Source organism: Glycine soja, chromosome 6, assembly GCF_004193775.1.
Source record: "Glycine soja cultivar W05 chromosome 6, ASM419377v2, whole genome shotgun sequence".
Classification (NCBI taxonomy): domain Eukaryota; kingdom Viridiplantae; phylum Streptophyta; class Magnoliopsida; order Fabales; family Fabaceae; genus Glycine; species Glycine soja.
The window spans coordinates 13,999,407-14,143,585 of NC_041007.1; the positions used below are offsets into that span (position 1 = coordinate 13,999,407).

The 144,179-nt window shown below is 29.8% G+C and overlaps 12 protein-coding genes across 17 annotated transcripts; 5 read left to right on the forward strand and 7 right to left on the reverse strand.

The window, feature by feature from the left end:
- The first annotated feature begins 916 nt into the window (after window positions 1–916).
- Window positions 917–3,781, forward strand: LOC114416090 (bidirectional sugar transporter SWEET14-like). 2 transcript variants are annotated; one of them, XM_028380968.1, is made up of 6 exons: window positions 917–1,060; window positions 1,614–1,650; window positions 1,738–1,951; window positions 2,070–2,231; window positions 2,554–2,673; window positions 3,146–3,781. In XM_028380968.1, the coding sequence occupies exons 1-6, from the start codon at window positions 1,015–1,017 to the stop codon at window positions 3,347–3,349; spliced, it is 783 nt and encodes a 260-aa protein (XP_028236769.1). In that variant the 5' UTR covers window positions 917–1,014; the 3' UTR covers window positions 3,350–3,781. The 2 variants fall into 2 exon arrangements, with proteins under 2 accessions (XP_028236769.1, XP_028236770.1); XM_028380969.1 differs by having other exon boundaries at window positions 3,208–3,781.
- An 11,207-nt stretch (window positions 3,782–14,988) lies between these two features.
- Window positions 14,989–17,770, forward strand: LOC114416091 (bidirectional sugar transporter SWEET14-like). Its single transcript, XM_028380970.1, has 6 exons — window positions 14,989–15,192; window positions 15,750–15,786; window positions 15,884–16,097; window positions 16,207–16,368; window positions 16,612–16,731; window positions 17,158–17,770. Exons 1-6 carry the CDS (start codon window positions 15,147–15,149, stop codon window positions 17,353–17,355), a joined length of 777 nt encoding a protein of 258 aa, XP_028236771.1. The 5' UTR covers window positions 14,989–15,146; the 3' UTR covers window positions 17,356–17,770.
- A 6,959-nt stretch (window positions 17,771–24,729) lies between these two features.
- Window positions 24,730–33,235, reverse strand: LOC114416094 (RNA pseudouridine synthase 7). The gene is made up of 12 exons (XM_028380972.1): window positions 33,020–33,235; window positions 32,869–32,912; window positions 32,695–32,772; window positions 31,740–31,840; window positions 31,579–31,666; window positions 30,900–30,978; window positions 30,578–30,660; window positions 29,978–30,043; window positions 27,938–27,994; window positions 26,652–26,762; window positions 25,896–26,134; window positions 24,730–25,142 (listed from the first exon to the last, which is right to left on the reverse strand). The coding sequence occupies exons 1-12, from the start codon at window positions 33,114–33,116 to the stop codon at window positions 25,040–25,042; spliced, it is 1,146 nt and encodes a 381-aa protein (XP_028236773.1). The 5' UTR covers window positions 33,117–33,235; the 3' UTR covers window positions 24,730–25,039.
- A 1,708-nt stretch (window positions 33,236–34,943) lies between these two features.
- On the reverse strand, window positions 34,944–38,530 carry LOC114416100 (putative disease resistance protein RGA3). Its single transcript, XM_028380977.1, has 2 exons — window positions 35,638–38,530; window positions 34,944–35,240 (listed from the first exon to the last, which is right to left on the reverse strand). Exon 1 carries the CDS (start codon window positions 38,461–38,463, stop codon window positions 35,833–35,835), a length of 2,631 nt encoding a protein of 876 aa, XP_028236778.1. The 5' UTR covers window positions 38,464–38,530; the 3' UTR covers window positions 34,944–35,240; window positions 35,638–35,832.
- A 5,903-nt stretch (window positions 38,531–44,433) lies between these two features.
- Window positions 44,434–47,664, reverse strand: LOC114416101 (protein TAPETUM DETERMINANT 1-like). 4 transcript variants are annotated; one of them, XM_028380982.1, is made up of 4 exons: window positions 47,358–47,664; window positions 46,510–46,708; window positions 46,248–46,352; window positions 44,434–45,327 (listed from the first exon to the last, which is right to left on the reverse strand). In XM_028380982.1, the coding sequence occupies exons 2-4, from the start codon at window positions 46,589–46,591 to the stop codon at window positions 44,978–44,980; spliced, it is 537 nt and encodes a 178-aa protein (XP_028236783.1). In that variant the 5' UTR covers window positions 46,592–46,708; window positions 47,358–47,664; the 3' UTR covers window positions 44,434–44,977. The 4 variants fall into 4 exon arrangements, with proteins under 4 accessions (XP_028236783.1, XP_028236782.1, XP_028236780.1 ...); XM_028380981.1 differs by having other exon boundaries at window positions 47,177–47,664; XM_028380979.1 differs by having other exon boundaries at window positions 46,990–47,664.
- Window positions 47,665–57,019: 9,355 nt separating this feature from the next.
- LOC114414043 lies at window positions 57,020–58,148 on the forward strand. Its single transcript, XM_028378412.1, has 2 exons — window positions 57,020–57,106; window positions 57,231–58,148. Exons 1-2 carry the CDS (start codon window positions 57,034–57,036, stop codon window positions 57,800–57,802), a joined length of 645 nt encoding a protein of 214 aa, XP_028234213.1. The 5' UTR covers window positions 57,020–57,033; the 3' UTR covers window positions 57,803–58,148.
- A 3,931-nt stretch (window positions 58,149–62,079) lies between these two features.
- LOC114416107 (omega-hydroxypalmitate O-feruloyl transferase-like) lies at window positions 62,080–65,802 on the reverse strand. Of its 2 annotated transcripts, XM_028380985.1 has the most exons (4): window positions 65,704–65,802; window positions 64,309–64,739; window positions 62,956–63,316; window positions 62,080–62,809 (listed from the first exon to the last, which is right to left on the reverse strand). In XM_028380985.1, the coding sequence occupies exons 2-4, from the start codon at window positions 64,735–64,737 to the stop codon at window positions 62,304–62,306; spliced, it is 1,296 nt and encodes a 431-aa protein (XP_028236786.1). In that variant the 5' UTR covers window positions 64,738–64,739; window positions 65,704–65,802; the 3' UTR covers window positions 62,080–62,303. The 2 variants fall into 2 exon arrangements, with proteins under 2 accessions (XP_028236786.1, XP_028236785.1); XM_028380984.1 differs by lacking the exon at window positions 65,704–65,802 and having other exon boundaries at window positions 64,309–64,767.
- A 3,588-nt stretch (window positions 65,803–69,390) lies between these two features.
- LOC114416110 (protein DEK-like) lies at window positions 69,391–75,210 on the reverse strand. The gene is made up of 11 exons (XM_028380989.1): window positions 74,406–75,210; window positions 74,269–74,302; window positions 73,282–73,361; window positions 73,133–73,192; window positions 72,727–72,837; window positions 72,561–72,641; window positions 72,087–72,161; window positions 70,665–71,145; window positions 70,294–70,391; window positions 69,928–69,958; window positions 69,391–69,840 (listed from the first exon to the last, which is right to left on the reverse strand). Exons 1-11 carry the CDS (start codon window positions 74,838–74,840, stop codon window positions 69,689–69,691), a joined length of 1,638 nt encoding a protein of 545 aa, XP_028236790.1. The 5' UTR covers window positions 74,841–75,210; the 3' UTR covers window positions 69,391–69,688.
- A 17,050-nt stretch (window positions 75,211–92,260) lies between these two features.
- Window positions 92,261–94,179, reverse strand: LOC114416116 (HVA22-like protein e). The gene is made up of 5 exons (XM_028380993.1): window positions 93,923–94,179; window positions 93,757–93,783; window positions 93,420–93,542; window positions 92,946–93,168; window positions 92,261–92,842 (listed from the first exon to the last, which is right to left on the reverse strand). Exons 1-5 carry the CDS (start codon window positions 93,967–93,969, stop codon window positions 92,822–92,824), a joined length of 441 nt encoding a protein of 146 aa, XP_028236794.1. The 5' UTR covers window positions 93,970–94,179; the 3' UTR covers window positions 92,261–92,821.
- A 4,688-nt stretch (window positions 94,180–98,867) lies between these two features.
- LOC114414050 (palmitoyl-acyl carrier protein thioesterase, chloroplastic-like) lies at window positions 98,868–102,693 on the forward strand. Its single transcript, XM_028378418.1, has 6 exons — window positions 98,868–99,294; window positions 100,564–100,697; window positions 100,871–100,984; window positions 101,438–101,615; window positions 101,790–101,858; window positions 102,114–102,693. Exons 1-6 carry the CDS (start codon window positions 98,893–98,895, stop codon window positions 102,351–102,353), a joined length of 1,137 nt encoding a protein of 378 aa, XP_028234219.1. The 5' UTR covers window positions 98,868–98,892; the 3' UTR covers window positions 102,354–102,693.
- A 6,721-nt stretch (window positions 102,694–109,414) lies between these two features.
- Window positions 109,415–112,440, forward strand: LOC114416123 (palmitoyl-acyl carrier protein thioesterase, chloroplastic-like). The gene is made up of 6 exons (XM_028380996.1): window positions 109,415–109,906; window positions 110,576–110,709; window positions 110,828–110,941; window positions 111,207–111,387; window positions 111,569–111,637; window positions 111,949–112,440. Exons 1-6 carry the CDS (start codon window positions 109,502–109,504, stop codon window positions 112,195–112,197), a joined length of 1,152 nt encoding a protein of 383 aa, XP_028236797.1. The 5' UTR covers window positions 109,415–109,501; the 3' UTR covers window positions 112,198–112,440.
- A 21,538-nt stretch (window positions 112,441–133,978) lies between these two features.
- Window positions 133,979–136,268, reverse strand: LOC114416134 (heavy metal-associated isoprenylated plant protein 7-like). The gene is made up of 5 exons (XM_028381002.1): window positions 136,127–136,268; window positions 135,746–135,986; window positions 135,446–135,651; window positions 135,221–135,308; window positions 133,979–134,628 (listed from the first exon to the last, which is right to left on the reverse strand). The coding sequence occupies exons 1-5, from the start codon at window positions 136,133–136,135 to the stop codon at window positions 134,177–134,179; spliced, it is 996 nt and encodes a 331-aa protein (XP_028236803.1). The 5' UTR covers window positions 136,136–136,268; the 3' UTR covers window positions 133,979–134,176.
- Window positions 136,269–144,179: the final 7,911 nt, after the last annotated feature.

The window sequence follows — 144,179 nt, forward strand, 5'->3', positions numbered from 1 at the left end:
TCAAAGTAAGATTCTGCAGCAAGTTTCACTCCGCTTGGAACAGAAACTATATATGATGAGTTGTAAGGCTTAAAGCCACGTCGTGGGGTTAAACGTCACAAAGTATAAAGATTCATATATAAGTGTGGACCCCACATGAATTTTGTGCATACACACCAGGATCGAATGTAGAAGCCAGCCGAGTTACCCATAGAGAGGGTGTCCCTGTGGAAGAGACTTGAACCAAATTGGGGATAGAGAAGGCAATAAGGTAATAAGAGAAGTGTTAATTTGGATTTGATTTTGGGTTAAAGTAAATAGTGTTTTGGGTGGTGGAACAACAACTGGAAAGTACTCTTACACTAAAGCTACATACATTATTTTGGTAAACCAAAAGATATTTTATTAAGAGGTACCGAACAATTACATGTGATGGTACACATAACACAGCCTTAATGGCTACAATAATCCCCTACAAAGCAGCTTATGTCTAAGAATATATACATAAATGCAAGCTGCATACAACCACGCATTCCTATTTAGCAACTTGCCTTCGCCATACTTTCTTGTCGACTTACCTTTTGAAGAGGGGTTAAAGTAAATTGTTACTTTGTTGTTGGGTGCTTTGTTTTTCAGCGTATTCGGAGTTACTGCGCTGTGATCTGGTCTGTCAGGAGGATTTGTATGCTTTATTTGAGTTTGTGGTTATTTTTTATTTATGTCACCATACTTGCATTAATAATTAGTAACCTAGCTCATGACTCTTTTTTGTGGGTATTTTGGTTAGTGGACTCATATATCTGTATTTCATTATAGGTACTGCTGGTACCATATATTAAATATATATTTTATTTTCTGATCAACAAAAAAAACTTGTCTTGCCATACTTCTCTTTTGAGCACTATAAATAGGTTCCCACTCTTGCCATAACGACTCGTGGAATTGAAAAGAGAGATTAGATAGCCTCAACTGAGGGGCTTCTCTTTGAGAGAATCGTATCTCACACCAATTAGATTCCAATTAGATTCAAGAGACATGGCCATTAACCATGAAACTTGGGCTTTCGTTTTCGGCCTTCTAGGTAGATACTAGTTCGCTATATCCTCACTTTATTTTATCGCTTTTATTATATTTTATTTTTAATTAGCCTACTTCTATCTCTATCACGTACTATCATATTTAATTTTTATCAATTTTAGCATTGCATTGTCCTCCTTTGCCATGCATCTAGCTACTTACGCAAGTTTGGTTTCAGCAAACTTCCTGTAGTTCAGAAATACGTAAAAGTAACGTTAGTTTTTTAATATTTGGAAGTGTATATTAATTTGTTATTATCAATTTACTATATGGGTAGTCTCTCAGATTAAAACTGGAACCTTATGGCATGCAGATTGCATGACATTTTTCTAGTTTTCGAAAAATGATCAATTTGAAAGCAAGAGAGTATTGCATTAGGGCACCATTTAACAAATCGGATTGTTCCCAAAGATAGTTATAATAACATGCAGAATTAATTATAGGGTGTGAATTCAAATTTTACATTACTAAGGAAATCAAACTTGTTGGTAGAAATAATAATAATTTATTACTATTTGTTCACCAGTGCTGATGGTATTTTTGCTGTGTTATTGTAGGCAACGTGATCTCCTTTATGGTGTTCCTCGCTCCATTGTAAGTGATATTTTTACGTAATTCAAGAATGAGCATCATATAATTATTTTTACTGACTATATATTAATTATATTTGATCAAATACAGACCGACTTTTTACCAAATCTACAAGAAGAAATCTACAGAAGAGTTCCAATCACTACCTTATGTTGTTGCATTGTTCAGTTCAATGCTTTGGATCTATTACGCACTCGTCAAAAAGGATGCTAGCCTCCTTCTCATTACTATTAACTCCTTTGGATGTGTGATAGAGACGATATACCTTGCAATCTTCCTAATTTACGCCCCAAGCAAAACCAGGGTACTCCTTCTAATTAATAACTCCTATATTCTAGTGATTATTCTTTTCTTTTCCTTTCTAGATTTTTTTTTCAAGAAAAAAAATTAATTAGTTTTCCTTTTATTAAATATTGTTACAGCTTTGGACCATCAAGCTTCTTCTCATGTTGAATGTTTTTGGATTCGGAGCGATGCTTCTTTCAACCCTCTACCTTACAACAGGATCCAAACGTCTTACTGTGATAGGATGGATTTGCCTTGTTTTCAACATAAGCGTTTTTGCTGCTCCTCTATGCATTATAGTAAGAATATAGGAGCAGATTGGTTAATTAAATCATAAAAAGAAAATGCTTATGTATACTTTTATTTTCAGTAAGTGTTTCTTTTTCTTTTCTTTTTACTCAAAGTACGTGTTTCTTTTTCAGAAGCTACTATTTTTAGCTACTGAAAAGAATATTGAAATATTAGTAGAAGATAATTTACTATTTCTTTTCGATTAAAATTTTACAATTTATGTATGTAGTTGTAATCTACTATACTGGAGAAATTTCATCTTCAACATTTTTGCATTTCTTAATTATGCACTCAAAGACAAACTAAATTCTTATATATTCATACATGCAGAAACGTGTCATAAAGACGAAGAGCGTGGAATTCATGCCTTTCAGTTTGTCCTTCTTTTTGACCATAAATGCTGTCATGTGGTTCTTCTATGGCCTTCTCCTCAAGGACTATTACGTCGCTGTAAGTTCATTTTAATACTTTTTTTTGTTATGAGATAGTTGAATTAAATAATGCTAACTAATTCATACTCATATTATGAGGTTAGGACTTCGGAGAGTATATTCATATTACACTGACCACTAAGTTTTTGTCTTATTCTAACTAAGGCTTTCCCTTTATCACTTTTATCATTTCTTTTTATTTATTGATCCCGTAACTTTTCCTTATGCTTATTTAAGTAATAATGTCAATTTAACTATAACAATTAATTAAATGTGTGCCTACACCACTAATGCATGCAGTATTATTTAATTGGCTAATTTTTTTCTCTCCTTCTATTTTTGAAATGCTCAATTTAATGCTAATTTTTTTTTATGAAAATATTATCCTTCCATCCGATGTCACTAACGTTAGTATCAATTTGATTTAACCACTAATTTGATTATGAGGAAAAAAAATAATGATGCGATATTTGCATTTGGATGAGCTGCAGCTACCAAATACGCTTGGGTTTCTATTCAGCATAATTCAGATGGTGTTGTATTTGATTTATAGAAACGCCAAGACACCTGATCTGCCAATGAAATTGCAAGAACTAAATAGTCATACTATTGACGTTGGGAAGCTGAGCAGAATGGAACCCTCTGAGCCGAATCATGTAACAAAAAATGGTACTTTAACTGAAAGAGAAATCTGAAGAACATCATGAATTCCGCTGGCAATGTGTGATTAATTAACCAATGAACAAGTCCAAAGAGCAAGAAAGAAAAAAAAAACAAAAAAAAGGGATGCAAAAATATTTAACCTAAAAGTACAATCACTCTACTTGGTCAAGTGGGGCCTCTTCTCAACCCAAGAACAGTACGTGTACTTTGGAGTTTAGGGTTCTTCTTTTAATTAATGTATTTGCATCAGTTTGTAGCTGTAATATTTTAAGTGGTTAGTTATTATGTTAGCATTATCATCTCTTTGGCCTCTTCCATCATATTCAGACTTTAGTAAAACGTGAAACATTAGTATCTTCAATTCTCTTGTTTCAGTGTGTCGCTCAGTCAACCTCATAATAAATTTTCTCTTTTCGTTGTACGCGTAATCTATGATCATGTAGTGGGAATTAAATATTTTATAACTAATGAGCACACTTTTATTTGTTTCCATATATGCTACAATCATCGTTATCCAAGTGTTGAATTTTATGTGGTTAGTGGTAAATAATCATGATTGAATTATGCATCAAAGCCACGATGATAGTGGGGGGTCTTACAATTTAGGACAAATATAAAGACCACCCTAAAAAGTAAAATATGCATATCTTCATGACGGAAGCTAATTAACAATCATTGGCAGAAATACCCGACACTAGGACCATGGATGCCAATCAAGAGTCACTACAATTTATTCATAAAAGAGAAAGGTGTTAAAAATTATAAGAAAAATGATAAGACACACAAAGTAACACCTGTTTATTATTTGATGTGATTAAAGATCAGTGAGTTTAAAGAATAAGAGTGAGCTTTTATAGAAGTCACTCGTTGAAGGACAGGTTGCTCTAGTGATTGGAAAGGAGGATTTGGAAAGGAGGATTTTAAGAGTGAAGGAAAAGAAGTTGTGAATTTGAATATTTTTTATTGATATTTTTAATATAAATTAATAATTAATATTTTTTGATAAAAAAAAAGTAACTCATTGAATTGATTAATTTTAAAAAAATACAATAAAAGTGTACATGTGCTATATTTATAGAATTTATGGTAAATTATATTTTGATCCTTAAACTTTTCTACTCTTAAACATGATTTTGGTAATTTAATTTTTTTGAAACTGATCTCTATCTACAAATTTTTTTCCCCATCCAATATTCTGTTTATTTTTATTCATTTTAGCCGTTAAGTAATAAAATAATATTTATTTTATTAAGTTTTATGGTGATTTTAATCCACTAGAATTTGATATAATATTTGCAAAACTTTATTAAGGCCAAACTTTGATCATAATGCTTTTACAATAAAACTTATAATTGATATAAGATGACAAATGAATTCATATTTTTTCAGTTATTAATATACAAATTTATTAAAATTAACTAATATTAATGGTAATTCATCTTCGTGAGTAATTTATTTAGGGTTACAATTTCTATTTCAGTCCTAAATTGATGATTTATTTTAAAATTTAAAATAGTATACTTAATTGTAGTTTCACATAATAAAAAATGAATTTCAATTATAATAACCGTAAATGAAATTTGAATTTGAACCCATGACAAACATAAATTTTATTCCTTAATTTTTTTATTCTGTAATTGTGTGTATATTATAATTTTAAAATATTTCAATGAAAATAATACAAATCAATAATTGAAAACAAAAGAATTAAAATTAAATAAAACTACATAAAATAAAAATTGTTGTTATTCAGTGGCTAATTGTTGCATGAGTAACATAGAAAAACCTTCCTTTCAAAAAAACATAGAAAAACCTTATTCTCAAACAAAGACATTATTATACTCCCTTGAACAAAGACATTATTATACTCCCTTGAATATGAGTAGAGTATCATGTTGTAGATATAACATGTTGAGTAAAGTATCCCTCCTCACGATGTTTACATCTGCATGTACTCAATCCACTTGCAGGACATTATCATTAGGATATCCATGGTATACACCAAACTGTGCTTCTTCAATCTGTCGCATCAAAAGTCCAAAAAATGATTTCCGGTCATTATAACATCCTAAGCAAAAAATAAATAAAAAATCATTAGTCCCATTTAACGAAAACACAAAATTAAAAAAATGAAATAACTGCTTTTTGGTTCAACATTGAAGCAAATGATTTGAAGCATTTGCTGAAAAAAAAAAATTGTTAAGCCTTATTAGGCCCACTCACGTTTAAATGAAAGAAAAGACCTAGAACAGTTTGAAATCTTGCTAAAAATAAATTCTGATTCAAAGTTGAAACCTGAAATTGATGACTGAAAAATGTGAATAGTGAATTTTTTAATGTAATTGACAAATGCTAATTAATTGACAATATTGACATAAAAAAGAATATACCAAAACGCCCTTTTTTTCGTTGATAGAATATTTCCTTTTATTAGATCCCAATAAAAAAAATACACAAATGTCCCTATTTTGGGAGGAAAGAAAATTGTTTTTGAGATCCCAACTCTATTAAATTTATATATAAAAAGATATAAAAAATACAACTTTATATTCATTGCACAATTTTTATTTCAGTACGCATTAAATATTTTTTAATCGTCAATATTTTTTATTAAATAAGATCAAGAAATATTATAAAAAAAATAATTAAAACAAAACATTTAAATAATGTTTAACTAATTACACCATTATTTCAATTTAAACATTGTGCATTTTAATTATTTCTTTCCAAAATTAATTTTTAATGTATAAGAAATAAATTAGCTGCAAAGTGACCTTTTAATTATTTTAACTTGAATTGGTCAATATTACCCTTAATTTGGGCGGAAAATTTTGGAAACGACTGTCACTTAGTGTTACAGGAAAGACAATCATTGCGTAGACTGATAATTTTGTTGTAGTTATCTAGATAACTAGCTAGTTACTTACTACTTTTGTAGATATTTTGGTACTTAGTTTGGTTTAGTCTTGATGCTTTTTGTGTAATTATCTAAATAACTAGTTTCTTATACTATTTTGTAAATGTTTTGATACTTAGTGTGGATCAATCTTAATACTTGTTTTGATATATTCTATCAAACAAACTTGTTATATGCATCACGCATTGATGTATTATTAATAGATAGATATCTAGATTAGTTACTTAGTATTGTAAATATTTTGATACTTTGTTTGGAAGAGTCTTGATATTTGTGTTAAAAATATCTTAAAAAAGTTTTTTAAGTGGATTCGTAATGTACTTTATATATTTATCTGGTAAAAAAAATTAAAAAAAATATTTAATCAATGACTGATTATTTTACGACTGGAATACTGAATCAGTTGCTGAAACACATTAAATCAATCCCCAAATTCTTACATTCGATCAGTAAATCAGTTGCCAAATACTAGTCACTGATAAAACAGTCACCGAATTAGTCATTAAGATTAGTTACACTGAACCAATCTCCGAGAATCAGTCGCTGAACTAGTCACTGTTTAACAGAGATCAAGGAAATAGCGACCAAAATAGTTGGTTGCTTAATCAGTCACTGAATTAAGTAGCGACTGATTTCTCTTGAGTAATTATTTATCCGTTGTTATTTACCTATTTTCTTCTAGTGTGTGGATAATAGACTGTCTTTTTGGTTGGACATGGGTCTTGGTCTAGTATATGTTCTCCTTTCCTTGACATGGGTCTTGGTCTAGTCACCCATGTGTTTTGTTTATTCTTTCATCAATAAATTTAGGTTGGTATTTGCATAGGATTGAAGGGAGGATGGTGCAACTAGTTGGGAAAACATTCCCTCTCTTTTTTATGCTTTTGCCTTCTTGTTCTAAAAAAAATTATTAAGATATATCGTCCATGCATTTTTTAAAAGTTGTCTTTTAATTTTTTTTTAACTGTTATAATTATTGTCCGTCAATACTAAAAATGTGTTGTATTAATTAAATTTTTAGAATAAATATCATGTTTTTTTTTACAGAAAATATCATGTGTTAACTCAAATAATTGATTTTAAGATTATAAATTTGAATTGTCACTCGTGAATAAAATATATTTTAATTACGTGATTTTTCCTACATTAAAATATACTCAATAGTATGTATATATTTAATTCAAATAGTTAAAATATCAATACTTTGCTTGCACAGTTTCGTCTTAATTATGAAATAAATTGTCAAGGTTGCTCTTACTTTGGGCGGAAAAGTTTTCTTACAGTTTTCTCTCTCACGGTAACTTGGTATATATGGAAGGAAAAAAAAAAACTTAAGTGACTAACTTGGGTTGTGTATATGACTTTTGAACATTCCCAACGAGATTATTTGTATTGATTCCGCAATCCTAATCTAATCATTCCTCTGATCTTATAAGAAGAAAAAAAAAACATTACACTGATTAAGAAAATTAGATAATCATATTTAATTATATTAATTTCAATTAAACGGTAATTTTTTCAACTTACCCTAGATTTGAATTTGATATATATCAAGGATGAGAAAGAGCTATTGAAACTAATACTTCAATTAAATAAAGGATATATTTTAGAGATAACAACGATAAATAAATTAAAATTTTCTTATATTTAAGATGAAAATTTTCTTCTTATATTTGAAACCATACATAATATTATCCGTGTCTTTAAATATAAGATTTTTTTTCAATTTTATTTGTCTATTTTCATAAGATTCTTTTCAAGTTATCTTTTACATTAATTATTTTTTTTTATCAAAATAATGTTAATTACTTTATAATAAATGTTATGAATTGAAAAGATAAAAGCCTTCTCTCTCTTGTAAGCAATGGAAAATATGACTAACAGATATTAATTAATTAGGTAGAAAGCAGTTAAATGAAAAAAAAAATATTATAAGTTTCAATAATTTTGAGGATAATTTTTTAAAAAAATTCTAACAAACTTAATGTCACTAATTAAATCAATCAACTTTCCTAAAAAATATGAATTAATTAAAAAAATAAGTACGAGAATAGTATATAAACACACGGAGTACATCAATCTAGCTTGTAGTTAAGCACAAATACAAGGGGACTGCAAAAGTCTCATCTTCTCCTTAATCATGATGGCCTTGGATTAACTACCATCTAGTTTACATTCTCAAGTCTATCTGATAATTGCACATCCTCCACATAATTTGAAAAATGTCAAATATATATTATATCTCAAATTAGCCATTATAAGATAAAGTTAGCTAGGATGCCCACTGTACTAATTAGGTATATATATTATTAATAGGGTTGTGTAAAAATTAGTTCCATAAGAAAATTGAATCAAATTACTTTCAAATTATTTTAATCGACTCGATTTTATATTCAAATAGTCAAATTGATTTGGAAATCTGTTCAGAACCAAATTGGTTTTATAAAAATCATTTTGAATCGAATTGATTTTTAACCGGTTTTAAATTGGTTTTAAGAATTGCATTAATTTTAAACTGATTTTTGAACTATTTCTTTTAAATAAAAGTTAAAGTAAAAATTAATTTTGAACTGATTTTTGAACAGATTTTATAAAAACAATTTGATTATCTGAACTGATTTTATAAAAGAATACTATTTTTTTCTTGAACTATTTAACAAAAAACCAATTTATTTTAAGTTCGGTTATTTTTTTTTTGCACATCCCTGGCTATTACTTAGACTATAGGGCCCACTATACCGCTTTAATTGGGAAACCGGCCACAACCAGAGTAACTAACTTGGGTCTTGGTTTTGTGTGTATGGTTTATGAGCATTTCCAACGAGATGATTTGGATTGATTCCTCAATTAGTTCTAACCCGATAACTTGTTATGTTTACATCAATCTTGGATTTGAACACAAATGCATGTAGACCGCAAAACTCTCATCTAATGTTTCTCCCATGCCATGATCTTGGACTAGCTAGCATATATCTAACCTTGATCGATCTCATGCATGCATATTTGATAATAGCTAGCACATCCTTCGCATAGTTTGGGAAGTATCCTAGCTACCTCATATTAACCATTATATATTATATAATTAGTGCAATCCACCCTACTATGAAATATAACTTTAACTCAAATGTTTATCTTAACCATTAAATTTCTTTTATTTCATGTACTGTATAGAAGTTAAGTGTTAATGCTTTTAAAGTTGTGTGGCTAACATCCTTTTTAGAAATGTGACTGGACGTGTTTATCCGATTCTTGCAAGTAAAATTTGATACACAATTGTTTCAATTTTAAAATCAGATTAATGATATTAATTATTCTAATTCAAATTTGAATCAAAATCCGATTATATGAAAGTAAAAGTTATCAAAATTAAAAAATTAATATTTTTTTTCATCTTGGGTTTTATTTTCTTTGCATTTCCTGTTTCTTTTAGGGTAACTATCACGATATTTGTGCCTTCTGCCTTCGCATGGTAATTCAATTGCTTTTGCATATTATAAAAGTAAATAAATAACTTAATACATATTTAAGTTATTAAGGTCATTGTTATTAAAAGAAACAATATTTATATAGCAAGTATATTATTTACAAATGTCTAAATTATATTTTTTTTCTTGGTAAGTAAGAACATAACAATAAAATAAAAACACAACATCATGCAAAACAGGAGTAGCCGTAAATAGAGTTCATTTTTAGTGTGTATATATATATATATATAAAAGACAGGCAGGATAAAGAATTTTGTAAATAATAATTAATATAATGGTATATAATAAATTTTTCTAATAAAGACATATGAATAGATAAAAATATTTTTTTTTCAAAAATTTAGAAAAATAAAATAAAAAATAATTAGAAAATTATTTATAACAAAAAGATTTATAAGTGATGATTGTGAATAAGCATTGCACTAAGGGTAAGGCGGGGACATGTATGTAATTTTTCGTCGTGTCTCATCCCCAGCTCCATTCTCAATCTCCCGGTCTCCATTTAGGATCAGATATATTTATCTTGTCTCTATCTTTATCCACTATAAATGACTACTACTTTGAAACAATATAGTTGTAGATTTTTTTGTCTAATTTTAAATTTAAAAGTAATTTTAATTAGATGTCACTAAATGCATAAGCCACAAGAATACAATGATTCATAACATAAACTTAACTCATTACAATATCTCATAAAAAGATTAAATATATATTTTTGAGAAAACATAATTAATTGTTTAAAATTTTCAAAAATGCAAAAAGAGTAGGAGTACTCAAATTGAGAAAATATATCGAATTATAGTCACACAATTATTTCTTATTTTATTGTTATTATTTTACATGCTAATATAAACTATTGAATATAATTTTTATGAATAAAGGACATAAAATAGTAATATGATATAAATAAATGAATAATTATTATAAAAAGTGTGTAAGTATAAAATAATAAAAAGAAAAGAAATGGGAAAAAAATAAAATGATAGACAGAGAAAGTGAAAAGGAGTTGGATAGGAGATGTGATTTATTATAAAATAGAAGAGGAAATTAAAAAATCTTTAAAAAAAAAGAAAAGTAAATGATAGAGAGGGAACAAATATAAAACTGAGAGTATAAAATAATAAAAAGAAAATGATAGAGAGGAAAAAGGTGAAAAGGAGTTGGGTAAGAGATGTGTTTGTTTATTAGAAAATAGAAAAGAGAAAAAATCTATTAAAAAAACAAAAGAAAAGTAAATAAAAAAGTCTGAGAGGAAATAAGAAAAAAATGAGTAGTAATTTTTTTTCTAAATAATAATAATATAAATATTTATAATATTATTATAAATAAATTTGTATGTCGAATAAATAGAATTGATATTAAGCTCATAAAATAACGTAAAAAGAATTAAATAAGAAAAAGAAAACAAAATGCATTAAAAGAGAAAGAGAAAAGAAACAAAAATTAAGAAAAGAAAGGAAAAAACGTGTGAAATGAAAAAAAAAATGTTAAAAGAAAAATCTGAAATAAAGAAATTAAATAGTATAATAGATAATAAAATAGATTTTATTCCTTCTTATATAAATAGATAGTTTTAAAAAATACTTAAAAAAAGAGAAAAAGGAAGAGAGAGTTTTTTAAGGGAATTTTTTTTAAGAGAGCGACACGTATCCTAGGGAGGACATTATTTTATTAAGATAGATAGATAGACGAGTTAGCCTAACCATTCAGCATGGTGATTTCAACTTGTTTGAGATTTAGAATATACAGATGATGAATTGGATAAATGATTGGTGCTGGTTGCCACAATTAAATTACCCACTAGGATAAATGAATTGAATGCATGGTTGAGAATCCACGTACGCTTGATCCACGTAAACAACACTAAATGAAACAAAGTCCAAAATGCGTTGAAGAAGTGACACACACACCTAAGCCATAACAACCCAAAGATATATATATATATATATATATATATATATATATATATATATATATATATATATATATATATATATATCCTAAATTGTGAGGGACCTATAAAAAACCAACATAAATACCATATATCCTACATACCCCTCTATTCATGTATCTCTTCTCTATTAGTATACATTATTCTAGATTAGTCTCTAGTATGAGTAGTGTGATTTGTGACTGCTCGCATAGGTCAACAAGCAAAAGCCTTTCTTGTTTAAGTTAGCATAATATTCTCGATCGATGGTGTGTTTCATTTGCTGCTAGCTTTATGCCAAACTAGTTAAGATCCGAAGCTCCAAATGCGATTACGCATCGAAAAAGCTCTCCCTATAGCCACCTAGAGCTAGCTAGCAAACTATCTAGTGCGATTGCGAAATTTTCAGTGATTCAACGATGCATGTAGCTCAAACTTCTCTTGATTTAATCATGCAAAAAGGATTAATTATGAACGGGCAGAAAGTGGGTTCAATCTCTATTTATATATATATAATGTAGATAGAGTTTCATGCATCTTATTGCATGGTGTTATACAGTGCAGCTGGCCAAATTTGGCTTTGGTGAATTTGTTTTATTCGGCTCAACTTGACCTCCCAAGGTAGTTGAGGCCAGAATTTTATTCAACAACCTTTTGTGAGAAAGAAAACCCGAAAGGAACTAAAATCAATACGTATAGGGAAAGGTAGCGTCCGGGACCCCAGGTCTATTTCTTATTGATAAAGCCAGATTTTTTAGTTATAATTAAGTGAATTTTAAAATGTTGTTTACTGCCATGTTATTAATTACAAGTAATTCATTTGCTCTATCATACAAGGAGATAGTACCAACAAGATCCAACACAATAGGTAAATGATCAGATTTCTTAATCATGTTAAGAGAAATTCGATGACTTTCTGATCATATGTATGATGACGAAAATTTTATTGGAAGATATAAAACTCACTTTCATGATATCTACGTCTAGAGGTTAGTTTCATAATTTTCAACTATAAAAATATCTTACTACCGGTAAAAAAAGAAGATAGTAATATCATTAAAAAATAATTGGGTGGTGAAAGTATCATTCAATGTATTAAGGTTGTTGGTGGCCTGAATTGTAAATATTAAGTCATTTTTTTTTATCACTTATAATATCTATCACATTTTTTCTCTATTTTTCCTCTCCCACTTTCTTTTATTTATCTTATATAATTCATCTTATTTTAGGAGAAATTATTAGTTAGTCTTAAACCACCACCAAATCATAATCTTAACAAATTTTCACATGACACGTATTTAAGTTTTTAAATATAAGAGAAAGTATAATTAATGACACTTGATTATATATGATATGAAAATTGATCGAGACTATATATCACAAAATAGTTCAGAACTACCTAATATTTTTTCTTATTCGGACATAAACCAAGACTCAAAATGCTTAATTTTAGCGTGGACATAACCGTAGTAGATTAGAATATATTTACAATATAAAGATTTTTTACATTGTCATAATAATCTAATTATATGACAAAACCATTGACTTTTGTAACATAATAATTAGTTTGAAAATTATATTTAGAGTAAATTTTAATTAATTGATAATATAAGTTTTTTTAATCAAAGTGTATTTCATGTAAATCTTATTATAAAAAGAGTAAGTTTAGTTTCTTTTTTAACTGTGCCCACATAAAATTTATTTAATGGAAATGTATGAAAAGTATGTATATAAAAATGAGTTGTTGACATTGTTATTCATAAGTTAAATTAATCTTTTAATCCTTAAACTATTTGCAAAAACTTTAAATAATTCCTATATTATAAATTTTTGTAATTAAGTACCTGATTTTATAAATTATTTTAATTTGAATTTCAGATGTCTTTTAAAATTAAGGAGTTTATCTAAAAAAAACTCAAACATTTTTGGTACTTACTAACTTTTTGAATTTTTTTTAAATATATCATTATATTTACGTCAATGGAATCTCCTGAACAATTTGAAATTTTTAAATATATCTTAATTTATGATTTGATGGAATCCTATCAAAACTCTAGGCAAGGACTAACTTTATAAGTTTAGGAATCCAATTAAAAAAATCAAGTTTACATGCCTATTAAAAAACCCTCCTCAAATGATTTGAAGGCAAACAAATTAATTTATCCTTATTTATATTATTATCGATTAAGGGCCATGCAAATCATTTGCCTGGAAATACTGTAGACCAAAGGCGACAACCCAGACTTCAAAGTGAACTTGAATTATTGACTAAACAAGTTAAATAACACCAAAGATGGTGATAAAGGTTACAGCCGTAACATTTACTTGGTGAAGAGAATGTTTAGTGAGGCATAGGAGCTACACCCGGCCTTTGGGATCAACAAGGAGGTAATTATTAATTAAGGTAATCAGCAAGTACCAAGTTGGAGATATTTTCATTTCAGTTATGATACTAGGACAGACACTCAATTATTTGAAACATCTATCTAACACACTATTTTTCTAAATTTTTTTCTTTGTATAGTATCTTACTATGTAGAATTTCTATATCTTTTTCTCATTTATTTCTTTCTCACTAAGTGTTAATTAATTAGCATTTAGATGTTTAAATATTATTTTCTTTTTCAATTTCATATTATGAATTGAAAACTAAATCTCACTATACTATGTAATAAATATTTTTTTTATTTTTAGAACATAGGTATCTTATCTTAGAAGTAATTTTGTTTGAATTGAATATTACTATGGACGACAAAGTTTTTCTTTTAAGATTTTAATGTAATTACATATCTAATACTTAAATCTGAAATCTTTAGTTAAAATAGTACGAACAATCCTACACCAGTTGTCAACGCGTTTAGTGGTTAAGAAATATATATTTGTACATACCTCTAATTAATATATTATAAGAAAATTAATCAAAGTAATTAATAAGATTCTGTGGCAAGTTTCACTCCGCTTGGAACATAAACTATGATGAGTTGTAAGGCTTAAAACCACATCGTGGGTTAAACGTCACAAAGTATAAAGATTCATAAGTGTGGACCCCACAGGAGTTTTGTGCATGCACCAGTAATATGGTAGAAGCCAACCCGAGTTACCCATAGAGAGGGCGTCCCTGTGGAAGAGACTTAAACCAAATTGGGGATAGAGAAGGCAATAGGGTAATAAGAGAAGTGTTAATTTGGATTTGATTTGGGGTTAAAGTAAATAGTGTTTTTTGGGTGGTGGAACAACAACTGGAAAGTACTCTTAAACTAAAGCTACATACATTATTATGATACCACGCAACTTGCCTTTGCCATACTTCTCTTTTGAGCACTATAAATAAGTTCCCACTCTAGCCATAACGACTCGTGCAATTGAAAGAGAGATTTGATAGCCTCAACTCAAGTAAGGGTTTTCTCTTTGAGAAAATCGTATCTTACACCTTTTGGTGACCACTTTGAGTGAGAGAAGAGAAATTAAGAGAGATACTCAAATTAGATTCAAGAGAGATGGCCATCAACCATGAAACTTGGGCTTTCATTTTCGGTCTTCTAGGTAGATTCTAGCTCTCTATATCCCCATGCCAGTTTATATATATTGTCCCTTTTATTTTATTTTATTTTATTTTTAATTAGCATAGTTCTATCTCTATCACGTATTATCATATTTTTCATCAGTTTTAGCATTGCACTATCCTCCTTTGCCATGCATCTACTTACGGAAGTTTGGTTTGAGCAAACTTCCTGAAGTTGCACAACATCGGAAATACGTGAAATTAACATTATTTTTTAACTCTTTGGAAGTGTGTATTATTTTTTTATTATATGGTGAAAACTGGAACCATATGTGGCATGCAGACTGCATGGCATTTTTCAAGTTTTCGAAGAATGATCAATTACAATATCTGAAAGCAACACTAATGCATTACCATAGCAACAATTTGATTCAACTGACCGGTGTGCTTCTCCAATACAGTTATAACATTCAGAATTAATTATACATGGTGTGAATTCAAATTTTCAAAACCTGTTGGTAGAAATAATAATAATAATAATAATTGATTACTATTTGTTCCCCACTGCTGATGAATGTTTCTTCTGTCTTTTTTATAGGCAACGTGATCTCCTTTATGGTGTTCCTCGCTCCATTGTAAGTGATATTTTCTACTTTAGCATACTCGTTGTGATTAGTAATCTGATGAGTATTTTTTTCTAACTATATATTATTTATATTTGATCAAATGCAGACCAACTTTTTACCAAATCTACAAGAAAAAATCTACGGATGGGTTTCAATCACTACCTTATATTGTTGCACTATTCAGTTCAATGCTCTGGATTTATTACGCACTCGTCAAAAAGGATGCTAGCCTCCTTCTCATTACTATTAACTCCTTTGGATGTGTGATAGAGACGATATACCTTGCAATCTTCCTAATTTACGCCCCAAGCAAAACCAGGGTACTCCTAATAACTCCTATATGTTCTAGTCATTATTTCTTTCTCTTTCTACTTTTTTTTTTTCCAATAATAAAAAGTTAATCAATTTTCCTTTTATTAAATGTCACAGCTTTGGACCATCAAGCTTCTTCTCATGTTGAATGTTTTTGGATTCGGAGCAATGCTTCTTTCAACCCTCTACCTTACAACGGGTTCCAAACGTCTTTCTGTGATAGGATGGATTTGCCTTGTTCTCAACATAAGCGTTTTTGCTGCTCCTCTTTGCATCATGGTAAAAAATTAGGAGCCGAATATCTAAATCATAAAAGAACGCAATTAGGTGTAAACTTTATTTTAGATTTTTAGTGTTTCTTTTTTAAAAGATTTTTTACTTTTTCTTAAAATAACTATTCTTTTAAAAAAAAATCAAACAAATCCCTTTGATAACATTATACTAGAATATAATTTATAACTTCTTCATTTGTTTTTCATATGCTCTCAGATAAATTAAATTCTTATATATTGATACATGCAGAAACGTGTCATAAAGACGAAGAGTGTGGAATTCATGCCTTTCAGTTTGTCCTTCTTTTTGACCATAAATGCTGTCATGTGGTTCTTCTATGGCCTTCTCCTCAAGGACTACTACATCGCAGTAAGTTCAATTCGATACTGCTACGTGCGATTAAGAGTATAGTATTCATATAATATCTGACCATTAAATTTTTGTCTTATTCCTACCAAGACTTTTCCTTTACTACTACCACTTTAGTCATTTCTTATTATTTGTAGATCCCATAACTTTTCGTTATGTCCGTATAATTAAGTGATAATGGCAATTTAGTTAGAGCAATTAATTAAATGTGTGCGCACTTCATTAATGTTGAGTTCCCATGAAATAAAAAAAGTCAATTAGGAAACATGCGCCCCTATTCTATATTATTGTTTAATTAAGAAAGGCTTAATTGTTTATATGCTAGGCAATTTAATTTTATTCCTTTCAATTTGTTTTGACCTACCAAAAAGAAATAATTTCGTTAAGAAAAAATAATGATTGAATATTTGCTTTTGGATGATGCAGCTCCCAAATACTCTTGGGTTTCTATTCGGCATAATCCAGATGGTGCTGTATTTGATTTATAGAAACGCCAAGCCACAAGGATTGGAGGAGCCAACGAAGGTTCAGGAACTAAATGGCCATATTATTGACGTTGTGAAGCCGAATCATGTAACAAAAAATGGTCCTGTGCCTGTGATTGAGACAGCTAGCAATGTGTGAACTAGAAGCAATAATGTACCAAGTCCAAAGAGAAAGAAGGAAAGGAAAAAAAAAATGAGGTCCCAAAATATTTAATCTAAAAGTACAATTACTTTAATTACTTTGCCAAGTGGGGCCTCATTCAACGCAAGAACGTACGTACGTGTAATTTGGTATTAATATTTAAGGGTTCTTCTTTTGATTAACGTATTTGCCTGAACGGGTAGCTGTAATATGTTAGGTTTTCAATTGTGTTAGCATGAGAGTCTCTCTTTGGCCTTTTCCATCACTCTCTCATTGTAGTAAAACGTGTAACAACGTATCTTCTCTATCTTCTTTTTCAGTGTGTACCCTCAGTCAAACTCCTCAATTCTTGTACGCGTAATATATGTTCATGTGATGGAATTAATTAATTATTGTTTTACTAATTATGCAATCCATGAGACTAAAGAGCACACTTTTATTTGTTTTCATATGCTACAATCATCGTTATCCTAATGTTGATGAATTTTATATTGCTATTGGTAAATCATGATTAAATTATGCATCAAAGCGATGTAGATAGTGGAGGAAGGTCTTCTCTCTTCTTTTATGATGTCATAGAGAAGGGGACAGATATAAAGATCACTCTAAAAAGTAAAAAAAAAAAAATGCACATCTTCATGACGGAAGCTAATTAACAATCATTGGCAAAAAGGCCTGACACTACGATTGTAACATGCTAATCGGAAGTCGTTACATTCTATTCATCATATCAAAAGGAAACGTTTTTAAATCAATGTCAATTATTGTTTGAAATTAGTAGCTAAATTAACCTGAGGATTAGAACACCAAATCTGAGGATTATCATTATTTAATTTCGATGTTTACTCTAAATTTCAACACCGAGATACTATGTATGGCTAAACCTGAGGGGGAAAAGTCAAATATATTAGAGGACAAAGCGCAGGGAATTGAAACACGCACAGACCGACTTGTTTAGTTGTCTTTTAACTGTTTTTTTTTTCCTCTTGCTTATTTCATTCATTTCAATTACTTTTTTCAGATCCTTTTTTTTCCTTTCTATATTTTCACAGTATTATTATCAGATAAATCTTAGAAAGAGTAGAGGGTATTGCATTTGAAGGCCATGACGTTAATTTTTTATAAGCAAAGCCGTGACATAGTGCAAAGCATAATGTATATGTTTCTTGGATACATGCAGAAATGGCCATTGAGAGAAAACGATGTATAGTATGGAAAATCAAACCTGAAACAATTTTGATGTTTAGTAGATTAAGCAATCCATAAAAAACACAAATTAGTGTCGACTTCAATACCAAACGCTAAAATCTAAACCAACACTAATTTTCATTAATGTTTTTTTTCAAATATTTTCCAACTTATGTCATACGTTGTTGGCAAAAACTACTAATAATTTTTTAAAACAAAAATGAAGAATTATTATTAATTTTTGGAAAAAAAATATTATGTTATTAGCATCGGTTAGCCTACTCTAGTTTTAATTTAAGCATGAAACAAAAAATTTCCCCTACCTCGATCTCTCTTCTTAAATTTGAACCATCAAACCAAAACCCTAATTTCTTCCTCTCCCTCCATAATCTTTGGTTCAATGTTGGCTCATGTGGGTGACTTGGTCTAATGAAAGTGGTTCGAGGAAGAGAATCAGAATAGTGAAGCCACACTGATATGACCAAGAAAGAGAGAAAGAAGAAGAAGAAAAAACATGGTAGCAAGAAAAGGACAGAGAAAAAACATAGAGGGGAGGTGAAGGAAGAAGAGAGAGACATTGGTACGCACATATGATGTCCTTTTTATCTTTCTGCTTTATCTAGGTTTTTTCAAAAATTTGAGTGTTTCAATTTCATTTACAAGATTTTATTTAAAATATTGCTTAAGATCCACTTGATGTAATACACTCGACTAATAACTTGTTGATATTTCTTGGTCATCACTTAGCAAAATTAAATAGTTATTAGTGTCAATTTTTCATTATTATTGTCAACTTTTGACCAACTCTAATTAACGTTACTTTTTTTTCTTGTTGTGATTAAGCATGAATGTTTAGTTACCATTGAATTCATAGTATGGTCATTATAAACATGTAGTGGCATAATAGCATTAGTTGTCTACTAGAGATTAAAAATTTAAAAAATTGATTTTATGAGAAGTTAATTAAATTGACCCAGAGGGAAAAAATCAATTGATTGAGTAGATACTAAATAAGAGAACTTTATATTTTGAAACATACATACCTTAAAATGGTGTTACACTCAAATTCATTATTAATTCACTCAAGATATTGGATCAGTAAGTCACTATTTGAATTGCATGAACTTGTATATAAAAATTCTTAAAAATTTGTGACCTACAAAATTCATACTTTTAACAAATTATGAAAAATTCATAATATACTTTTAGAAATTCCAAAAAAAAAAAAAACAAGACACTACTTTATTCAAAAAAATCATTTGGTTATCGATTCAGTTAAACCAACTCATTAGTTCACTTAAAAAGCTAATTGGGTTATTTTGATTCGATAAAAAATTTGATCTAATGACGAATTATTAGATTGGTTATATTTATATCATTAATTTCCAGTTGGATAGATTTGAGTGACTGGTCTCACTTGATTTTTATGACATTGTTGTAAAGTAGTTTTACTTTAATATTTAAATACCATTAGTAATTTGTATTTATTTATAAACCATAACTCTCAAAATATTATAAGAATTATAGTTAGTTAGATGCATAGTTGTAAAAATTGGTTAAGATCAAACACTTAAACTGTGAATAAGTGGTGTAATCACTCTAAGTCACTTATTAAATTAAATGTTTCATTGACCTGATCGAATCGGCTTTGGAGTTAAACCGATGAACCAATATTTATTTATTATATTAAAAAAAAATTAATAAAAATACAACAAAAATATCACACCCATGAATCAAACCCAAGACTCAAATTATTTAATAAACCAATTTATCACTAGACCACCATGATTAATTGACACAAATAATATATATACTTATATTTTATGTTATGTATACTGGTTCATGTTGTTCAATTACTGACCTACTAGTTGGATCAATAATTCATCTATTCAATATCTTAATCAGGTCATGGACTTGTCCAACTTTTGTAATACTGATTTTTTTTTTACCTGCTGATTTTTTTTTGTAACACTGATTAGATGTACCATAGTTGAGTTTGTTTGTTTAGACGTTTCGGTTTATCATTTGATTATTATTAGTGGATTAGTTGTTGATTGAAATTCTAAAGTATACTCCTGTACCATTTTATCTCCGCAGCTTTCAATAATGGAACTTCTTTGGAGTTTAACACCTTATCTCAGTGATGAGAGGCATTTCCCTGTTTCCCTCACTCTGTTAATTACTCCGTCTCAACAAACATAAATTAATTTATTTAACATTTTTAAATATCAATTCTTTTAGAATCTATTATAGATGTTATGAATAGTGAACTGATATTTTGGTAGTTGTTTCTTTGGTTAATTAGGTGCATGCGCACACCATGTAGACAATTGACCAACCCATCATATCGTAAATAACCAAAATAAATGTAACCACTAATGAACTCTTTTATGCATATTTAAGCCTCCCAGAGGAAAGGAAACATGATATTTTTATCAATAATATCAAGTGACTTGAAACCAGGGGATTTGTATACACCCACCATATAAAGTTTCATGGTAGCTTCCGATAATATACAGGGTAGGTATAGTGATCATCCCAAAGGAAAATAATTTTGTTATATCTTTAAACCCCTTTTTAATAATTTTTCTCGTACTTTATAAAGTATTTATTGAATAACAAGCAAATACATTATTCAATATCTTGAAAACAACATTATATATATATATATATATATATATATATATATATATATATATATATATATATTCAGAATTGGAAAGTAGGTGGACAGTAGAAGAAGACAATCTGAATTTTTTTCCCTCCTTTCTTTTTCTTTCTGTCTATCAACATTAATTCCGTGGGAAAAGGATTGATCACATATGTTTGTGCGGTTGATCTGCGTCCGCTTTTTAGTAAGATGTCGCGTTCTGAACAAGATATGAAAAAGAAAGAAAAAAATATGAAGGAGTTTGTTCCAAATGTCTCACAATATTGAATTGAAGTTTCGAAGTGGGGATAAACTCAATCAGAAAAGAAAGGGAAAAAAAACGGTAGGCGGAGGATAATGCAAGATTAATAATTAAGAAGCACTAGCTAAACGTGAAACCAAAGAATGGGGCCACACAGAGAGAATAATAATGCAAAAGAAAGGTGACTCATGCGTCTCAAGATAAGCATTCTAGGGCATTACGCAAATCATGAATGAGCCAACAACAATGTCATTCTTAATAAAAGCTGCTTATGATTGTGTTGAGATGTAGATAACCTTCATGCCATGCACCAACAAAAAATATGAACATGGTTAGGTGTGGTTTTTTCCCGTGCTCAATAATCTTACAAACCGAGATAAGGGTGATGCAACAAACCACTTTGTTTTGGAAGACTTTTAAAGGTCCCTAAAATCCTCCCTTACCGTCTATGTCATCTATCAAACCCGTATTCTTCTAATGCTTTATCTGTTGCTATTCAATTACGTCAATGAAATGAAATATCGCTGTTCTTTTACATATGGGCATGGGGCTGCCACTTAGGCCTAAGATATAATACATGATTACATTTTTTTGCTTTTTAATGTTTTCTAGTGGCTAACCTTAACTCTGTGCCAATCATTGCCTCATAATGGTGTCCTAGATATATATGATTTTGATAATTGATTTGATTTTTCAAGGACTAGCGATATACCATGTGGCATGCATAAACTTTGGGGCGGGCCTAGCTTACCTCATGCTTTAATTCCACCATATCTTACTATTTTTTTTTTTATATTTTTTTTAAAGAAACCATATCTTACTATTGTTCCTACCTTTTTTTGTCTTGTGCCGTACACTGTTACCGTGACAAGAGATTTGTGGGTTCTGTTCAACTCGTTTTGTGACACATCAACAATGAAAGATTTATGTTGCTAAAAGTTTTTTTTTTAATCAGCTAAAAGTAATTTGTTAGTTTACAGTAAGTGAACCAATGACATGTGCTACGTACCTTGTTAGTCTCAAGTTAAGGGATAAAAGGTATCTTTATAAATTTGATCTACTTTAAATTGAAAGTGAGCGCATCATTAGTTTTATCATTATTTTTTCACTCAATCCTTAACAAATCTAATGAAACCTTGTTAATTTCGGAATATCAGATATCCTCGAGATGCACATGTCCTATGGTATCAAGCAAGATATAAATTGTAGATTTGAACAGAACGCACTAATGTGGATGCCTAATGATTATTGCATGATTAGATTTTATTTAGTTGAGTACAAAAATATCAATACCGAACATAAAAAAAAGAATCCTCAAACGATAGACAATTCGGTCTCAGGCATATCGCTAATTAATGAATTTGTTTCTACTATATACAGCTTGCGCGAAGAGACACTAGCATTCATTTTTGCTATCACTGTATCACATCGATCCCTGACCAAAATTTGTTGCAAACAAACAACGTACTAAGTATAATACAGTTGTCAATTTGTCGTGCAATGGCTCAATATGAATGCAAAGACTTTGGACTTTCTGGTCTGAAGGTGGAAATGAATTCAAGTTTTATTTCCTACGGCAAAGACTTTGGGACTTCAATAAATGAATTCAAGTTTTAGTAGCATGCGTACCCCTTTTGACTTCAATCAATTCAAGTTTTAACAAACTTGACATGAGAAATTAATAAAATATAATTAAATAAAACTGAACATTAACAAAAATAATAATACCTATTTTAAGTGTGATTATGAATAATTGGAATTAGTGAAAGAAAATAAAAATTGTAAGTGACATTTTCATAAAATCAAAATTTATTACGCTTTCAAAATATATGCGGTTAAAACAATGTACAACATTGAGATTCAAATTTTAAAAAAATGTGGAAGCATCTTTACTGTTACTCTTCAGTATAATATTCAAAGTATTATTACTCTATTAATATTTTCTCTCCTATTAAAAATACTTAAAGATAAAGATAAAATTAAAAAAAAATCATAAGCAATCATGTTTTCTTGATGGTTTATAGGCTTATAGCAATAAACAAATTGAAACGAAAACAAGTTTTCTAAAGCAATTGATATTTTATAAGATGAAATAAATACCAATCAACTTGAACTCGAGATAACTATTCGAAATCATTGTAAAAGACTATTTATTATTTCATGTTTGTTGTTTATGAAAAACAAATACTGAAGAAAGTGAAACGTTTCTTTAAACAAGGAATTGTTTCAATTAAACGATATTGAGAATATTTCCCATCTCTTCTTGAACCATATCTCTTCTTGAAAAACAACCAAGCTACTTGTTTACAAAATTTAACTCGATTTTAAAATACCCATCAAACCGTTACTTAAAAGTTTCTCCAATTTAATTCAGACAGAATTAAAAATATACAATTTAAAACAGCTTTCACAATAAAATTCCGTTGCTATGTGTTAGCACCAAATTGTACTTTTCCTTTATGGGCTGATTTTGTAGGGATTAAATTTCAATTACCGCTTAGAACTTCCCTGTAACGGTTTTGATCTCCATCTTATGAAGAAGAAAAAATGTCACATTTATACACAATTTTCCGTCAAATTCATAAACGTTTAATTCAACTATCACCAATTAATCAATCCTAGATTTAAAGAAAATATAAACTTAAATGGAATACAACTATCACCAATTAATGGATCATTTATAAATTCCCAATGATTTTCCTTTGAAGCCCTGGTCACATACTCTAAGATCCTTCAAATTTCCAACTATTGAATCTTTCAATTCATTTCATATCCCATTATTTTTTTTCTAAACCCTCAATTATTTAAGGTGATACGAGCAAGGAATTGATGGTTTTATATAAAGTGAAAACTAACAAGACTTTATTGTAATAATTAAAAACTTTGATTTAATTCAAAAATATATTAAAAGACCATTATCACACATTAATCATAATAGATGTAACAAAAATGCAATTAAACTTTAAAGAAAACTATACAATGTAATCCCAAAGTACTGTAAAACAACTTCCTGACTAGAATGTTAAAGCACTAATGCTTGTTGCCGAAATGTTATATCTATTGCTGCATCCACTTTTCTGTATGGCATTATATATATAATATACTAGTAAACAAAAAAGGTAACGACCATTTTCACAAAATGCAAATAAATAAAAGATAATCATTAAAACACTCAACCTAATTTTCGAAATCAGTCCATACTCGAGAGTCCAGACAGCCGTTAAAACATACGTCTTAACTTGATAAACTTGGCTAAGTTCCACTCACAGTGTGGGTAAATGCAAAGCATTCAAGATTGTTTGATAAGTAACACCAAAAAGGTTAAGTACATATGCACTAACAAAATATTTAGTCATCTTACAATAGAATACATCTGTTGTTTATTCTACGTCCTTCCCCCCTAAGTGAACCAAATAATAATAGCAATAATAGTTATCATTGATCATTACAATCCAGTGTCCCTGAATAATAGCAAAAGATTAAATAACTTTCACTAACCATCAAAACTCAAATTTTAATCTCAAGATAACATGCCGTTGTATATTTGTTTGAAATGTCGTATGAAAAATATATCAAGTTGTCTAGCCAAGTTTTGCCCAATCAGGATATGGACACTCATACGTCCATCCAGGTCCAGAGTAACGAATACAATGTAGCCACAGACCTTCTTCATCACTATCATATCTGCAATTATTAAATCCCGAGAGAAGCAAATTTAGTGGTCAAGCTATCCGAGACTTAAAACCACAAGGATAGTTACTAGACAGAAAAGAACCCTCAGAAATTACATGTTTCAAGTCACCGAACGTTTGATATATGAAAAAAAAAAAACTCACTGTTTCCACATATTACAAATACGAAGAAAAATCACAAAAACAAAATCAAGACACAAGTATAAGTGTACTTTAACTAATATGTCTCGTAATGGTCAATTTGTTGCACCAAACAGATAATAAATATTTATTTAGATCAACAATGGCATCTGCTATGTCATATTCATACAGAAAGAGCTTTTTTGCTACAAGAACACAAGCAAGCAAAGATGAACAACTATCATCAACTTTAAGCTCCTACTTCGCTAAATAATTTTTAACCTCATTCTAATTTCCTCATGTCCAGAGATCACAGCAGATAAACTGTAAATCCCGTCACATTTTTTATGCAGCATTGAATCATAAAGGTCTGTTTTATTTTTCTCTAAGTATGGTTACCTGTGATGCAATAATGAAAAGGCTTGACCACAAGAAGATCTACCCTCAAAAGTCAAAAACCAAATAATTATGAAGCCCATTTTACTTTAGAATTTAGACAGCTGCAAAAAAATTTTGAAGAAAATCTACTCTTAACTTTCTTCAAGTCATCCATGCATCTTGTGTTTTTACAATTTACAATACAAACAAGCAGCAAATTTGTTTCCTAAGATAATGAGTTACTTACCCTTTGGGTGCCAAATTTGGACAATTTGTACACATGGGATCGATGCCAAAGTCTCCATTGGAATTTTCTTCACATTCATTGAGCACTTTTTCATTAAAATTTGATGTCAGTGAAACATCAGAAATGCGAGCTGATCTATCAGCACTCAACCCTTTAACAGATCGATCAACAGTTTGTTCTGAGATGTACAGCATGTCATTGGCTATTGGGTGCCCTGAATACTGTAAATGAACGCGTATCTACACCAGAGGTGAGTATCTGTTAGCACCATATCTAAATTATAATAAATTGGACAAAGATAAAGTGCAGGAAGTCTTTGGTCATAGTTGACTTAATATTTTCAACTGAATCTGCGGTTTTAATCCCATTTCCTGTATTGCCTATACAGTGACAGCATGGCTAGCGAGTGACTTAAAAATGTGCGGTCACTGACTGTTGTGACACATCACTTCCATGCTAGCATGTGTCAGTGAATAGACCACATGGTATTAATATCTAATGCTAGATCTCAGCCTCAAAAAACAACACATTGAAGATGGAGATAATAGAATATTTTTTCTGCAGGGAGTGAGGCTTACACAAGATAGCAATGTTTAAACCAAATATCAGATATATAAGTAGCATGCTATTAAGATCAAAAGCATTCTCTTCATCAAACGAAAAAAATATATAAAAATAGAAATCATATTCAAATATGCAGCCGAATTTTTGAATGGCAAGAAACAATCAATCCAAAACGACCAACATTTTCCTTACCTGATGAGTACGGCCAGTGATTGGTTCACATAAAACAATACTTTGAGTTCCATTAGTACTAATCCGGGTAAATTTTGTAGAGGCAGCCTTCCCCTTTGCAGAGCCTCTGACCTTCATTAACAAAGACATTATCCCACATGATACTTCTGGTCTTTTCACTTATCAAGTACAAAAGTATCAACATCCTTTTTCTTCCTACAATGTCAGCTACTACTGAAACATTTTAAAATTATAATAGCCAATATAATCACCAAAGTCGGCTTGTTTTGGCAGTGCTGTCATGCCTCTTAAAGTTTTACACGTTGGATCATTTAGCAAAGACAAAGGAACCCAGGTGTTGGTTCTATTTGTGTTTTTTATAATGCTAACCTTGTTAAGTTGGAATATATAATTGCCATGAACTTTAATTCTGTAACCTATTGCTCTGATTCCAAGATATATATTTTGAACTGTGACAAATGCAATGTTGTGCATAAAAAACTAATGTACCCCAGTGCCAAAAGGCAGGAATTCTCATATGTAAAGTTATGGGGGAGTGCTACTGTATAAAGCCTTCCCCTTGCATATATGTAAAGGGGCTGCTTCCGGATTTGAGCACGTCACCAACCAATCACACCAAGGCACAACTTTACTGTTGTGTCAGGGCTCACTCTCAAAAAGTATGTGAAACTCTTGGCAATGATATTAAAAGGCATCTGACAATTTATTTCAGCTGAAGTTTAGTTATGCCATATTTAAAGTTGAAAAGCTGATTTTTCCAAACGAGTAACATGAGTTAAATGAGCACAAGTGTTGACTGATTAAATGGCTGATTTTATGGCTTAAGAACTTGAAGGAAGGCTTCTATATCAGTCCTAAATAGTTGTTAATCAACTGGATGAAGGTTATAGAGAAAAAAATTAAATGCTTAAAAATAGACTATATTTCAAAAAAAATGCAAAATCATCCAAAAAAAAAAAGTTGCTTAAGCATTTTTCTTAGAAGATAAAAAAAGTAGCTTCTAAAAAATAGCTACATCATAAAAGTGTCTTTCCTTCAATGCACTAATATTATAAGTTACAACTATACATATAGCACTTCGTTCCTGCTTTTGAGAATTTGCAAAGGAAATGGTGAAGAAAAGCTTTCATCGTTTTTCCTTTGCAAATTATTCAATATAGGAAATGGGTTGACAACAAAGTGACATTTTTATAATTATTAGTGAAAACATATTAACTGAAAATGAATACAAAATACAAACTAAATGCACCCAAAAACTCAATAACAATAGGAACCAAAGGCCACACCTCTGCTGTGCTCCTTCCTTCTCTTGCATTATAGTCTATATTGGCATCAACAATTACCTAAAAAGTAAAAACTTGGTCAAACGAGAAAACTATCACAATCTTAACTGACAGAATTGCACTTAATTATTTATAGATAAAATCAACATATTATGCATATGAAAGTTCACTCAAAATACAAAAAAGAAATGACTAGACATCTCAGACAGATATTTTAGTTAACCATGGCCTGTTTGGAATTGGTTGTTGCTCCTTGTTTTCAGATTTAGAAAAATAACTCAAATGTTAACATCAACTTCTTTAACTCAAACCAAGTATGTTTCATACTTTTCAAAAATAACATTTCCAGCACAGCCAATCCCATGGTGGCAATATTGGAATTAGCACTTTCCAGCAATGGTAATCTTATAATGAACAGCAATACTGCACCGCTTTTCTCAATTTCACAATAAACAACTTTGCTTGCCAAAACCATTGCTTCTTCATATGCTACACTGCAGTTACCTGCATCCACTTATTTAGTCACATCCCATATCTAAAACTCTGACACCTAAGTGACCAAAGCTTCTTATAAGAGGGTAATTTATGCATCTCAAACAGAGCTAATCTATTTAGACCCATGGCTAGACACATCCCATATGTGATCAGTTGCTTTCTCCAAGAAACAGATCTACTCAGAAGATCAACTGCTTGCTCAGTTTTGTCAATATGACAGTTATATATTAATGTAGGATGTTTCTATGTGCAATAGTATATAACAGGATTTCTCAACACATTCACAAAGTAACCACTTACTCCAAGCAAACAGGTGTGAGAAACTTGGTTGAGTAGCAAATATATCATCCTTATGATTATAAGCAAACCTTGTTATGAAATATGAACCATAATACACTGGTATCATGTCACTCCATGGTTTCTACCATTTGAAATGTTTTTAAGCATTTATGGTTGAAACTGAGCAAGTTGCTCTAAATTGATTGCAAACTAATATTCCCAACACATTTTATTTTTCTTTTTAAAATTGTTGTGAAAATACTTGGGTCCCGTTAAATTATATAGCTTTTGCTTCCTTGAAAATTGTTCTTGAATTGCAATTTGCAAAACTATGTCGGAAACCCAAAAGGCAGGAATAGAAACCAACATGCCCACAATATCTTAAAATCAAATGAAGTACAACTTCAAAATGTGCAAATTTTGTTAGTCACTTATGTTGGCAAGCTAAATTCAAGCTTTTAATTACTTTTCCTTTAGTTTGTGATTATGAACCTACCATTCCAAATACTGAACTGGCTACAAAAAGAACACTTCACATTATGTTCTTCAAATGTCAAAGTAAGTATGTAACCCTTAAGGATGCCCAAGAAAAGATAGTCAGTAAATAGCCCTAACAATGCCATACTATAAAAAGGACAACTCAGTACACAATGCTCCAACTAGGTAGAGTTTGGGAAGAATAGATGCATGTTAGCCTTAACCCCACATACAGAGAGACTATTTTCAAGATTTGAATTTGTGACCTCCAGGTAAAAAGACAGCAACCTTATGGTTGCACCAAGGTTCACCCTCTAATAATACCAAACAATGTTAACCAAAAGAAGAAGAAAATTAATGATTTGATATTGTTTTCATATATGAAATAATTGCAGGGATTTTCTTCAATATACTCCCTCAGTCCTATTTTATTTGACGTTTTAGCAACAAAAAAAAAACATGTTCCATTTTGAAAATCATTTTACAATATCAATGAAGCATTAAATACTTCTTTCTTATTATATCTTTAACCATTTATTATGGAGTGAGAAAATAAATAAATATATATATATATATATAAATGAGAATCAAATTAATATGAAAGATGAGGGATATATTAGGAAATAGCATAATAATTTTTATAAAATTAAAAATATTAAAATGTAAAATATTAATGCCATTTCTTAATTCATGTGCTGAAACCTTAAACATCAAACAAAATGGGAGGAAAGAGCAATAAATATTAAGTATAGGTATGTGTAACATATCTTATCCAGACCATATAAAAGATACCTCATCCTCAGGAAATTCTCCACCTACTTTTGCTATATACTGTTTGTGGACTAAGCCGGCTTCTATCTGTAACAATCAAATTCTATATTTACAATGTATAAAAAAAAATCTATAAATAGGTATAGTCATACAGTCATTGTATGTCAAACAAAATAAATTCTGTCTTGTTATAAGCACGTCAAGATATTGATAACATGGAACAAGAAATTGAACTTAAGTGCCAAAAGAAGGCAAATAAATTATCTTTAATAAATTCATAGTAATGAGTAAATAATACTGAATAGTACCAACTGAATATACCTCATTTTTTATTTTTTTTGTGAAACTTTTCAGTCACAATATTATAATTAAACAAACAATGAAACCTCCTTTATTTAGTTAAAAAAATTACTTTATTAAAAAATATTTATATTTAAGATGTCAATGAGCTACACAGCTCAAAGGCTTAAGCAAAAATGAAGTAATGAACAAACTTGCTCATTAGATATGTCATTTAAATTTTACAATCAAACAGATTCACCTTTATTTAATATTAAAGATTAAATATTATAAGAAAATAAAAGAGTGAAGAGCAAAAGGAATATCCCTTCCTAAAGTCACCTGTTGCCTAAAAATGTCAGCTTTTGCAGCATTTCTGGCCAAAATAAGAAGTCCTGAGACAAGGCGATCCAGTCGATGAACAGCTGAGATGTTCGTGTCAAGGTAAAAATGCAAATACAAAATGGATAAACTTTGAGAGATAAAGGACAAATGGAAGTATAAAATGGATAGACTGTGAGACTGAGATAAGGGTATGCAAAAATATCAAGGGCAAGAGAGAAGCTATATTTTATGCTAATTGGAAATTGTAAACTTTATCAGCATATGACATTAATTTTTATGATGATTACAGAATGTATTTCCAAAAGGCATTTTTGGATACGAAATAGAGGGGTCAGCCCATGCTCAGCTTGAAGAATGCCAACAACAGTGTTCTTACGATATTGACCACATGGGTGCACCTACTAAAATTCACAGCTTTAGCATATATGAAATTTAGAGCAAACTATCATTAATATATCACCATTAGTTAGGTATTTAATAGAAAATTCATTTAAAATTAAGGACTTCTTTTCATAGAACTGAAGAAAATAATTTAAATGACATAAAAGCATCAGTGATTAATATCATTGAGTTTAACAAACAAACAATTAGAATTATGATTATAGTCTTCTACTTCCGCAGATGCTACATTAATTGAGAACCCAGTCCAAAATTACATATCCATAGAAGGTCCAGACAAGAATTTATATTGGTAGTACAAATTCAGAAGAAAGCATATTATGAATAGCAAATATAGTTCACTGTTCACATCATGTCAAAAATAAAATTTATGAAACAGCTAGAAATGAGGATGAGGATGAGTTGTAAGAAATCTAATATAAAACCATTTATGTGTCTTCACCTAATAAGCTTTTAGGATAGTTGGTCTGTGATGTGGTAGCAATTAACAAAGCAATACCATCCCTATGACCTATCCTGTCAGGCACTTTGTTAGCCACTTAACATGAAAGCTTTCTAACATAGGCACTACATTAGTCCACTTGTTAATGCATACTTACAGGGACAGATGCTGGCTTACAAACAGTTAGCACATCAATATCTTTTTGAAGAACAGGAACCTCACAAGCCATCACAGGTGGTTCATGCCTGAAACCTCAGAGGCATCAGTTGCAAGGTTTACCAAATCCTTAAAATGGAAGCATAGAGTTTAAAAGCAAACCTGTGTAAGAAATGGCTTATCTTTTGAGATGATTTAACTATGTATGAAACCGGTACCATCTCACCATCCACTTGAATCCTTCCACATTTCACTGCACTAACCTACAATGTTAAACATAAACCATCAATTAACTAAACTCTGGGCCAACATCAAGTTCACAGAGCTCAACTCAACAAGAAAGAGGTGTAAGTCAGTGATGGCATTTGTTTAAAAAAGTGTTAAAACCATCTATTGCAAATAATAATAATAACCATCACAGGACATTACTCTGGTACCCATCCTTTGCTTATAGGTACAGTACCCGCAGTGCATTTAATTGGTTGGTGATAATATTCAATAAATTATTGACGACTCAAACTATGAAGCATGGACTCTGACATGGGCACTTTGACAGACTAATGTCTAAAATCTAGGACACATAGACACCGCATACACACACACACACACAAAGAGAGAGACTCTAATTAAATAAAATATGAGTAACATATAACAAAAATAACAAAATATCTAAATTGATGGTATATTCATCTTTTTAAGCCACCTTCTATGTTATTTCAAGTGTATGAGTTGTGTGAAAGTGACAGCTTAAGTGTTCAAGCCAATAAAAAAAAATTTCAAATTAGACACCTAATAAGAAGTATATGGGTGTGTCGGTGTCTGAAACGTATCCGACACAGCCACCCTTCCAACAAGAGAGGTGTCCGTGTTTCATAGCTCACAAAGGGTACCAAACCCATCTAGGAACCATAACAATTAGCAACTTACACTACCTTAATGTGACTTTTTGTTGAGATTATGAACTATGAAAGGTTCTATTTTGATTATGGATAGAATTTCATTTAACTAATGAAACAGAGAATGACTACTTCAGGGTTCTAGACTTTTAATCACTTAAAAATGACCGAAGCTTACAATTCGAAAAGCAATCAAACAAATGAATAGGCGTGATTCTTACATAATACTCATAAGGTCGACCTTTGAATTCCTCAGCGAACAAATCCACAATGGTTTTCCCTGCCCACCGATTTTTAACCTTCAACAACAAATTGACCGTTTCTAGGGTTTAATCAGAGTTTTTACATCACATGTAGAAGAGAGAATTTAAAATAAAAATAAAAAATTAACTAACATGAGCGATGAATTCGAAGTAGTATGGTCTAACGTATCGAATCCCTGCACAAATTCCAAAAAGCGAAAATAAAACAGTGGTTACATTTTCACGGTACGACATTATCACTGGAATGTGAGGAACATCTACGATTAACGATAATGGATGTTACCGTTTCGAAAGACGTAATCGTTAGGGTGCGGGGGATTCGCTGGAGTCTGCCACACGATATTATCCATGCCCTCTTTGCCTTCTCTCTTTCTCTTCATCTTCCCGCTTTCAATCCAATAAGATTGCAGCAATTTCCAAGGTAGTGGCTGCCAAAACGACAGTCTTCACAGAGTCGCTGTGGCCAGTATATTAAACGACGTCGTTTTTTGGGATTGGGAACGCGTTTGCATGTTCTGTCGTTTTAACTTGGGAGTATGATACCCGATTAGTATGGATATAACACTTTCAAAAGTAAAAAAAAAAAAAGCGTTATTTAAAATATTTTAAACAAATAAATATAATTTATAAGGACTAAAATATATATATATAAGAATAAAATATTACTAAATTACATAAAAAAAAATATTTAAGTATTTTTAAACAGAGTCAAAATGATTTTTTTTTAAATAGAGCTAACATCATACGTTAAAAAAATCCAAAATGCCATTTTTAGGATTGTCAATAATTGTTTCACTGAAGGCATATAGCTTATAAATTGTTTTCTGCCGATTTAAAATTACCACAAAATGTTTAGCTTCCTCATCATAAACCCAACACCACTGTCTACTCCAAAAGTCCATCACCAAAACCTGCAACAAAATACAACTAAAAAATACAAGAAGCAACAGATCATCGCACCACCACTTTCAAGTTGTTTTTCTCCAGCATGAATTTCGCCATCGGCGACCACGGAAGAGATAGCAGTAGAAACCCTTAAATAAGTGCACATCATATAAGTACTCATGTTAAATTTGTTTTTGTGGTAGAAGAGAAAAACAAAATTAAATTATTTTCATATGAGTGTGTTTGAGACCATTACAAAATTTATATTATTTAAATAATCAATTATATGTATAATTTGTTATTATTATTATTATCATCATCAAAATTAGAGTAAATTTGTTGAAAAGTGATTTTAAGATAATTAATTTTGTATGGATGAAACAAAAAAAATCATAAGCTTTTGAGAGTTAAAATAAAAAAAAAGTTCTTGAAAAATAATCATAAGCTACAAATTTAGATTCGAGAAAAAAATATATTTTTCAAAAGAAAAAAGGCTTTTTACAAATTTTAATTGTTGTTCCAAACACACATAACTTATTTTGCAAATAATTTTTTTTAGCCAAATATTGCTGAAATCTCTAGAAATAATCTTTCCCTTCATAAGTTATTAAAATCTTATTCAAATATCCCAAAAACAAATTATGGACATATCATAAGCTATTTTCATAAGTTATTGTCGTTGCAAAATATAGTGATTTCTATTTTTAGTTTCTACAGTCAAGATGAGGACCAAAATAAGTAATGACTAGGTAACAAATCATAAAAAAAAAATATACAATGACTACAAACAAAAGTCGTTACATTTTCTGAAACTTACATATTCAATAAAAAAAATAATGTGAGTTATTCGAAACAGAGAGAAGCTATGATACTGATAGCATCGTCATTTTTGCAAGTCCCAACCCCATCCCCCCCACTATGAAGGAAGCACATTTAACATTAGTTAAAACTTAAAAGATGCTTAAAAAAAACAAATTAAAAGATGTTGATCATGCCAATGTAGAATGTTGAAAGCTTTTAAATCAGTTAAATTTTAACCATGTAAAATTGGTCATTCATAACTTTGAATCATCGTCTATGCCGTTTTCAATCCCATTTTTCATTTTTCATCTACGCGATTTCCGCTCTCCTCAACAATACAAGCCAGATACCCTATTGTCCAAACCCAACTAAAGAAACAGCAAAACGAAAAGAAAAAAAAGAAGACAGAAAACAAATTACAAGAACATGAACTCGGAGAATCTGCAAACAGCAAAGGATTTAACTCAAACATTCTTGTGAAGATTTTGGAATGAAAAAACAAAACGCTAGCAGAAACAATCTCAGAAAGAAAGTGTACCATTACTAAACATTTATAGTTACAGTTGTATATGTATAAACCCATATTGAGTCATAAAATAGCATGATCCAGTAGCATTTATCTGTATTTTGAACAGACATTCAGAACAAACCATCTAACTTAATTATTACTATGCAAATAAATAAACAAAAAGTACCTAGGCCAGATATGGCAAGGCACCAAACCTATGATTCTAGCAAATTACCAAGAATCTATACGACACATTTCGGACTTTGAGTCATAAAACTTCTTGGCATACAATTCTCATGAGTCATGATACCTACATTTTAATTCACGTGGCAACATTCTTTAATACAATGTCAAAATATGGATAATTTCAAATTACATAAAAAAGAAAATGTAAAGACTTTTAAGTAAACTGAGATGTGGACCAAAGGAAAAGATCAATCAAAACGTAATGGATAATAATATCATATGACAAAACTTTCTTATTTTCAAGCAAGCAATTATGAAATAACTTCAGAACATGAATCATTTCAAACCTTATTATCAAGCAAGCTGAGTAAGATATCCGGAGTAATTTCTAGTAAGTAACAAGCAATTGATAGGCATAGTACAACTACAAATACAAGTAAAAATAATAATGTTTTTTCTTTCCCAAACTACCTAATAAGAGTTTGAAATATTCAAGAGACCAAGGTTAGAAATGCAAATACCTAATAAGAATGGCTTTAAAACCGGTGAACCGTTGATTTCTCCTCTTGAATCTTGATCCATACGAAACATATTCTGAATGAATTGAAAAGTTTAGCCAGAAAATAATATTTAAACTTTCAGGGTCGATGATTTCATACATGGTAAGGTCTTAAACTGTGGTCTCCTTGGCTGTGCAAGATTTCAAGTTTTACTAATCACAATCTCAACCGCAGCTGGGACTGTATTCGGAAAAGTCGTTGCCTTGCTTTTGTTTCTCCAATGGAAATGTGTTTGATGTGAGCTATTAAGGACCAGTACTCACCAAATTGGGGGTGACATTTTCGACACAATTCAGGACAAGCATCTATGATCAATCTTTCAAGGGCAGTGAGGCCAAGCATGTCACTTGGAAGATACAACAGTTGAGGACAGTTAAAAATATGGAGTATCTTAAGACGAGTCATTGTTGCCAGCCACTCAGGAAGAAACTCTAGACTGGGAAAGTGTAAAATTAACAATGTCTGCAAAGTGTCAGCGGCTCCTTGAATCCATTGAGGCAATGTCTGTTGCCTTGAACAATGCTCAAGATGCAGAAACTTCATCCTGAATCTTGGCATTGGGCTTTCATAGTTAAACGACAGATTTAGCATCTCACACCGTATTACAAACAGAACCTCTAGTTTAGGGAGAATATGAAGAGGTAAGGACTCTAGGCTCCCACATGATTGAATGAGCAAAACTTCAAGGTAAGGGAGTTGTGCCCCTCTGAACAAAAACTTCAAATTGTCACAATATTCAAAACTCAAGGTTTGAAGATTGCTCAAACTTGCAAAATCATCCTCTGAGAGAATAGATTGTTTCGTGGTTATATACAATTTTCGAAGGCTGATTAACATCCCTAATCCTTTAGGCAATGTTTCAAGTTCAATGCATCCTCTGAGTGACAAGTACTGCAAATTCTGGAGTTTGCATATAGAATGAGGAAGTCTTTTTATTTTGCAGTTATTTGTAAGATGAAGAGCTCGCAGATGCTGCAATTTAGCAATTGAATTAGGTAGAGTCTCAACAGAGGAATCACTTAAATCTAAAACCCGTAAGTATTTGTATCTCTTTATCCATGTGTCCAAAAGATTTTTACTCTCAGCACCCATTCCATAGATGGGAAATAATATAGTTCTCATCCTTCTGGACTTGGGAAACACAACATGGCTAAGTGGATCATTTTCAACAACTGATAGATGCCTTACTTGCTCAGGTATGTTTCGTGTCCGGTAGTTTACCACTAGAAGCTCTCCTTTTGAAACATACAGGGCAAGATCATGTACCAAATCATGTACTTTGAAATAGTAAAAGTGACCTAAATCCACAAAATCCTCAAGAAATGATCTTGAGTGTAACTCATCTACATACTGTCTTGCAATGTTCTCCATCTTCTGACTTCCAACTGGAGATCGAAGCAATCCAAGTGCTGCCCAAAGATTAGCAATAAGAGCACCGGTAAAGCCAAAATCTTTAGGATAAAGAGAAAAGAACGCAAAACAGTGCCTCAAATAGGACGGCATTTGATCATAGCTCAACTTAAGGGCAGGTGAAATATCATTCTTCTTTTGTTGTAAGTTCCATATCTCATTGTCTCTTACAAATTCCCACCTTTCTAAATCAAAATTTAAGAACAAGGAACTTCCTAGAGTTCTAACGGCTAATGGAACCCCTTGGCATTTTTTCACAATTTCTTTTCCGATCTCCACTAGATTTGGATATTTTTTTTCTTCACCTTCCTTAAATGCCCATTTGACAAACAGAGATAAACAATTCTCAATGGAAAGACCTTCTAAAATGTATGAGGGAACAGTGCCAATCATTGAAGCAATTGAGTTACTTCGCGTTGTGACTATGATTTTGCTTCCCGCGGCACCAACTTTTATTAAATCTTTCAACTCTGTCCATTTTGCCCGATCATCATTCCACGTATCATCTAAGACTAGTAAAAATTTCTGACCCGAAAGCTTATATCTTAGACGACTTTGTAGCTGCTCAATATCTAAGCTGCTAATGTTTTCTTGGGTAGCAATAGCTGGAGCTGAAGCATAAGCAGCAGAATTGATGATTTTAATAATCATCTGCCTAATGTCAAAATCATCAGAAACACACACCCACATCTTCAATTGGAAAAGTTCATCCATCCTCTTATCATTGAAGACCAACTTTGCAAGTGTGGTCTTCCCCAAGCCTCCAATGCCCACTATGGGAATAACACAAAGACTTTTATCTCCATCACCATCACCATGAGGGTGAGATTGCATCAAAAGCTTGATAATTTCTTCCCTATCATTTCCCCTTCCTATCACCCCTGAAGCATCAACATGGGAATGAGTCATTTCTCTCCTAGGCACAAGTCTATGATCACCACCAATCCTCTCAAGACCAAACTTGTTTCCATCAGCTGCTATCTTATCCAATCTCTCCCTAACATCTTTGATTCGACGAGTCACCCTAAGACGGAAAACAAGAGGATTTAACGAAGAAAAGAAGTGTCCTACCTTCATGCTGGTGCTGCCTGAAGCTTTGACAACTTGCTTTCGCAATTTTAGGCACTCAAATTCATCCAACACATCTTCAGCATCGTAGCAGACGTTTTGAATCTGCCTCAGCCATTCGCGAAGCCCTTGCCTTTGCTCCTTCTTCTCCTCAGCACCCAATAGTACACCATTGACAATTGACAAAGGGTCTTTGATCCCTTGCAGATCCTCATACACAACATAGGCCCGAGAAGCTTCTTCATAAACGTGAGAAGCAAGCTTCCCTAACAGTGATGCAGAAATATTGGAGACATAAATTTCGGCCATGTTCTTTGGGAAAAAAGAGAAACGGACTTAGGATTTAAGTTTTTGGTGTGAATGTGTGACGATTGGTTCTCCCTGACACACGACATACACACCTTCATAAAATCTTGTACGGTCCATCAATACGATCACCTGGTCTTCACTCTTCACTAATCTTTTCCGACATGGAATTACATTTTTTAATCTACAAATAAAAATTAATTACATTTTAAACTCGTGCTATGCAGGTTGTTTAAATTATATTAGTATTTAGTATATATATAAATTTTAAAAATATTTAATAACATATTAAATATTATCATATTAAAATAGAAGAAGATGGTTGCTTATACTTTTAATTCAATAGAATTTGTCTTAAGAAAATATCAAATCTATTGAAATTTATTAGTGTAAAGCATGAGTATTTCTTTTTTGGATTTAAATTTTTTATTTAACTATGAAAATAGGCATATACATATGTCAAAGAATGTGATAATTGTTTCCTTTTTTATCTAATGTTATAACATTTGAATGATGTTTATTAAGAATATTTGTCTTGAAATATGTAAAATCATAAAAAAATACTAAAAGGTTATTGGTTTGAGTGGTATTCAACTTATCCTCTTAAGTAAGATTTTGGATTTGTACAAATAAAAAAAAATATAGTTGAAAGAAAGTTCCACAAAAGGTGTCCAACAAATTCTCCAATAAAAATTAATCATCACATGTATTATTCATTCAATGTATTTTGTCCAAATGTGAAAATAAACATAATCAATTATCAATGATAAATGTTATTAAAATTTTATTGTTATAACCGACCGATGCCTCGATCTTATCTTCAATATTATTGTTTTTAATTAATAAAAATTCACAATTGAGTAACATTTCATAAAAAAATGTTTGAAATATATTTTTTAAGACAATACGCATTAACGTTTCTTTATATGTTCTCTTGTATCTGTTTGACCAAACTTTGACACTTCTTATGTGATTTGTTTCTCATTTATATGTTTTTTTTCCTATAAAAAATGGAAACACGACTATCAAATATCCCCTTCCTCCTGTCCACTTTTTGTGACACCCTCTACCTCATACATATATGTACTAATAATAAAATAAATAAGAAATCAAACTTAATTAAATTTTTTCAAAAGACATTTAAATACAAGTCTTTTAAAAGGGTAAAAGATTGACATTCACCTTTCTAACATCATAATAAAACTTGTCCAAATAAATAATAAATTCACTTTGACTCAAAACAAGGTCGTCTAAAATTTCATACAATTAATATAGAACTTATAACATGTCCTCTAGCATTAGGTTCTTCATAGTCATCCACTTATTCATCTACTCTCACAAACACAAGGTTCGAGATCATCACAGGATCCAAACACAAGGTTCAAGATCATCACAGGATCCAAACACAAATAGCACACTGGGAGTGAGTTATCACATTCCTAACTAATAGAGAAACAAGACAACTAGATATACATATCATATAAATGAGATATAACTTACTTAAACATAACTCACATCATTTCACCACTTTGTCACCCAACATCACATCATAACACAACACGTCTCATTCATTTTCACAACATTCACGTACTTAAAGATCAACTCACAATATCACCAAGTCATTCAATATCGATCAATACACAAACATTATGCAACATATACACTAAGACTCAATCCTATATGCAATGTGATACCATGTTAGTGAAAAACCTCGTCAGGCGCTTAGGAGTACATGACAAGACAAACCACACACTAGCAAGTCAAGTCACTCTCACTAGGTAATATCATAGGGAGATCAGTCAGGGTTACAGTATTTTGCGAGAATGCTTCAACCATATGGGATCAACATAGACTTAAAGGAGCACTCAAACCGGGTGACCCCCAAGGCTTACACTCCAAAGAGTCCGTCAGGGCCTCTCCCTCTTAATTCAGATCCAACCCATAAAACATTTTAGCACACAAACTCTATCTATGAATTGTACAAAACACACGACTCCTCAATTGTTCTCAAAATAATTTATCTCATTGCCCTTAAAGGGTCTTAACATTAATTCGTTGTCCTTAAAGGGACTTAACATTAACTCGTCGCCCTTAAAGGGACTTAGCATTAACTCATCGCCCTTAAAGGGACTTATGATCGTGTGATTGTACAATTCATAGTTCAGAACTCAATGCACACAACATCTCAATGCACATATATATCTCAATCATATACATACTTAATTTATCATATACACTCGATCTCAATCACAATGGTATAATCTCAATTTTACACGTTATCACACCTCATGAATCATATACACTTTACCTATGAACTATGCAATGCATACAATTACTCAATTGTTTTCAAAATCATTTTAATCCGTCAGGTTCCCATAGTAGATCTCATCACAATACTCGTTGTCCTTAAAGGGTCTTACAATTGTGTGATTGCATAGTTCATAGCTCACAACTCAATACACATATCTCAATACACATTTATTTCACCATTTATCACAGGTTCAATTTATCACATATTCATAATTTGAATCACCATTTCATAATCTTAATATAATAATTTATACAAAAGGTTTATCACAACATAGACAGTAAAATTCCTTAAATAATTTCACACAATTATATTAAAATCATGGGTCAAAATGCAAAAACATAAGAGCACCCAAGTTTATCAATTAATTCTTATCAGAACATCAATTGGTACGTAAAGACAGTAATATTGTATTTATAATTGTAAAGTAAAAATTAAAATTTAAATAAACACCCCAAAATAAACCTTAGTTTAATCCTCTAAGTATCCATACACATGTTATCACTAATTCTCAATTGTGAATAATTCATCCTTTATCTCTAAGTGGGCTCACATGTCTTCCAACAACAATAGTGGCATCTCTATCAATTTCTTGAGATTCCTCAATTCTTTTTCCTTTGATTGCTCTGATAGGGTTCCCAAATGCTAAAGAGAAAGAGAAGAGATTGAAGTCTCTATTTTGTACTATTTTCATTCGATTCTGTTTCCTCTCTTGATGCTTATTATCTTGCTAATCCCAACGGTGAAGGTGTGAGGAGTTGAATCTCTAACAACATATCAAAATTGGACGACAATCCAATGGTTAATAAATCTGGGATCATAGTTTTACTAAGACAGTTTTGAGTTTCTGTAGGAAAATTAAAGGCTACGATGCGAAGGGTATTTCTCTCAGCTCAGACATGATTTCAAAATTCCCAATGGTGAGAATTCTTATAATTTTGTTGCGAAGCTGGTGCTTAAATTTCACGACCATCCAACGCTGAATGAGTCCAAAATCATTATTTTTCTGAAACATATTTAGTGGTCTATGGGAAAAAAGAGAATTTTGAGAGGAAGAAAAAAAAAAAAAGAAATTGAGAAAAAGAGAAGGCTGAAGAGTCAGTCTGAAAACCGACCTAACATGTTATTTATACCTAGGGTACTTATAACTTATTATTTACTCTATTTATTTATTTATTATTTTATAAAAATAAACTCTATTTTATCTCCTAACAAATGAGTAAATCAAATATATATATATATATATATATATATATATATATATATATATATATATATATATATATATATATATATATTCCCTTAAACCATTATTTTATTATAACTATTTTTTTATTTATTTAATTATAAAACTTCACCGTTCTCTAAAATTTTATTTATTTATTTATTATTATTTTTTAATTTATTTAAAAAAATAGGATGTTACATTTTCAATATAGTAAATTGTTTGTCGTATTTACCAACTCTCCTTGGTTGGCCTTCCAAACCCAAAGAGATATATGTTTGATAAGCACCAATGTAGGTAAGCCAGGAAATGTTTTGTAAAATAAAAATAGTTTCTCTTCTAAAATTCTGTGTAAACAATAAAATTCTAAAACATATTTTTATACTTAAAGGAAAATGATATTTTCATAAATGTAGTATTTTTTTACCAATTAAATTTTTTAATTCAAATGTTTTTTTTATTCTATTTTTTTTCCACTTCTATCAAACAATCTTAAGTTTCACTATATTTTTATTTTATTTCTCTCTTTTTTTTTTCTTATCAATTTCCTTCCATTTTCTCCTTTTCTTTTCTCACGACCAAACCCAGGTAAAAGAAGGGAAAGGTAGATGTGTTTTCCCTCAATTGTCCCCAGGTGTCAAATTCTACCTTTTAAATTGGTAGGTAAGCAACGGAAAATGGGAAATGGTTTATACTTTATAAATTCTCATTTTTATTTGTTTGTATTTTTTATACAAGCAATTAATAATAGACTGCAGTAGTGCAATGTAGAAACAGCCGGGGCCTAAGGCCCAATCGTACATTCAAGCTACAGAGATGCTGCTTTCTTTGTCATTTATATACTATGTTTCCAGGACTGTGAATCTCGTTTTTTATTTTTTTATCTAGTCTAGTTACAAAATAAAAATACTAGCTTGATACTATTAGAATTCCCGTATTCATTTTTAAAGTTCTAAAAATAATTATAGGACCTTAAAACTCTGTAAATCAATTTGAGTCACAAAGTAAAAACTATTCCTTTCCTTAAATTAAAATTAAAATTAAAATAAAAGATATTACATGTTGATCTCACAAAAAAACTTTAAAAATTATACTTCTTTCAAAGAAAAACAAAATTGTGTGTCCTCCTATTCTCTTAAAAAAATAACATATCATTTGTACTTATACAAGGATAAATAGGTAATCTTTTTTCTAGACCTACTTCTTCTTTGGGACTTCCTCCTTTAAGTATTTGGTATTTGATGGTCTATGGAGAGAAGATACCTACAAAAGATATTCGGACGCTCAAATTAAATTATTGCCTCAGAACAATAAATACATATTTAATATTAATGAACAATGTTTTACCTTGACATTCGTATAACTATTTATACATATTTTAATGGGTCACACCTATGAACCTTAGTACCTCCTTATCATATTATGAATGTTCTAATAATTATCATTTAGGTTTCTCTTAATAGCCTTAATAGTCTTTACACAAAGTAATTATGTTTTAATACTTTTAACTGTGGTTTTCTTCCTTTGGGTGATCACATACTCGATCAGGTTGAATACTCGCCTGGCCGAGTACTTGAACACTATGTCAAGCACTGGTTATGTTCAAATATAGTTTTAAGGATGTTTAGGCCGAATACCTTAAGCGTGGATCTTCTGAAGTTGTTGATATGCTCCAAGGCAAGTATTCAACCATGTCGATCAGACAAATATTGTAGATAACTGCTTCTATAAGTACTTGCGTATTGAGTACTTTTAGGGTTTTCGCATATTGCGATATTTCGTATTTAGATATTCAACAAGAACAAAAATACCTAAGTATTTTAACAGGATGACTTTTGCTTCATTATGTTAAAGGCGTTTAGGGATATATCTAAATTTCCGTCTAGGTACTCGTGCAATATATGATTGATTTGATTAAACACTAATATAAAACTCTCTACTTCATTAGAAACATACATTAAATTAATAAGAAAATATCCAACTTGGATTCTTTATAATAATTAATGCTGCGACAGAATTATCATCACAATTAATAGGTCAATGACTTTAACATCCTTTTTGGAAGCCAAAAACACGCCACGGCATTACCACCCCCACCCCACCCGGGCGAAAAAGACAAAGAAGTATCGAATTCCTACCAATGGCACTTATTTAATAATCTTAAATCAATACTTTCTAAGAGTATTTTTTTTATTAAGAAATACAAATTATAATATAAAATTAATATTTAGTACTTATACTTATTTTCTAATAAAATGGGTAAGAAATACTACTACTATTGATGTAATATTAATTGAACTGTGAATATTAAAAGGTGGAACCTAATATTCGGCCTTGTCTTAGGCGTCATCACGATGAAATATTGAATGAATGTTCCGAGTTAAGAAATGGAACTAAATTTCGGTGGTTGACATAATGACAAATCACGGACATTCTGAGGTGAGGTCGCAATCACACCTTATACATGCTTCATAAATCCCCTCCCTGATAATCCAATTCTTCAACGAACAAAGGGTGGGGGACCAGTACTACGAAAAATAACGTTTAAAGATCCTCTATGCTTCAATGCAATATATATGCAATGACTTTATATATATAGCCAGTGGTAAGGTAAGACCTGCTGATTCTTGTGCAGTTCAATTAATGAATTCACACAAACGGGAAATTGGAAAATGACTTTAAAGTAGTAGTAGTAGTCTTCATATCATCATCTCATCATCATGCCCAAAAACCACAAACATAAGCAAAAAAACAGCAAAGGCAAATTGGGTTTTGTTTGTTTGTAGCCATGTCCTCACTCCTGCCAATTTCCTTTCTATCAAAAAATTTAAACAGATTCCCATTCCCCTGCTGATCAAATTTCAAATGTAGACCCATCACGTGCACAAGTGATAGATGCCCTCATATCATATACACCTATATTATAGTAATATGTGTATATACAAGTCAAAAGAATTAAGGGTGTCATCATGATTTTTCAGAATTCAGACACAGACAACAGAGGAAACTGAGAGAGGGTAGAGGAAGGTGTTGGCATATTGGAAGGAAATGGTGGCACCGTTGATCAAGGGCCTGCCATCATTGACAAGACAGTCGTTGTAACGGAGGCGCTTGAAGAGCTTGGGGTTGATGAGGCGTGCAGAGCTGAACCAGCCGCATCTGAGGTGTATTTTAGAGATGTCGCAACCACTGACACACATATTCATTATCTCTACTGTGTAGGTTGGAATGCCACTTGGAAGAGGTGCTGTGGGGCCTTGGTTGATCACTATATCAGACTTGCTGCATTTCTCACCCCATATTCGGTTCGGTTCAACTCTTTCATTTCCATTGTCTGCACCAAAATTTTCATACAAAATCGTCCTTTCAAAATTCTACATATTGATTTATTATGTGATAGTACAAGGAAAATGACAGGCTGCTATATAAGACACCAGGAAACAAGATCAACAGAAAGAACCCGTCCATCGGTGCAGGAACACACACCGAGACAAAACCTTATTATTATTATTTTTATTGAGGGGTTTTTATAATGAACGAAAAAGATACAAAAAGTGAAACATTCCACAAAGGCACAACCCAAAAACCAATACCCTACACAAGCTCAAAAGCAACTTTCAAGTTCAACCGGGGTGAAAAGCCCATTATTCGAAAGGCTAGTGCTAGCTAGCTACTAGCTAGCCAAGTATTATTTTCAACCCTATAGTGGAGTTAAAAAGAAGAAAAAGTATGAAAGAAAAAAAAATAAAAATAATCTATTAAATGGACAATAAAAAGGACAAAAAAAAAAAATTTTAGAATTGAACTTTTTTTTTTCTCCTTTCTCATGAACTGAATAACAAAAATACACTATTAGTATTATCAGTAATTTATTTGTCCTTTCTTTTGTGTAATCTGATCTAACCATGGCGTAAAAATAAAATTGACGATCTTGAGGAAAAGAAGAGCATCCTGTGGTGACCAAATTTGAAGTGAAATTGCAATTTAATGGGTAAATTTTTTAGTTACACCGCCTTATGATATGATTAGATTACAGGATCTTGAGCGGTCATTTCCCATTCAGAGAAAACATACAAAGAAATACGGCAAAGGCATAATCTCAAGAAAACAAAACAAGACAAAGGGGGCAACCTCAAAAGAGGAACACAAAATCGTTCTCCAATGATAAGAACCATGTAATTGCTCACAAATTAATAATGAAAATTAACAAAAACAATTTACCACTACAAATGAAAATTAACAAAAATAAATTACCACTAGTAAGAAGTTTGCGATGCGAACTAGCGATGGTTCCTTTCTCCGAACCACGCGTCACGGACACCGCCATGGCTACGGTAAGAGTCCCACCACCACCAAAACCTACAAACGCGATTAACAACACAAGGAAGAACAAAAAAAAAAAAAAAGACAACAATTAAAGAAATTATTAACAATCATTCGCATAACATTAATTAATGCACCTATTGCTGTACAAAGAAAATGAAACGAACACATACTGTAAGTGAACGACACGCACCTGTCAAAACGGCAAGGAGTGCGAGGGAGAAGACGGTTACGGTTACGAAGACGACGATTCGCCGAACCGAACGCGGTTCCATGAAACTAACAAGACGGCTCGTCGTTGGGAAGTTGGAGGTTGGAAGTATCTAAGCAGTCACGGCATGGAAGAGGTGAAGGAGAGAAAAAAGAGAGGAGTCTTTTTAGTTTTCACAGATCTGCAGAAGAAGAAGAAGAAGAAGAAGAAGAAAAAGGAAGGGTCACATTCATATAAAGACATCACATCATGTGAAGAAAGGAGTCAACGAGGCACGAATAGCCGTCGATTCGAGAAAAAGACGAAAGAAGAAAGGGAAAATGAAGTCAGTGTCACGGGGCTAAGGTGAGAGTGTGAGACCTAAAAAGAGAAAAACGATTAAACCAAGCATTCATTTCATTTCATTCTTATTCCTATTATTCAATCAAAAGCCAGCTAGCTAGCTAGAGTATCTAAACCTACATCATCACACACACGGTTTGTTCGCGATCAAAGCGAAAATGAAAACGACAATCATTCATTGCATTGCATTGCATTGCTCCATGCATTTCTGTTGTGTTCTTCACCGGTAACCGTGTCGTTTGCGTTTTAAGGGAAAGACGAGTGAGGAGAGGGAACAGTAAAAAGGAAAAGAGGAAGAGGAATTTACTGTGATTTACTGCGTGGTTGTAGGGTTTGGGTGTGAAGCGACCAAGGTGGCAGAGAATCGTCAAAAGAAAGTTGAAACGCATTTATGAGGTAACACTAAACATTAGGTATTTTTTCCCTATATATGGCAGACCAGGCTCACACACACTAGAGAGAAGAGAGAGAGAATAGTAACTACTTACTGTTACAGTGGTGGTGGTGAGTAGGTTTTGGTCGCTTTTGTTTTTTGTTGGTGTTGTAAATGGAAGGCGTGGATATATTCTGCGGAGACGCTGTGTTTATGCCTTTTTCTGTGTCGGGGAGGTTTTATGCATACGGTCTACATGTCAGTGTCGCTGCGCTAGCTGGGTTTGGAGGACTTGGGTTGAGTGAACCATGGTTAGAGTTAGTCATTGCATTTGCACGTGGGGTTCTTAACCCTGGTCCTGGGATATCACTCTATGATATGATTATTATCATTCTCATTCTCCTTTCTTAATCATTAGCAGCTACCTAGCTACTATATTATACATATCCCTCCTTCTCCTTCATTCACCTCTCAGAAAGAAACAAACTAAATGCCTTTCTTCTATCCCAGGTGTTTCTCCAATAATCTCACCGGGCCATCTCATTCATAACTTTTCTAGGTGTAGGAAAAATCTCACATTGTTTCAATCTAATTATCGATTTAGTTTTTCTAATTTTTAAATTTATTTATTTTACTTTCTATTGTTAAAACTAAAAAATTCACTAAGAACTAAAATGGATAATTAAATCATTAAAATATTAAAGGTGTAATTTAGATTAAAAATAATGGTTTACATTTTTTTCTGTTGAATAAAGAATGGTTTACAGAAGAACTTTACATAATTAGTAAAATGATGTATTCATTGAATTTCACCCATTTAAACATAAGTTATATTTGGGCCATCTCCGGTCTAGTACCTTTTGCTTTCTCCCTGACTTCTTAGACGGGTTTTACTGTTTCACATGATTTATATATAGTTTTTCCTAATTTAATTAATTCATAATTTAAACAATTCTTAAAAATTTAATTAACAAATTTTACAAATAATAATCCCATATCTTTATATTTTTGTCAACATTAGCTTTTTTTTCTATTACTATAAGATCTTTTTCCTTTTTGTATTTTTAACCAAATGCTTAATAAGAATTTACACCAATCATTACGTGTTATTAAGATTAGATGTGGAAAGAGAATACCGATCTACCTTCCAAAATCCAATTGCGGTCTTTGGCTAGGCAAGATAATTTCGCTGCCATGTAATGTAACGTCCCTTGATTCTCTTTTGGGAATCACGTCACATAAGCATTGCTTAGTTACATTCCTTCTTAGAAAAGAAAATTATGTCGCGCTAGTATTATGTTATTTTATTATCAATATTCTCTTAAGACACATTTCAGAATTGAACAAAATATATATATTCTCTTAAGACACATTTCAGAATTGAACAAAATATATATATTCTCAAGTGTTATTTTATAATGAGAGATAACAAACAAGGAGAATATTGTAAAGTAGTGTATTTAAAAAGGAGAGTGAAGTTAACGCGGTCCAACCAGAATTGAGGTGAATTAATGATCCGAATTCCAGTCAATCCAAGAGTCGTGTTTTTTACGTACGCAAGCGGACATATTCTGTTTGTTTGTGTGCACGTACATGCATAAAATGCTATACAGCCAGAAACCTGACCCCATTTTGCCATTTTGGACTGGGCCTGAATTTCAATAACATTATATTTTCTTAATATGTTCTTATTATTTAATTATATTTTATAGTAGCATAAAAAGGATGTATTTATACAATTTAATAATAAAATACATTTGATATTAAGAAAACATTAATTACTTTTTGCATTAATTTGTAATTTATTATAATACATTTGTAAGAAAAAAAGAAATTTTAGAAAAGTATGTAATCATTTTTTTAAAAATAGATAATATCAGGTGGAGAAAATATTGAGAAGACATCATTTCGTAATTGATAAGCGGTGCCAATTAATGTCATGACCTACCAGGGAGGAAAGATGACAGCTGAACTTTGTCATTTTTTTATTTCGTAAATTATCATGGTTGCCGGAGAAAAGTATCTTTACATTTTGCAATTATCACATGATTATAGTATTACATTATGGGGCAATGCTCATTTCTGTTCTTTCTTTTTGTAGTGAACTTACATTGAGATCATAACACAAATGTGCATCAATCATCACCACCAGTAATCTCAATGCCATAAATAGTATATAAAAAGATTTTACTAAACCAATTCAAACCTAGTAGAAGGGCACTCTGATGCAAATTCTACCATAACAGTACTATAGTTGAGAATGACTTAGAGTCTTAGACACTAGCTAATACCTACCAACATTAATTACGTAATTCCTCATATTCCTCTCCCAATAGTACCACTCGGTATTATACATGCCTCTTCTAATGCCTACCAAGAGTACATTTTCCGTTTACCCTTCTCTCAAAACACTCGTTTAAAACACCGTCTTATGTCCTAAAATATAAATAATCTATATACCTTCATGGTCCATCACATAACATGACTACGAGATGTTCTTGCATACTCCAATAACATCGTCCATCTAATTTAAAAAATAGCATAAATTAAAATTCTGTTACATGCGTCCATATGTGCAATACACTTGGATGAAATATGTAAGATTTTCTTCCAGTCAAGGCACATTTGTATTTTGTTTTTTTTATTATATTAATTATTCTTTATGCTGCCTAACAACCTTACATATTGACACAACCTTTTTTTTATCTATCATTATTTTTCCCCCCCTCTTTACTCTATGTGGCTCCCCTTATGTGTGGTGTCTAAACTCTAAAGGCATATGTGCATCGTTTTCGATAAAATTAATACATGTTGCATTAATTGAAGAAATTTGAAAATTAGAACATGCAAATATTGTATGAAAAATTCCCATTTATGTTATGGCTCTTGCTTAGAGTTTTGGGTTGAGAGGAGAGGGCTCCACCCTCCAAGTTTGAAACCTAACAGACATGAAAGTGACTTCCACAATGTAGTGTTTCCAATTGGAGTGACATAGTGAACCTCAATAAGAATCACCGGGTCCCAAGTTCACTCACTCCACTTGAAATCAAGAGAAATGGCACCAATGTTGCGCCATGAATATGCTTTCTCAAAACAATTGATTACAATCGAATGCTTGTTAACCTAACCATGGGTCTTTCATTGTTTATTGACATTCGCCCTAACGATGAACAGTGAACACATCCCAGCAGTAGTTCCTTCTTAAAGATCATTTGCACTGCAGGGAACTTCCTAGTTCCCACCCCTCCAAAAGCTTTTCGGATTCCTTTTCCAAGTTTCCTCATTAGCTTTGGGGAATTAATCTCCATTTTTTTTCTCAAGTAAAAAGATTATTTTTTATACCATAAAAAATACTTATTATAGTATTATAAATATGCTTTTATTAATAAGTTTTGATAAATATATAACTCGATTATATTCATCAACACACTTCAGAATCAATTATATCAACCAAAAAGTTTTGCAACAGGGGAGGCTATATGTAACAAAGAGGTTATAGGATATTTTACTTTGGGATAGTAAAATATTTTATAACCTTTAATAGATGGTATAGAGCTTTTAACTGCATTGGTTTTGAGCATCCCTTATATCTTTTACTATATTTATCTTTTGTCGATTGAAAAAAAAGTTAGCTCATTAGTTGAATAGATGTGCTAATTATTATAATTTTTTTTTTGTATCGGTCTTTAATTCTTACTTAAAAAAATAATTCTATTAATATTAATTTTACTAAAGTTTAACCCACAGATAGGCCGTCGCTAGAAAGTTAAGATTGCTTTTATTTTGACTCAATTAGACAAATATCTCATGAAGTTTTATTAAATTTCTTTTTTTATCTCCTGAAAAAAATATATTATATTGACACTATTTTTATACATTGCATTAACCTTTTTATTATTTGAAAAATATTTTATGTATATCCCTATAAGAGAAGTTATTGTAAATGTTAAAAAAACATAAAATTTATAATTTTAAGAAATCTCAAAGGATAGGATGTTAGTACAATTTACTCTTTTACTTTTAATAATACTTTATTGTGTTTGATTACTAATTGCACTAGTGTTTAATAAGACTTTGCATTCTAATTTTTTATTATTATTTAAGTATTAGGTATAACAATAGAACAAGTAGATAATGTATTTGGCGCTCTCTGTCCCTATTTTCGTAAAGACAAGACATGTTTGAGTTAAAAAAATATAGAGATAAAATATTTAAAGTTAACTTTATTCCTGTCATAGATTATCATAAAAGTGGTTTCTTCAAAGATTCTAGGATGAAAAATCACTTATGATAACATTAAAATTAGGTGATAAGAGAATACTTTTTTTTTAGTAAATGCATAAATTATATTTTTATATCTTATCCTAATATCTTTTTCTTCCTTTAAGAATACAGAGATATGATAGAGTAACCAATAAATTCATATAATAACGATGATTAATAATTGAACTTTTTTTACTGCATAATTATCAAACTTTTTACTATATAACTAAGAAAAAACAAAAAAATACTGTGACAATTACAATTGAATAATTTGTTAGATGAAAAATTAAAAATACTACAAAATCAAAAGTTTAAAATCATTAAGTTTTACAAACTTATTGTAAATTATTCATGTTATTAGTTAAGAAGATAAATATGCAAATGAATTGATTTTTTTTTTCTTCAATCTTATCTAACTTTTTTAATCCCTTGCTCCTTGATTCTAGATTGTTGTCTCTTATCTAAGCTCAAGATAACTCTACACTTAATTTATGTTTGATAAAATTAATTAAAAGTTAAAAATTTAACTTAAAGTTAAAAGTTGAAAGTTGACCGTTAGAAATTAAAAAATTAATTTATCAAATTTTAAATGTTAAATAAAACTAACCATTGAAGCAATTAAAAAATATAAAATCACATAAAAAATAATAAAATTATGATTTATTTAAAATAATAATTAAAAAATTTAATAAATTTATTAAAGATTAAAATAAAAAATATTGAAAAAACTAAAAGCTCACTTTTTTAAAATATAACTTGAAGTAAAGTTTAAAAAAAACATTAGAAATTATTAAAAAATATTTGTTCAGACGAACTTTTTATATGTGCGCATATATCAATTGAAGCTTATTAATATGCAGTAATCAAGAAATATATAAATGGATTTAACATATTCCAACATAAAGACAAATGACTAGGAGTGTGTTGGGTAGAAGGAGAAGAAATAAAGGAGAGGAAGTAGATATATGAGAAGGAAAAAAATAGATGAAAAATAAAGAAAAATAATAAGAGTTGTTTGATAGGAGAAAAAAATAATATTTAAATTAAAATAATTTGGTGGAAAATACATTTTTACCCAAAAAAAAAAAAAGCACACCCAAAAGCAATCGGACGAAAAACAATAGAAAAACACGGGACCGAGGGGTATTTACGTAACACTGCAAGCACAATACTTATTTCTTGGCGTTCTAGAGAAGAAAATCTGCAGCATAGAACTCACTGATATTTTGAATATTTCGAGGCTATCTCACTGCTGCCAAACGACGGAAGAATGCGCTCTTCCCCGCACTTTGCCTTCCTTTCTCTTTCAGGTTCTATCAAACACAGCCTAATGTTCACATAATAATTTGTCTGTCATCTGCTCAAACTTGTGTAACATTCTTATCCATCAATTCCTCGTCACTTTGTAATATGGATCCAAGAAGCCCAAATTGTCCAAAAGCATTCAGAGTTTCTTTCCAAATTATTTATACTTTAATACCTTCCACCTTTTTATTCCATACACTATCTAATCATGAAACCCATTTATTCCAAAACTTTTTTTTGTCATAACAATAAAAATAGATACTAAAAAATTTAAGATCAACTCATTAATTATCCTACTCAATCAATAGTTAAACTCCTTAATTATTCTAATATCGCTGTACACAAATTAAAATTTAATTTTTCACTAAACTCGTTAATTTCAGACCTTATCATTAAAAAAAAAAAAAAAAACAGAGCTAAGCTATGCTTGAGATGATATCTGAAAAAGCCTCCTCTTCTCAATTAATTAATCTCTTTCTTTATTCATTGCTCTTGATAAAATTAGGATAAAGTTAATGAAAGTGGAGTGCATTTTCAAATCAGTCCTTTCAGACTTTAGGCATCATCAACACTTATTCAAGTTGCAATTCCCGTTGGTAACTAGCAAGTTGATGACTTTTGACTTGGATATACTGCATCACTTTTCCACCTGATGATTTCAAATGATTTATCAGCATGAGATGTCTTCTGACTATGCTCTTTGCTTGCTTGATAGGTAAGACAATATTAATTTTATCTTAAATATCCTTAGCAGTTGGTGATGCTTATTCAGATTTTTATCCTAATATTTCCTCCAAAGAAGCCAACTTATGACCATTCAGGTATCTTTTGGATTCTTTTCCCATTGATTCACATTTGATTGTGAATACGGTTTTTTTATGTCAATGTGTGACAGAATATTTCATATTTGACCCAGATGAAATTCTGGAACACAATTAGGAGATCTCTCTACAAAACAAGGTACATTATCACGAGGTCGTCCCTGAAATTAAAGATTTCACTCACCACCAGTGAATAGGAGCAGCCACCATGTGTCAAACAAAAACAAATTAATTTCCCATATCAAATTTTATGGCAGTTAGAGATCCTAAATCAAATAGAAACTAACAAATTACTAAAACAATAATTAATAACTAATTATGCCAGCAAGCATAATTATTTCAAAACTCCCTTTAGTTTTAGTTGGCCAAAGCACCCTCTCCCCCAACCAAAGACACCATTTCTATGCCAACTTCCAAACATGATTTCTTCATCTCCTACACTATTCTCCTGGATTGCTAGTTCAAATCTCTTACTTTCTTCTCATTCTCTTCCCCAAGGTAATCTCCTACTCATAATTCTTATATTAAGAAATTGTTTAACAGCTAACACATGTTTTTCATGAAAAAGACTTGTCCAAATGCTTCTTCAACAGGTTAATCCTAAAAATATTTTCTTAACAATAAGCATGTTATCAACATATAATAAGAAGATATGAAGTCATCATAAAAATTCTTTTAACAAAGCCGTAGTAACTGTTAGAAGTAGTCTTTTTGTAGTCTTGCTTACATGTCATGAGACTTATACTTTTGATATTTGACGTTCCTAGAAAATGTCATTAAAATCCCTGTTTTGCCTTTTAACGATACAGACACTCTGGCTTAGCAAAAGACTTATACTTTTTTAAGTCTTAGCAACAATTTGGTAACTGAAATTCTCTTGATAATTTTTTGTCGGTAATTTTTTTTGTCCTAAGTTAAAAATCACGCATAAAAATCTTTTATCATTATATCAACTCTTTAAAGTAAATATGTTTATTTTATGGAATTATTTTATATATACATATAGGAGATGTTTCAAATGAAAAAAATTTAAAATAAAAAATGAGAAAAATTAATTTTAACAGTCAAATTGTAATTAAAAGGATTAAAGGAGATTAAAAATCCCAATCTTTAATGTCAGCCCTTAATTTCTTTGATTCTTTTTAATTATAATCCGATTTAAAATAAATTTTTCTTATTTCTCATTTGAAACATCTCATATATGTGTGTAAATAAAAAAATTTACACTAAATTTCATTCATCCATTAAAATTAATTAATTAATCCAATGGCTACAAATGTCTCAGCTAAAAAGAAAAAGAAAAACACAAACACACGTGATCTGAAGTATCATCGTTTAGAACCCTATTAGGCTATCACAACAATTTCTCTATATTCCCCAATTCAACACTCACGTAATTCAATGTAAAGGTTTTGTCCTAACCACGCTAATTCAATTTATTAATTCACCTACGTTGATTGAAGTCAATTGAAATTAGTAATTTGTTCTTCCAAATGATTAATTGATTTATCCAAATTGAAGCCAAATATTATTTTTCTTTTCTAATTGCTCAGTTCCTCTCTCGACAATCACTAGGCCGGCTGAATATACTTTTCCGATCTCGTTAATAGTCATGATATATAAGCTGATAATATAGACTGAAAGTTCAGAATTCATATAGCCATTACATTGGTTCATACTCTTTGAATAAATGAATTGAAGAATTCATACTGACAATTAAATCCCAATTTCCCACAAATTGAATTCCCAGGATCTAAAATCACAATCACGTATCAATTGAATTGTCACCGATCACACCACAAGGAATATAAGCATATATGAGAATATCAAAATTTAATGTTATTTAGTCATTTAGCGGTCACATGATTGTTTAAAGAAGTCACGTGTATTTTTCTTTTAGTATTAATTATTTAAATATAGTTTAATAGTTTAATTTATATTTACAATTCTTCCCTCTTACAATAGAATGAATTCTCATTTGATACATAATCTGTCCTTATATATTCAATAATAAACTTAAGAAATGTCTTATATTTAATAATTTTGTTAAATTAATTATATATTATATTTAATATATATATATATATATATATATATATATATATATATATATATATATATATATATATATATATATATATATATATAAAGAGAGAGAGAGCGAGCTAGAGAGATTTGGTGCATTTTGGTATGGATACATCTTGTACTCATGCTCCTTTTTCATTAACATTATTCTACTTTTAGCCTTTAAAAAAATATAGAATTTAAATTTTTTTAGTCAAATTTACTTTATTTATATATATATATATATATATATATATATATATATTTGTGTTTTTTCTAGACGCATCTTCCGATTACATGCAGCGTTAGAAAAATTGCACTCAGTGGTGTGTGCGATTAGTTCAATTCCATTGGTAGCCATTCGTGTATCGCTTGCAAAAGGACCGTTGACCGAAATTGCACTTATACAATATACAAGTTGCTGGAGGTTTTGACTCTGTGACTCATGCATACAAAACTAACATCCTTAAAAGAATAAAAGGTATTAGCATTCACATTCAAGGTAAGAGAACAAAAATGTTTGCATTATATTTTTGTCTGGGACATACAATCTGAATTATGTGTAGTTATTTTTAATTTTTTTATTAAAATTAAGTAAAATTGATTCTTTTGTTAATTTTTTCACATAAAATGGTTAATTTCTCATTTTATACTTTAGTATTCATAAATTAAATCAAATAAAATAGTTTTAAACATTCATCAATACTCACCAACCAAAACATCAACTTTCACTTAAAAATAACTTACCTTTTTCCTCTTTAACCCAATTTCACATCTACAAATTATTTTTCCTTCAAATTATATTGTCCCTAAAAATTGATTTGAATACTAAGATTATGTTATATCCAAAATCCATCATAATTAATCAATATCTAATTATCCAGATAGAAAATAAGAATTTGAGGATTTTCTTTTGTTATAATATATATATTGACTTCGGATACCATCATTTGCACTTTAAAAACAACTTACAAGGGTTCCACCGAAAAAAAGAACTTGAAAAAACTGCAGTTTATAAAAGCAATTAGGCTCCACATATTTCTTCAGTTTTCATATTTTTTGCAATAAACTAATAGAATTTCTATTCTTTTATAGTTGGCATCTTGTGCAGCTGTTTGCAGAAAAACCCAAATAAATTGACTTTGGTGTTTAATTCCCTTTTCAAAATTTACGGCATTGACAAAGTGCCAAACACCAACGACCGTTTATACATTATGTGCACACTCCACAGTGGCCCGAGCCATCTTTTTCGATACTCTACCCATAGATGACCAAGATCAGAGAAGAGATAATAACACCATATAAATTCAACCATTATCTTCATAAACACCTTATTGGATGGCATGCATATCTAATTCCATACCTTCTATATTTCTTGTATATATATTTTCTTTTCTTAGGAATCAAACAGGTATTAGGTTTATAACAACTCAAACAAACTGCTAAATAAAACTCCACTAGACCTTGGTTAAATATATATACATGTGTTTTATTATTTTCTCATATAATAACTATCTGTCTAAGTTTCCAAATAGGGTTATTGCAGGATTTGTCAAGAATACTAATGGACCTTGCAAAGGGAAAGTGGAAGCAAAACATGATTTTCAAGGCGTGGGAGCGTTGCCGATTAACTTCAAGGCCACACTTGAAACTAAAATCACTGTCAGAGAATGATGATCATCATCATCATGAGAAGAAGAAGAAAAAGAATAGTCAAATAGCCCCTCATGGTTGTTTTTCAGTGCATGTTGGACCAGAGAGAAAAAGGTTCGTTGTGAAGACCAAATACGTTAACCACCCACTCTTTCAGATGCTGCTAGAAGAAGCAGAACATGAATATGGGTTCGAGAGTGATGGCCCCATTTGGCTTCCTTGCAACGTTGATTTGTTCTACAAAGTGTTGGCTGAGATGGATGGAGAAGAGAATCATAATAATAATAATAACATCATTTTCCATGGTTCTCGAAGAAGCTTCACTACCATGGCTAAGGTTTTTCCTTTTTTCGTTCTTCGCAGCCCTTCACGTCTTCTTTGTCACATGAACAAGGGTCATGGGTCATGCAGCGTTATGGATTCGGAATTGCTCAGAATAAACCGATTCCATTAGTATATCTTGTAAGTTCGTAATTAATGTGTATATTTTTTTATACACTGTTGTAGAATATTTCTGGCTTGTAAATCCAACGTGAAATATTCACATGCATCATGCACCTAAAGAATGCAATAAATTTGTTAGCCTTTTTTAGTTTGTTGCGAAGATTTTTATATGTTGAATTGAAAATCAATAAACAGTAAGGGAGAAAAAGAAGAAAATAAAAGAGTAGTAAGATACTCAGTTCCTAAATCATCAACAAGCAAGAGAGGGTGAAGACCTGCAGCAGGGACAGAAGATTATTTATTTACACATGTGTATCTAATATCATTGCATCGCTCATATTTCCTAAATATATATATCATGGATTTTTGTTACATGATCCAATCATGGTCTCGGGACCACATCAGCCTCTGAAACATGATCCACCTTTTAAAAATTTGAAAGATATGTTTGAATGAAAGGCTGCTAGACTAGTGGCATTAATAATTTCAAATGAGAATCATTTTATTATAATGATGATACGAGAAACACCTTCTTTTACCATTATATTTAAGTATTCATTTAAATAATATTTTGGGTAAAATATAATATTAATATAAATTTTATGTAAAAATAATTTAAATTTTAAATTTTATTCTTTTTTAATTTATTATATTTTTATAATCTCATATATTATCTTTTAAGATATAATATATAAGATTAAATTCTATTTTAACATAAATTAGAATATATATATATATATATAAGTTTTATTTTTATTTTATATATTATATTTATTTTTTAAAATAATGTTTGTGATTTAGTGATATATTTTTTAGCTGTATTAAAATATTCTTGTTATTTATTGTAATATAAATAAGAAAAATACTATCAATAAGTTACATATATAAATATTATTTTAAAAACAATATTGTCATTTTATTTAATTACATATATTTACTATATAATTTAATTTTCTTAAAAAATTATATACCTGCTTAAATAAATTTAAATGTAAATGAAAATATTATTATAATAAATAATAAGAATATCTTAATATAAATAAAAAAATATTATTGTTAAATCACATATAAATATTTTAAAAAATAATAAAATATTATCATTTTAGGAAGAATTATGTGTAATGATAAAAGATTATGTTTTTCTATTGATCATGATTCTAATCCTATCTTCACACTTTTAAAGAAACATTTTTCTCAATTCATGACTTATACACGTGAATGCACAAAATTAATATTTATATTATATAATTAAAACTTATTATTAATTAATATTACTTAGTGTTTAATGTTCATGCATTCACAATGTTATAAAACAATTTTATGCTTTCATTTAATTATGTTGACAAAATAAAAATACTATTATTTAATCATAAATTATCTCTAATATAATTTCTTAGATAATTATTATAAAAATCAACAAATTTATCATGTATGATAATTTATGATAATTAAATGATAAACTATCATATACGACTGCTATTGATTTTAAAATAACATTTTTAATGTAAGTAACATTTTAGTAAATTATAACTTAATAATATATGTAGCTCGAGGTTAATAATGCACACTTTCAAGAAGAAAAAAAAGAAGTAAAGTTATGTTGGACAAAATGAATTGAAAAATTTACTAAAATTTAAAAAGTTACTTGTTAATTGAAAGTTAAAAAATTAACTTATTAAAATATATTATTCAATAAAATTAATTGTTAAAGTAGTTGTAAAATGTAAAATGATATAAATAATATATTTAAAAAGGATAATAAGAAAATTGAATAAATATTTTAAGAATAAAAAGAAAATAAAATATAAAATATTAAAAAATTAATATTTTAAAAAATACTACTTAAACTAGCATTTTAAAAAACACTAAAAATTATTAGAAAATACTAAAAAACTACTTAAAAAAAGCTTATTTACCGAAATCAAACAAAAATTTTACCAAAAAAACTTAAAATTAATTAAGATGTTTGACTAAACATAACTTAAATGTACACTAGTATATTACATGTATATGATTTTTTTTCAAAGAAAAAGTGCATGTATGCACATATTCAAAATGTTATTATATTAATTAATTTCTGACTTTATCTCATGAAAATTCATCTATAATTTTCAGTTAAAGCCGGTTCCTCAACCGACTAAATAAAGAATCAAATATATAATATACTGTCTTCTAGAATGTATACATTTGGTTTTACCTCTTGACTTGGAATATTACTAGCAACCAAGTCAACGGCATCAAATTTTGAGAGGTTAATTGACCCCTCATTTTCATTAGACTACTTTGTTTTCTTTAGAAATTCACATTCAAAATCCGTGAGTCAGCAATCTAAGCTAACAAAGATGGTGTCAGCAACTCAGCATCGCCGCCGTCGACCAAGTCTCCGGTATAGACGAAAGAAAAAATAAAACTAAAAGCAAAATGGTTAGAAGAAAACTCTTCTTTTTGTTTAGTAGTTTTTGCAGAAAATTAAAAATTGTCTACGATATATATTTCTAAAATCTTTCTTTTATTTTGAAGACTTTCAACAACTAAAGAATGAAAAATAAAATTTAATATTATATTATAAATTCAAGTATTTATTTCTTTAAAATGAAATAATCTTTATACTCATTATTCGATCTTAGATTCTTCCCTTATAGTTACATATTTTCTCTTTTATTTTATGACACATGTTTTTATGAATTTTTGTATCTACTTAATTTAATAATTTTCTCTTAGTTAATTATCATGTGATTAAACTAAAATATTAACTTTCTTAATTATTTCAATTAATACTCAACTTTTATCACCAATCAAGATTGATTATATAATCATCAACAAATAATATTTTATCAATTAAATTAAAAATTTTATATTTTTATTTATTCATAATATAGAGAGTATTAAGAGAAAATTCTTGATTGTTATAAAAAAAAAGAATATTTAACTACAACGGTTAGATTAAAATTTACAGTTCGATTTGCTTATTTTAATTACAAGTCTTATGATTTTTATTTTTTTAAAACTAAATACCATGTTAGATCATTTGAGAAATGAAAAGTTTTTAGTGTGTCTAAGTTCTGAATTAAAAATTAGTCAAATAATTAGTTCAGAGGACCAAAGTTTATGTGAATGCCTAGATATCATACCTAGAAGGCAAAGATTTTAATTACCATGAATTTTAAAAAAATATCATGTTAGATTTGTGAAAAATTGGATGGTATATGCACTTAAAGAATCAATTTGAATCATCAATTTTAATTTGGATATTGTAATTAATTGTTCTCTCTTTTTTTATATAATAACTAAAAATATATCAAATGATACTTTCTTAACTCTACCATCATTTGGTCCCCGTTATAGTATTGATTTCTGCTTTAGACCCCTAATTTCTTTTCTTTGGTTTTCGTTTATGTAATTTTACACACACAAAATCTATAAATGGAGGGAAAAAATAATTTTATTAAACTAATCTTATTATTAATATTATATTAAAAATTTAAACGATACGTATTTATTAGGATATCGATGAAAATCAAAATTAATATTATATTAAAAAATTAATATAACACGTATTTTGAAAAAACTTTTTTCTTTTTCAAATATAACTGAGAAGAAATGAATAGTTCTTTTAACCTCTTAAAGTTATTTTTTCCAATTACTTGCATTGAAATATAATTAAAAAGATAAATTAACACTTGCATTGAAAACACACACGGTCAAAAAAATAAATCCGCGGGCAGTACTGTAGTAGAGTGTATTCAATATTTGATGGGAGCCTTTGAATTCTCTTTTACTCCTACGGTATTATATAGTTGTAACTACTATTCAGAAAAAAATAATAATATATATATAGAGAGAGTTGTAACTACTTTTTAATTAGTCCTATAGTATTAATTTGTTATTGTGAGTGGTTGAAAAAATATGAGAATTTATAGAATAATTAATTTATGACAACAGTAGTGTGTCATAATTTTAGAAGAGTGTTATTTTGAAATAGAGTGAGTATAAAATTAGATATTTTTTGCTTATATTTGAATAAGAAAAAATAAAGGTATGTTTGAGTATACATTTGAGTTACTCAGAATTATGCTTGCAAACGGATTGGAGCTCTTACTTAATTCGTGTTGTGTTTCATTAATGCAAGGATGTTTGGTTTTAGAATCTTTATTAATACACTTCAAAAATGAAGTTTTAATTTTTTTTTTAAAAATCTTATTAATCAGTGTTCTTAGAATATTAATTAATATATATATATATATATATATATATATATATATATATAAGAGAACGTGAAACAATATATAGTGTATCATTTGTTTTTTAAGAAAGCCAAGGAAACAACAGAAGAAGTGGGCATAGGAAATACCCGCTTCACATTAATTCCAAGACACACAATCAAACTAAAATGCCTTTATTACAAATTTGAGGAGATACTTGAACCACTTAATTAGTCAGATTTATTCATTAGGGATGTCTTTCTCCCGACCAACTCTACTCATTAACACTTGTACCACCCTACTGCACCTTCACACCTGCATCATCACCAATGCTTCAAAAATTTCCATAGCAGAACTTGGCAAACCCAGAAGAACATTTACACTTTTCCTTTCTTGACCATGTGACAAGAACAAGATAACTTCTTTCTCTGGCAGGGTCACAGGGCCAGAACAAAGAGGTTCTCCCCAGCCAAAATCTGTAGTGTGAAAAGACAACTTAGTCCAAGTTGTGATCAAAAGGGTAGCTGCTAAAGAAGGCCTAGCTCTTGTGACTTCAAAATAGTCAATGGCAGATCTCATGTAACTATCCGTGACCATCTCAATAGCCTCACGAATCAATCCCACAGAAAATGATAAAGGGTTCTTCAATAACTCCCCAGCATTACACAACGAATTTGTCAGCACAATAGCATTCCCAAAGTACCCTTTTGGTATTGGTGGCACAAATCTTGACCTTCCATCTACCGCGAACAAAAGCTTTGTTTGTTGATCAGGTTGCATTCTTAATGCTGCAGTTCGAGCTCTCCATACAAAACCTGAGAAGAGATTTAAGGTTTCTTGAATGGTTAAAAAAAAAGGAAAATGAAAAAAAGGTTGCGACTGACCACTGAGTTGGATTCCTAATAAAAACTAACAAATTAATCTTTCACAACATGTGAGGATAAAAAAAAATACACAAAACCTGAGAGTGCTTCAAAAGTGGAGCACTTTTCCAGAACCCCATCTTCCGTGGCCTTTTTCTTGAGCATGTCGAGCTTCTCAGAATCGAAGCAGAAGGATCTGTAGAGCATGTTTTCTTCCTCGTAGAGTTTTTTAGTGTTTGATATGTCTTCTATTTGGGCGAATTCGTTGTGTTGGAACTCTATCTTGGGAGGGTCGCGTGCTTTGATTATGGTTCGATCGAGAAATGGTGGGGTCTTCAAGTCCAAACCTCGGGCTGTCTCGCTCCATGCATTCACAAACTCCATGGCACATAGTCCATCTTTCATGCAGTGGATCATGCATAGCCCCAATGTAAATCCTCCGCATTTGAACTTTGTCACCTGCAAGATACATCATTTTCAAATTATGAGATGTTATTGTAATAGTTTATGAAATTAGAAAAATGTCAAATTTTAAATATTTCAATTTAAGTCCTAAATTTAATCACTAACTGTTATTTTGTTTCTTAGACATATCCTAACATTATCACTTAAGTCACACGTATAGGGAATAAAATAACATAAGTGATTAAATTTATAAACTTAAATGAATATAGATGAATTTTTTTAAAAAAATTATTTGACAATTTTTTTTTTAATTTCAGTGACTACTATAATGGTGCCCCACACAATTCTCCAAAAACTAAAGTAGAGTAGTTTACTGAATTAAAAAGTGATGACACATAATTAAAAAAAAGTTAACACTCTCTTTATAGTTGTGATTTTTTTAGCTAATAGGTTATTTATTTAATTTTAGAGATGGAGAAAAAACCATGATGATGAATTATTTGATTCCTTTTGATTTACACAAGCTTTAGTATAACTAAAAATATATTTCACGTCTTATAATTCGTTTCTATCCCATAATTTTTCTCATCTCTCTATCTTTTTCATCATATCACATCTTACATCTATCATTTTTTTTCTCCATTTTTTCTTTCTTTTCTTTATTTTTCTACTTCCTCTATCTCAATTCACTCCAAATAGGATGAACGTTTATAATTGTTCATTTATGTATAAGGAAAACTTAGGTACATTATCTTAAAATATATTATTGGTTCCTATTCTTAACTTGAAATTAAAATTTTACCTTAAAAAAACGTTTATGTTAACCTTTATCAAGGAGACTAATTAATAGGTGAAATTCTTTTTTTTATTAGATAACAATATTAATTAAAAGCCTCTAAAATACTACACCTAAATTTTGTGCTACTCACATAAAAATCTAATTTTTATAATATTATTAATATATGTATACATATTCAACTTTTCTTCAATCACTTTTTTGTCTTATTTTGTCTCTTCTAGTGACAAAGAAAGTGAAACGGTCAAACCTGAACAGTCATAAGAGGCATCTCAAGAATGCTTCGAGCACCAGGAACATTGTACACCAGTTTCCCAAGAGCATCAGGGTCAGGCTTTGTCAAGTCCCCAATCTCTTCAATGTCACAATCTGCTTCAGCCTCAACGAACACCGCACCCTCCCCAGGGTTATCCACTATTAACTTCCCTTCCAAGCTTATCATCAAGGTGCCAGCCATGGGGTAATAAGGGACAAGAATTTTCGACAAAGCTTCCTTGATAACTTGTGCAGCATCCTCGTTTCCTCTAGAACCGGATTTGAAGCAATAAACCGTGCGCACTGGAACAGCAATGTTCTGGTCTAGGTTTGAAAGGAAGTAGAGTCCCTTTTCTGTTTCCTGTGCAGGCTGAACCCGGGTTGGTTCTCCTTGCTGCTTTACGTTAAGTTCAATGCTAGACATGCCTGCAATTGCCATCACGTAAGAACCTTCGAACAACCCCGATATATATATACATCTCTCATTTCTTTCATTCTCTCTTCTCTTTTTATAATATCATAAACTTTATCATATGTTTTTTTTCTTTTTTCTTTTCCTCTCTAAGTGTTAGATAACATTTAGAGTGTCTCATACATTTTTCACATATATATGTGAAGAGTGAGAGATTTGTATCCTACAAAATGTAGGGGAGAAATTGTTGGACGCAAAATCCTAGTTAATGAGAAACTATCCCTCTGTTATTTCAAGTAATTGTTTTTGATTTATGAGAAAAAAATTAATAAGACTCAATTTTGTTTTGGGTTCAAGTCTTCAAAATAAAATAAAAAATGTATTTGGAATAAGAGATTTTATTAATGGTAGTTAATAAGATTTTTTTAGTAGAAATTGTAAAACTAATATATATTTTACACTAATATCATGATGATACAAAAATTATGTGTAATGTAAAAGTAAAAATTAGCTGAGATTATGATAGTTTCGAGTCACCTAATAGCTTTAGCATGTGTTGGTTTGTAGAAAAAAAGAGTAAAATATAAGAAAAATAAATATTAAAATGATATGTGAAACACACACTTTTTATAAACTCTACTTTAAATTAAAATCTTCAGCTCAATTTTTTTTATTTCTTTTTACACCATCGGATGGACTCTTAGTATGTAGAGAGAAAAGTGTAAATATGATATATATATATATATATATATATATATATATATATATATATAATATAATATAATATAAGCTGAGAAGAAGAAAGAATTAGAGAAAAATACTAAATACAGATGGAATGTATAATATACAGAAGAATCTAAATATCATTTCTGAATATGCTAAAACAAATAGTGCATGGAATTGCGTTATAATTGACAAAGAATAATATGCAAAAACTAAACAAGCTAAGGCGCATGATACACTCATCTTTTTAATTACCTGAATAATGTTTAGCACGGGAACTTAAGGGGAGAAAAATGAATGAAAATCTGATAGCACATGTGGGGTTGGAGAAGTTATATAGGAAGAAGTGATCAGATACTGTAGAAGTTTTGACGATCATTTGGTTTGATTAATAAAATGTAGCAACTTGATAGGGACAGATTAATTAATCTGGATATTTTCATGTAGTTTATAGGTGGAACCGTGCAATTCAGTGCATGCACACAGGTTTAGCTATAGCAGGTAAGAAACCAAATTTACATTACTCTCTCCATTCTAAAATATAATTTTTTAAGGTTATGATAGATTGATTGAGAAATATTAAGTGATATAAATTTAGACAAAAATACTCTTTTTTCTAACTACTCTTCATAAATTATCTTATTATTCACCAATACCAAATACATTATATTATCTACCAACTTATTTTTATGGTCGATGTGTATCTTTTCAATGTAAGTATTAATTTATCCTTTTATTTATATCTAGGGGTATTGTTAGAAAAAAATAGCTTAAAAAAGCTAAAAGACTATTATTTTGAAACTAAAACAAAAACCTAAAAAGAGTATTATTTTGGAATGAAGGAAGTACTATTTACTCCCTCCATTTTTTTATAAGACTCTTTTAAAAAAAATTGTTTATCTCTTTTTATAAATTTTTTGATGTATTAATTGTTTTCTATTTCATTAGTACCCTTAATTAATTGACAAATTTTTTAAGCAAAAAATAATAAATTCTAAAATTAATGAGATAAATTATTTCACTCTTTTTGAGATTAGAGAAGATGAGTGGGCAATTAGTTGAGAAGAAGCAACTAGGTGAAAAGAGAAAGTTGTTTTTTTTTCAAAAAAAAAAACTAAGAGTAATTTTGAAAGGATATTACAAACCATTAACAAATTTAATGTTATTAAATAAATTAGTTAATTTTCTTAAAGAAGACAAATTAATTAAAAAGATCTTATAAAATAGAGCAAATGTTGGTTGGTGGAGTTGGCATCCAAACTTGTACACTCAAATAAAATGTTGTTATTAAAAAAATGTCTCTTATTTAATAATAATCGGAATTGCTTTACAATTTTATGGTTCACATCGAAGGATGCCATAGAGAGAACAAAGGGACCTTTGGCTCCACAACCTCTGTCAATACCCTTTTCAACTCTTCCTCCTAACCATGAACTTGAGCCTTACTACTCACCTCTATTTATATTGGATGTCCTTCCAAAATCCCCATACACATTTCTTCTTAGCATTGGTCACGTGTTTGTATGTATACAATCTTGTCAGCTTTGTTCCGAGAATGGGTGTGTTGTTGTGGGTCTCTGACATGTCAAAGACGCCATGTGTTGTCTGGTGTTGGTTCCACATTCTAATGATTTCAGTGTACACATACTTTATTGCATTGGAAGAACACTAGAATCCTCTAAAGCAACATGGTGTATTAGACCATTATATTCGATCACTCTTAAGGTGCATTCATGGTCAACTCTATAAAGGAGATCAGATAGTGTTTCAAGTTAGGATGATCCTTTGAGGAGTATAGTTGGTTGAATGGTCTACTAACTATATTAGAAGGCTTGAATTCTTTAGAAAAATATTTGATGTTATCACTAGTCCCTCGATCTCTACTATTCTTATTAGGCTTAAATATATTTTTTATCATTAATAATTTTTAATTTTTTATATTTATTTTCTAATAAATTTTTATTTTATGTTAAATCTTTAATAAAATAACATTTTTTGTCATTAACACTTTTTTTAGTCTCTAATAAATTAATAAAAATTTTTATTTGTTTCCTAATAAAAAAATTCAGTTGATAATAATTGGGACTAAAACAAAATTTATTAATTTATCAGAAAACTAACATAAGATTTGTTAATACAATAAAATATCAAGTATAAAAAATAAAATATTTTTTTATTAGGAATTCAACGAAAAATAAAAATGTATTAAAAAAATAAACACAAAAATCAAATATTTATTATGGATAAAAAATATATATTCAAGTCTTCTTATCAACAAAATTTAAATCGAAGCTCTACATAATGTTTTATTCATATTAAAATGTAATTATCATTATTATTAAGCGTTTTCTATCATCTTTTTTCACCTCGGACTTTTCTTTGTTAGAATGCTTTGTCATGTTCGCAAAATATTGTTTTGCTTTCCAGCTTGATTATCACTGATACAAGCATCAAAAGCAAGAAATAGATATAAAATTCATAGCTAGCCCAGTTAGTTGAAGCGTATTGATCAGAAATTTTAAGTAGGAAAGGATGAAGTATGTGTATGAATATAAGTTTGTTCATATTTACACGGCATGGACTTGTAGGTTTTAGCATAAACAATTCATCTGTGCAATAACCACAAAGATTGGTTTAGGGTTTAACAATTGTTATACGAAACATCAATTAAATATTAACAAGTTAAGAAATTGATAAAATAAAATATCGGTTTAGGGCTTAACATATACTCTTATATAACAGAAACTATGATACAAAAAACAAAATATATAACATGTAATAGAAAATATAGAAAACGAAAAAAATTGAATAAACTCAAATTTAATTCTTTATTTAATGTCATTACATAATTATTCAATTAAAAACTCTTTTCTCACTATTTTAATTCAATACTATGATGGGAATCATTAAAATTATTTAACTAATGGAGTTAAAAAAATTTAGCACTAAGAATCTTTTGAGAATTAAAATGTAAACGTTAAGAATTAAAAAATTCATTTATTAACTATAGAAACTAAAATAGATAAATTTAAAAAGTATAAAAATTATATGAATAATTAAACCTAATTTTATAAAAAAATAATTTAAAGTTAAATAAAGTAAAGCGGATAAAAATAAGTGTGTTAGAGAAGAAATAAACTAACAATATAAAAGTATTAGGTCAATTATTGTAATTTAAAAGAAAAATATGAAAGTTTAAGTGTATTTTTGAATTAAAGTTAAACACAAATACACCAAACAAAAACAAAACTAATGATGATGATTCTTTAACAAAATTACTTTTGCCTAAAATATACTTTTTGGCCCGAAAATCAAATATGCCCTTAATAATTTAAAGGTAAAATTGTAGTAAATTGTGTTCCTTTTATTATTAGTATAAATGATAAATAATAAGATTTTTATAACTAAATAAATATAAGATTAATTTAATGACAATCAAAGAAAAAATAACATAAACTTGCTTAAAATTTCTTTTAAAATCCAATTTTTTAAAGAAAAAAACTACAAAAATAAGGCATGTAATTTTAGATGACTAATAGATTTCTCATAAAATTATCCCTTAGAATTGCAAAGGACAAATTTACTCAATTTTATAAAAACAAAGAATGCTGAAAAAAGGATTTAATAAGGGCATGTTTGTATTTCCATTAGTTGGCACGAATTCTGAAGTGTCATTTGTGAGAAATAACAATTTGTTATTTTTCATTGAATGGCCTTTTGAAGGGCCTCAAATGTTAAAACAAACACATACTAAGACTTGCAACTTAACCTTGAGAACAGCAATGAAAATAAAAATGACCAAACTGTGTGCCCTACTTAATGCATTAGATATGAATCCCCAATTCAAACCAGAATGGCAATCATGGCAATAGAAAGGGTAAACGCTTTCATAAACAAGAAAATCATCTCAACTTCAAATATCTACAATCTAGTTTTAACAAATAAAAGAAAGAACATTGATCTAAATTAGAAGGCAATAATAATGTTTACAAGCAGGCAAAAAAAAAACAAACTATTCAATATGACAAATAAAAGGTAACATCAGTAATACAGGAGAGCGGGTTAAATCTAATATGGTACAAAATACAAACCTAATTAAGAGTATCTATAATGATGGTCACAACTCAAACCAAATATCTACCTTAACTTATCCGGAGAATAATGAAGATAAAACCTAGCCATTAGATGCCCACATGCCTCTAATTTCTGCACAGGTCAAATATTATTTGCCCAACTAAAATCACGCATCATCATCATCATCACCATCATCATCTTTATCTGTGTCACCATCATTCTCAGCCTCTTCTTCATCAGACATGTTATTAATTACATCTGTAATTATATCCTTCACCTCTGCTTTTCTATGCATTAAATCCATACCAAAGTGGGTACCTATCAACATTTCATTGCAAACTAGCTGAGTTCATGATCACTCCTTTAATATTTAGAAATAGAATTTTCTCAAGAAAAAGGACATACCAAGTTGCCTGAGGATATCGGACAAAGTTGCCTGCATCAAGTATAAAATATAAAATATTATAAACAAAAACAAGAATATTCTTACGGGTGTGATTGATTGTGTTTTAGTTTTATAGCTTTTAAAAACCAATTTATAAATAATTTTCAAAAACTGATTTTCAGAAAATAAAAGTGAGTAGATGTGAAAGTGCAAGAAAAAATGAGTAATAGAGAACTGAAATTTTAGTTTTCTTGTTTTTTCAAAAACTACTCTTATCAAAGCAGTCTTTTAAAAAAAAAAACAAAATGGTTTTTAAAAACAGCAAGCAGACTCTGAAACTCCAAAAATTTGAACTATACATGAACTGCCAGAGAAGCGTTACTTACAGTATTGAAATCTACTTCCTTCAGAATATCAACAACTACAGCATGCATGTCCTGCTTAGTAGGTTCTGCCTTGGCCTTCTTATTACTTTTACTTTTCCCTACCATTCACATCAGAAAGCAAATTAAAAACAAGAGAACAGAAACATACTTAATATTGAAATCAAATCTTATAAATTAAAAGTTTCTATAACTTGTTTAGATGTAATAACATAATATTAGAGGGAAAGTTTTCTCAGATGGTTTGACAGGATTACTTGAGAAAAATTAACCAGAAGTTCAAAAAATTAACTCTTGAGCAACCAACAGACTACAGCATATGGCACTAAAGACAGGACAAAAACATATGTGAGGAGAGTACGTAGTCAATTCACCTTGATCCTTAACCAAAGCCTTTGAAGATTTGTCAGTTCGTTTTTTGCTTGCAGCCTTCCCCTTAGTGTCCTGCTTTTCACTTGCAGTTTTCTGTTTCTTGGATGCAGGTTGCTTCAACTTGGAAACAGAGGCAGAAGCACTGTCATGCTCAGCAACACCCTTTTTTGAAGTTGGTTTCTTTTTAGTTTTTTCAATGCTCTTGGCATCTTTCACAGGGGTCTTCTTGACAGATGAGGTTCTATCAGCTTTGCTAACTGAACTCTCTTTAACAGCTTTTTTGGAAGTACGCTTGCGAGACTTTGATTTCTCTTCCTCTTCCTCTGATCTACTTTCCTCATCATCACTTTCATTGTTCGGTACTGCAACATCTTCATCTTCCTGAGAAACACCTTTTGCATCTGAAAGTTCAGCTTTATCATCCTCATCATCATCAGAAGACTGCTTTTGCTTTTTCCCAGATTGGGAAGTTTGTTTTTGCTTCTGGAGTAAGACAAAATATACAAATGTGATTAAAAATAATAAGAACATATTTGAGGCATATCATTTGTTACACTTGTTGAAGTAACAAGCAAATTTGCAACCCAAATCATCTATGGGAAATAAAAAGATAAAATAGAATAATGAAATATGTTGTTGATGGTTCTAATTGCAGTCAATCCAAGGATAGAAGATAAATATCCAAATGAAAATCTGAGAAGGCATCTTTACATTCACAGTTGACAGAACACAGAAACTTAGCAGGTAATCAAGGTTTGTTTATGTAAATGCAAAATTGCCATTAAGACCAGGAGATCAACTCAGCAGAAAGAACCAAATGACAATAATTAAAACTCCATTTCCCTAACAAATAGAATGAATTAAAGTCACTGAAGTTCATAATTTAAATCTCAAACTACTTCAAAAATCAAAAATAAACTTGTGTGCTCTAGCTAGAAAAAAATAAAATAAAATATTACATACGATAGAATCAACAATCAGATTTAATGAAGCATTAATGAAATTTTCTGATTGTTACCCTTTACAAAAAAAATAAAAAATTGCAAGCATCAACCAAAAAAGTGCAACCTAGGTAAAATGCAAGTATTGATCAATGGCAAAATGAATTTAAGCTGAATGGCATCATTAACAAACATATTGCAAAATTATTGCTGTTGGATGACATACACAACAAATCTATTCCATGATGGCCTCCCACAATCACAAATAATATATTCAAATGCTGATTATAGGGACAGGATGAGACAATTAACAGTGAAAATGCCATATTATAGCCCTATTAAAGTCAAACTCTAGAGCTACTGTTTTAATAACTGACAACCACAATTAGAAAATCATCAATAAACATGCAACTAGAAAAAGGTTAGCACATAACAGATAACAGCAAGCTCAAATGATGTCATTATATAGTCATGACAAAATACCTTGGCAGGTGTCTCTGTAGATGCTTCCCCAGGAGATTTGCTAGGGAATGACTTTCTGGTTCTCTTTTTACCTTTCTGTTAACATAGAAGCAAACTTCAAAAAACTAACCACATTAAAATAAAATTAAAATTCTAATACAGGGCATATTAGTATTAACTTCATTGGGAGTAATTATTTTCATTGATCCATCTGTTGAATCAAAGTCTACATCCCAACCTCACATGTTAAATATAAGGATGAGAATAAGGATTGAACTCCATGAAGCATTTAATCAAAAGGTGATTTTCTCAATTCTCATGTGTTTCTCATTAGAAAACAATCTCAAACTAACAAAATAAATGGACAATCTGTGAGAGGTGCTTTCAATTTCAATGAAGTAGTTCAACAATGAAATGATATACAACAAAGCAAATTTACTTATGTTACAATTAGCAAAAGCATCAATTGATTAAAATAATCTATAAAGAATAAACCTGCTCTTTATCAGCAAGTAGAATATCAGTTGTAGCATGTGGGGACTCCAAATATTCCAACAACTTTGCAGATAGCTCCTCCTGAAAGCATGTTTCATTTAATAATTTAATTTTAAAAAGTACTAAAACTCTATTCTCAAATGGAGTTATATTATAACAAACTTACCTTCTTCACATTGGTCTTGTTTACTTGAATATTAAGAACATCACAGAAGTCCAACAACTTTTCTTTGACAAATTTGTCAATCTTCTCCTTTATCTTGGCCCTCTGTTTGTCCTGCCAATAATTTTTCAACTGTGGGTTAATTACAGCAGCAGACACTCACATTTACAAAAAAAAAAAATAGATTTATCTGTAGAGAAATGCTAGCAACACAGTTTATATGGAACCCTAAAAACAAGTCCCACTCCCTACTTAACAAGTCTAAGATGAATTTCACCACATAGTAAATAGTGTATTAGAAAGAGTGTTTGAAAAGTGCATTGTTAACATTCCTCTTCATCAGTTCATCTTAATAGTTCAGGCATTAGAAGAGAAGAATAGCATACTTCAGTAATAAACACAGCAGTACCTCATTTTCAGTCCACACATAACCAGAAAACTGGCCTATATTTCTCTTTAAATTGTGTGCCTGCAAATCATTCAGGCATAACAATGGTGTTAAAGGGTTCATGCACCCTTAAGTGACAAAAACAGCACAAACAATCTAAGGAACATCACCTTTGTTTTCTTTCCAAACAGTAAAGTATGAAGCATATGCAGGTTGTCATCAGGTTTTCTCTTTGACAACTTGAAAGCCACTGAAAGTTTATACAACATTAACTTGATTGGGTAACACTGATGTACAAAAGGATAAAAGAAAGGTGAACAATCAATTTTTAAAATATGCAAAGATAATATTTTATGGCATCCAATACCAAACCAAGATTGCATGGTAAAAGATAAATCAAAATCATGACATTGAGTTTCAACGACCTAACTAATACACCAATGGAGTGAATTTAACAAAAGCAGAAATTTTTGCCATGCTGGCCCATGCATCACTTCAAACACTTAAAATCTGTAAGTTACAGGACAAAGGACAACCAAATAAAAAGACCAATGTAAGGAAACCAAGAAGGAACTAGGAAACTAATAACAGTTAAAACTTATAATGTTTTCATGTTTTCTCTCTGCTGCAATCAAGACTTGCTCGCTTCAGCAATCAAATCCAACATGTAATAAACATAAACAGGCCTCCAAATACCAATCACGTGAAAACACTACCTACATATTTTCAGGTCAGATCTACCCAAATTTAAACCAAGAACAACAGCCCCCTACGTCTAAGAAACACCATATTGAGGAAGCAATAATCTAAATTCTAAAACCTTATGGCTATGCAAAATAAAATAATTGAAACAGGAACCAGCCTAATCATTGTAAAAAATAACAAAATCATGAAAGGCAAAAAAAAATGCAGAAGCATGAAAGACATAGTGCCACATAAAAACACCATCAATGACAAGTAATCCATGGCATCGCTTAAAAACACAATTGCTAATACTCCAGACCGAATGACAGGAAGCCTCAAACAACATTCACAATTACTTGATCCATAAGTAATTAGCAAGTAAAATTCAGCACCCCCATTATCATCATTCAAGATGGCATGCTACAACAACTAGGAGGAAACAACTGAGCAATCATGGGAGGAGCTAAACGCACCGTTTGGGATATCCTTGAGCTGAGTGCCACGTCCCTGAAACCCAAACAGATCCAAACGACCAAAACATAAACACTTCACTACTTCAGTCCTCACAACCCAAAAAAAAGCAATTAAATAAAAAATAAATAAACTTTACCTTTTCAATTATTAAACCTTTACTAGCGGAGGACCTTGCAGACTTCGCCGGAGAGGGCACAGAGAAGCGCTCCACCGTTTTCCTCTCCCTCGTGGGCCTCTCACTCGGCGCCGGCGTAACCGGATCCTTCTTACTCCTCCTCCTCTTACCCTTACCCTTCGCCTTCTCTTCCGCTTCGTCTTCCTCCTCTTTTTCTTCTTGTTCATCTTTCTCCTCTCCGTCTTCGTCGATCTCTTCTTTCTTCTCCTCAGCGGCGTCGGCTTCCTCTTCTACTTCCTGATTGCCAGCTGCTCCTCCGTCTTTATCGCCGGCATTCGCGTTCTCGGATTTCGCCGCGACGGCGTCCGAGGAAGCGTCTTTCTCGGGAATCTCCGATTTGGCGTGATTGTCGTCCTGGAGGGGAGGCTTGTTATCTTCTAGGGCTTCGGAGGCCATGTTTTTTTTGGGGGGGGGGGGGTGGAGAGGAATTGGGAACCCTAGTGGAGAGAGAAACCCTAGAATTGGAAGAAAGGGAATAGAATCTCGTTGTGAATTGGGATTGGGATTGGAATTAGAATAGAGAGAGAAAGAAAGGGGGGAATCGCGAAATGAATGAAATTGGAGTTTTGATGAGAGGGCGCGCTGAAGGGTGAAACTTGAAAGAGTGGTTTTCAAAATTTGATGCCAAAATTGTGAGCGGGTTTCTACACTCACTCACTCACTATCACCATCTATCACTCTAGTTCCCCCTTGTTTGTTTTTTTCTTTTTTTCTTTTCTCCCGGCAAAACCACTCATTAACCTAGATGAAAAATAAATGAATAACAAAACCCCTATTGTGACTTGGGAAATTATTATCATGACTAAATTATTGAAACCGTGGGCGATTGTAGTGTGAGATGTTGTGATGGAATCTTTCTTTCGAACTCTACATTGGATGCAGGCTTTTAGACTGTTCGGATGAATGGGTCCATGAATTATGGGTTTGTAATTTAGTGAACCAATAGTTTCGACAGCGGACCCAACAGATTTGAGGTTATTCTATCATGCACTCTCACTATTGTAATTTGCACCACACTTTACATTTCGGAATGTAAATTTGTATTTTGGAATAGGCTTTTCAAAATGTAATCAGAGGTACATGGCTTCAATAATGGGACTACAAGAAATAAATGCCAACATTCGATTAAAAGAGTATGGACCAATTGATTAATAGTCTTTTTGCACCTTGCCCCCTTTTATTTTACAAAAATATCCTTGATGTGATCAAAACTAATTTTTCATTGTGTATGATTATACCATGGAAATTAAATTTTATTCTGTATGTATACCAAATATACAGCGAAAACTCGTTAAATCAATATGGGGTGGGGTCATAATCGCATCCCTTATAACTAAAGATTAGGAGTGTTTGTAGTGTGATTTGATGTGGTTTTTAGAGAAAAAGTTCTCCAAACCAAACATAAAATTAAGATGTGGTTCCATTTAAATATAACATCAAATTTAAATCAAATCAAACTAATCTTATACGATTTTTTATTTTTTTAATTTATTATCATAATTTAAAATCTATTGATTAAACTTACATGATTATATTATTTAAAAAATGAATTTTATTTTTTTTACTAAATTTTGTTTAACATATTTTAGTTCAAAATTATTATTTTTACTTTCATTTAACATTAATGTAAAATGATATTACCAATTTTTTTTTGTAACATAACAGTAATTTGTGTCTCACTTTATATTTTACACTATTTTCTAACAATATTAGTACATTTTTTTTAAACATTTGAAAGAAAAATATGCACCTTGATTACAAAAGCAAAGAAAAATGAATAAATTATTTAACACTTATTATTAATTAGCACAATAAAAATAATTATAATTATAGTATGTAGTTTGTTTGATTTTTTATAACAAGACTCAAAAATTAAAACAAACCGAAAAAAGGTATGCAATTTTAAAAAAAAATTGTTTTTGCAGTTTTTTACTTAAATGGTTTTCGATTTTTTTTATTCATTTTTGAGCATTCCTGCTATAGATTGCAAAAGAGGCTAAAATCACTCTTGCGAGAAGATCACGGGTGGGGGAGAGGGCATGAGTGCGACCAAACATGTTTTTGCAGAATTTGCTTTAGTGTTTAGTTGGACTTGAACTGGTATTTAGCTCATACCTTTAAACTTTTAGGTAAGGTTTAGGGTTTCTAAACACTTTGATTTTAACAATATATATAGGATTGGAGGGGAGCAATTCTTTTTCTCTTCTTAATCTTTAGCCAAGTTTGAATGTTCTTTTATTTTTCTTTGAGTTCTTCTTACCCATGTGTGAGTAGTTTCCTTTTTCTAAAATTGGAGATTAGTTCTTGATTGACTAATGATTACTTAATTATTTATTTATGCCTGTCTATCTATTTCTCTTATTTACTTAATTTTTCTTATTAATTTTCTTTATGCAAAGCGCTTGATCATTGTTTTTTATAACCTTAGACGTGTAGGAAGAAACTAAAAGGTGAAGTTGGACGTAGAACCCATAGGAATAGAACTTAGACTTTAAATCACGGAAGTACTTTAAATCACATCAAGTCAAATTTTTTTTTTACTATTTTTATTGATAATTTTAAAAATAACTAAAGTCAAAATAAATTAATATTTAAAAATTAGAAGTGTTTGAAATTGTACATTAATTTATTATACTTATGAAAATTTAATTTCAAAATAAAAATATCAAATACATAAGCTTAAACTTAAATAATGTTTTATTTTTACTGATTTATTTTTATTTTTTATAATGATTAAATTTAAAATAAAATAATCATGTTATAATAAAACAAAAAACCTGCTTTCGTTTATTACACTAAAGCATTTTAATTTTTAAATTATAATTACCAAATAAAAAAATAATAAAAAAAAAGACTATTTATATTTTAATTTGTACAAAAATTAAATTCAAAATAAAATAATATTAGAAGTAGTTGTGTTTAAGTTTGTGTATTCATTTATTGCATTTGTGTATTTGTTTAAATATCATATGCAAAAAATAAAGTAAAAACAAGTTTATAAAAAAATTATTTAATATTGAAAATAATATATCTTTAAAATAAAATTCTATGTTTATAGTTAAAATTTAAAATAGAAAAATCTTCCAAAACTACAACATTCAATTGTTTTTAATTATTTTGTTTCTAATTTATCATTAAATTGTATTAATTATTACAACTAACAAGTCGAATTCGAATCTTCTGAATGAAAAAAAAAAATTGAGGAGAAAACTTGATTGAAGATGATTAATGAGATTCTCTTGTACATATAAGTCATCACTCATCAATAAAGTTGATAAATATTGCGTATTAATATCATGATGAATAAATAATTATTTTTGTCTGCTAATTCTTGAGCATTAAGGTAATTTAATTATTTAACAACTATTAATTATTATAAACATCCTTAAATACAACCTAAGTAAGGGACAATTCTGTAATATAGATTTTATTATTTAATTTATCAATGAAAGATATTTAATATTGTAATTTATGCATTTTATTTTTAATGTATTTTTCAAATGAAAGACTTTTGCAAAACCAACATTTTATTATTTAATAGGTCATTAATTTTTTTTCATAATTTCAATTAATACATTCTAATAAACAATTATTAAATGCATTTTTAAATTAAAAGTTTTTTTAATCAATAGTATTTTTTTGGTTTGAGATTAATAAAAAAAAGTCTTTATCATTGTAATTAATCCATTCCATTTTCAAAATTAAGGGTATGTTTGAGTTAGGATGGTTGCAAGTTTTTAGTTTTTGGGTTTCAAAATGTAATTTTTAAAACAAAATGTATGTGGTAAAGATGGAGCTGAAATGATTTTTAAATTATTTTCGAAATATTTTTATACTCATTTTCAAAACCAAGAAAAAAAAAGTTTTGTTAATTTGATTTTTAGTTTAAAAAACATACATTTCCCACATTTGACTCCACCACCGCTATCACCACCAGCACTTTCATTGTTAATGTCATCGTCATTACCACCAATATCACCTCTGTGATTGTCACCCCCACATTATCACCATCGTTGTCACTACTATAACTGGTTGTCATTACCATGATCACTATAATCGTTACTACCACCATCGTCATCGACATCATTATCACCACCACCTTCATCATTGCCCACCAAAACCACCATCAATATTGTCACAACCACCACTTGGTGTCACCACCATCACTGTCACCATTGTCGTCATCGACATCACCATCACCGTTACTAATAATACCACATTTATCATTGTCGCCACAACCACCACCAATATCGATGCAACCATCACCACCACCTTCATCATTGCCACTAAAATCACCACCAATATCGTCACAACCACTGTCATTACCACTTGGTGTCACCACCATCATTGTCACCATTGTCGCCACCGACATCACCATCACCACCGATATTGCTGCCACTACTAATAGTACCACCTGTGTCACTTTCACCACACTGTCACTACTTGTTGCCACCACCAACACCGCTACCACCACCCCACCACTAACATTACTATCATCATCACTGTTGTCACTGTCACCACCAATACCACTTTTGTTACTGTCTCACTATCACCACCAATGTCATCACTGTTGGCTACCACCACCAACACATTATCATTGTCACCACCATTTACATCATCACAGTCATTGCAACTACCACTAACATCATCATCATCATTGTCGTCACTATCACAAAACACTCTTAAGCTAATTATAATATGATTTGAAACTTTCAAAATAAGTTTATTTGAAACTAATCATACTTTTTAAAACTGATTTTAAAAAAATTCTAAAACCAAAAACTGGTTTTTATTTTTAAAAATTTCAAAACTTACAATTAAAAACCACCCCAACACATACCCTAAATTATTTAATGTCAATGATTTTAAGTCATTGGGAAGTCTTCGAAAATTTACACTTAACCCTTCACAAAGAAAAAAGAAAAAAAAAACTATGACATAACTGTTTGAGTATGCATGCAATATTTTAAAATTTAAATATTACAGTATTAATAAAATATTTACACTTTTATGTTAAATATATTGTTGTAATATAATGGTTTAAATATTATAGTACTAAAAAATATTTATAATTTTATTTTTAAATGTTTTTGTGATGTTTTTATTTCTAGCTTATTTATCGTTAATTTTTCTTCTATTCCATAACATGTTTAATCAATTAAGTTTTTGTTCTTTAGTTTTTTTATCTATAGAAATTGAACAATGCGCTAAAGGATTTATAATCCTCACATATCCTGCTCAACCAACCGAGTTAGATCATTTTAATGTCCTATAAATATTAACAATTTTCAATAAAAAATATTAAATTTTTTACATAGATCTAATGTTCATTATTTTTTGTTTCTATTTTTCTTTAGAAACTTAACCATTAATATACTTTATGTTTAATTAATTTTTTTATTGGTATAATTCATTAATGTTGTCTCAATTAGGGATGACAAAACATGCGGTGAGATGGGATGGAGAACCCAACCTCTCAATTCACTATGGCCCGCTCCACCTAACCCCGTTGGCTTGGCGGGCCAATGACGGGGTAGGACAAGTTGACTTGTCACCTGTCATACATATATTTTTTAAGAAAAATTGTAAATACTAATAGGTGTTTAGGGTTTGAGTTGTCATTTTGTATTTTTTTTAAGTTTATAGTGTTATTCAAAAATCAAAATACACATTTGTTATTGTCTTTATATTATTTTATAAATTCAATTTTCTAATACTTAGAGGAAAATTTATATTAAATCAAATTTAGAATAAATAATTGATACACTTTATGTTTTTTTTAACTAAATTTGTTTCTCTTAGATAAACTAACTTTGTTCATTTGGGTTAATTTTATGAAATAAAATATTTTTTTTTATTTCTGGCGGATTAGCCGGCCTTAACCCATTTTTTACACGCTAGTGACGGGGCAAGCCAAATGGGTCAAGCTGACTTGCTTTGCCACCCCTAGTCTCAATACAATATTGTTTACTATGCATACATATCTTTAGTTAAAACTTATTTATAATATTCTTTTATAGATTATTCGTTCATTATATTATTCTCATAATATTTTTATACCTTTTGATTTATATCTATTGAATATAAATTTTAATTTAAATAACTATTATAATTTACACCTAATATAAAAGTTTATTTGTTTGATAGAAGGCTTAGTAAATGCATAAAAGTGCAACAAACACATTTATTAAGAATATAATAATAAGGAGAGATTAACTTAGTCCTCATCTCACCGTTCATTATTTGAATTCTTAATCAGTTTTTGACAAGTCATATTATGTAACCTAAGTTTTAATAACTTAAGTGAAATTTTACTTAGTAAACTTATTTTAGGCACGTTTACTTTGGTGCTTGCTTTTTCTATAACAAATAAAACTATTTTTTTATTGATGATTAAGAACTTTTTTTTTTACAAAATTGATGATTAAGAAATTGTTCTTTCGTAAAACTGATTTTTACATCTGACCAACTCTCGTCCACGTGAAGCAAAAAGGTCACCATATATTGCATCTATGGGGTTTATGTATTCAAGACAGGTGTTTTACTTAGGCTTCTAAAATGGAAATATCCTACACCCAATGAATTTGGATCTGAAATCATTCCTACAACTGAGGGGAAAAAAAGTCCATGTAAGAGAAATTGCACTAAACATATCTCCTTTCAAATGTTTGATCTATTCTAGAAGTAGTCTTATCTTATATTTATAAGGAACTAATCACTCCTTTAATGAGGTAATAATACAAGTTGAATGTCTATTGTCCTCTTTCAAGCGTATTTTTCATTGACTATTGGGAATACATTGGAACAATAAAATCATTTTACGATGCTAACTTGGCTCTTACTGAAGAGGTGAGTTCAAGATATTTACTGTTCTCAAATTTCTTGTTTAATGGTCTTTGCATTTTGTAGGTATAGGCACTTTAGATGGATCATTAACACATTATGAATGTCCACTTTTATTTATAGAGTTTAATTAAAAATTATATTTACAATCATTAATTATTAAGCAAGTCAAAATGTAATAAATGAAAATAAGAAAATGTATTTTCGTTTAGAGACCAAATTTGTGACTGATCCATTTTATTTTTAAATTTTCATTATTAAATAGCGTCGAATTGTATTTTTAATTTACTTTATATTTAAGAATCAAATATTAAATAGCGACCTAATTATTGACTGAATAAAATTTTAATTAATTTATATTTTAAAACAATTAGAAATTAGCGACCGAATTGACTACCGAATTTTTAATTCATTTTATATTATAAACTTAGTGACTGAATTAGAGACTTAAGTATTTATTTTTAATACTGTTTAAAATTAATTATTCAATAGCAACTGAATTTTAGTATAATTTATTTTATATTTAAAGTTTTATTATTTATTAGCGACCGAAACAGAAACCGATACTTTCGGTTGCCAATTTGGTCCCAAGCACAATAGGAACCCAACATGCAGCGACCGAATTGTAGGTACTTGCGACTGACTGGTTCAGTCGCTAAATAGCGACTGAAGGTCGGTTGCTGTGGGCTTAGTAATTAAGGTTTTTGCTACGCACAGATTTTGGTTGTTGTCTGTTTTAGCGACCGAATTTAACAATTTGCTAGATCATGTTTTTTATTTTTGTGGTGAAACTCTGGTGTTTGAATGATAAAGAAGTGAGTTCATCTATATAAGAATCATGAGGCAAACTCTCGATCAATGAAAATGCTCCTACATACATATATGTAAGGTTTGAATGATTTTGGACTCGACCCCTTTAAGCAAGGTCTCAAGTTTGAATCCTGTGGATGAAAAAATGTGATTGAGAGGGGAAACTTACTAAAGGTGATCAATAAGATTTTCTAACGAAGATTAATCATCAATAAAACTAGTGGATATTCCGCAGCAACCAACATCATGCTATAAAAAAATGTAATAAATACATGCACTTAAAAAGCACAAAAGTCCTTACATGATGAACTACATATTCAGCCAAAAGACTTGAACACAGCAATATAAGCTATCTTATTTAAAACACGACAAGGAGTACTTATATATTTCAGCGACAAATATATATAACAAAGCATACAAATAATTATATGACGATTGATCAATTCAACCAAAGCAAAGGAAAAGTTTTCCCGTTGAGGTAGTCATGCAAGATGCACTCATAAACTTATTCTTCAGAATTTCTCTGCATTTGGCAGTGCACACAGGAAGTGTGCATGGGTTGAGTGATGGCAAATATGCACTCTGCAGGCTGTGGCACCAAGACCAACATCACAGCCAGTTTCTTAGAATTTTTTTTTGCCATTGGCTTCCCCTTCAGAATTTTGAAAAGCTTTTCTCTATGATTTTAGTCTCTCTTGAGATATGAAGGCTGCCTGCAATTGGTTCATACATATTTATAGCTATTTGTTTTATGTGTAAATATTTATAGCTATTTATTTTGCAACTTATACGTTTTATAATACTTTTTATCTATAACTTTTAATTAAAAGTTATACTCTTTATTTATAATTTTTAATTCACAATTATACTCTTTATGTTCTCTCAAAACATATAATTTAATATATGAATTAATATAATTAAATGCAACTTTTAATTTGATATACCCTTTTGTTGTTTGCTAAACTATTTTTCCTAGAAACATCATTGCACTAGATATAGTTTTAATAATGCTTTTATAAATTATTAAAAAAAATATTTCAACGAGATATATCATTACTAGTCTAGTTGATTCTTTTTTTGACTGCTCTAATTCTCTCTCTCCCTCTCTCTCAAAATAATGAAATAAAATTTACTCTATATTTTATTTTATTCTATTTGTCGTTAAAGTTGCTTGTAATGTTGATAGGTGAATGAATGAGTACTGGTCAGCGAAATTAAAATCTCAACCACTAACATTTCTCTTGACCTCGTATTTTTCTCCTTTTGTGTGTTCTTATTAATTAATGACCATATTTTACTTCTTTAAAATTATGCTTATTAAGAATTTCAAAATAAATTTTATTAAATACACTTTATTATTCTTGATTTATGTTTTTACTAGTAGGGGACACTAAAGAATAAAAAACATATAATTATTATAATTAAATGCAATTTTTTATGTTGCTTGACTTTAAATGAGGCTAACAATAAATAAAAAATGTTTTGACTATATTTTAAATTTACTGAAATTTTAAATGGTAGAAAAGGTTTATAACAACTTAAATACCCTATTTAATTATCCAAATGAGTTAGACTGTTTGATAAATACATACGTAGACATCTTATGATTAATCAAGACTATATTTAAATTATTACTTGTATATAAGCACCCATAAAAATCCCTACCCTTGTGTGGGTAGAACTAAGCCCAACTACTTTTTCAATAATAGATCCTAATATAATAGCTGAAGCTATCCGAAAACATTTGGGAATGCAATTGAAACCCATCGATAAGCTTTGTCTTTAGGAAAACCCTATCCTAAATGGATAACAAGGAAGCACCTTTGACGAAGGGATATAAATCCATGACTTTGATGTTCTTAAGAAAAGATTGGAAAGTCTATTATGAAACATGTATGTTGGTTCACAATTGTTAACACACGTGCACATACACACATAAAGTACTCATTCTAAAAAAGAAATACATGTTAATAAATTTCATAAACACACTCACACACAAAGTACTTGTTCTAAAAAAAAGTGATTACAAGTTAATAAATTTCATAAAGATTTGTTAATATATACTGCTTAATTAAATTTTTTTAATAAGGTTTACAGCAAATTACGCCTTATATATATTTTTAGGTAACCAATGTTATAATTAAAAAGTTTTACTCTCATGTTTACTCTTAAAACACGCATGTTGTTATAGAAAGTTTTACTGAATGTTTTTTTATTCTAATTAAAAAAATTAAATTAGTTTTTTTCTCCATGTTTTTAATTTTTTTAATAAAAATATAGAAATTAAAAAAACTAAAACCTTGGTTTTACAAATTTTTTTGCGGAATATTAAAACAAAATCGTAACATATATATAATTAAAACTGCTATGCAAAGAAACTTTCCATGATACTAAAAAATAAAAGAAACTTTCTATGACATCACTTGGCTCACAATTGACCCTTATTTTGGTTAACATGATCGATCTTATCTTCTTTTATATATATATATATATATATATATATATATATATATATATATATATATATATATATATATATATATATTTACGACCAGGTGTATCAGTTTATAATTAACTCAACTCAAGTGGAAGGGAGGAAGTATAAATGTACAGAAAACCCACTTAATAATAATATTGCTCATTATATATAATTAACTGGAATAAACAAGTACACTAATTAATAACACACATAAAACTTCTTACATGAAATACATATGCATTCGATCACCCGAAAGACAAGAGAGAGTTATTAACTGCCTTCACCTTACATAGAAAGCCGTCTTATTTAAATAAAACATGGCAAGGATATATATATATATATATATATATATATATATATATATATATATATATATATATTTCAACCTAAGCAAATGCAAAGGTTTCCCTGAGAGCCAGTTGTGCAAGATGCACTCATAAATTTTGCGTGCAGAATTTTCTTGCATTGAGCAATGCACTCAGGAAGTGTGCAGGGATTGAGTGGGACAGCAAATGCACACTCCACAGGCTGTGGCTCCAAAACTAACATGACAATCATTGTGATCATCAAGATCACAGCCAATTCCTTAGCAAAATTTATGGCGGCCATGGAAAAATTAAGATTGGTTTCCCTTGGAACTTTCTCTCTCTTAAAACTGATTTTGGTCACTTAAGATATGGAGGCTGCAATTGGTTCATCCATATTTATAGACGTGAAAAAAAAAGCATAGCTTATTAATTAGTTGCTTTAAGGATTCGCACATTGGCAAATATGTGCATCAACTTTAGGGGAAAAAAAAATACAGAAGAGGAAAATTTGTTTTAGTTGCGTGCATTTGTTTTAAAAGATGTTGCGCTCATTGGATGTGCCTTTTCTATTTTTTAATGAAGGCTTTTTTAAGGTACTTGTATTTTACGAAGTGGCTCCAAAAGATTGTTTTATAGAGATAACCACAGCCAAACGAAAACGGTCACTAATTTCACACAAAAAATAGAATTAAATTTGTGTTTAATAATATAAATTGATAATGTATAAAATAGTTTTATGTTGTCAACTACTCACTTTATTTTTTTTATATAATGTTTTAGTAAAAAAAATCGAATTAGTTGTATTTTACAAAAAGAGAAAATTTAAATATAGTACCGTAGGTGTTGTTGTTCTCAAGTCAGAATTAGATTTTTATACTTTGGTAATATGCCTAATAAAAGATTCCAATATTGTCATCGCATATTATCAAGGTGGGACTTTAAATCTAATTGAAGAATGGTACTAATAATATCTATAGTAGTACATCTAAATTTTGTCGATCTTTTACAAAATCTATTAAATTGTTTTTTTATGGAGTATCCTTAAGAGTAGTTGTTATTGTATAATAAATGAGAGAAAATCTAATTAATTAGAAAGATAAAAAATATATTAGAAAATTAAATAATTTTTTTATAAAATTTAAAATACTAATTACATTAATTAATACTTATGAAAAAACCGTAAACATTATATAAAATGAAACGGATGGAATAATAAAAAATATTGTTAATAGTTATTATAAAAGTTAACAAATTTATCCTACATATTAATTTGTAATTGATTGATGATGTAAAATTATTTTACACCATAAATAATAATTTATTTTCTCTTAAATTTTTGGGTCTTGGGCAATAAACTAATAATTGTTTATAAATGAGATCTTCTATGGATAAATTTATAAAATACTACTGTATTTTCTTTTTCTTACAAGATGGCTATGCTTTTAGATGTGTATTCGATCCCCTTATATATTTTTATAATATAAATAAAAATTATTAATTCATTAAAAGATTAAATTATATTTAATTCAATTCATTTTTTAGTCTTTAAGCGTGGATCCCCAGTAGCGGTGGAGCCAAACTTGCGTTACAGGAACTAATTATAAAAATTAAAATTCATCTAACATATGTATAAGTATCAAATTTTATACAAAATATTTGTAATTATATATATATATATATATATATATATATATATATTATAAAATGATTTAAGAAAACATAATGGAAAATAAAAACTTAAACAATTTTTTTAAAAAAAAATCCAAGATTATAAATGTTAATTACAAGGTTTACATGCTACCAAAACTTTAATGAATTTATAATAAAAAAATGTATACACGTTAAGCATAATTTTTTATATGAAAAGACTTTATTAATTATGTTCTAAAAATATATTAAATCAATACCAAGGGATTGACCGAGTAGAGACAGGATCACATCTGACAGACTGCATGTTTGAATTCTGGTTCGTCTTATTTGGAAGAGGTAAATGTATACATATTAAATAAAAATGAATTATGTTAGTTTTGATCGTAATAACAATAGCCAACAAGCATTGAAATAGAATTTTCTCAGTTTAATGAAAATAAGGAGAGAGAAAAATATTTGTGTCATGGATGTACGTATGTTGGATTGAGGGTTTTCTCACCTTAATCTTAAAACATCATACATATTAAAAAAAAATTAAAATTACAATAAAGTTAGGTGACTCGGCCCCAACCCTCCAAAGAAATCATCCTTAGGTACACAAGCGAAATTATGGCATTAATCCTTATATTGGAAGTGGTAATTAGGTAAAGTCCTCTTTAATAAGCGGCAACGAGATTTGAAGTCCTCTTTAAAGTAAAGTTTAACATTCAAACACTGGAGCCCGTAGGTAAAATCCATCTCAATCAACTTAATTTCACTGGGTACATGAATTTAATTTGGAAATAAATTCAAATTGTTCAATTATAAAATAAGAATTAATCTAATTATAAAATTATTGTATGTGCTAAATTAATATATTTGACTTCACTTTTTTTTCAATTAAATTTTTTATCTAAATTACCTTAATTACTTCACTCATTCTAAATATGTGCAATTAAACTATATGACAAATAAAATAAATTTGATTTATTTTAATGTAATTTAAATATACCAAGATGTGTTAGTTCGAGTAATAGGAATTAAAAATTTTCATACACATGGTTTTGAGTTTGATATCAAAATTAATGTGTGTGTGTATATATATATATATAATATTGTTGGGGAGGGTTATTTTAACTATATTTTAAGGCTCTATTTGATACAATGGAGAGGAGGAGAGAATTTTAATAGAAGAGAGGAGGGAGATTTTAATTACATATTCTGTTTGGTTAGAGAAGCGGAAGGAAGAAAAAAAAAACTATTCTTGTTTGGTTTACAAGAGGAGGGAAGGTTTTAGTCAAATATTTTAAAAAATATAAATCCACTTTTCTTTTTCCTTCAAATCCCTCCAATATTAGAGGGAGGTCAAAGTTGGGTGAAGAGAGATTTTGTTCCCCTCTATTCACCTTCCATCTCCTACTAAAAGTTGAACTAAGCAAGAAAAGTTTTAAAATAAAATTCTTTCCTCCCCTTTCCTCTATTTCTCCCCAATTAAACACTATGAGCTTGTTTTGATAAACTTTTCATAAATACTTATAAGAGAAAAAAATAAAAATAAAATGAAATAAGTTTTTAAATAATCTAAAAATAATATATGTATAAGTTAATTTATAGAAAACTCTTTCATATTAATTTCTTTAAAAAAATAAAATTTTAACTTGTGCATAAATTAATTTTAGCTTATAGGAAAACTTATTTTATTTTTTTCTTCTAAAATTGCTTTATAAAAAAAATTATTCAAACAGATCCTAAGTAAGAAATTAATCTCTTGTCTACTAGACAATTCAAGAAATACAAGAAAATGTTCCAAATATGAACATTTGTTAATAAAATACAAGTCATATTTTATGACAAACATGAGCATAAATATCTATTTCTCATTACATATTAAATCTAACCAAATCTATTTTTCAATGATTCGATCGAACACAATTGTTAGTTGGAAGATACGGGATTTAATTAAATTGAAGGCACCCAATCATGTCATGTGGTGTTTATACATTCTGTAATTTGGAAGCTTCTACCATATTGGCTCAAGTGATAGGCCCATCCCACCCACTTCAGATTGTTGTTGCATGCTTATAATATACCTGTTTCCTCCCACTTCAAGAGCATCTTTGCTCCAGAATTTTTGTTCACAAAGCACACCAATTGGATAACGAACTTAACGTTAATTGTGGCATGGATACCATAATGGTCTTATGTTTTCCACGTGTAGTTTTTCTATTTTTGGTTTTATGTACCAAACCCTGCAACCAATGTACAAACGCCTAGGTTTCGATACGGTGTCACTTCCTCATTGCATTTGGTTTCATCACTCCATTAGTCATCATACTTAAATAAACAATCCCCTGATACTGATAATTGGAGCTACAAACAGTATTCAACCACCACCGCAGGTTAGCTATATATTTATAAGCATGCAATTTCGTAAGTGAATATATTTAATATGCCACTATATATAATACATGCATGTTTGTTGATAAGTGTATGCTGGTTTCTTTGTCGTTCAGTAAGTAGGATACTAATGGTCTATCAACACATGCACCCGCTTTTGCCACCACGAAGTGTATTTTGAAAACTATATACGTGAAAAAAAAATCTAATCGTTTTCATGAGCCAAGACCACTAATGCATTTATTATTCATGCAAAATATTCCTTAAGATTTGTTCGTTATATATATATATATATATATAATAGTTGAATATTTTGATATTAACGATCATATATACTAAATTTTAGATAAATTGAACATCTATGATTATGTAATCTTATCATTTACAATTACTTATATTTTAAAAATATATTATATATTAAATTGAGTTTATTTAATGAAGTACCAACTAATCTTAAAATTTTATAAAAAAGATGGTAAGGTTAATACCACTACAAAATAACTTGATTTAGCGACTGATATAATTAATTTTGTCACTGATTTAGCAACCGCACATATTAGTAGCAGACACCCTCGTCACACAGCTGTTTGTCATCGATTTTAAGAGTCAATTGCTAAATTTTTTATTTAGCGACAGTCAATCATAGAGGTATTTTATTTAGTGACCAGTTATAAAAAAAATAAAGCATCTAGCCTGTAATTTTATGCTTAGTCATGATATTAATGACTTATTGTTTCGGTCGCTAAATAATGACTAATTGGGTGACAATTTTGAAAAATTAATTCGGTGGCTAATAACTTCGTTGGCAATTTTAGAAAACTAATTGGGCGGTTATTTATGGGACTATCTAGATTTTGTATATACAATAAATAAGAAATTTTAATTAAATAATTGAATTAATGAAGTTTAATATATAAAAAGAGTTATTGAAGAAATTAACTTTATAAAAAATTTCTACTCAATAATTTGATATTCTCTCTCTCTCCTTTGAGCTAAATCTAGCTGCTGCCACTTTTAAAGGAGGGGAAGTACTTTTTCTATAAACAAGGATGTTTTTCTTCATCATTGAATAGGATTATATTTTCACTGAGTTTAAGTGTTGTATTTCCTACGGGTTCTTAGATCAAACCTTTTTTTTTATTTTTATAAAACATACATGTGTCAAATTTTCACACTGTGTCAAATTCTCACACTTTTTATAGAGTGTGAAATCTTTTATCTTTTTTTTTTGTCTGCTTGAATATTTTCTTTTTACTACTTACCTTTACATGTCTTTTTCTTATGTTTTGAGCAACTTTTTGAAGGATTAAGTTGCACTTGACCTTCCATTATAATATCCATTATTGTTAAACCTTAAATTTTCACTATTTCTTAACTAATTTTTTAGATCATATGTATTTTTTATTGGATATAATTCTGTTTGAGCTAGAGGATTATTATTGATGGCAAAATTTTTCCTTCGAATATTTAACGTAGTTATATACCCAAAACTCAAACTTAAGAGTTAATAATACATTCTTGAGTCCTATGTTCTTTATTGCTTGATTATCATAATGAATTGTGTTATTAATTGTCATACTTGCGTTATAATCATCATAGTTCCCTTTAATTTTGCACAACTTAATTCTCTTTAATTTTTGCACTATCTAATTGCTTGATCTTTCCAATTTTTCAATTCTTAATCATCATAGTTCCCTTTAATTTTGCACAACTTAATTCTCTTTAATTTTTGCACTATCTAATTGCTTGATCTTTCCAATTTTTCAATTCTTGTTGTTATATGTTTAATAACACCTTATTTTGAAATGTCATTGCTATTCCATTCGTCCCAAAATAATTGTAGTTCTACATTATTTTACACAATAATAAATAAATAAAAGAGAATAATAATTTTTCAAAATTAACCTTATATCATTAATTCATTTATAGATTTTGTCATTTCTCTTACGTATATAATGGGATAGAGGGAAAATTTATCGGGTTGGGCATATTAATTTGTTGCAAGCAGTGCTATAAAACTTGACTTGGCTGGTTGAACAAAAAATCGAACACATGACTTGTCTTGTATTCACTACAAGAGATGCAAAATAGCGACGGAAACTAGTGACCAGTGATTGGTCTTTTATTAAATAATAGAAAAATCAATTTGTTTTTTTCAGTAACAGACTAATGAATTGCTAAGTTAGTTGCTATGTGGTTTGTTTTTGAAAAAAAATACTTTTTTAGCGACCATTTTTGCGATATTTATTTCAGCAACCAGACTTTAACTTGGACGCTAAAGTATGAAATATTGTTTGAACTAGCGAACAAATGCATGTGTTTGTCCTACTGAACCTAAGTTGAAACCATTCTGTGTTTGAGAATATGATCTTTACGAAGTTGGATAGCTTTATGATTTTGTGTTGAGAATTTTGATTTTACATGCTTCAAAGGCTAGGTTCAAAGACAAGTGAATCTTGTGGATTAAGAATTGTCTTTCTACTTACATAATTGCGATCGGTCCTTGTTAATAATGGAAGTCATTCCAACGAGTTTAAATTACATAGGAGCTTAAGAAAGGGGATCCATTGGTTCCATTCCTTTTTGTTATTGTTGCAGAGGACCTTAGTGGATTGATGAAGAAAGACTCAATCTTATTTCCACAAAAAAAAAAGACACTATCAATCACATGGGTTTCCACACAAAAAAAGGACACTATAAATCACAGGGGTGTGGAGAGAGGGAAGGTGGGAGTGGAGGTTACTATGGAGGAGAAATCTTTTTGAGTGGAAGGGTATACAACTCTTGGGACTGCATCAGATTTTGTCCGTTGTCACGATTCATAATGGTGTTGTTGCTATCTTGAATGATTTCTTTGACTTGAAAAGATCTAAACCTCAAATTAAAAACATGAGGAATTAAGAAAAGTGATAAGAGTTATTAAAATCTAAAATTGATCAAGAATGTAATTGTGTTTTAAAGGACAATGATCATATTAAACTCAATTGTATTTTGTAAAATATTACAACATTTGCAAATAATTGATTATATCAAAAAATAATTGTCTAATATGCTCGTTCTTCAAACTTATGTTTTTGAAGAGCAAAATAATCGATTACTACAAGTTAAAAATAATCTATTTTTTTCTGTTGATTTTATAAAATATAGAATTAAACTCTATTTCTCATTTTGTCTCCATTTAAAGTCTGGGAGAGGATTTCTTAGAGCAAAGAATTAGTTGTGAAAAGCTTGAGAGAAGTCAATATTACATGTTTTCTTTGCAAAACATTAAATCATATATAAGGTATGGATCTCTACACTATATATATGATTCTTTTCGATTGCTTCTCTCATTATGGATCTCTGCACTATATATAATTCTTTTCGATTGCTCATTAGTCCACACAATCCCTCTACCACCATGTTGAACAAGAAAGGTGGAAGATAATATTCTTCAGTTTTGGGATGACACAATTTTCATTAGGAAGACCTCGTGGATTCAACTAGCAAATTTTTATTTTGCAACTGAGCCCAAATAACCCAACTTGAAATTTCTTTGGCCCATGATCCTATAAAGTATTCGATTCTTGAGCCGCGACCCAAATCCCTTTCTCCATTTTTCCCCTACCCTAAGCCCGTGTGTGTATGAGAGAAAATAGATGCATCCTGAAAATGGAATTTGGTTTTACTTTCGTATTAGGCAAAAGGAGACTCAAGAAAGATATCACTTCACATACACGACATGAGATTATGATCATACAGCAAGGAGGTAGTCCACGAAAGAGATCCACATACATATATATACATAAAACATAAATAAAACACAGTTATAACCAAATTAAAAGGAAAGTTGATTTGACTCAAATGATCAATTGGAAGATCCTCAGTTAAAAAACTCAAAATACACTGCTCAGCACCGTCCAATTGCCAATTCAATATGCCTCCTGATCCCCCTGTTCCCGCACCGTCATGGCAAATTCACAACCACAAATTTACATTAGAATTTGATGCATCAAATTAGTTCATTTCAAAAAGATTAAACCAACTAAAACTCACTTTCTTGGGCGTGACGAATTCGACGAATTTCTTGGCCTTGCCACCGTTATTGGGAGACTTTTTGCTTTGTTGCTGGTGGTTGCCATAGAGATACTGTCTCTCCGTTATATATTTCCTTATATGCTCTCTAACGAACCTTTCATATAAGTACGCAGCTCCTGCTAACTGTGGCAACACCAGCCATGCCACCGTCAATAGTTTCACATCGTACCAAATTGGTATCCTGCTAATTTCAAATTTTATAATCAATTTTTTCTAACTACATTAATCAACAATTTCTTTTTGATCCGTAGTCCGTAGGAATCACAAAGATGATTAATAAGAGATTTATGACACACTTGTTCAAGTATCTGAGTTAAACAGTTAAACCTCTTTGATAAAATTCAAGATAAATTCCAATGAAAATAAATAAATTCAATGAGAGAATATGTTTATGCATGATTCATTCATACAAATATATAATTTCTAACTCACCACTCTAAGATAGGTTGAAGAACCATTTCCGCAAGGGTGAGGAACGAATAGATGATCCAATAAGCTAGCCATTGCTCGTCATCCAACTTGGACTGGCTCTCTATTGCTACCACCGATGCATACCTGCAATAGTAAAATTATATAATAGAAAATTACTACTATAATAGTATTTAGTATTTACTTTATATTTAAGTTTTAATCTAATTAAAGTACTCAACAGAGGAAAGCTAGATATATTTTACGTCCACTAATTAGTTGTAGGTTAAAATTAAAGAACATAGAACATATTTTATTAAAAAGTTATTAACAAAATGTTGAAGTTGAAGGTCATACTTACAAAGGGTACAATAACGTCACAACCGGCCTGAAAAGAAGACAAACATAGAAGTTATCAATAGTAGTCTAAGATATATACACACACGCGATACATACAGGAATCAAAACCAAAGAAATATAATAAAGTAAATCATGGACGTTAGAAGAGGTTGAAGAAGAGTGCATACCCAGCAATAGAATGAAGCTGGATGATCAAGGTCCACAACTTGCCCATATGTGTTTGTATTATTATTATATTGTTTGTACGTTGAGAGTGAACTAAGATGAAAAGAAAAGGAAGAAATAGAAAGAGAGAAGGTGATGGAAAGAGTAGTAAAGGGGTGCTTAATTAGGTTGGGGTGGTTGGGCCACAGTAAATAACAAAGGTGAAATGAAAATGAACGTGTGAAGTGAGAAAACGTTTAAGGGTTACAAGAGAAAATCATGTTAGAGGGAAGCTTATATAAAATGTTTGTGAAGTGTGATGGGTCATAGAGAGAAGGACAAGGGGGGCCACGTGTGAAGAGAGGGGGCAAGTATCGGGTTCTGCCTTAAACGTGTCACGTTCAATCTAGCACCGTCCAGATGAGAAATATATCACCTTATCCAATGTTATTTTCTTTGTTTAATATTACTAATTACTAATTGCCCTAATTCTTACGAAGGTTCCTTCCTTGCCCAAAGCACAGGCCACGTGTGCACACTTTTTAATGCATGCGGGTCGGTGACACGTGTCGATTAGATGTGTCTCCTGAATCATGTGATGGATGATAATGATACAATGTGTTGAGATTTTCCTTCTCTTGTGGGGTAGAAACCATGGATAAAGCCATAATAAAGGGCTTGCACTCGCTATGTGTTTGTTGTTGATTTACTGATAAAGCTGAAAAATTAATACTTGATTAGTTATAAGATTGAATCTGACTGACACAAGCAAAGGCAAAGTGACAAATAGTCCCAGCTAACCAACCCAACAGACTAGGAAGAAAGGGAATATTCGAAGGTTAAATAAATATTCGATGTTCGTGGAATTTTAGATTTTGAATTTTAATATTTTTTCATTTATATATGTGAGATAATTTTTTTGTCTTTTTTATTTCCTATTTAATCTCTTCCAAGAATTAATTATGTACCATAAAAATTAATAAGACACTAAAAATAGACAAAGTCTTTCTGAAAAGATTAAAAGTCTAAATTTAAAAGTTGTGTTGCGAACCTTTTATCAAAGTCTATTTGATCCATGAAACCACATACATGACGCCCTTATAAGGCCCAAAAAGTAACGCAAGTCTAACTTGGCCCAACTCTAATTTGATTATCTCCTCCCAACTGTCCAATTCCCATTCTTGCCAAAGAAAAGGAGTAATTCTATTTATTTATTTATTTTATTAAAAATATTATTAATACACTCTTACTGCAATATCTACTTTATCTAGTATATTTATAATGATATTTTTGTTTGGTGAAATAAATATAACGATATTTTTTTTTTATAAAACCTGCTATATTAATTCTTTAATCAATACTTTTAATGTATTGATCAATTATTGATTGACAAGATTTTTAATATATCGTTTGAACCTTTCGTTCTTTCAAAACTTTATTTTATATATATATATATATATATATATATATATATATATATATATATTTTTTTTTTTTTTTTTTTTTACAACAAAATAACATTTTTTTTTTAATTTTTGAAAACATTGCCAGCTTTGATATACAGTCTGATTTGATGATTTCTAAGATAGTTTTGATGGCTTAAGCATGGTATCTTGAATCATAAAAAATCTCCTCCAATCAGATCCCTATTTTTTTGTGGAAAAAGATAAATAGATCAGAATGTTATTCTAGCTTAGTATCCGACATAAAAAGAGGACAAATATATATATATATATATATATATATATATATATATATATATATATATAAATATAATAAGTGATATGATATTATAAAAAAAGAAAAATTAAGAGGAAAAAGAAGTATAAGGAGAAAGTGAGCTAATGATTGTGTTTAAAACTATTACATGTTTATGTGTCAATATTTAATAACAAATACAAATAAATTGTTGGTCAGAATGAAATTGAATTTGATATCTTAACTAAGGTTTTGAATTTGAGTCATATAAAGGAAAGAAACGTAATTAAAAAAAATAATATTTTATTAAAAATGATTTTTTTTTTATAAAAATTAATTATCAATAAATATTTTACCAATGTTAGTGACCACAATATTTGCTCTTCCAAATATCAACATTTATTTAAATATATATTAAAGCGACGAGATCATAACCATACAAGTTGATTTAGTGGTTATGTTACTCATCCTCTCTATTGCCTCGCGCTCTTGAATTATTTTTTTTGTAAGACACTCCTGGGTTTGATTCTCAGTATTGCCAATATTTTGCCTTTCCTTAATTTGTTTTACAATGGCAAAATAGCTATCCCCAATTCACGTAACCAGGGAGCGAAACATTAGCTTAATTAATTGGCTCCATTTATATTAATAGCTACCATTTAATTGAAATAATCTCAATGGAAATTCACAACCAAAACCCAGCGTACAATGTGATTCAATTAAAATATGACAATTAATATCAATTAGCAATTAAAGTAACAGTTTAATTTAATTGGTCAAAGCACATGCATATTGAATGAATTTTATAACACAAAATAAATACCATGTTAAAAATATGAGTAGCGCAAGTAAATCAAGGTATGGAAAAATTAACTAATTGAAAGTTAAAAGTTGAAAAATGAGTTAAAAGTTAAAAAATTAATTTATTAAATCATAAGTGTTCAATAAAATTAACTGTTGAACTAGATAAAAAATATAAAATAATAAAATCAAGATTTATTTAAAAAGAATAATAAAAATTTTGATAAATACATTAAAGATAAAAAGAAAGCAAATATAAAAGCTAAAAACTAAATTAATGTTTTAAGCTCATTTGATTAAGGTTATGTTTGGTAAGACTCTAGAGAAACTTATAAGCTTATTTGACTAACTTATATATTCTTTTGACCAAAATAAGTTTGTTTAGTATATGAGTTTATTTTATTAGTTTATTTTTCATAAACTGTTTTAAGTAACTTATAGAAAATAAGTTAGCTTATAAGTTATGTATTAGCTTTTTTTTTTCTTCTCAATTTTATCCTTAATATTTTATTCGAGATTTTATTTTATTATTTTATTCAATTTAAAAACTCTCTTATCTTATTTGTTATTGACAAAATCTTTTATCTAATTTTACGTTTGTACATGCATGATTTAAGCAACCCTCTTATCTTTTATATGTTATCTAATTTAATTGAGTAGAGAAGCGATTTAAAGGCAATGTCTAGAAAAATAATTTTAAAACTCTCTTATCTTTTATGTTATCTAATTTAATTCATTTTCTTGCATAATTTTTAATTTATCCCCTTTCAACTAGTAAAATTGAGAATTTACCCTTTCGTTAATTAAATCCTATGCACAACTGAATATGTCATTTATGTTATTTGACATTTATGAGTTAACTTATCAATTAGTCTTGGTAAACACTTTCAATTAAATCAGCAAAGTGTATAAGTTTTCAGTTAGTTTTATCAAACATATTCTAACTTATAAGCCAGCTGAAAACTAATATGCTATAAGTTATAAGCTAAAAAGCTGGAAGTTAGTTAAAAGCTTATAAGCTAGTTGATTTAATTAAAAGTGCTTGATAATACTAGTTAATAAGTTAATGGATAAATATCAAATGATGTAAAGAAAATATTTAATTTGTGCAAGGATTAGTTAACAAAAAGGAACTTTTTTGTTTTTATGAATTGAATTGATAAAATAAAAATCATGTAAGAAAATGATTTAGGTCATATAATTGTAGTAAAATAATAGAATAATTCAACAAATAATTATAAAATTAATATGATTCAAAGAATTTCTAACCTTAAGAAATAATATGGTAATTACAATTGATAAGTTAATTGTAGTGTGTCATATGTGTGTGAAAACATAAAATTAAATATGAGAGTTTTTTCTGAAAACAAACACAAAAAGATAAGAGTTTTTAAATTGAATAAAAGGGTAAAACAAAATAATAAGATAAAATTAAGAAGAAAAAATTAGTAGCTTATAAGTTAACTTATTTTCCTTATCCTTAAGCTACTTTAAGCAACTCATCAAAATAAGATACTTGAAGTAGTTTATGAAAAATAAATTACTAAAATTTAACTCATGTATCAAATAAGTTTATTTTGGCCAAAAAAAACTTATAAGTCAGTTAAAGAAACTTATAAGTTCCTTAAAAACCTTATTAAACATAATCAATATTTAAAAAAATGTTAAAAATTATTACAAAATTATTATAAAAATTTATTAACCAAATAATAAAATAAGTTTTTTGGCTAAAAAAAATAAAAGGCAGCTGAAATGATTTGGGAAACATTATCAAGTGCATTGCATTTTCTTAATTTTTTAGGGACAAAAGAATATTATTACTCCTAAGCAAGGGGTGTGTCCAAGAGAAAGACCCAACCACCAGTATACATAACAATTGCAGCAGCCAAATTACTGTATAATAGCAAGTACTAAAACCAAGTGCATGATAATTGAATACATTAAATTGTTTAATTGTGGGAACTCATATAATGCTTAACCATGAGCCGAGGACATTAATAGCAGGCCGGTGTAACAACAATTGACTTGTTATGGCAATTAAAACAATACTTGACAATTAAGCCTGAAAATAACATCATACGCATACTGTAGCGATTAAAGCCGTTCAATACCCACTCACTCGATCAGACTCGATCGAAATAAAGAACGTGCTTAACTATAGGACTTTATTTTCGAGTTGAGAAAAAACAACCAAAACATGTTGCACATGACATTGCTGTTTCTCCGAACTTATAATAAATATTTATTTATAAGATAAAACAAAAAATCAAACGTGACAAACGACAGAACCCAAATGCTTCCGTGTACGTTATTAATCAACATTTATTTTTCATCTTTCGAACAATAATAACCTTAATTAATTAATTATTAGTCACACATTTCATCACTAGACACGGTCCATACGAGGACAGAATGTATAAATTAGAAGCATGGCTAGAAACAAATTGTGTTGTGTTCAACTGTGCCAACTTCAAATTTCTTGTTGAATTCAGCAATGACATCAATGGTGGCACCCATCAACATGCGGCTACAATTTCGGGGAAATTGGTGCAATGCCAACAAGGGAGGGGAGTTTTTGAAGCCAAGCTTTAATTCCTCATGCAACACTAATAATACATTGAACAATAAACGAAGATTTTCATTGCTGGTGATCACTGCAAGTTCTCAATGTAGTCCTGGGGGAATGAACACAATCAAAGGAATGAAACATGTTCCATTGGTTCATCTCGCAGCAGGCAAGTTGGCAAATGAAATTAGCAGAGAACATATTGTTACCTTGTTTCGTGGAAGGTTTGTGGAGGACAGGTTTGTATATAGGCAGACTTTCTTTGTTAGGTGCTACGAAATTGGACCAGATAAAACTATCACCATGGAGACACTCATGAATTTTCTCCAGGTTAGCTTAATTAACATCTATTGCTTCATCAAACTTACAATTGACTTAAATGAGTGAATTTTATATTTGTTTCTTAATAATTTTCTTTATTTGTAATTAATTGGGATTAAAATAAAATTCGTTAATGTATCAGAGAACAAATAAAAATTCATTAATTTATCAGGAATTAAAACGAAATATTAATGATTAAAAATAAAATTATTATTTTATTAAAGACTCAATGAAAAAAAAGTTTATTAGTGACCAAACATAAAAAATGAGTATTTATTAAAGATCAAAAACATATTTAAATCTTAAAACATATTTAACATGCGGCTACAATTTCGGGAAAGAAAAAAAGAAGAAAACTATTTATATCGTTAGCTTATTTAGTCATGTTCATTATCTTAAAGTTATCTTGCATGGAAGGATTTGGGTTAGGAACAAAATAGGATAAAATAGATACTTTTTTCTTACCCCCACCATCACACTCTTGATTTTGTTCCAAAATCGCCACCACCTTGCTACCCTCACTATCATAAATGCTATCACTATTATTTTATGCATCTTAAACATTGTCATGATTGTTACCATTATTATTATAATCACTATTATTGCTATCATCACCACTGATCCTATTATCATTGTCATTATTACTACATTATTAATATCATTATTATTGTCATGATTATCACTATCATTATGTCATTTAATCATTATTGTCATCATCATTGTTATCACTATGAGTTATAAAAGTTATAAAGGAGTATTTATTATAATATTTATAGCGGATTAATATGATCTACTTAATTAATTTATATTCAAAATATACTACAACAATAATATATAGAGAAATTTAAAATTATATATTCAGATACAAGTTCTTGAAGTAACAAAATTTTCTTCAATCAATCTTCTACTTTTCAGGTTTATTATTAACATACAATTTATATCACTATCTATTAGATTTTCTTGTATGCTCTAGGAAAGGATAAGAGCTTATCTTGCTCATTGGTTTTCCTACTCATATTGTTATGAACACCTAATCAGCATTTAAAAGTGTGTGTAAAAAGTTACTTGTCAAATAGTTGAATCTATATTGTAAAAAGGCCAGACAATTCCTTTTATACAAGACATGATGTGAGAATAATAAATACAAGTTATTGATTGATGAGTGTAAAAGAGCACAGTTCATGATCATAATGTTTTTGAAACACTACTTGAGAAATAGAATTAATGAACCAGAGGAATGAAAAATCATCTCGATGACCTGCATATAAAATGTTTCAGGAAACTGCTTTAAACCATGTCTCCAGCTGTGGGGGAAGTCAGAACGGTTTTGGAGCTACTCAGGAAATGGACCTTCGCAATCTCATTTGGGTTGTTACTCGTTTTCAAGTTCAAGTACAGAGATATAGCAAATGGTAAACATCAATCTATCCACACACACACACACACATATGATGCTTATGACTACCCCTGCCCCCAACCTCTTATACTACTTTTAAAGCAATTGCAGAAAGTAATTTTAAAAAGACTTAAATTTTTAAGGAGTGCATATTGATGGTTTACTAAAAGACAATCATAAATATGACAGGAGGGATGAAATTGAGGTTGAAACTTGGTTTGATGTTGCCGGAAAGAATGGAACGCGAAGAGATTGGATAGTCAGGGACCATTACACCAAAGAGATTATAGCTAAAGCAACCAGGTGCAACGATTTATCCTTTTCAGTTTAAGAAATACTAACAACACACTCTCTAACAATATACTCTCTCAAACATTTTCCTTATAACATATTTTCTAATATTAGTTAACACACTCTTATAATAAGTAGCAGACTCACAAAATTTTGCAGTATTTTCCAATATATTTCAACCAATTACAAAAGTAGTGTTATAAGAGTGTTAGTGTTAGTAACATTTCTTTCATTATCTTCATTGGGTATGGTTTGACCCTCCCAATTATTTTGTAATTCTCTGTTTCTTAACATATATGGAGGGGGCTGTTGAGATTAGGGTGCCAACATAGTTGGGATGTAAATCTCCACATCTCCTTAGCCCCTCTCCGGTCTCTTTTATCTAAAAAAACATTTCTTTCAGTTTTCATAATTACTAACTAACCCATAATATTTGCTCCATTTTCTGTACTTTCCTTGATGCAGCATATGGGCAATCGTGAATCAAGAAACAAGAAGATTATGCAAGATACCTGAAGAAGTTAGACAAGAACTTGTTACTTTCTACTTTAATAGGTTTGCCATCGCCAGGGAAGAAATAGATCATCAGAAGATACAAAAGCTCACTGATGACACTGCTGAGAGTTTTCGATTTGGTGTGACTGTAAGTTTGATAACAAATTTTTAGGCTCAATAATAATAATCTCATTTCGATTAATCAACACTTCACTGGATTCCCTTCTTCCTCAAGGTCTAAAAAATTTTAGTCCCACATATGGATCATGGTTACATCAATTTATATTTATATTGACTTTTTTAATATCTGCATGCAAACCAGCCAGGGAGGAACGACATGGATGTTAACCAGCATGTTAACAATGTAAAATACATCACATGGATCTTAGAGGTACGTACTTAACATATTTGACAAAAAAAAGTTCCAAGGTATATATGACAAAATAATGTATAACAGAAACGTGACAGTAATACCTAGACTCTTTTATACTCGTAAACATTGTCAGCGAATTAGATTTGTTTGATCACTTATACAAGTCACTCAAAATAGTTGTGCAATGTTATGCATTTTATAAATTTTGTGATGATTAACAAGCAATGTAAGAAGAAACTAACCATTGGGGGCTTGTTGATTTTGTTGGTGCAGAGCGTGCCAAGAGAAGTATTAGAAGATTACAAAATGACAAGCATTACTTTGGAGTTTCGGCGTGAATGTACTCTATCAGATTTGTTGGAGTCATTGATAGGTCCATCCTCCAGCGTGATTGGTGCCTCTGATAATAACTCTATCAACAGAAAACCCGGCCTGCAATATATACACCTGCTTCGTCTACAAGACAATAAAGCCGAGTTGGTCCGAGCCAGAACAGATTGGCATCTTAAGTAAAACCACGAGTGAACAAGGTTATGAATTGAAATCTGCGGATGCTTTGGATGGGGCAGGTGAAATCTGTTGTGGTTGTTTTGTGACAGTGCATATATCTGTTTTTTTTAAAAAAATAAAATTATTTTATGAGGGTATAGTGGCTGTTTTACGATCAACTATTTTAATATTTCAGGGATATAGTTGTTAATGGACCAGTAAAAATAGAATGCTTATGTGATATAGGACGCATATAGCATTACGTGGTTATATATTATGCAAACAGGATGTTATGTAAAGAGCCTTGTTTTTGGGCACCCCTTGTCCTCAAACTGCTCAAAGTAAGCATTTCGCTCTTGCATTTTGTACGGAAGCAAATTTGTTAAACATGCACAGTCATGGAAATCTTTAAAAAAAAACTTGTGAGATCCACGTGAAAAGATTTTCATGCAAAAATAAACAGTAAACCGTCATTTATGTGACACTCCAACTATTATATATATACTTAATCAATTAAGTGAAACACACAGTCACTCAATGGAGCTTCACATAATCAATTTGAATTTACTTATTTTGTTAAGATCTAATAGTTATAATAAATAATTAATTTTAATCATTAAATCTAAAAGAAATAAATGATAAAAATAAAGAGAACTAATTTTACAGTAAGTGATTAACTTGTATAAAGAGAGATTTAAATTATGAGTCTCGCATTTGTGTTTCATTTTCAGCTTGAGCAATCAAATTTTGACGCATCATTTAAAATTACAGTTGAGTTTTTCATCCAATTTCCAAATTGTCATTAGGAAATCCCTAACCCCGTTGCACCGCTGCAATGGACCGAGATATATTGCTATGTCGGGCTTGACTCCTAGATCATGTTGCTTAAATATTTAATAAGATTGAAATGAAGTAAGCGGAGTCCTGCTAAAACATTGCAGTTCTTTTACCATGGTCTTAGTTAGATCTTCATCTATGAATCAAAAAAAGCTATGGCTCATTATCACAGCTGATTGTTTCTTTTCCTTTTTTTCTTTGAGATATTATCAGATTCTTTTTACGTGCAACTTCGATCGTTTGTTTATTCACAGCGGATTGTTTTTTGATCGTGTTGCTGTTTCACGGTTAAACAAGGGAGTTAGGGGTTCTTTAAGGCCAATTTGAAAAGGATTTGACTTCTCCTTTCTCATATTTTAAAACTATATAATTTTTATGATTTTTAAAATTAAATGTCACCATTAAGTATTAACACTGTTATTTTGATGGGATGGTAAAAATAAGAGAAGTCAAGGTGGTTGTTCACCTTTGCAAAACCAAGGAACAATGAAATGTAGATCTTTAAATGCTTCAAGTACATGTAAGTTATTTTTCTTTGTCTACTTTGTGATTCATTTTTATTTGCTTATTGTATATATTTATTGTTGCAGACCATTGAAGTTGTCGAGACTTATTGTTTGGGATCACAGATCCTAATTCAAGATGGAACCTCATATTTTATGTATGTTTGACATTGTACTTTGAATTGTAATTACATTATCAGTAATTCAAGATGGAACCTCATATTTTATGTATGTTTGACATTGTACTTTGAATTGTAATTACATTATCAGTCTTTTCACTTAATGTTACATCTTTTTATATTAGCAGTCATTTCAGTCTGTATTATCTGTTTGAATATTTAAATTAATTTTTTGTACATTTTTAAAAAGATTATTAATATTTAACAATTAAGAAATCTCAAATCCTAGAATGAACACATGTTGCTAATATTTAAATAGGAGTATGAGCCCGGACGTTCATACGGACAAAACTTTATTTCATTTGAAAAGGAAAATACAAGTGTCATTTTGAATGATGTGTAAAAATTTGATTGGTGGGGCTGAGAATGAAACATAAATGTGAGAGTGGTGATTGAAATCTCTCTTTATATAGGTTAATGTATATATATATATATATATATATATATATACACATGTGACGGATGCGTTCAGTGATGCTATATGTAAATATGGAAGTATCCGTCATAAATTGACTTAAATAACAAATTTCATAAATTCCTCAAAAAGGTTGTTAGTGCAAGGGATTATATTCTGTTACAAATCTTCTCACTATTTTTTTTCCAGTAGTGGAAATAAAATATATACATCTTGAAGTTACAAGCTAATGCTTTTAAGAAAATTCTATTTGAATTAGTGTTTAAAAAAATATTAAAAGTCACTAAAAAAAATTTATTTATCAAACAATTAAACACATTTTTTAGTTAGTAAAAAAATTAAAATCTAGTTAAAATATCTTGCCTAAATAGCCAAAAATATAAAAAAGGTATGTAAATTTCAGAAATATAAAAGAATTTAAATCAAAATTAAGTGCAGACATCTAAAATAGAGCCGCTAAACTGAAAGCAATTTAAACGAAAATGCTGTGAATTTTGCAAAAGAATTATACATAACTTCGAAAGTAAAAGAATATTTGGAAAGATAAAGGATGTACACTTGAAAGATGTGAAATGCAAATGGGTAAGAAACTTAAATTCAAAAGGGTTATAAAAGTTACTAATAAAATAAATGCATTAGTTTAAAGACTTAAAATTAAAGAAAGAAGATGAAGTAAAGAAGTGAAATGAAAAAAGTCAGAACAATTTGAGTGCATCATTCTTAATTTTGGGCAACATGGTAGTATTTGAACACTCAAAATTTATAAACTTTATGAACACTCCTCATTTCTGTCTTTAACTCTCTTTTCATGTTATATCATATCATGATTTTTATTAATCACTTATATCTCAATTTCTTTTTTTGTTTTTTTGACAAATGTCAGTTGTTACTATTGTTAATCACTTATATTTTCGTTCTCAATTTCTTCTTAATTATTGTTAATCACATATATTTTCGTCCTCAATTTCTTCTTATCTCTCTGCAGGTGTATATACCTACAAGGTGTCCAAGAATATTTCCCATTTGGGTTCATGTAGACGTAGTTGTGTTGGATCGCGCTTGCTTTTGTTTTAAGTTGAGAGAAAAAGCAACCAAAACATGTGGCACACGACATTGTTGTTTCTCCGAACTGATACATGCATATTTATTTAAAGATAAAACAAAATCAAACGTGACAAACGACGTCAGAACCAAAATGCTTTCATGTACGTTATTAATTAATTTATTTTTCATCTTTTGAATCACCTTAGTTAATTAATTAGTTGCACACACATCATCATCACCAGACACGGCCTGGTCCGGAGACGGAATGCATAAATTAGAGGGACGGCTAGAAGAAACATCAATTTATACTTAATTTCCATATTGTGTTCAGCTGTGCCATCATGAAATTAATTTCTCGTTCAATTAAGCTATGACATAAATGGTGGCACCCATCAACATGGGGCTACAATTTCGAGGAAATTGGTGCAATGCCAACAAGGGAAAGAATTTTTTGAAGCCGAGCTTTAATTCCTCATGCAACATTAATATTTCATTGAACAATAAACGAAGATTTTCGTTCTTGGTGGCTGCAAATTCTCATTGTAGTCCTAGGAGAATAATGGACACAATCAATGAAATAAAACATGTTCCATTGATTCATCCTACAGCAGGTAAATTGGCAAATGAAAACACAGAACATACCTTGTTGCGTGGAAGGTTTGTATATAGGCAAATTTTCTTTGTCAGGTCTTATGAAATCGGCCCAGATAAAACTATCACCATGGAGACACTCATGAATTTTCTCCAGGTTAGCTTAATACTTGAAGATCATATAATAAAATTTCTTTTTAGCCCCACTTCACATTATATAATTTCTTTGTTCCACCACCACTGCACCACCAATACCACATTTGTTTCTGTTCTGCCACAGTGCCACTGTCATTCTTATTACTATATAGTAATGATTGCTACCATTAATACTATAACTAAGGAAGAAATAGATCATCAGAAGATACACAAGTTCACTGACGCCACTGCTGAAAGTTTTCGATTTGGAGTGACTATAAGTTTGATGACAATTTTTTAAGTTCAGCAATAATCCCATTTCCCTTAATTAACACTTCACTCGATTCCCATCTTCCTCAAGTTTGAAGATTGTTATATCATTTTATTGACTGCTTTTTTATCTGCATGCAAACCAGCCAGGGTGGAACGACATGGATGTTAACAATGTAAAATACATCAGATGGATCTCAGAGGAACATAACATATAGACAAAAAAAGTTTCAAGCTATGTCAAAATAAGGTATATCAGAAACGTGGCAGTCATAACTAGACTATTTTTTTTACTAGTAACATTGTTAGCAAATTGGCTATGTTTGATCTCCTAATAAAGACACTCAATAATAGTTGTGCAATGTTATAGAATTTATAAGAGGTGATGATTAACAAGCTTGGTAAGAACTAAGAAGAACTAACGATTAGCATTGGTATGTTGACTTGGTTGGTGCAGAGTGTGCCAAGAGAAGTATTAGAAGATTATAAACTGACAAGCATGACTTTAGAGTTTCGGCGTGAATGTACTCAATCAGATTTGTTGGAATCAATGAGTAGTTCATCATCCTCCAACGTGGTTGGTGCCTCTAATAATAACTCTGTTAATACAAAACCCAACCTGCAATATATACATCTGCTTCGTCTACAAGACAATAAAGCTGAGTTGGTCCGAGCCAGAACAGAATGGCTTCTTAAGCAAAAACCACAAGTGATACAAGGTTATATATGATGGTTTTAAATTGTGCGTGATTCTCATTGCTATTGCATTGTGATTATACAAAAGTGACTAATAATTGCGAGAAAATTCAGCTGCTACACATGCCACAGTTAAAAGTCATGACAGATATATATACCAATGATACCATGGAGGCACGTGTGGACCCAATACCATACTACTAAAGTTTTAGCTACTTTTGTTTACTCTTCTGATGATCTTGCTTTTCTGGATCCTTTATCTCAAGTTTTTTTTCCCTTTCTTTTTACGAATATCTCAAGGTTAAAAATTTGCCAATTACTTATTTGTACAATTTGACTTTGATGGCAAAAGTTGTATTAATTCATTCAATTTGAAGAATTGTTTTGATTCAATCTTATTAGAAATAGTAATAGAAATTTTCTAAACGAAATAAAATAAAATAAAGGATAATAATTGATGGATTAATGCTCAAGCTGGAGATTCCCATGTATTGCATAGCTTACTTATTCATGAGAAGAAGAAAAAGATGAGCCAAAATTTAAGGGTCTTAAAAATGTGAAAGTAATTAATATTTACTTTTTTTGGGAGAAACCACATCAAAGTTACATATATGGGACTTTGCGAAGAGTTTAGATATGCTTGATAGTGAAATTTGTTTCGATGGTTTTTCTTTTTTAGTTTTCATTTGTATTAGACTCGAAATTGTAATATTTTTAATTTTTTTTATAATGACAATATAATGATTAAGCCTAACTAAGTCTTCATATATTTATCCTATCTCCTAGCTACAGTTAGGCTAACCCTAATGGGTGTAATATTTTTCACTATTTGATTCTAAATGACAGTATTGGAGACATAAAATTGATTTAAGATAAATTATCACATGTTTGGTGTTATATTGATGATGGTTGAAGAGTTCATAATCAACTATGAGTTCAAAATTGATTGTTGAACCAAATTTAAGTAACTTTTGTATTGAACAACAAAGTTTATATTAAATTTTATTTCTAACTTAATTTTATAATAAAAATATTAAAACATAAATTAACACATCTTAAAATTAATTTTAATTAAAATCATTTTTATCAACACTCATTTACACACACCGTATTTACTATTATTTTATCTGATGCAAACCAACAAGGGACAATGACTTGTTGAATCCAAGACCACTGGAACAACAACTTGTTGGTTGCTTTCAATCAATTTAAAACAATACAACTTATTTTTTAATGGCTTTGCAACTATCAATATAATTTTAAGGTTTGTATTTTTTTTTCCAAAGTTTCATTATGTCATGAATTTTGTCCCCTAATTTTTATTTTTAATTTTTGCAATTTTTGTTCCCCAATTTTCAAAAATCGTGAATCTTGCTCCTATATAGAAAAATCATCACGATTAAGTTATCACGATTAAGTTATTTCTTTTAGTGGTTTTTCCTTTAAACCGTGACAATTAAGACAATTTTGTGACAATTTTTTCTTTAATGGTGGTGATTTTTCTACATGAGAGCAAATTTCACAACATTTTATAAATTTGAGAGATAAAATTCGTGAAAAAAAAGTTTAGAAACAAAATCTGCAATATTATAAAACTTTAGAACTAAAAGATGTAATTAAACCTAATTTTTATTTTCAAGAAGTATAGCTGTCAATAGATGTCGTTTTGGACTGCTACTTATTGAGTAAAATAAACGTGATTGACTAAATAATAACTTAAAGAATAGAACAAAAGTAATGACGTGACGGGAATCACCTTAGGTGTTAATATACAATTTCCGTTAAAAAAAATTTATACTATTTAACAATTTTCTAAAATTATTTACTGATAATAATTGATTAAATACAACTAAAAATGTATCCATCGATATTTCGAACTTTTCTTTTTTCCTTTCAATTAATGTTTTGCAATCAACTAGTATCTCACATGTCAACTAGTTCTGCTTTCCTATTCAAGTTCTTTCCCCCTTCAAATATCTTTTACTTGTAGTAATGTTGCACTCTCTACTTGGCCATTGAATAACTAACATTTTATTATTCTCACCATGGAAATAGCTTGATGTGGAAGAAAGAGTCGAAACCGCTTAACTACACAAACTACCTTTTTTTTTTTATTGTTTAGAGATAAATTAGAGGTGCCCTATTCTAAAGGACATGAACATTAGTGGTACGCACCATTTTTTATGGCTAGAGTGGCACGTATGCAACAACACCTCTCGTATCTTCTATTTTTGCGTGCAAGTTAACGATGAATTTCCTTATTTTCTCCCACTCGAATGAAGTGGTTGGGCTGCGATTTTATGTCTTTCCAATAATTCACCATTAGTTGCACCTACAAATTATATACTGTTTTTGAAATGAAACCATTTACCCTTCAACAAGAAACTTGACCTAGATTTATATTTAACATTACTTTTTCATTAGTCCCACTTGTTGAATTCCACTAGGCTTATTACTTATCAGTGATTTGAGTTCTTAATTAACTAGCAATTGCATCGGTCAATGGCGGCAATCAGCAACATCAGTTTGCAATTTCCAGGGAATTTAACCGATGCAAAGAAGGATAATAATGTTTTGAGGCTTAGCTTTTGTTCTCCACGCAACACTACCAACATGTCTAGTGAAAAACGAAGATTTTTATCGGTAAGTGCAAGTTACAGTGATAGTCCTCGAAAAATAGACACGGCAAATAGAGTGAATGTGAATGGAATACATGTGGCAGAGGCTCCTCTACAAGCAGGGAAATTGGCAAATGATCCAAGTGCAGCAGATGAAGCTATTGTTACCAGCTTGCGTGGAAGGTTTGTGGAGGGTAAGTTTGTATTTAGGCAAATTTTTGTTATCAGGTCTTATGAAATTGGACCAGATAAAACTGCCACAATGGAGACACTCATGAATTTTCTTCAGGTTAGCTTCACAATTCAAGCATCAACGAATAACTGAATACTATATCATATCATTATCATATTCACAATTAACAATTTACAAGTTTTAAGCCACACACACCCAATTGCATTCTACTTTATTTCTGCCATATTGTTGAATGCTAGCTGACATTTCCTCTGGCATTTTCTTTCGGATATTTTCTCTATGATTATAATTTATTGAAAATTATTAATTTTGGAAGATTTTATTTCTTATTTAATATAAATCAAGAGAGAGAAATATTAATAGAGAAACAAAACCTATCAAAATTGGTGATTATCAATAAATTTTAACTTATGAAAGAGGCAGTATCCGAATGTCATTGCATTCCTTTTGTTCGTTAACATAAAATGTGTCATGGTTTCTTAGCCAGATTCAAAATCGTGGCTTAATGATTGTTCTAATCTGATGGCCAATGATTACACCATAAAATTGAACAAGAAATATGCTGTGATCTTTCCCATTAATACCTTTTGCTATTTATTTGTGTAACAATATATTTAGACTTTATGATACCGATGAATTCTGATATATAGATCTCATTATTAATTTATTGTACCTAGTTCAACATAGATGAGTAATATTTTTTAATGCTTGATGAATAGAGTGTATGAATGAACCAAAGCAATTTATTATTAAATCATTTTTCAGGAAACTGCTTTAAATCATGTCACCAGCTCTGGGATTGGTGGAGAAGGATTTGGAGCAACCCGCGAGATGAGCCTTAGAAAACTCATTTGGGTGGTTACTCGTATTCAAGTTCAAGTGCAAAGATATAACAAATGGTAAATACATACAACGCCTTAAACATTTGCCTTGCATATCAATACAAAAAATACTTGTGACCACTTATGTTTGATTGTTTGGTTCCAAGAATTAAAAACAAGAACATATATGTGACAGGGGAGACGAAATTGAAGTTGATACTTGGGTCGATGCAGCAGGAAAGAATGGAATGCGAAGAGATTGGATAATCAGGGATCATTACAGCAAAGAGATCATAACAAGAGCAACAAGGTGCAAAATATTTCATCATTTGCATGCATTTTTTTTTACAAAAAATTGAGATGAGTTTGAGTCTCAATATTCATCAAGAAAGGCCTCAAGGTTCAAAAAATCCTTACACAGATGCTTTATAAATTATTCATCAACAAAGTTCTCACAAATTCAAACTCACGTTTGAGATATGAATTTAATTCTTACTGACTGAACCTACATTTATGGACTCTTACACATTGAGGTTTCCTCAATATATATGCTAAAAATAATTTGCCTCGTGCAGCACATGGGTAATCATGAATAGACAAACAAGAAGACTATCCAAGATCCCTGAAGAGGTTAAGCAAGAGCTGCTTCCTTTTTATCTTAACAGGCTTGCCGTTCCTACCGAAGAAACAGATTGTGAAAAGATAGACAAACTCACTGATGAGACTGCTCAGATCAGAATCCTATCTGGACTGGCTGTAAGTTTGATATCTGATTTCTTTTTAATTTTGCACCCCCTTCTCTTTATCATCAATTACCATTTCACTTTAGTCCAACCTTGCTTTCTCAAAAACTATAATAATGTCTAGTGTCAGTGTGTCACACTTAGGTTGTCATTGAAATCATTGCATTAACCCTTTGTTTGTGCATGTAATACAGCCAAGGTGGAATGACATGGATGCTAACCAGCATGTCAACAATGTGAAATACATTGGATGGATTTTAGAGGTACGAATTAGAAATGGCAAAACAAATTACCTATGTGGCAAAGATTGCAATACTCTATTTCTTATAGACGTTACAAGGTTTTAAATATCGGTCGCGGTTGTGTTAGGATTTTGTTGCGTTTGCTGATATCACGGCACATCGAATACAAATACGATCCCAATTGAGATCACTGAAAGTTAAAAACTCTTGATGTTGCAATGCAAATTACAGTCGCCAACCTTTTTAAAACCTTTTAACGTTAGATATGATAAAATGTAGTACTGTAAAATGTAGTACCAAAATGTTGATTTGGCCTATTAATTTGGTTGCAGAGTGTGCCAATTGAAGTGCTAGAACATTATAACATGACAAGCATGACTTTGGAGTTTCGGCGTGAATGTACACAATCAAATTTGTTGGAATCCATGACATGTCCAACAGCAAGAGTTATGGAATCCAATAATAATTCCAAGAATAGAAAACCCGACATGCAATACACACACTTGCTTCGTCTGCAACAAGATAAAGCAGATGTTGTCCGAGCCAGAACTGAATGGAATTTTAAGCAAAAGCATCAGTGATACACAACATTGACAAAAACCACAGTATCTGTGGACCCTGTACCCTTCTTCTTCGATGTTCCTGTTTGCTTTTTGCTCTTATGGTTTTGCTTTCTAGGATCCTTTAAGTTCTACATTCATTACAACACATTTGTCAATTTATCCTCTTTGTGAATTCTTTCTGTGAGGAGAATTGTAGATTGCTAGTTATTGAGAAATTTGTTATAAATAAAAGCATTTGATAATAACTGATTAAAATATATCAACATATATCGCATAGTTTGAATATTGTTTTAGTATTCAGAGATTGAATTGCCTAATCTACAGACTCAAAAACAATTCTTGAAAATACGTTTCCATCAAGGGTATTTTTGGAGAAAAAAATAACAAACAAATCTTGGGGGTGAAAATAGCTGACAATTTGAGTGGGAATAGCAGCCTCCCTTTTGCTTTCTTTTTTAAGTCGAATATGGAGTTTTTTTAGTTTAAGGAAAGGAAATTATTATTGGTCCCACATAATTGCTCTTGGTCTCTATAGTCAAGTGCAAAGATCAAAATATCCTTAGAGGATTTTAACCTCACTCATCTCCATCTCATCACTCTTTCTTCATTCTTTCATTTCCTCTTCCCATCTTTCTACACTCAGGTTGTAGAAGGGTTTTTTTTTTTTTTCATGTTTGTGAATATAACGAAATCTTGATTTCATTTTTTTTGTTAATACAACAAAATCAAGATTATATTGTCATACAATTTTTGTCATATAATAAAATTATACAAAACTTATTATATAACTGAATAGTGATTTCGATGTGTTATATAAGGGATAAAGTTGTAACAAAAAGAAATTGTGATTCCATATGTAATATTTTTTGTTTCCTATAATACAACAAGTTCGTAATTTAATTATGCATATCGGAGAAGAGAATTTAAATTTTTTTAACGGTGATTGGGACCCATAACAAAGGAGTGGGGGGCAATAATAACTCAAGGAAATAACAGTAAAACCGATTTAGAATGAGACCCAGCAATAGCATGCAATGTCCAACAGAAATAGAAGAACAAAACATGTACTCTCTTGCTGACAAGATCTATCGAAAGATACGAAACAAATAAAAAACCAGCAATATACACGCCTGTGGCTTGTTCTCTCTGTTCCAGGTCAGTAAAAGAGATTACCAAGAAAGCTGATTAGAATCCAATCATCTTTATATACAGAGAGGAGAAAAATGCTGAAAAGCTTCCAACTAGTGCACATACACCCACTTTCTGGTGGATTTTCTTGAATGACCATCGTAAACAAGTTTCTTTTTCTTTTTCTCTTCTGATGGGGAGGACGAAGCCGCGGAGGATAAAGGATAAATACATAAGTCACAATTTAATTAAGGTGGTGTTTTGCATTTCTTTTATTTTCTTAATTACTTTAAACTCATTTGAGAAGATTTAAAAATAGATCAAATAAAAGAATATCGGCAATTCAATACTTTATAAATATTCTATATATTTGCAATGTATCTGATCCAAGGTGCTAATGAGGAAAGCGTGCCAGACAGGTGTTATTAGAGTCGGTTTTGATTTTTTTATGGGTTTAGGACGAAATAATTAATAAGGACCCTCTTCTAGATTTCATTAAAAATAATATATATTTTATTACATTAATTGAATAAAGATGTTAGGAATACATTTCCTTAGATATTTTTTTAACATTTTTTTCCACTAGTAGAAAATAAATTTTTAATATCATTTCAACATTCGTCTTATAAAAATCGATGTTAAAAATAGCATAATTATAAATAAGTTAAATTTGTTAACATTAATTTTTAAATATTTTTTTTAAAATCCATGTTGTTGAATCAATTGTTAACATTAATTTTTATAAAAATTAATTTTGTATTATTTCCGAAATTAAAAGTCCTAATTCCCTTTCCATCTCTCACACCTTCAGCTTTAGCTTCGATAATGAACACAATTCCTTTCCATGGCAAATGCTTGGAAAAGAGATGGGCCCACGAGACTCCTCTCTCCAATGCTATTGTTCTTGTTCTTCTCCTCCACTCTCACCATCTTATTCTTCTTCTCTGCATTCCTCACCTTATGCCCCTCAAACCCTTCAAACCTGGCCACCACCCTCAACACCCGCCTCTCCTTCAATGCAATCTCCCCCTTCGACTGCGCCGCCTCCCCTCAGGCCCACCCCATCGATGCCAACACCGTTGAGGGCGTCCGCTACCCCTTCCTCTTCTTGCTCTCGAATTTCGGAACCTTACCTAACAAGCCCCACAAGAACATCCTGAGGATGCTCAAGGGGTGACAGTGGTGCCAAATCACTGTCAAAAGCACTAGTTTATCCCTGAATTTTGCAATATAGGGAGTAACCTAGGTCGAATCTCAAAGGACACAAACAATTCGAATTTAATCTTAGAGAAGGGAGGAGGATAAGCAACAGACTTAATAGAAATTTGAGAATACAGAGAAAACAATGCAATGCAACAATAATTCAATTATGCAAAATTATCGATCTGAGATTTCGATTGACGCGGCAAAATTATCATTGTCAATTGGATTTCAAATTCATAGACATTCGTACCAACTCACATTCATCTAGACAATCGTCTAACATGCATTCACGAAAATTGAAATGACAATCACACTTCCTAATTTCTGTGAATTCAAGCGCCGTTAATAGTTGACTTAGGAAATCAATTGATCTCCTAACCTCAAAACAAAATATATCGGATCAATTAATCAATGGATCTGATCTAATCTATGCCAATTCTCAAATGCATTGTAATCATGAACACAATTGAAATTGGAAAGAGAGAGGAAGAAATGTATGAATCCGCAATTAAAGACGAAACTCAAATTCTAACCGTAACGTCGGAACCTTGAATTGATTGCGGATCCAGCCATCCATGGCGAAGTCCATTGAAGATCAGAGACCAGAGAGCATAAACTCGTGAGAGAGAAGAGAGAAAATTCTAATTTGGTGCCAAGATGAAAAAAATGAATTCCAAGTTCTGTCACCAGTTCTGTTTTCTGTTGTTTATACAAATTTAAACTATAAAATTTGTGGGCTATTATGGTCCAATAGGAAGGTCTCTGAATAGCTTTCCAAGGAAATATCATATGTCCAATTTGGGCCTAAAATGAGGAAGATAGCCTAAATCTAATGAGGTGGAGAGGTAGTAACTTGACGCGTAAAATTGATCCTCAAAACGTGCGAATCGGCCTAAACTTATAGGAGGCAAACTTGTAGATCTCTGTCTTATCTTTCGAGAAGCCATAGATCATCCAAATCCGAATTCTACAGCTCAAGATATTCGATGCATAAGATACCAATATATTAATGAGAAAAAAATCCAAAAATAAACTAAAATTAATAACTAAGCCCATTCAGGCCCAAATATATGTCAATTGATTCCACCATTGGTCACAAATGAATGCCTTTAAAATGCTCTATCAAGGGGAAACCCTTTCGGAAACCCGACATCTCCGTTACGGTTCAGGAGGTTCTAGAGAAGGCCAGGAGTGAGGTTAAGGATGAGTTTTTTTTGTCGACATCGGTGCCAATGTCGGCATGGCATCCTTCGTCGCTTCCGCTATGGGGTTTTGGAGCATGTGTTCAAGAATTCGCAAAAGATCTGTGAAGGGGTTTACTTCAATAGAGTTGCAGATTTGGTCTCTGTCGTCGAGGTCGCTGCGTCGGATCGCGTTGGCAACATTACCATTTACAAGTTCACTTTTCTTGTCTTTATTATTATTTTATTTAATTTTGATTTGCCTTTGAATTTTTGTTTTCTGCGAGTTTATATAGTCAACTATAATGAGGGATTCTAGAAGAAGGCTTAGGTCAGTTGGAGTGTTGGATACGAATCTAATTAGCTTCGAAAATAATCATCCAAAGTGCGGAGATAAAAGTGGAGGAGATATGTGAGTTCATAATGCACTTGTTCTGAATCATGTTTGTCAAATTCATCTATTTTATGAATGTGAATGGTCGTTGAATTGTGGATTTTAAGAATGAATGCAGAAGTGTTCTGGGAATATTTTTGTATTTGGCTTCATTTGCTGGTTTACTTATTAGCCTATTTTGACTAACTGCAACTATGCATTGATTCGTTGTAGATTGTGAAATTGTGATTATCAACAATGAAGACAAAGTTATCTGGAATTATGGATTGTTAATCATTCATCTTTTGTGTTTACTTCGAGGTTTAGAAGACTCTAATAAGTGTTAAGACTTTCCATGATGGATTTAGTTAGTGGCACATGAATATTTCCCTCCAAATAATACCACAAACCTTAAACCTTTTATCTATTTAAAAATATATTCAGAAAACATTCCATACTTTTTATTTTACAATAGAATTTGGTATAAAATATTTGCCAGGGTAAAAGGTCATTGCCCAAATCAATTTAATGAAGATAAATAGGGGTTGTAAAGAGGCTTTAATACAAAGGACCTTTGATCCTAAGTGCTTAAGCTGGCAGGTGAAAGAAAGCCCAGGGATGGTTTTTATGTAACATTTTACTTTGTTTCTATTAGTTTTCTCTTATGCTCACTAACATTTTACTCTTTCTTTGTATTAGATATTATTGAAAAGATAAAGCTCTGTATCCTACTTGCTTAGTTGTGTTTTCGTCCTATGTAAATGAAACCTCCTATATGATAATTCTATTTTACATAATTTTCTTTTGTGGTAAGAAATTATATATACATATAGTGCTAAAAAATTGATCTTTATTTTTTTAATAAAAATTGATTGCTTTAAAATTGGAATATTCAAATTACCAAGTACAAATAATAAAGTCTTTGGCAACACGTCAAAAACTTGTTAATACATTAACAAGTGTACCAATGTGTACAAGTAATAAAGTTAAAACAAAAGTTAGATGTGGAATTCACATGGACTTTATTTGTACCTAGGTAAATGAATATAAAATTCTCAAGCAATATTGGTTTAAAAGGTCGGGAAAAGAATAATAAAAAAAATTGACATAAGATTAAGTTAAAATAAATATGAGAGAAAAACAAGCATGAAATTAAATTAATTAATTAAAACAAACAAGATGAGAGAAGTCAATAGTAGAAGCAAAGGTTAATTAAGAAGATGGAAATATCGGGGACTTAACCTACCAAAGTTACTCTTGATGTAATGTTAATGATTTTTTTTCTATTTAAAATTATTCCAATGATCACCTGCATCTACTCATATACTCTAACTATGATCTCTCAAGTGAAAGAGTTTAATTTATTTATTTTCTCTCCCAAATTTCTTTAAGAGGTAAATCAGTTAAACTCCATTAAAAATAGAGATGTATAACAGACTAAATTAAATCATTCTATTCTTAAAGATGAATTATTTAGATTCCATTTTCCAATTCTGTTAGAAAATAACACTTCTCAATATCACCCCTAAAACTTATCATACATATGGATGATCAAACCCTAAACAATGAAATTAAGTACAGAAAAGGATAATGAAAAAGTAACAATATTAAATAGATAAGAAGAGTAATTACATCAAGAGCAGTTGACTGCTAAGCTCTTAACAAAAAGAGATTTTAGCCTCTCATTGTCGTAAGAGACTTTACAATTGCAATAGGGTAATGGGTAATGAAGAGAGTAGATAAGAAAAGGAATGAAGGGAAGGAATGACTCATAATGATTGATTCTTCTTCTTTCAATCTTTGCCTTCTATAAAGAATTGTATTATCTTGAATATTCTGTGTGTAGCTGTGTGTTTTCTCCTTCTCATCTTCCTCTATTTATAGGTGTAGTTCAGCTTGGATTTCATGTAACTTTCACGCTAAGCGCGATTGCCGCACTTAACGAGTATAGTGGTAATCTCGTGCTCAGCGCGTGACTTGCGCTAAGTGCGTGACTCGCGATAAGCGCGCCTTCACGTATTAGACTTCTCCATACTTTCTAGCGTTAAGCGTGCACTGCGCGCTGAGTGATTGCATTGCGCTGAGCGCCTGAGCCAATTACTCAATTTGTTTTCTCGGGTTTTACTTTGTTTTTCTGCGACAATTATTCACCAAGCACTTGTAAATTCACAAACTTAAACACTTTTTGTACAAAAACTTAATTGATGTTAAAATTTCAATTATTCACATAAAAAGGAAGAAATATGAGAGAGAAATTAACAATTCTTATATGATTTAATCCCAAAATATACCTATACATAGAGTTATCACTTTCATTTATGAAATTGATGATTGAAAGGCTTGACGATAAGAGGACTTGCCTTACATGTTAAAAAGTGGTTGGTTCTAGGCTCTAGTTGATTCTAGAGTGACTCTATAAGGATGTAAACTGAATGGCTTGTGCTCAATCCATAGTTATGTTTTAAGTATTAATGTAATTTGTTATATGTTAAATGTTGATTAATCTAACTGACTAATTCACTTGTACTATTGTGATTTGTTGGCGCTTGTAGTTCAGGGATGTTATGGGGAAAGAAGCAATGAAGACTGAGTATAGGGCATTTGATGAGTTACTAGGGATTGAAGTGGCTTGGAACCAAGTCAAGCTTGGTGATGTCTTTCACTCACCAGAGCAACTCCAACGCCTTTATTAAGAGGTTCATCTACTTAAGCACCTCAACCATTACTCTATGATGATCTTTTATATCGATGTCAACAACTGAACCTTCAACTTTGTCACTAAATTGTTCACCTCTGACACCCTTAGAGAGTAATCAATCAGTCCCTAAACCTTGTTTACTAATCCTTGTAGCTTAAATTAACCATTTATATTTCATAAATTATATTACATTTGTGTTAACTTACTATGTATTTGTGTTTATAGGTATAGGCAGAAATACAAGAGAGTTTACATCAGAGCAGTTAAGAATTGGGCTCGCTAAATTCTAAGTGGTTTAAAGTATTTACACAATCATAATCCTCTTGTGATACATAGAGATCTTAAATGTGATAACATCTTTGTCAATGGTCATCAGGGAAGGGTCAAGATTGGTGACTTAGGCCTGACAACTATACTTAACAGCTTCCAACATGCACACAGTGTCATAGATAATGCCTCTTGCTCTATTTTAGCAGTTAAAATAAGTAAGAATCAATATATAATGCCTCTTGCTCTATACTTAAAAGCTTCCAAGATGCACACAGTGTCATAGATAATGCCTCTTGCTCTATTTTAGCAGTTAAAATAAGTAAGAATCAATATATAATTCAATATATGAAAGTGTGGCAGTTCAGAATCAGTAATCTAGACCTTGTTTCTATAAACTGAAACTTTGTGTTAGATGTGAACCATTAGGCATACCAGAACTTTGTGTTGTTGGGGGTGGCAGTTCAGCCCACCATTTTGCAGCTCAATCTAATCACACCAGTATTTTCACGATCTTGAGTTGTATAAGTTTTTTTAATGCCTTAGTTTAATCAATTCAGAATATTATGTGTTTTTAAGTAGAATAAAATGTTGTTTCTTTTTTGGGTGCATTAATATATTTAAGAAACACTTTTTTAGCTTATAAGTTTATGATAGAGTTATCTGCTTAAAATAATGGAATAGAATCAATATATAATTCATTATATTAAACTGTACAATTTATTATTATTATTATTTTTGCAAAAAATAACATTAGTTTTATCAAAAATCGATGTTGTATACGACTTTTAACATCATTTTTTAAAATAAATGTAAAAAGTACTTTAAAATACATAATTTTGACTACATTTCTACATCAGTTTAAGCCAGAACTGATGTAGATAATGACTTTTAACATTAGTTTTAAAATAAATGTTGAAAATGCTTACTTTCAAAGTAGTTTCAACATCAGTTCTAAAACCAATGTTGAAACTCTTCCAAAACTAATGTTAAAGCTCTTTTATGCAGTAATGGTCATTGATTAAAATTTATTGAAAATAATAAAATTTTGTGGGTCTCACGTCATATTTAATTATTTTTTTTAATTTTGTAATTTTTTTATAAATTTTAATCAATTAAAAATAATGTGTTTAAAGAAATGTGTGAGAAATTATATATATTCCAAACATTCCTCAATTGAATAATCCAATTTTTTTTATCAGTAATTGAATAATATAATTTTAACAAACTTTAAAAAGATGTATCACATTTCTCATTCAAATTGCTCCTATATTATCATCTATTATTCAATCTCCTAAAAAAATTACACACACTTAAGAATTCCAAATTATTCCCGCAAGAGGTCTGGATCCATTTTTTTTTTATGATCCTTCGATAAAAAGAATCATTTCATAATAAAACATACATATATTTTTATTCTTTACTAATATACTAACTTTCAATTTTTTTATAATTTGAATTTTGGTTTATCATGTAAAGAAAACAAACACGTTAAGTCTATTATCATGCCCATTACTTGTTGATATCTCATAATTAGTTGAAAAATTATTTAATATAAATTTATGAATGTAGCACATAAAAAAAGTAACTAATAACTAAGAGAGAAAGATATTTTCTTATTATCTATCTTATTTTAATTTGGATAAAAAGAGAATGAAACGAGACTACAATTGCCATTTATTTGTGAAAATAATATAAAACAACATATAGAAAAAATATTTTATCATTATATAGAATTTATTTTTAGGGTTCCTTGTAACCATAGGCCTTGGGCCATCGCCCCTCCGAACAATGCCCTAGGGTTGGCCCCTTGTTACTCTTGGTGGTTATTGGCTTCAAGGTAGCAGGACAGAGTGAAACACAACGAAGATGATAATAATAATGGCACATGTTAGGACTTTAACATCTAAGTTAGGAGATAGTTATAGCAAAGTAATAATAATATGAATATATGGAACCTAAGATCTTACGTACCTCAGTACATGCATTAGGCGTGGAGTACGTCATGTATTTTTACGTAAGGATGGTTGATTTTGAGACGTGTGACGATTATTAACTTTGGCGAGTTAGTGACCATGTCCAACCATATTACAAAGTGTAAGTGTGGAGGACTATTGAATTTCTATTATTTTGGTTGGCATAAACAGTCAGGGGCTATCGAATAATTTTTTCAAAGGATCGTGAATTCATGATGATAAGATAAGAAATGGTTGATGTGGCAAAATAAAGAGTAATGATTTGATTGAGCAAATTTTGGCTCATAAATGTAAACCATATATTTCATCGTGTTACATACTAGAGTGAATCCATCAGGTAAATTAATGTAAGGCATTGGCTCATGCTGATGAGTGGTAGGATTTTGTAGTTCTCCTAAATTTAATTAAAGTATTTAATATCAAAAATCTAAATAAAGTATTATATCTCCTATGAGTCCTAAAGCTGTAAAAAACATATGAATTAAATAAAATTTTGAATGGATATATACTAACTATATCAGGAAATCTTCTAACTATTTCTCATGTTATAATTTAATTTTTTTTACTATTTTCTATTTTAATATTTTGCATACTGTTTCTATCATATTACAGGATTTTTTAAGTATATCAGTCCACTAACCCACCCTTAAATAAGATGAACTATATTTTTTTACCCACATCTCTTGAACAGCAGGTTAATCTTCCCAAATCCACTTATAACAGACTAATATTGAAGCACGTACGTTAACCTATTTTGTCACACTTAACTTAAAAGTCGAACCAAATTAAACATACCAAGTAAAGTGTTTCAATTCTATATATATGACTGTTTTGGGATTCATATATAAAGCAATACCAACACCAACAGATAAAACAATGAAGGAGAAGTAATTGAAAAATTTTAGGAGTTCAGAGAAAAAAATCACACTGTTCATGTTCAGTTTAACACTGCATGTTTGATTTTTGAAATTTTTAGATAAAAGAATTATGAAAGTGAAAAATTAAATATTTCATTATCTTTATTTTGACATAACATAAAGTGAAAATAAAAACATCAATAAAAGGAAGAAAACAAATATAAGTCTTGTCAAAAAAACAATCTTCACAAAAAAAAAATTCTATATAACTATTTACCCTTTTTCAATATATTTATCTTTTTTAATACTTGTTTAACTTTTTTCTTTTTACTCTTTTATAGCATTAAATAAGTAAAGGAAATGAAATTTCTTATTTCTTTACTTTCATTTTAAATAATTAAAAAAATGTTGATATTATTTCCTTAATATTTTTCTAATTTCTTTTCTCATTATTTTTTTTCCACGTCCATACATATTACATAGTGATAGTGGAATTATGCAAAAGATTCTAAATAAATCATCAATCATGTGGCACTTTTATGGTACCCCACGCCCGTGCTGGAATCATACGAGTTTTTGTTGAAGGTCCACTGGAAAAGCAAAGCAAATAATGATGATGACCATGACATATGAAAATAATAGGCAACATTGAGCGACTTGTCAGCGACTCAGCCAGGACACAAAGCCATTCTGAAATGAGAGAAAATACTGTCGATAAATTTATTTCACCAATTTAGATTTTAGGTATTGAGCAAACACTCAATTATTTGATCTTTCAAAAGTACGTAAGTTATCACATTAGTCTTTCTCACCGTCACGTTAATTCTGTATGGTAGGTATTGAAAGGATTAATTTCATGATACATTCAATTTTTAAAAAAGAATAATGTAGTGATGAAATGTTTCAAAAATTAAAGTGATGGAAAATTAAAAAAGAATTAATGATTAGTTTTTTTTTAAAAAAAGACTAATGTAATGATATGTAATTTTATACATTGGTAATATAAGGATTTTCGTACTTAAAATTAATTATAATTGAAATCACTTTACGTATTACTTTTTAAATATTAAAAAAAATCAAACATATATTAAATTTTTCTTATTTTCTATTTTGAATTTTTGTTTTCACTATTTTCTATACAAACTTATAAATTTTAAAATAAGAAATAATGTGAAAATACAAAATGAAAACAATACACATTTCTTATTTTTAGAAGTCAACTTTTATTTCTCTTCTTTCTACTCTCTTTTCAATAGAAAACAAAATGCATAATCAGTCATGCTTTGTTTTTATTTTATTTTCTTTCCTCACATCCAAAAAAAAGAAAACCATTAAATTACCAACGAAGAGTGATCCTTCACAATAAAATTTGACTTGTTGCCTTCTTTAATTCTATTATCATCCATAAATATAGACGACGTGTTTACAACCATTGACATTTGAGACAATAATTCTAATTCCTCATCTGTACAACCTAAATTAGAACGTCTAATTATACGATATGAGTGAATTGATTCATAGTATAATGACTTATTTTCTTATTAACATCCCCTTCAAATTGATGTGGCTAGTCAAGAAGCAAATCATAAATGAAAACAAATCCAATCAAACAAATTGATCAATCCATTGTATAGTACCCTTCTAAGGTTTATCACGAGTACTAGTATCGAAAGATTTATAGCAATTATTTATTTAATCCTGAAATTAACTAATTGAGCATCCAGTAATTTAAAAAAAAATAATCCTATTGAATTTAGCATCAATAGTATGACTAATTTGTGTTAGAGATTAAGCATCATCCACATCACTAAAATAATTTACAACACGTATTTAATCAAGACTTTTTATTTTGATTCTTTTGAATTGAACTCAAGTAACACGCATACTAAACTACTCAATGAATTGAGATAGACCTCTTGACATTCAATCAAATTTTTAATTAAGCATTATAGATCCTATTCCTAATCAGAATATTCCAAATTAAGCATTCAACATATCATCAAGAATTCAAATTCAAATTTTAATGATAACATACCAACCCAAAAAAACTCACAGTCAAGATTTAAGTAGAAAGAACTAAGAAAGATTAAAACAAAGAAAGATAATATAATTGAAATTAAAATCAAACCTTGAGATCATAGTAAACATTCTTACACCAGTGAATTGATCTAAATAGAGGCTTCACACAAAAATCTCATAGAGTAGAGAAAATGAAAAACATGAGAGATGAAAGGGAAATAAAACCCTAGCAAGGGAAGAGCCTTAATAAAAAATAAGTAGTGGTTCCTCTATGGTCCTAAAGAGATCTTTATATAAAGTTTAATTATGTTGACCAAATCCTATACCAAAACTATAGGCCCATTGAATGCTAAATAGTCCAATTACAATTTAAATCCGACAAAAAATAGTTGAGTTATAGGGAAAAATATGTATGTTTGCTTCTATATATGAATTACTCATCCCTCCAAATGGCCAATTTGGCTTTAGGTGTCTTCAATAAAGTTTAACAGAGTTCAAGTTTATGAATTAAATAATGATGAAAAGTAAAAATGCATGAAAATCTAAAAATTAATGAAGATTTGCATTAAAGGCCAAAAAAAATCCAAGAACATAAAACTCTACTAAATGTTAATTTGAAGTCTAGATTTAATTATTAGATGCTTGTTATGCCTTATATTTGTGGGGGTAAAATATACTAGACTAAATTAAGTTTTACAAGGTTGAAGTCTTGCTTGATCATCAAATTAATATAATTAAGGCCCGACCTTGGCATGGACAATTTTTTTAAGTTTTGATTTGAATTTTTAAACAAAAATAAAAAATCGAAATTGGTCTGTCGACCTAAATGCCTATTTAATAGTCTATTTTATATATAGGTAAACAAAAAAACTTACCTTTAAACATCCTAATATGCTTAATGTTATGCTAGTAGACTTAAACTTTTAAATAGAATGGCAAGCATATAATTTAAAAATATCAAATTGAAAATTTTGATATAGTGATAAATATACTCAAATAGGTGAACCTGATAGTGATAAGAATTGGGTTCAGGAGTGGGTCCGATGGTGGTGTCACGACATATAGAGATGGGTTAGAATATGAAAGACGCCGTAGCCATAACGTGGACCCTTTGTCACTTCTGCATCTGCATTTGAACTCTTCAGACTTCAGATAGAGTCTCATGTTCAGCCTACAAAATACAAAGATCAATAAGAGTTACGTGAATGAAAAGGGAATACTAAAAGGGAATGGAATATTCTGCAGGTCTCACTAGCTCGTTTTTAAATTAAAGCCTAATGCTTGCGTTTTTTGGAGAGTGTGTATTCTTCGTTACTGAAAAATTCTAGAGCGAGAAAGGTATACAAAAATAAGAGATGATGAGGGTGTTAAATTTTTTTACCCTTTAATATCTTTATGCGCATTTCTTTCTTATTGAAAATTTATAGTATCAAAGATGATCCAAAAGACCGCACTCTATTTTTAGAGGAAATATTCTGTACAATGTACATAATCTACATACCCAATATTAAAATTAAATATACATTTATTAATTTCACTATTAAACTATGTGATATTATCTTAATGATTATCTATGTATATTAAATATTAGATTATTTTAGACATGTGTAAATATGAAATTCAATAATAAGTTTATTTTATTTTAAATTATATATGTTGAAATGAATTAGAGATATAGTGAAAAATAAATAATTTATAAAATTTTATAAAGATGCATGATACAACAAAAAGCACCCATCAATGATTGGTCACGGGAAGAACGTCATTTACAATGTTAAAAGTTTAAGAAATGAGTTTTATCTTAGACACTACCTTAAGCTTTAACCCTAGAATTAATTTATCTAATCATCGTCTTTGGGACGGGTTTGAGGCCAATGACCAAAACATCAAGCAATGAGAGTGGTGTTTTGTCATCATATCCCACCCCACGACTGAAGATCAGGATGTTGGGAAACACAATGGACAAAGAGAGAAAAGGACTTCTCCCATTGATTTTTGATTCAGGGAAGGACCATGCATGGCTTTCCCAAATTGTTGGTTTGCATTTTCAAGCTACGTAACAACATTTGAGGGTCCACGAAACAACTATATGATGAGTCACCCTTTAATTAATTAGTTGTCCACATATATATAGTGTTCATTTATTACGAAGTCGACATATATGCTTGGTGCAGCATGCTGGGGTGCCCCCCCTCCTCTAATGCAAAAATGTCTTGTCTTCGTTTTCTCTCTTGCAAACTGCAAATTGGGAAGCAGGCAGACCAAGCATCATCGCCAGCTACCCATGTTCTCTGTTAGATAGTTCTTAGTTGTCAATCTGTTAATAATTAATTAGAGGGCTAGTTTGTTAGATAATTGTTGATTTAATTTGTTAGTGCCTTCTGTTTTAATAATTGTTGAAACCGCCAAGAAATTAGGTTGACTTACTAGTTGACAAGAATGAACTTAAACATGAATTCAATTCATGTTTAAACTTAAAATAAGATTTTTTTTTAAAAAAATTACTTATTTAATAAGCAGATGACTTATTTTTCAAAATAAACAGAAAATTATTTTTTAAGTAGAAATAATTTAGACAAATACAGTAAAAAAATATAAATCTCTTTATTTTATTAAAATAAGTCATTTTTTTTCAAAAAATAAACTAGCTCTTAGCTATTTTACCTCTAGTGAGCTTGAGACTTAATTTACCTATTTTTTTATATAAGAAAATGGTGAAACTGGCCAATTCAATTCATGCATACATATATACAAACAAAATCAAGTCTTCTTTGATGATATGAAGTGTAAAATGAAATGAATAGAATATTATGCTTTGGTATAGGAGGTTCGGTAAATGAAAAGAGAGAAAACTTAGTTGTTATTTTTAAGTACTTTCTATGTTTTTTTTTATTTGAATTTTACTTTTATAATTTGTGTTGAATTTTAATGCAAACTTTAGATACAATTTATTAAAACGACATTTCAATCCTAATAGAATAGTACACTAAATACTCAAGATATGGAGAAGTTGTCGATGAATATATGGATTCTGCATGAAAAAAGAAGATGATTCACCAAAACGATGTCGAGAAAACGACGAGGAGGCCCTCTTCCGCGCCACTGGAGGCCACTAAGGAGGCCCTCTTCCTGATCCCCAGCGCAATCCTCAACCTCATCGACAAGGACTACAGCGTCGAGCTCGTATGCGGCAACTTCTCTGTGATCCGCCTCCGGCAGGGCGACAACGTCGTCACCATGTACGCGTGCGTCGCTGACGAGATCCAATGGCCGCTCACGAAGGACGTCACCATCGTGAAAGTCGACGATTCACACTACTTCTTCTCCTTCCATGTCCCCAAGGGTTCCGATCCCGATAAGGAGGAAGAAGATATGCTCAGCCACGACTTAACGATCGCGTCGAAGGGGCAGGAGGGATTACTGAAGGAACTAAATGCGATTTTGGAGAACTGCAGTTGTTTCTCCGTTTAGAGTGTTTCGGAGAATGTGAAGAAGAAAGGGGAGGCACTGGATGGTTCCGTGGCGAGGGAGGTTTCGCCAAAAGATTTGGAGTCGGGAAAGAAGAAGGAGATGATGGAGGGGCAGTGCGCGACATATTGGTCGACAGTGAGCCGATAAGAACTCTTGGCTCAGGGATTTGGAAGTTCAAGAGAGAAACCAGAGAGAGAGAAGTTCATGAGTGAGGAGTGTCTCTATCCATAAATTTTCAAATTCATTCTCTTGAAGATAGAATTTGAAATTTTGTTCTTTCAACTAACTAAAATCCCTTTTAAAATTCTAACATTTTGAATTCCTTTCACTAAAATATCCAAACAGTTACTTTTAATAAAAAAAGAATTTAATTCCCTATAAAAAATACATTACCTAATTAAATTACCATATCCAAACACACTTTTAATTAATTGTTTAGCTCACATTACACTCAGACCTCCTTCCTCCTAGATATTGTTTAATAATTTAACAGAAAGTAGGCACATGCTGGTCACATGACTTTTAATGAAAATTTATGTCTAAAATACTTTCATCTTTTTCCTCTTAACTCCATAAAAGACATGACATCATTTTTAACCTTAAAATATTTTAAAGCTCTTACTTCTTTTTCTTTTTTCTCTGATTGGACGTGAACCCAACTTTTTGTTGAACATAAACTCATATTGTTAGTACGCATGTGTTAATATCTTTCCTTTTTCTTCTTCTTTTTTTTAGTTCAATTTTTTTATGCATGTTGAGTCGTTTGGTTACTGCGTTTTTGTTGGACGTGTTCCCAACAATGCCTATTGATTGAATATAGTCCTTTGCTTCAAATTTTACTATTTTGCTTATGCATTTGCGTTTTTAACTCCTTTCTTTGCTCATGTTTTTTGTTGGATGTGAACTCACCTTGTTGATACACATGTGTTAACAGTATTCTTCTTCTTTTTCTTCTTTTTTAGTTCAATTTTTTTTATGCGTGTTGGGTGGTACTTTTGTTGCATTTTTGTTGAACGTATTTCCAACAATGCCTATTAATTGAATATGTTTCTTTGCTTCAAATTTTAGTGTTTTGCTCATGCATTTGGGTTTTTAACTCCTTTTTTTGAAATATTTATTTTTGATGGTTAAGTGTTTGATATAATATCTTAATCGAACGCTACATCTTCTTCAAGTGTTAGCAACAATGAAGTAAAAGTCAAATATTAAAGGAAAAATTATTATTTCCTTAAGAAATGTCCATTCATGGTTAATTGTTAATTTGTTATTGAGTATTTAACAAAGATATTAAAACAATTTTGTTTACTCATATATTTTAATTAACGTTACTTAACGATGCTAACAAAATGAGGGTAAAAGTAATGTAAAAAAAGAGAGGAGTATCGGGTGCAATTTGAAAAAAAAACATAGAGAGTACAAGTTTAACAAAGATGTAAGGACAATTTTATTTGTTCACATATTTCAATTAAAGTTAGTTAACGACGTTAACAAGAGGGGGGTAAAAGTAATATACAAAAATATAAGAATATTGAGTGCAATTTGAAAAAAACACATGGATGGAGTGCGAGTGTTATTCTTAATTTTAACATAAAGTAATATCGTTGAATAAAAAACATATACCTCATATAATAATGTTAATTGTATTTTTTAGAACCTAAGGGGGCTGGCTTTCTTGATATCTTAACGTGGAACTTTTAGTGAAATAAATAATTCGATTTCAGAACGCATTGTAAAACGGATTTGAATTCCATTATTGAGCCACACTTGATGACAGTAAAATATATTATTTGAACCAAAACTGAAAAGGATCGATCGATCTAAAAGGCAAGGGAGAAATGTCGAAAGGCTAGCTCATACTGCATATCTTGTATAAAATCTCTCTATATATGGTCTGAGCAAAGTGAAAACAAAAAGGAATGGAGTATCTAGCTTCTATCAAAGAATTATTTGGTACAATTTATCAAACGATTTCAAGCAAACATGCATAAAGGGCAATTATATTCCTTTAATGGTTTTCCCATCTCCCCTTGCCAAAAAGAATCAAAGTTTGTTCATTTTTAGATTTTAATATTTGTTGCTTCGTACATTAGGCTTGAAACATGACCATAGGAACGTACATTATATTCCAAGGACATCTTTATAAGCTGGAATCATGACGAAATTAACATATGGAATCGAATCATGAAAATAATAGTGAAACCGAAAATTTGAGTCATATCACTCTAAAATTATATGTTGGCACGACATGATCGATTAACTTAAATGTAAATCCTGTTGTTGGCACAACTCTCGACAAGCGCACTATGAACTCACTCAGTCTAAGACATTATCACTCTAAAATCAAAGGGCATTACATGTGCTAATATCCTGACCATTATGTAAGTTACCGCTAGTACTTGGATTATTTGGTATTATAATGAACTACTTGAACCTTTAGCGGCAGCAACTTTGAGTTCAAAGGCACCTTTTAAATAATTAAAAAAAATATTTGAAATATACCGTTACATTAAATATTTAAAAGAAAAGTTTTACCATTTATAATAATATTACTCAGCTCGATAAAAATTATTTCATGTGAAAAATGCTTGTGATCTAAATAAAAAAAATTAAAATAAAACTCTTTTTAGATAGTTAAAATAAAGAGTTAACCAAAGTTGTTTATAATTTCTAAAAAAATAAACGAGTTCCTTTTATTCTCACTTATGGAAATATGTCAGATGTGGTCTTTGTCTTTCACCAGAAATTATCTTTTTAATTTCTTGTTTATAAAAACAAGAATCACATCATATATAACATATTTTATGAAGGTGAGATAAGAAAGAAAACTATTTATCTTTTAGGAATTAAAAATGAATATTAATAATATTGTTCTATCTACATCAACTAGATAATATTTAATCTTAAAATGAATTAAGCTTCAGATTTTTGTTTTCTTTCCAGGACTATATTTTCACCACACTAATAAATATAGGAGAAAATTCAAAAATATATATATAGATCCACGGAGAAAAAAGGGTTTGTTGCGCAGATGAGCAGAACTAGGACTTCTTGGGCGCTTCCAGTAATGGAGAAATGGTCCAAAAGCACACAAGTGGTGCAAGCAAGGTTTAAATAATGCAGAAGGAGCGAAAACAAAAGCATGTAAGCAAGACCCAGAAAAACACTGCTGCTTTCTACGTGCTTTCCATGTACATATTTGGTTCGCAAATTGCAAAGCATATATATATAATTGGTGATGAGAAATAATTAATGGCAGTACATGTGACATGGGGCCTAAAAGGTCGAGGGGCCATTTCATTTTATAATAAAATAATTAATAAGGGATTGTGATAGCTAATGTTTAAGAGTAGTAGAAATAGAAATTACGTTAATAATAATATATAGTTAAATTGTTTTTATTGGAGTTGCAATTATTTTTATAAAATATAAAATAATATGCTCAAGTTTGAGGACTACTGTGAGGTGGACAGGTGGTACATCATGACGAGATCACAATCAGTAGTTTTCATATTGGTTGGAATTCATTTCCCCCCATAATGTAAAACCAAAATGCCTATGCATACACACACTATTATATTAGGAGTATCAAAGCATCTTTTATCCATTAACTTAGCTATTGAGATTTCTCTTAGCACCTAGCATTTTGCTTGAGAGAATGAGTGGGGCAGGCTCATGGTGAGTGTCTTTCAAACTGACTTGGCAGCGGGCTCACCTTAGCTTCCAAAGTGCTTTTTTAGGAATAAATGGTACGGCTTGAAAGTGATTTTAAAAAAGAATGCAATATGGATCCCTGTAAATTCGATTGGTTTAGAAAGGACAAGGAAAAAGATAATATTAGGAATTGAAGACATTATGACCAAAGTGTTTGTCCGTTTGCAATATAATTTATGATGATGTATCTTATTCGTGGGCGTTACCAGCGTTAACTATGAGAGAGTATAAGAATGAGAGGGTAGTGACCAGTGATAACGATGTATCTAGAAATTTGGAGCTTTATAGAAATTGGAATGGGTAAATTTTATGACGGAAGCTATGTGGTGCAGCGAGCTACTATATGATTAATTGATTATTCTATCATTATTTATTTTATAGGGCAACTCTGTCTAACTTTCCATTTGAATCACTTTTATTTGTTTCCTGGCGGCTCTCCCACCACGGCAAACAAAGCTCGAGGGTTATATTTTGGCCATTTTCCAGATACGTGTAAAATTACCATAGGCATGTCCACATCAGAATAAATTAAAAAAATAACATGTATCATCGTTGAACACTAATATATACTATTATATATATATATATATATATATATATATATATATATATATATATTAGTAATGCAGTCCCCATAAAAAGAAATGTAAGAACAATTCCCTTCCTTTTCTTTTAATTAAAAAATATGATAAATTAATCATATTCAATGTTATAATTTATTTATTTTTTTATAAAAAACAGATGTCTTTAGTTGTGCTCCTATTGTTTAATTTTTCCCCTTAAGATTTATTTATTTGTTTTTCGTTGAATCTATTTGTTTTAAAGTCAATTAAAATTGAAGGGTGAAAATTTAACAAGTATTAATAAAATTTTAAATATTTAATATGATTTCAGACATACATATAGGGGAAAAATTAATATTTGATTAGTTATTCAATTAGGTTAACTGAATCTAGATATCAACTAATGTAAAATTATTTTCATCTTAATTAATGATTTTTTGTTTGAATTCTAGATACACAACTACTACGTTAAATAACTTGAAAATAATTTTGTTGTCCAGAATAATTATACTCAAGTAGATCAAGATTACCTAAATTTACTTGATAAAGTCATTAAAACCAAACTAATTAAATTAAATTGGTTCAGGTAATTGGTTCTTCTCACTTCAATTAGAAATTAACCAAACCAATCATAATCAGTTTGATTTTTGGATTTGTTTTTCAACTGGAAACAACTCCATGACATGATCAATTTAAAAATACTTGTTTACATATAACTAAAATAGTTTAACTTATACGGTATAAAATTTAATGTAATCTGTGCCAACGCACGAGTATTATTATGCTAGTATGATTAAAATTAAGCCTTGAAATTTTCATCTGTAACTCTTCTGAACTTAATTTCGAACCCACGTAGTCCTCAATCCTAATATATTTTAGGTTAAAATGTGATCTGTTCCTATTTTTTTAAATTTATGCTTTTAGTTTTTTAATTTTTTTTAATTCAAATATTTTATTTTTCATTTTTAAAAAATTTATAATTTTAATCCTTTATTTTTTAATTAAGTATTTTATCTTTCATTTTTTAAAAATGAATAATTTTAGTGTTTGTGATTAATTTTAATCGTAAATCTATATATTTTATAAATATTAATTGACAACTGTTTGTTTTTTATGTAAATGATAAATGATTTTTTAAAATTATTTAATTACTAACAAGTTTAATTTATTAAAAAAAGAATTAAAAAATACATAATCAATCAGTTTAAAATTGATCAAGCAAATTAAAATAGTTAATTTTTTAATATTAAAAATAAAATATCACAATTAAAAATAAAGAAATTAAAATCACAATTTTTAAAAAATAAAATATATCAATTAAAAATAAAAAAAACTAAAATCACATATTTTAAAAAAAATAAAATTACATTTTTAACCTATATTTTAACCGGAAGGAGAGTCAAATGTGTCCAAGCTCCACCGCAATGTTATCATGTCTTATACTGAACAAGATTCTCCGCAGTCACTCTTCTATACATTCACACTATCAATATTACAAAATCGTTAGATGGAGATACGATGGATGATATTTTATTTCAATAAATCAAACTTATAATATAATAGTAGTACATTCAAAATTTTCAAAATCTAAGTTATTTAATCTTCATTTAATTGTTGCAAATGCTGAATAAGTGACCATATGACTCTTTAAAAAAATGAAAAAATGACAACAGGGAATCCATTTCCACCCTATACTACCACAATATTAACTGTTCAAAATTTAATCAAGATTATCATTTCATGTTTATCTTAAATGTGCCTTCTAGAATTATTTGTTGTTGAGAAGCTATTTCTAAATATTACATTAAGTGATTTCATGTTTGAATATATACTTTTTTTTTAAGACTTGAATATATTTTAGTTGTACTAAATATAAATAATTTTAATGTTCAAAAACCTATTTTTATAATTTTATTAATCACAAATTTGAAAATTATTAAAATAAATTCCTGCAATTATTTAATAATAACATGACATATAATTAAGATAAATTTTTATATAAAATAGACAGTAATTAGAGATAAAAACAAAAAATATATAACTGTTTTTTATATCATAACCTGATAACTGAACTAAACCACCATTTTGATGTTAATGAATTGGTTCCGTTGGAATTAGACATTAAAAAAAATAAAACCCCAAACAAACCAAATCAATTAATTATATTATTTCAAAAACATACATTTAATAATGTAGTACTATTTTAGAGACATACATTTAATAATACACTATTTAAAAATTTATGAACATAATTTTAAAAAAACTGAAATAAAATTTATTTATATCCATAAAAATTAAAAACATATTTTAATCTTATTTTTAACCATAAAGGTGCAGTCACCCAAAACACTATTTTGTTCTGTATTTTTAAAGTAATATAGTATATTCTACTTAAACAAGGAACCAGAAAGTCTTACAAAATTCTATAGCTTATGCATACATTGTACTTTCACAGTACAGGTAACACAGGAAAGGGTATCTATATTCATATCCCCCACCAAACTTCACAATTTCCCCTAATTCCCATATCACCCCTGACACCTTCAATTTTTACATGACAGTGCAGGCATTTGGGTTCTCATCGCTGAAAATCTGGGGAGGGTAGGAATGGAAATACGCTGGGTGTGCAGGGTGTGCAGGATATGCATACACCTCCATGCCATACCTTGGTGGGTTATAGAAGTATTCATTAATCTTAACCTCTGGAACAACCTTGTTGGTGTCTTCAGTAATTGTTGGTGTTGTTGGTTCCTCTGCTTTGGCTTCTTCACCCTTTGCCTCTTCTTTTTCCTTCTTCTCTTTGTTTTCTTCCCCTTCGCCATCACTCTTCATCGCTTCCTCTTTTGCTTCCTCCACTTTCTCTTTCATTTCTGGCTCTTGCTTCATTATCACTGCGTGCTTTCCGGTTCTCTTGTACACGTACTCAACCAACTTTGCTGGATCGTACACCCCCTTCACGCTCACTTGTGAGTTCTTCAGATCGGGTTCTGCTGATTCCACTCCTGCACAATAACAAAAATATGTTAGTAATTTTTTTTTCTTTTGTCTAGACTAAGTGTATAGTGTATTTTTTTTATTATCAGAGCTTCTTCTTCCAATTATTTAACCAACATACATAACACTATGTCAATTGATCCAGGTGATCGATGGTAAACGTTACTAACTGAACTGAAGAATCAGTGTGCGTAATAAAATACTCCACCAAATCACTTGAGCTCAAATTAAATGATGGGGCTCGGTATTAATTAATTGCAATAAATATTACTAAATGAGATTATAAAGTGACAGAATTTGACCACAGCTGCAGCATCACTTCATCCGAAACCTGACGACTTTATTAATTTAATTGATTCAATTTCAAGTGCCGAGGTAGTGGGATTAATGGAATGAGAATAACGAAATACTACTAATAATAATAATCCCTTTCACATGGGTGATTCAGATTCAAAGTTTCAAACAGTGAAAGCACAATTCTACATGTTTTTGTTCCGCTAATTAAATTATAATCATAAGTTCAATAAAAAGAAAGACCTCGTGTTGCATAATGGAGTGTTGCTTAGTGAAAATGAAATCTGAAAAATCATGCATACTTACCCTTCATTCTCTGTATGCGTCTCTTGATTTCCTGAGAGCAAGCTTCGCAGTGCATGCCAACTTTCAGAACCGTCATCACAATCTGAGCCTGCCCAGGGGTAAAAGGCAAAAGTTTGCATAATTTGATAGAGATCCCACATTGATGAGTGATATGATGAAAATAGTATATATAAGATCACTCGTAGAAAGAAATTACGAATAATTAATCAAGTGTAAAACTAAAACCTCTTCTTTCTTCTCTTCGGGTGTGGGCTTGGGCTTTTCTTCCTCTTGGACCTTCTTCTCCTCTTGCGGTTTCGGGATCGGAGAAAGAAGCTCGACCTGTCTGTGACTCTTCCTCTGTATTCTCTCCAAAACCTTCAACGGATCCGCTTTCTCTCCCTTAACGACCACCTTGTGAGATTTGCAATCGGTGACAACATCGTCGACACCTATAACTCAAAACAACAACACCGACACGAGGGTGAAGCCACCACGAATGAATGAATCAAAATGATGTGTGTGTGAAAAAAGTGGGGGACCCACCTGGGAATCCTTTGAGGGAGCGACGAACCTTGCGAGCGCAACCCTCGCAATGCATGAACACTTTGAGCACAATCTCGGCCGGTGGCGGTGGCGGTGGCGGAGCAGCAACTTCCTCTTTCGACTCTTGTTCCGGTTTTTTCTCTTCGCTTGGTTTTTCCGCTGCTGCTGCTTCTTCTTTCTTCTTCTCTTCCTCTGGTTTTTTCTCCTCTGCCTTGGGTTGTTCCTCTGGTTTCTTTTCCTCCTGAAACACAAAACAATAACCTGAAAATCAGAACCAGGAATAATAGTAATAAGAATAATAACAACAACAAAAATATCTATGCTATGATATAATAGTGATTTGAGAAAGAAAGGTAGAGAAAGCGTGTATTGAGATAACACCTCTCCCATTGGTGTTATTCTAGGCTACTCAAACAGGGTTGAGTATCTGCTGCTGAGATAAGCTTCGGGGGAGCTGCAGCAGCTGCTACTTTTTGCTGTTATTTTCACTTCTTTGTTTCAGCCTCTCTCTCTCTCTTTTGTGTACTACTACCACTAAAGTACTTATATATGAGAAATCATTTTTTTATTTAAAAAAATATGCCCATTTTGTGATTTATAATAATAATAATAATAATAATTCATTTTTAAGATTAATAATTAATATTAAATTTGGGATTCAAATATAAGTTAAGCATTTAAAAGAATTGAAGATTAGGATTGTCTTCTTTTTTATTACAGCAAAATTAGGATTGTCTTTAATAATAAAATTGTCAATTAAAAAACCAAAATGCATACGTTTGGAACTTACAGTCTGAAAAATTAGTGTGGTTGATAAAAAGTTTTTTTTTTTTTTACTAATGATATGTTAACAATTTAGAGAAGAAAGTCATACTCGGATTTAATGGATATAAAAAAGTATACGTAATGAGTAAAACTTTTACCTAGCTATCAAGTAATAATAGTAATAATCTGAGTTGGATCATTGTAGGAAAAAAAATTAAGTCCAGGTAACAAAACCGCATCCAAACCAAATCTCCACATTTACACATACATATTATATATTTGTGATTTTATTTCTTTAAAAGAATCGTACTTTCGATCATTTAATGCGATCATGGGTAAAAATAGACACGTTATTTGTTAAAAACTTATGACATGTTTCATATTAAGTTAATGTTAGGTTAATTAGAGATTAATTAAATAAAATAATTCAAAGTACTGATAAAACAAATTTTATATAAAAAAAACACACCAAAAGAAAGTCAATTTAGGCCTTAAAAGGTTATATATGTTGGGTAATTATCCAACCCTAAATTCAGTTAAAATTATTAATTAAAAAAATTAACTGTTAAAATTTTAACATCATAATTTAGTATGTTTATATATTTTTTGTCATTATTTAATATAACACCCTATCGAATGTTATCATTAAAATATTTATAGTATGTCTAATTTTTTAAGGTGGACTCAACAGTAAATGACTATAAAATAAAATTGAAGAGAAAGTTTTTTCATTTAAATAAGAGAATTATATATTCTTTTTATTCATCTATGTGACTTTTTTTTTATCAATATAAGTGACCTTTTTGCTTTATCAAAAGTAATAATAAATATTTTTATACTGCTAGAACTCAAACTTGTGTTTTAATAAGTAACATTATCGTTAGGTTGGTCATTCTTAGTCCCTAAATAAACAAGATATTGATAGATACTACCTTTAGCTTCAAATACAAGCAAAAGAAAAATACTTTTAAAATATATATATAAGTAAATTTGAACTAATTTTATCTTATTTATTTAATAATGTTATTTCATAAATATCTTTCACCTGATTTATCTAATCAAAATAATTAAAATTCTTGATTTATTTTTAAGCTATAAATGTTTTTTACTTAACAGTTGTATATTATTTTAATAATTAATATTATTTTCCATATAATATAAGATATTAAGTATTGTTTGCACGTATTTATATATTGTTTAAGCAAGTATATTTTAAATACTTGTTAATAGTTATAATATTTTGAATTAGATTGTTTGAAATATATATAATAATACTTGTTTAGGAAAAATGTTTATTGTACTGTGTTCTTAGATAATACTTGTTTAAGCATATGTAATTTAAATACTTGTTCATGCAAATTTATAAAATGATGTAAATTAATCGAGCATTTTCAAGAATTTATATAGAGTTGTTTTGGTCTTACTTTGTAAGATTATGAGGTAACTCCTTTTTAACCTATTTATTTTATAAACTTCTGGGTTTATTTAAAAGTTTATCTACGTAAAAAAAAAGTTTATCAAAATAACATTTGTTCAACTTAATTTATTATTTAATTAAATTGTTTAATCAAACATTAATTTAATTACTTTGTTTATTAAATAACCTCTTAATTATGCAATAAAGTGACGTTATTAATTCTCCTAAAAATAAGTGACGTTATTAATTTTCTCATCCCAACATAATCATGATCTTATCTTATTTTACAGGTAATAAAAAGTAATTAATAGATGTAAGAGAATAATAATTTTATAAAATTAAATTTATATCATCATTAATTTATTTTAAAATTTTATCATTTATCATTAATATATAAAAAATATAAATAAAAAAGTAATTCATACGACATTAAAAAATTAAAATAATAATTATTTTGATAGATAATTTTTTCATACATGAAAATTATAAAAATTAGAACGGATGAAGTGTTAAGTTGGCCCATATCATATAACGAAGTACTTGCATTTATTGATAGCTTAATTATCGATAATTATTGATGATTAATGCAAACTATTTATAGTTATTGATGGCTATTAAGTTCTATTTATTATTAATCATAAATTTGTACTGTACAATTTGATTGACAGTTTGATTTCAGTAATTATTAATTTTATTTAATTTTTACTACTGCTATTTATCTCGGTATTATCATGATTCGTATTTACTTTTATAAAAAAAAATTTCACGTGTTTTACTTTTTATAAAATCATATAATTTCTTTATTTTGTTAAGCATATTTTACAAACTTCTATATCCAATTAATTAAAGAACTTTAAAAATTTTACTTAATTAGTATACAATTTTTCAATTGATATTATATACAATAAAATATTTGTAAATGGTAGACATATTTGATATTTCATTAATTAGGTAAATTTAAAGGATTTTAAAATTTCAACATTTATATTTTGGTATATCTTTAGTTATGGATAAATCAAATTATTTTTGCAGTTATGCTGTTATCTTTAAATTTAAATAAAATTCAAATATGATTTTTATTTTCATATTAATTTAATTTGTTAAAAGATGATAAAGTAGTTATAATATATATATTTGAATAATTGTATAAAAAATATTTGTCTCTTGTGGGGGTTAAAAATAAATGTTTAATTTGTTGAAAAAAACTTAGTAGTCATCACCAAGCACATAAATTAACTAATGGAAGATTTTGTTTTAGTAGTTTTAGGTTCAAGTTTTGAGCACACACAAGTATTATATTAAATACTCATAGTTTGTTACCCTTAGTAATCTTACAAGGTGAAACAATTTGTCTCAATAAAACATACATGTGTTTAATAATAATATAATTTTGGTCTTCATGAAAATAAAAATGCATGGTTGTCATTCCTGTAAAATTTCAATAATGTTTTTTCGTTTTAATAAAATCAAAATATGTCATTTTTTTAATAAGGTTGGGATATTTGAACAAATGCATATAATTTATTTTACAACGATTATATTTATAATCAATGTAAAAAAATCTTAAATTTACAACAGTTATATGTGTCACTAATGTAAAAAAAACTATAATCATATATATTGGAAGGCAATGGAATCTTGTGTACAGACCCAAAATGTATATTTCCAATTTGATGAGGAGAAAAAACATATTTTACCAACTTATTAAATTAAATTTGTCTCTTTATTACGATGTTGCCGTTTTTCAATTTTAATTTAAATGCTATAACCATCTTTTTAATAACATTGCTTCTTGAAATTCAAACTATGTAGCATGCATGTAACCACCTTGCTAGTCCATCTTCAATTGAGCACTTTTTTATGTCTTCCTGTCGATAATACCCACCAAAGCTTTGGCTTGTTGTTATTCTAATCTCTTATCGATATATATATATATATATATATATATATATATATATATATATATATATATATATATATATATATATATATATATATATATATATATATCACATTTGTCAGTATGTTAAACCAAGTCTATCACCATCTAATTACACGTTAAGACTAACTCTTTGACTTTATATATTCTCAACTGTTGACAAACTAATTTATACAATATCAAACAAATAACTTCATTGGAAGAAACTCATCAATTATGTTCTAGAATTCACCTACATTAGAGGATTCAACAGTGTTACATAACAGATCGACGTGAAGTCACTAATTTTATCATCATTATTGATTGCTCTCTAATTAAATCCCATTTCGCATTATAGGCACGTGCAACGGATCAGGAGGAGATGCCACCAACACATGATTGTGCTATGAGGTTATGCTACTTGTTTGGCATTTCCTAGGTTGTATTGGACATTTTTGGAAATCGGCAGAATTCGTTCTACTATGGCTCTGCCCACCTCCCGCTTCAACAAAAAGTGTCATTTTTTTTCTTTCTAAACAAGATGTATGATTCATCCAAACTATCAAAGGGAGTCCCATAAAATAAAATTATAATGAACAATAAAAATTTTCTTTAAATATTTAATATAGTTATGTATTCAGATTCAAATTCAAAACTTTTAGTTAAACTAAAATATCTTCATACCTTTAATTATCCACATGTTTGGTAGGAAAAAAAGTATGACTCATATTTAAGAAAAAAAATTGGCAAATTGAAACACAAGCAAAGGTTCTTTCACGTTTGGATTCATTCACTGAACTGGACCCCAAATATTAGATTCGATCATCCCCCTTTTTAACTCAGGTACGAATCGAGGAAATTAAAAAGAAATCAACCAAAATGCCTCCCTCTGCCAAATCGATCTTATCCGTCCAAAATCGTTATGGTTTGGCTTTTAGCAGTGGCAATACTTATCTGTTGGCAGTAGTCAAACAAAATAACATGCAACAATAGTCTTCATCAAGCGCAAGTAACGTAAAGATAAGGCAGAAAGTAAACAATTCTTTCGGGCAATGATGCAAGCATGCATATGGGTGTGTGTGTGTATATATATATATGAATTATGAAATTGAAGAAGACATGCATATGGTGATTGGTGAATAGCGTTTACATTACACAATTCACCTGGATGGCGCGTAACCAACTATGCCCTTCAATTTTACTCTTATATTGCTTCAGTGACATGCCCGGTAAAGGAAAGAGTGAATGTTTACATTGATGAAGAAAGTTGTATCTTGAACCTTTTCTTATTATGTAAACTTTATGCGAAACTTATTAGTAATATATAGAATTTAATTCATTTGCAATACCAGCGTAAAAATTTACACCATCAGACAATTAAATATTATGCTAAGTATAATTTTTTAGAAAGCTATTGTAAAAATTAAATTTAATATATATTAATGTATGATTGAATAAAAATGTCAATATTCTTCAAACTATAAGTATATAAAGTATTGATTAGTCTAAATAGTTTAAATCTTATTATTTGAATGTTTCAAATGAGAAATGAGAAGAATTTATTTTAATCATTAGATTATAATTTAAAAGATTGCTAACTAAAATTAAAACCTTAATGTTTTTTTCCTTAACTAATTTAAATAGTTACATTTTAGATTGGTTACTTAAAAAATTGATCTAAAAAGTTAACTTTTAAGCTTGATTACTTAAAGAATCGAACTAAAAATTAACTTTTAAAATCGGTTAAAAATCGATTTAAAAAGTTTGACTTTTTATATCACTTGCATAGACATTGATCATATAATCAATATAAAAGGTTTTTTTTTAACTAATGTAAATTTTTTTATAGTAGTGCTCTCTCACTTTGATAAACATGATGTATTAAAAATTGAAGTTTTAATCTTAAGCATAATTTTTTTAATTATAATCTAATGATTAAAATTAATTCTTCTCATTTTTCATTTAATACATCTTCATCATATTATATACATATACGTGCATGCATATAGACACACATATAAAGAGAAATAGAAAGATAATAATGGTTGTACATTATCATTATAAAAACTCTTATATTGTCAACCAATCAAAAATTACTATTAATTTATATATATATATATATATATATATATATATATATATATAAAACTTTTTTGGCCCGTTTGATAATCATGTTATGATAAGATGAAATTGGATTGAAGAGCAAGATAAACTTTTAGCTTATCTATTATTTGGTGCACATCATGATATAGGCAAAATACTAATAGGTGGTGATGGTTGTAGTGACGATAGTAGCAGTAATAGTATCGACAATGACAATGATTGTAATGATGATGATGGCGACAACAACAATAATGATAATAGTAGGAGTGACAATAATAATAAAGATGACAATAATAACAATGTTGGTGATAATGATAATAAGAACTATGCGGTGGAGATTATGTAAGGTGATTGGAGTTTGATTTCAAAGGTGATAGAAAAATGGGGGGGTTGAGAATGAGAGAGGGTTTGATGAGTTGTTGTTACTGGTGAGATGATAAGGAAGGGTTTAGAGGTGGGAATGGGTGTGTGAAGATATATGTTAAGGCTTTCTTTCACTTTTTTTTTTTGGATTTTTAGTCGCCACATATTGAATAAATGTTAACCAAACTAACAAAATTAATGTCAAATTTATTTTGATACATTTTAAAAAATGAAGAACCAAAAGTTAATATTTTAAAAATGAAGGACTAAAAATAAATTTTTACATATCTACACAGGACTAAAAGATGTTTAACCATAGAAATAAAGATGAAAAAAATATATAGATTGAAAAAGATAAAAAAATAAAATAAAAATTATAAAAAAACTTGTTAAAAAATAACTAAAAAGATGCTCTCTTTCAATTTTAATTTATATATGTATGTACACTACCCCACTACTCAAACTTGTAAAATCAAATCTGATTTTATTTTGGCACAACAGAAAACATGAAAATAAACATTTAATAAGTATGTATTAGATAATTAGATAATAATATAAAAATATTTTAATAAGTAATGTATAAATATTTTGGTACAACTTGATAGTAATTAGTATTTTTTTTTTACTAAATAATTTAGATTTGGAATTTTTTTCGTGTCAATATGGTAAAAAAAAAATTGAGTATAAATGATTTATTTAAAAGAATCAAAATCACGTTTGTATACGTGTCTGAGGAATATTGGTATCCTTCATATAATAAAGATTATGTCTAATTGTCTATCTTTCCAACAAAGCCGCCATGTAGTAAGTTATTTAAGAAAAGGAAATAATCTTAAGTTGCAAGATAACCATGTGCTTCAGTACTCTTATCAACAACCCCAATCAAAGCAGGGGTACTGAAATCACATGCAGGTTAATTCGGCAAATCAGACACTAATAATAATTTGCTTTTACAAATTTCATCAACTTGAATAATCTATTGATACTTTTATTAAAAGGCTCTTTAACTTAAGAATCCGATATGTAATCATGAAACAGAGTTTGCAATTCCGTCTCGTCCGAATTAACTATTTTAAAAAACAAAAGAAATATATGCAGGCCAATGTGGCTGACATTTTTCATTTAAAAATGCCAAAAGGTTATTAATTATTAGTTCAGATAAATTAAAAAATATATCCTTTATTACTAGCGTACGTAAAAGGGTCCTCAAAAGGAACAATATATTGCACACTAAAAGAGAAAGAAGAAAAGAGGAATACGAAACATTGACATATTTACTATTTTGTGCCTTTAATTTTTATTTTGTTTGGATAGAGATAAAGACCCTTATTTTGTTGATAGTGTCACTTATGGAACCCAGAAACGGGGGGTAGGTTTAAGGTTAGAGTGCATTTGCTGCAAGGATGTGATGGGTGGGTGAATGTCTTTAAATTTTCATCAAAAGAATGATAGAAAAAAAGATGGTGTTTAGTGCAATGAAAGCAGAGAATGCTTTAGGTGATGTACCTAACTCCAATGAAGTCTCTACGAATCATTATAGTAAGTTAGAGATTACGAGTTTCGTTTGCTGACAAAGAAAGTACCGAATCCTCCTCTAGCTTGCGTTTCATTAACTTCCCTTGCATTAATTTGAAGTGAATTGTTGTAAATTTGTAATGCATGAAATTATATATGGTGGCAGCCTTGAACTGAAATCCTGTAAGGCTGTAAAATGTGGCTTTACAAACTTGGAATCCAAAGTGTCTGAAGGTGGTGAAAATATATCAGAGTCCTACCAAAAAATAAAAAAATAATTATATTGATTAAAAAAAAGTTATTAGACGTTAATTATGACTTTTTACATAGCTTTAGCATTGAGTATTTATAGA

Coding starts and splice junctions, on each gene's coding strand:
- LOC114416090 (XM_028380968.1), top strand. CDS start 1,015: ATGGCCATTAACCATGAAACTTGGGCTTTCGTTTTCGGCCTTCTAG. Junction 1,061..1,613: donor TTTCGTTTTCGGCCTTCTAG/GTAGATACTAGT, acceptor GTGTTATTGTAG/GCAACGTGATCTCCTTTATG. Junction 2,674..3,145: donor TCAAGGACTATTACGTCGCT/GTAAGTTCATTT, acceptor GATGAGCTGCAG/CTACCAAATACGCTTGGGTT.
- LOC114416134 (XM_028381002.1), bottom strand. Junction 135,309..135,445: donor CCGAAGAGAAGAAAGAAGAG/GTTTTAGTTTTA, acceptor ACCCCTGGGCAG/GCTCAGATTGTGATGACGGT. Junction 134,629..135,220: donor ACGCATACAGAGAATGAAGG/GTAAGTATGCAT, acceptor GTTATTGTGCAG/GAGTGGAATCAGCAGAACCC.
- LOC114416116 (XM_028380993.1), bottom strand. CDS start 93,969: ATGGGCAAGTTGTGGACCTTGATCATCCAGCTTCATTCTATTGCTGG. Junction 93,543..93,756: donor GTGACGTTATTGTACCCTTT/GTAAGTATGACC, acceptor TTACTATTGCAG/GTATGCATCGGTGGTAGCAA. Junction 92,843..92,945: donor AATTCGTCACGCCCAAGAAA/GTGAGTTTTAGT, acceptor GTGCGGGAACAG/GGGGATCAGGAGGCATATTG.
- LOC114416094 (XM_028380972.1), bottom strand. CDS start 33,116: ATGAAGAGAAAGAGAGAAGGCAAAGAGGGCATGGATAATATCGTGTGG. Junction 30,044..30,577: donor CTGACATTTTTAGGCAACAG/GTGACTTTAGGA, acceptor TGATTGTTACAG/ATAGAAGCCGGCTTAGTCCA. Junction 25,143..25,895: donor CCAAATTTGGCACCCAAAGG/GTAAGTAACTCA, acceptor TAATAATTGCAG/ATATGATAGTGATGAAGAAG.
- LOC114416110 (XM_028380989.1), bottom strand. CDS start 74,840: ATGGCCTCCGAAGCCCTAGAAGATAACAAGCCTCCCCTCCAGGACGAC. Junction 73,362..74,268: donor GCTCAAGGATATCCCAAACG/GTGCGTTTAGCT, acceptor ATAAACTTTCAG/TGGCTTTCAAGTTGTCAAAG. Junction 69,841..69,927: donor CGATATCCTCAGGCAACTTG/GTATGTCCTTTT, acceptor AAATGTTGATAG/GTACCCACTTTGGTATGGAT.
- LOC114416100 (XM_028380977.1), bottom strand. CDS start 38,463: ATGGCCGAAATTTATGTCTCCAATATTTCTGCATCACTGTTAGGGAAG.
- LOC114416107 (XM_028380984.1), bottom strand. CDS start 64,752: ATGGCAATTGCAGGCATGTCTAGCATTGAACTTAACGTAAAGCAGCAA. Junction 63,317..64,308: donor TGCCTCTTATGACTGTTCAG/GTTTGACCGTTT, acceptor TGTATCTTGCAG/GTGACAAAGTTCAAATGCGG. Junction 62,810..62,955: donor CACTTTTGAAGCACTCTCAG/GTTTTGTGTATT, acceptor ATCTCTTCTCAG/GTTTTGTATGGAGAGCTCGA.
- LOC114416091 (XM_028380970.1), top strand. CDS start 15,147: ATGGCCATCAACCATGAAACTTGGGCTTTCATTTTCGGTCTTCTAG. Junction 15,193..15,749: donor TTTCATTTTCGGTCTTCTAG/GTAGATTCTAGC, acceptor TCTTTTTTATAG/GCAACGTGATCTCCTTTATG. Junction 16,732..17,157: donor TCAAGGACTACTACATCGCA/GTAAGTTCAATT, acceptor TGGATGATGCAG/CTCCCAAATACTCTTGGGTT.
- LOC114414050 (XM_028378418.1), top strand. CDS start 98,893: ATGACATCAATGGTGGCACCCATCAACATGCGGCTACAATTTCGGGGA. Junction 100,698..100,870: donor GTACAGAGATATAGCAAATG/GTAAACATCAAT, acceptor TAAATATGACAG/GAGGGATGAAATTGAGGTTG. Junction 101,616..101,789: donor GTTTTCGATTTGGTGTGACT/GTAAGTTTGATA, acceptor CATGCAAACCAG/CCAGGGAGGAACGACATGGA.
- LOC114416101 (XM_028380982.1), bottom strand. CDS start 46,591: ATGGAACCGCGTTCGGTTCGGCGAATCGTCGTCTTCGTAACCGTAACC. Junction 46,353..46,509: donor ACTCCTTGCCGTTTTGACAG/GTGCGTGTCGTT, acceptor TCGCGTTTGTAG/GTTTTGGTGGTGGTGGGACT. Junction 45,328..46,247: donor TCGCAAACTTCTTACTAGTG/GTAATTTATTTT, acceptor ATTTTGGTGCAG/ACAATGGAAATGAAAGAGTT.
- LOC114416123 (XM_028380996.1), top strand. CDS start 109,502: ATGGCGGCAATCAGCAACATCAGTTTGCAATTTCCAGGGAATTTAACC. Junction 109,907..110,575: donor CACTCATGAATTTTCTTCAG/GTTAGCTTCACA, acceptor ATCATTTTTCAG/GAAACTGCTTTAAATCATGT. Junction 110,942..111,206: donor ATCATAACAAGAGCAACAAG/GTGCAAAATATT, acceptor TGCCTCGTGCAG/CACATGGGTAATCATGAATA.
- LOC114414043 (XM_028378412.1), top strand. CDS start 57,034: ATGGCATGCATATCTAATTCCATACCTTCTATATTTCTTGTATATATA. Junction 57,107..57,230: donor TTTTCTTAGGAATCAAACAG/GTATTAGGTTTA, acceptor GTTTCCAAATAG/GGTTATTGCAGGATTTGTCA.